This window comes from Mastacembelus armatus, chromosome 23 (assembly GCF_900324485.2).
Source record: "Mastacembelus armatus chromosome 23, fMasArm1.2, whole genome shotgun sequence".
NCBI classification, from domain to species: domain Eukaryota; kingdom Metazoa; phylum Chordata; class Actinopteri; order Synbranchiformes; family Mastacembelidae; genus Mastacembelus; species Mastacembelus armatus.
In genome coordinates this window covers 15281926-15426104 of record NC_046655.1, presented here as the reverse complement: position 1 = coordinate 15426104, position 144179 = coordinate 15281926, and the positions used below count along the sequence as shown (strand labels likewise).

Sequence of the window (144179 nt, the reverse complement as noted above, 5' to 3'; positions counted from 1 at the left end):
CACTGCTGTAAATATGACAGAAGAAGAAACTCAAAAACATCCAACTAAAGCTTCTAAAAACAGAGAAACGATGACAAGTTAATAATTATCAAAAGAAGCAGACAAAGACTTTTAAAAAGAGAGGAGCTCAGTCTCATCAAAATGCTGGACACGACGAAGAAACGAGCGCAGAGTTCAAAAAGCCTCCTGTTCCTGCGTCTAATGAGTGGGTTCAGTCTCCTAATAAAAGGCTTGAGACAGAAAACGAAACCTTATCCTTATTATTCTATTCTGCTGCTGTCACACTGCAGAAGGCCTCAGTGTGACAGATATTACCATATCAATGGCTTCCTCCTGATGGCCTCCACCCACTTCTTCTCTGCCTTTCTGCTGGGACGTAATTGAGGCTGATTATCAGAGAAGAACGGTTATCACACACAGGGGGATGTGAATCAGAGCAGGTAAACGTCAAGGCAGCAGAGACACTCGCCTGTCGAGGAGAGAACAAAATAAACCGGCTCAGTGAACAGCGAGATCGGAAAAACAGAAGGTACAAAGCAGTGGGACAGCCCGCAGTGACGGATTTTTTATTCTCTGGGGGGGAAATGAAAACACGTTGTAAACACAACACGAACATCCCCATCGCCTTTGAGTTTATTATATGTTTCTGTGGAGCGAGGAGAACCACAAACACCACGTCTCCTTCAGGTTTGACTGCTGCTGTGATCACGTCTTCTTCTTCTGCAGCACTTTGATGGCACCAACAAACAACAGCAGCAGCTGGTGGTGGGAATTTTCTCACCTTCAGTTAAAACCTGGGCTAAATATTGATACTGGTTGAAAATATTAAGGCCTGATGGGATTGAAGAGTTTATTTCCAGCAGCTCCAGATCCACGTGTGTCACTCATGAGTCCGCCTGATGAAGCTAAAGTCTCTAAACCTGAGGTGTCCTTCAACAGTTGTGAGATCCTGCCTTGTCCGACAGAGACACTAAAACCACATCAGGTTGCAGATGTAGAAAAGCTGATTCCTGCTCTTGTCTCCTCCAGACCGGACCGTTGCAACAATCTGTATTTACCTGTGACTTCCTGCTTGTTTTTGAGGCTTTGACTGATCCGGCTCCTGTTGTTGTCGGTGCTGATTCCAAGAGTGATTCCCTTGGTGCAGACGACGAGCTGAGGTTCAGCTGAGCGTCCTCTGGAGCTTCATCACCTTTCACCTTGTTTTTCTTTCTTGCACTCGGTTTAAACATGAATTTACACCTGGAAGCTGCCACTGAGCAGGTGGGCGGGACCAGATTTACTCCTGTTCTGTAAAGTTTGGCTCAGGCACAAAACGTACTGAGTCAGATTTAGGGGAAGATCGTGGTTTGGGTTAAAATAATTCTGCGGTTAAAATTCCTGATCCAAGTCTTTGAATCGTGAGTTGAAAACTAAAATATTCTTCACAGTAAAACTACTTTCAGGTTAAATATCCATCATATCCCATATACGACTATAAATAACCTCTACTGGATAAAAATCACATTATTGGTGTGTTCTGATTTGGGTGTTTTTGTGATGGTACATGCCAGAAAACTGAGGTTACTACGTTCAAATGTTTCCCATCCAACCCCTCAGGCTTTAGAAGACAGTAGATTTCTGCATTTATTCTGTATTTCATGGGGATTTTGTTCATCTATTTATAAGTGAAAGCCTCTAAATATCTTTAAGTTTATTAGCTTAGCTTAGCACCTGCTAATAACTTTGAAATGTGGCTTTGGTTTTTGTTTTGTGTATATATACAAACAGTAGATGCTGGTGGTCAAACACCAGGGGGCGCTGCAGAGAGAGCTTTAACCAGCAGCAGCAGCAGCAGCAGAAAAGCCTTTTCACAATAATCCATATTCCACTAATCATTTCTCTTTAGTTTCATTAATAACCGTCTGCTGCTGTTTGTCCACTGAAGGCTGAAACAGGAACATGGTGGATGTGATTCTCATCCTGTCACGCTGAGACTGTTCTCCAGTTCATAACAAGTCATGAATATTCATGTTGCTGGTGTGTAAACAAAAACAGCCTTCACACTTCTGCTGGATCCTTCCATCTGACAAACAAACACAGAAATTAACGAAGCTAATTGGTTTGTTTGTGTCGCTGTCACTTTATCTGTTCATTACTGTAACCTGGAAGTACGTGTTTATGTAGAGTGTGTGGATGAGGGAGATCCTGTGGTTATGAATTATTATTATGATGATGATGTTCATTTGTGAGATTAATCCTTAATGGTGCTAATAAACATTCAGCTGATTCATGTAGAGGAAGAAATGAAAAAAGACAAAACTGATTGAATAATTCAAAGTGAAAAATAATAACTGAGCATCTTCAAAACCAACATCACATTAAAACCTAAATATGGACTAAAACCAACAGGATGAATGAATCTAAAGTTAGATAGTGAGCAGATGTTTGTTGTGTTAAACTACTACCGAGAGCCACCTCCATAATCCTATTATCACCCCCCGGTGACACGGAGTGCACGTGAACACGTCCGACCCAGAAGAAAACCCTCAAACTGGCTCCAACAGCAGATGTTATTCTAATATCGACACAAAACCAGCCAACTATGGTGGACAAACCTAAACCCAGACTGCCTGTGCACGGCACTGAAGGCCTGCTGAATAGTCACTTCACAGTAAAACCAGTTCACATCGACGTTAAGCATGAAGAAAACCCTCCTGTGAACCATGTTTGAAGCTCTTCACCTTTGAAGACACAAACTTTTCTTTGTGCATCAAATCTGAGCAGAAAAATCTTTAGGATGTCACTCACTCACTTTCTGATCAGGAGTCGTCTGCAGTCACATGTGACACGTGTCTGTTCTCTGCTGTGACAGGATGAGGATGAGGATGATGAGGATGAGGAGGATGATGATGATGATGATGATGATGATGGCTGCCTGATTGATGCATTACTGCCACCTCCTGGCCTGGAGTCACTGCAAAAACCCAATGTGGTGAAAACCAAAGCTTTTCAGTGCAATGCAGACGTTTGGCCAGTAAAGAGCTAAATGAATATTACTGTCATTAAACTGACCACAGACACATTTAAACATTTAACATGAGCATATATGTTAATGCAGACGAGTAAAACATTTTTATAAGTGTGGGTGTTGTGCTTGTTTTGTGCATATTCATGGTAAAAATGACAAATGTTCTTTTCCAGAGATCCCATACTGCACACACACACACACACACACACGCACACACACACACACACACACACACACACACACAGAGCTGTATTTAAGATTTAACTCTTTCATATCTAAGGGCTTATTGAGTGAAATCTGTTTTCCTGCTCCCTTCACCTTTATTTTTAAGTACAAATGTGATCCATTAACTCTAATCTCTTTGTTTTTAATGAGATGAAAATGAATTAATTCTTCATGGTGCTATTTCAGAGAGGTGATGTCTGAATACTATTTTAAAAACATCAGTGTGTGTTAAGTCTCCCACATGGCAGCATATAGTCATTACATTCAGCAACAAGGCTGTTAATGTAAATTCGCTCTCGCTGTCTTTCCTGTAAATACGTATATAGTGTGAATGTGTCTGCAAAGCACGTGCAAGTAAATATAATTGGGTCCTATAGGAATTCATCACTTTCTTGTCTCTGCAAAATCCACAACTTTGCAAAAAATCCCTGAGCATGAACTGCCACCAACCAATCACACGACACTGGAGGTTTCCACCAATCAGCACGTTCTGTTTTCACTAATGAGGCTTGTTATAAAACAGACGCTCCTCCTGATAAAAATGAGTGAGGATGAAGTGCTCTGCCTCATTAGCAGCTTGTACCCTAATTAAATACCAATTAGCTCCACCCACCTTGTTATCTGAGTCACGTGATTGGTGCATCATGTTGACATCAGTCTAATTAGGGAGCTCTTCTTCTCCATTGGTTCTCAAAATAAAGTCTGACCCACTTTGTCTATAGTCCCTTCCTGTATTTCATACAAAGCTGCACAGTCAAAGACCTTTACTGTTGTCGGAGACAGCAGATTGTCAATACTGAATGTTACATGAGATTCATTTGAAATGTAAATTCAGCCTCACAAATATTCATTACACACAAAGCAAATCAGTTTCTTCAGTTAAAGACATGTATCGGTTGTCTCAACAAAAGAGTCCAAAGAAGAAGAAGAATGAAAGAAACTCTGAAAGTGTGGATGAATCTATTAAAGTTTAAACAGGCTCAGGTTAGAGGCTGAGGCCGTGCACAGGAGAAATCATTAATTCGATATTCCATTACCTCCTCATTTGGAGCGAGAGACTCATTTATTCTCATCAGGAAAGTGACAGAGAAACAGGATATTGTGTATTAACTCCATCAGTGTAATGATGTGGAGCTTTTAGATAAAGTTTATAATGAAATGCTGTGTGTGTGCGTGTGTGTGTGTGCGTGTGCGTATGTGTGTGTGTGTGTGTGTCGGGTGGTGGGAGGGTGGGGGGGCTTTTTGATAAATCTCCCAGCAGCCACTGGGGGGTGCTGTACATCTGTCCATCAACACAAAGAGCTTCCTGTACCCTACCTCCTTGTCTCCTTTCCTCTCTTTCATATTTCCACAATTGTTTCTTCCCTTCCTTCCCCACTTCCTTGTTTCCTTTTGTTCTTATCCTTCCTTCTCTCTGCATATTCTCCCTCATATCTTTTTACCTTCCTACCTCCTTATTTCCTTCTCTATTTCCTCCTTTCCTTCACTATCTCTGTGCACTAGTTTTCTTCCTTTCCTCTTTACTTTGCTGTTTCATTTTATGTACCCTTGTTCTGTTTCTGTGCCTCCTACAGTCCCATTGCTCCCTAACTACCCTAAGCCTCCTCCTTTCCTCTCTTGCCTCCTCTTCTCCTTTATGGCCTCTTATTACTCCCCTTCCTTTATAACTATCTTTTGTCTCCTTCTCCACCTCCTCTTGCTCCTTTCTTTCTCTCCAGGTTATAAATCCAACTTCCAGCAGGTAAATGGATCAGTCTGAACAGATGGGTGGCCTAATTTCAGCCTCTCTCCTCCTTCTATCGACCCCTCCGTCCCTCTATCAATAACCCATCATCCATCCATCAGTCTCTATAAAACAGAATGAGGAGTAGGAGGAGAAAGACTCAAAGAGACTCAGTAAAACACCCTGAACCTTTGCTCGAGGCTTTTTGATTGGGGCAAACAAATTAATGCAAAAGTGCTGCAGAGTTACTGACTTTCAGAGTAAAAGCTCTTAGTAAACAGACTGACTCTAATGGTGACGGCTGCATTAAAGTAAATAATGAAAATGTGATTTTATATGAACAGAACATGAGTTTATCAAACACTTTGTCATAAACATGAAGAACTAATGTTGGTTATGACATAAAAAATAGAAAATGGCCTTTTATGTGAAACAAAATCAGTATTTAGATTTTCTCATGATCTGTATCATAATTTCAGCCTTAACTGATCAGAAACTCGTGTTAGATTCTAACAAACAAACCATTTTTATTCCTCCCTCTTCTTTTGTTAGGAGTGTGTGTGTGTGTGTGTGTGTCTGTGTGTGTGTGTGTGTTTCAACAACAGGTAATCGGCTCTGCACAGAGCTCAGAGACCTGTCCTGGGGGATTGTGGGTATTTTCATGAGTCAGTTCACATCAGGTTCAACATGAGAGAGTTCAGCAGAACCACACACACACACACACACACACACACACACACACACACACACACACACACACACACACACACACACACACACACACACACACACACACACACACACACACACACACATTTTCTATTCACTCAACACATGACACACATGCCTGTTTCTTTGTGTGTGTTTGAGTCTCCAGGTGTGGACGTGTCTTTGTACAGCTGTGGTTCTAACCTGAGGCCCAGGAGGTGAGGACGTGTGGTCCATCTTTCTCCACAGTCTGTGTCTTCGATGGGGGAAAACTCCACTAGCTTACAGACGGACAGTCGGGCAGCTTCGTTTACATTCAATGCCTAGAAATTCCTGCAAACACTGGACTTCCCCTTCATGGTCCGTAAGGATTCCCCTAAGGCAGGAGGAGGCTTTGCTGTACTTCTTGAGGTGTCATGCAGACGCTATAGCAACTGTGTTTTAGGGCTGAAATAACGCGGCTGCAGTCCAGACTGCCTGCTCTCTGACCTGTCGACTGCATCCGTACTTATGTACGACAGCTGCACCTGGAGACATTTCCATCTGCAGGTTCAAATGAATGAATTAATAAGTCCTGCGTTTCACTGTGGAAGTTTTTCATTGATAAGAAACATGGAATCTTCAGTTGGCCTCAAACTTGAAAATGTGATGCAGAGTTAAACATTAGGGTCTAATTCTCAGACTGATCACAGCTTTGACCATCAGTGGATTATGTTAAAGGCATTGTAGTATTTTTCTTTAAGAAATAAAGCTCTGAGTTCTGCTTCCCCGGCTGCATACCAAACATGTAATTTAGATCCCCTCTGAGGGAAACTTATAAAACATGCAGCCTTGATTTACTCTCACAGGGAAACCAGCTTGATGCTGTCTCTGATGCTCGTGTATTGATCCAAGCGATTGATTTGTTTGGATGATTAATAACTGTCTGTCTGTCGATGCCGATTTAAACAAAACCGCGTAAATTCTCTGCAGGGCTGCTAAAGTAGCATCAGTTAAACTTCCTGACTGAGCCTGTTCCCTGACAGAGAAAAATAAACCCAATAATGCATTAATAAATTTCAATATCACAGGACCCCACAGCTACACTGAGCCCACAGGCCCGAAAACACATTAAACGAGTGAATCCCACAGCAACATTACAACCACGAGAGTCTACAACACATGAAAGTAAATAGAAAATGCTCCACAGTGCAACAGATCCAGAGTCAGCCCCTAGAGGATCATAAGAGAGATTCATTCGTATCTGATGGTTCATGCAGTGTGTTCAAATACAACAGTGCGAAAGTACAACTCAATATGTGAAAGTGGTTTTTGAGCTCCCAAACATATTCCATCAATCCATCCATCCATCATCTAGACCCCCTTAGTCCTAACCAGGGTCCCAGGGACCTGCTGGAGCCTATCCCAGCTCTCTCTGGGTGAAAGGCAGGGGTCCACCCTGGACAGGTCCCCAGTCCATCACAGGGCCACATAGAGACAAACAACCTCACACACTCACACTCACTCCTATGGGCAATTTAGAGTCACCAATCAACCTGACATACATGTTTTTGGACTGTGGGAGGAAACCAGAGTACCTGGAGAAAACCCACACACATTTACAAGATTAAAAATAAATAAGTAACAACCAAAGTTAAAACATCCTCACTTAGAAATGAAAAGTTAAACCAGGTGATGGACTTCAACAGTGGCCTGGATCCAGATTCTGAATCTCTCTATTTTCCTCCTCAAACTCTTCCTTTCTCCTTCCTCAACCACAGACCAAGTCCTGCCAACAGCAGCTTCTTCTGTTCTGGATCAGAAGCAGCTATAAACCATCTGTGGTGTGAATATGGTCAGGTTGTATATCTGCACTATAGGTCTTCCTCTGTCCCTTTTTGACTGACCAATACAGACTACTGCCCCCTGCTGGTCTGGAGAGGTACTTCCTGTGAGCAGGTGCTGGATGGAAGCTGACTAAATGTCATCTTTGTCTAGACCAAAAAGTGGTACTTGAACACACCACCGATTCCAGCTGACTAGTTGTTTACTGGTTGGTATCAATGCCCTTAGTTTTGTATTTCAGCTTGATATTATTTATTATAATATTGATTTAATACAATCCTGAGAGAACTCAGCAGTATTTAGTTTAAATTACTATATATATATATATATATATATATATATTTGGGAATATACTGTAGGATATCATGTATATCTTTTCTAACAATTATATTTTGTAATGTGCAAATGGCTGAATTGCTGAGCATCAATACATTTATGGACATGGCTCCAGTACAGTAAAAGTAAATACATGAAGAGTTTATTTTAATATGAATATTTGAAAATACACCAAGAGGCTGCTGATAAAGTTTGGTGGTTTACAACATAAACTAATGTTTATACATCAGTGGTCCGAGCGCTTGTTCTGACTGATGATGGTCAGTCTGTTTCACCTTGCTGCAAGGTTTTAGAGAGGTTTAGTATAAATAACAGTGTCCTGGTGTTCAGACAGCTCTTTCCCTCTGTGCAGCACTATAATAGATCCTCTGTCACGACTGCCTGCAGGTCAGCTCCCTCCAAACTCCCATTTTTCTTCTCTTCCTGCCTGCAGGAGGTGTATTGTTGCGTTCAGTCGGTGGAAACCACAGCAGCAGTTTCCCCGTGATCCCCCTGACTCAGCCGGATTGGACGACTCTGTGTGCCACCACATCACCCACTGAGCAGCTGTGATTCATGGCATGAAAAGTCAAGATGCCAAATAATGGGGAAAGTCCTCAGGGATTAGGTCCAGGATGTGAAACCAAACTCAGTGACCTACAATCACTAGCAAACTAGCTGAACTGAAGAACCAAACTCGAGATCTGGACACTGGAACTAAACTGAGGAGTTAACCGAACTGATCTGTGGAGCCAAATTTAGCGCCGAGACTCAAAGCTGCAACCTCAGGAGTTTAACTAAATTCATCACTAATTCTATCGTCATTCTCTCCATATGCAGCGCTCAGTATCTGTGGGATATAAGACAAAGTGCTGAGTCTTAAGTGAAAAGTGTGAAGATGTTTGTTTAATTAAAAGAGTAAAAGGACATTAAATGAAGTACAATTATATTTGTCTTCGGCCCCGTCTCAAAAACAAATTAAGCCAAGAGCAGATGAAACGATAGAGCTCCATCTGAGACTGAAATGTTGAAGGCAGAATTTAATTTTCAAGTTAATCATGCAAGTATAGATACAGAGCCATAATTACATCCAATAATCCCCCCACCCCTGAGAAAACCAAAGTTTTAAGTTTCCATGGGTGATTTTTTTCATTTTGACCTTGGCCTTCCTTCTTCTTCTCTGTTTCCTCCTGCGATTATCTCACTATCAGTGTAATTACAGCTCATTTATCTTTTCTGATTCTCACACACACACACACACACACACACACACACACACTGACCATTTCTCCTTGTTAAAGAGAAAAAATTTAGAAAAGAAGAAGAAAGAAGTATATAAGGTAGTTAAAATCAGCTACCCAGCGGTATATAAAGTACTTCAAATTAGAAGTATATAAGGTAGTTAAAATCAGCTACCCAGCGGTATATAAAGTACTTCAAATTAGAAGTATATAAGGTAGTTAAAATCAGCTACCCAGCGGTATATAAAGTACTTCAAATTAGAAGTATATAAGGTAGTCAACGTCAGCTACCCGGCGGTATATAAAGTACTTCAAATTAGAAGTATATAAGGTAGTCAACGTCAGCTACCCAGCAGTATATAAAGTACTTCAAATTAGAAGTATATAAGGTAGTTAAAATCAGCTACCCAGCGGTATATAAAGTACTTCAAATTAGAAGTATATAAGGTAGTCAACGTCAGCTACCCGGCGGTATATAAAGTACTTCAAATTAGAAGTATATAAGGTAGTCAACGTCAGCTACCCAGCAGTATATAAAGTACTTCAAATTAGAAGTATATAAGGTAGTTAACGTCAGCTACCCGGCGGTATATAAAGTACTTCAAATTAGAAGTATATAAGGTAGTTAACGTCAGCTACCCAGCGGTATATAAAGTACTTCAAATTAGAAGTATATAAGGTAGTTAACGTCAGCTACCCAGCGGTATATAAAGTACTTCAAATTAGAAGTATATAAGGTAGTCAACGTCAGCTACCCGGCGGTATATAAAGTACTTCAAATTAGAAGTATATAAGGTAGTCAACGTCAGCTACCCGGCGGTATATAAAGTACTTCAAATTAGAAGTATATAAGGTAGTCAACGTCAGCTACCCAGCAGTATATAAAGTACTTAAAATTAGAAGTATATAAGGTAGTTAACGTCAGCTACCCGGCGGTATATAAAGTACTTCAAATTAGAAGTATATAAGGTAGTTAACGTCAGCTACCCAGCGGTATATAAAGTACTTCAAATTAGAAGTATATAAGGTAGTTAACGTCAGCTACCCAGCGGTATATAAAGTACTTCAAATTAGAAGTATATAAGGTAGTTAACGTCAGCTACCCAGCGGTATATAAAGTACTTCAAATTAGAAGTATATAAGGTAGTTAATGTCAGCTACCCGGCGGTATATAAAGTACTTCAAATTAGAAGTATATAAGGTAGTTAACGTCAGCTACCCGGCGGTATATAAAGTACTTCAAATTAGAAGTATATAAGGTAGTTAACGTCAGCTACCCGGCGGTATATAAAGTACTTCAAATTAGAAGTATATAAGGTAGTTAACGTCAGCTACCCGGCGGTATATAAAGTGCTTCAAATTAGAAGTATATAAGGTAGTCAACGTCAGCTACCCGGCGGTATATAAAGTACTTCAAATTAGAAGTATATAAGGTAGTCAGCGTCAGCTACCCGGCGGTATATACAGTACTTCAAATTAGAAGTATATAAGGTAGTCAACGTCAGCTACCCGGCGGTATGTAAAGTACTTCAAATTAGAAGTATATAAGGTAGTCAACGTCAGCTACCCGGCGGTATATAAAGTACTTCAAATTAGAAGTATATAAGGTAGTCAACGTCAGCTACCCGGCGGTATATAAAGTACTTCAAATTAGAAGTATATAAGGTAGTCAACGTCAGCTACCCGGCGGTATATAAAGTACTTCAAATTAGAAGTATATAAGGTAGTCAATGTCAGCTACCCAGCATTATATAAAGTACTTCAAATTAGAAGTATATAAGGTAGTTAACGTCAGCTACCCGGCGATATATAAAGTACTTCAAATTAGAAGTATATAAGGTAGTTAACGTCAGCTACCCGGCGATATATAAAGTACTTCAAATTAGAAGTATATAAGGTAGTTAATGTCAGCTACCCAGCGGTATATAAAGTACTTCAAATTAGAAGTATATAAGGTAGTTAACGTCAGCTACCCGGCGATATATAAAGTACTTCAAATTAGAAGTATATAAGGTAGTTAATGTCAGCTACCCAGCGGTATATAAAGTACTTCAAAGTAGAAGTATATAAGGTAGTTAACGTCAGCTACCCGGCGATATATAAAGTACTTCAAATTAGAAGTATATAAGGTAGTTAACGTCAGCTACCCGGCGGTACATAAAGTACTTCAAATTAGAAGTATATAAGGTAGTTAACGTCAGCTACCCGGCAGTATGTAAAGTACTTCAAATTATTGGGCCTTTCTGCACAATAACTACTTTTATTTTGGATACTTCAAGTACATTTGGATGATGATACTTTTACTGCAGTAACATTTTCAATGCAGTACTTTCACTGCATTTTACTTTGTGGTATTTCTACTGTTACTGCAGTAAAGACCATAGTTATGGCTCAGGCAGTCCCCAGTCCACCTACCAGAAGGTTCAGTAGGTTGTTATTGTGCCATATACCTTCATTGTTGTGGTTACAGAGTAAATGTGTATATTTTACTTCTGTCATTACATTGAGGCATAAAAACTACGTGTCCTCCTGGGAGGCTCAGGAGGCCCCTCCTGAACCATATTAATGGTTTATGGCTTGCGATAACGAGTGATAATGGCTGTTAATGGTGTGACAACACTCGAATCGGCTGTAAAAGTCCAGGGATTTGAGCCCGGACTCTGCAGCCAAATGGACAAATACAAGCTGCTCGGCTCTGAGCAGCAAAGTGATTTCCAGACCAACAGAGTGTTTCTGAAATCGAGTTGTAGATGTGTGTCGGCGTGCTCTGTCGCCCCTCGTATCGCTCGCTAAACCATCCATCAAATTACCGTGGCAACGCAGCATCCATCAGACCATCCATTATGGGAAGGAGAAATACAAGAGAGACTGGACAGAGAGAGAGAGATCTGACAGGAGAGAGGTGGTAACGAGAGAGGGAAGGAAAGGTAAAGAGGCAAAGAAGAAGAGAAAATGGAAACAAGGGGAGAAGAGACTTGGAAAGAAGAAGGAGAAAAATAAGAAGAGGGAGGTGAAAAACACTGGAAGCAGTCAAGTGTAAAATGTAGGGAGAACGGACACAGGAAAAATGATGAGATGAGGAGGAGAAGAGGAAAGAAGTGGAAAAGATGAAGACGGCAGGAAAGAGGTGAGAAGAGAAAGCAAAAGGAAGGAGGAGAGGAGGGAGGAGAAGAGTGCAAATCAGCAGAAAGCAGAATAATTCAGTCTTGCTGAAGTCAAGGTGAACTTGTAAACTGTGTCGTAATTCCCAAAACTAATACACACACACTCAGAAGCTGACGGAGGGGATGAAGGCAAATCCTCGGAGAGGAGAAAAATGACAAGAAAAAAGGGAGGAAGGTGGAGAGGGAGCAGATAAAACAGCTGTGTGTCGGACTGAGTGTGTGGGTTTGTCCGTTTGTGTATTTCTGAACATAAAAACTCTGATTTCATTCGCTTCCCTCTGAGGCTTTAAAACGTAAACTCAGCTCTGCCTGTAGAAAGTGACGTCCGGTCCGGCAGAACAAAGAACGGAGGAACGATGGAGGTTGGGAACAAAACACGAATCTATTAGCTGGGTAGCAGGTTCCAACGGGGCCCTGTTAATTCCTCTGCAAGCTGCCCAGTGGAGAACAATAATAATAGGAAACGCTTGTTTGACAGCTGCTCCTTCGCCTTTTTGGGGCCAGTGTGCGTCACATGATGAACGTGGAAGTTGTATGAACAGGATGTGGCCACTTTGCCTCAGGGCCCAGAGCTGCTCCTGGGGGCCCGGAGGAACTGGTGAGGGACAGGAATAGGAAACAAAGAGCTGGGAAGCCAAAGCAAGATGGTATGAAAGGTGGATGCGTGAGTGTATAAACCACATGACTCTGTCTGTGACCCATCGGACCCATCCAGTCTTTGTCACAGGTTCACTGGGTTTTTCACATCTGACTTGATTATTCTGGTTAAATCAAACTTTGAGTTTTCCCCTCGGTGCAGTTTGTTTGGGCAGGTCTGAACACAGCAATCGCACTCAGGTTTGGACCAAAACAATTGGACCGAGACCCTTTACTGGACGGGGTCTTGGCTCTACCCTTTGTTGTTGGCCTTTATAAATAAAGTTTATAATTATTAGTTTATAAACAGACTCCGATATCTTCATGGATTCAGACTGTTGCAAACAAACTACAGGTCTGAAAAACATCATCATCGTCGACAAAGAAGAACCAATCATCGTCATCCCTCATGTTGTTCTTCTCATACAAAACATCAGACTCTCCCTGTATCGTCAGCTAACGTCAGCCAATGAGCCGCTCTGCTTTCATCTCCCTGTGCTCCTCATTGTTCCTCTTCTTCTTCTCTCTTACATAATTATTTGTTTTACACCTGCCAGAGTCAATTAGTCACAACAAAGCAGTGCAATTTTTCCTCCTCGTGTCCAAACAAACTGTTCTGTCAAAAAGAGAAAGCGCCTTTGTTTCTCCAACTCATTTGTCATTTTTAAAGCGTTCTAGTTTCTTCTGCTTTTATAAGCTGCTCAGGACTGGCATTAAAAGCCTGAAGAGACCGTTATTGATTGGACTATCATGTGAGTTTCATAAACAAGATTGTAAACGTGTGAATATGAAGATACTCGATATGTTTAGAGGCGAGGAGTTAGTATCATCTGCGGGGGAACAGAGCTCCGACAACGTTTTATTGACTTTTCATTTCAACCATGAGGCTGATGGACTGTTTTCAGTCAGGCTTTAATTTAGCTGCACCAGTGAGTGAATTTCTAAGCAGGATGAGGATAGAGAAAGTATCAGCTCATCTCTGTCCTCACAGGACTGAGGATTTCTGCAACTACACTACAGGCTGGTGCATCTTTACTACTTCATTTACAGGGACACCAGATCCATTTATTTAAGATGTGTGGTGTTTGTCTCAGCGACAGTAATTTTCCTCTGAGCTTTTCCTGTGAGCTGAGCTCTTTGGAAACTCAATGCAAAAAAGCAGGAATCCCAGTGGAACTCCAAGCTGGACACCATGAGGACTAAAACCTTCCTCGCTCAGCAGAAAATCCACTGCTCGTCCATTACAGCTCGTCTCTCGTCAAGAGGACGTTGGCGTTAAATGGAACTACGACAGACGGGACACTGGGATGCACCGGTCGCAATGCATCCTGGGTGTTGTAGGATTTCTGGGAATAACACGTTTTCACTGTTTTCTCCAGTCACTCAGCATTAAAAACATTTTTTGCTGTTTGACACATAAAGGGCTGAGTTGGATTAAACGCGGAGGTTGTTCCTTTAAAGCTGAATTTAATAAAAAAAAATGCTGACGAGGGGCCAGAAGAAGCCCGGAAAAACACATCATGCCCTGACATGAGCTCCAACCCAGCTCGGACATATTTTTCACCTGAAAGCAGAATCATGCTGAGTGGTGGTTTGTCCGACTGATGGATGGTCGTGCACGTATGCAGGTGCACTGTGGGTTTACGAGCTGCTGCTGAAAACAGATACTGAACCACAAAGTAAGGCTGGTGATAATTCTCAGCCTCATTCACTTTAAGCACAGCCATTTGATAAATTATTAATGTGAAGTATTGATTAACTGGAGCTCAAGATCAAATAAAAGCATTAGATTTAAAGTTATTATGCAGGAAATAGTGACATTTCCTGCTAAATGTGAAGCCTGTTGTTACAGATGGTGGACCCACCAAACCCTCGGGTTCATTTAAAGTAACTAATTATTTTTCAGCAGGATTTTATACGTCCTTTACACATTTGGCTGCTGGACCGTATGTTTACTGATAGAACTGAAACCAGGAATGTGTGTGGAGTCCCATGGAGCTCCTGCTGCTCTCAGAGGGGAAAAAGATATCATTTAAAGGGGAAAACATATGTCCTCACCCATGGGTGGGGTGCTGCATAAAAAATCCAATTCCAGGCAAACAGTGAATTTGTGTGTAATAAATTGGTTTCTGCTTGAACATCTCTCCTTAGCTCTTTTTTTATTTTTTATTTTTTGTTTTTTTTTGCACAAATTAGGATTTTCAGGCTGTGTTAACAGACAAAGATGCTGCTGAGGGGCAAAGCCAAACCCCAGGGTGATAAACAAACCTCACGGGGGGCACAGACACTGCAGACCTGCAGGGCTGTTCAAGTGAAGCCTGGGGATGGAACCAAATATCACTTTGGTCCAGCTTTTCCACAGTTTTCCAACTCTAATGTGCAATAACACTCCCAGCCTCTTGGGGGTGTTAGTGGGGCGTTTCTATTCATTATGTAAAGCACATCCATCTCACTCCTATTATTCCTATAACATTTGGTTTGTCTACTGGAGGAATAAGAGCAACTGGTCCTAGCAGGTTAGTTACTGGTCTGAAAACATGAACAGGTAGGCAGGTAGGAAGTGTGCAGATAAATAAAACAGCAGGGGGCCTGAGAGCTGAAATCAGAAGTGACAGCTGAACATCTTCAGCTTGTCGGTGTGTGTTTGTCAGGATGAACACACTGATCAGATCTGTCAGAGTGAGACTTCCCTGCTGTCACCCCCCCCCCCCAAACCTTCTGGTGTTATTTTCCTCTTTAAGTCTGTGTTTTCTGCAGTTTGATTGACTTATTGTTTTCCTGCTTCTGTCTGTGGCTCATTCTCACTGATCACGATGCTCTTTCATTCTTAGTGAGAAAACAGTAAAGCTGCATTTTATGTTGATCGACTGAATTAATGGACCTTCCTGCAAAGCACAGCCCCCTGTTGGCTGTAAGGCGCATGAAACACAGCTTACCATGTAACATGTAGGACAAACACGGCACCAGCCCTGATCCCTTACCCTAATCAGAACCGTCTACCATAGTAGCATTAAGGTATTTCTACTGCACGTGAAGTACATTTGCTACATAGCGTGTTGTTTCTCTGTGTTGGGGTGAACTGGGTCGATCTTGGACTCGTACAGACGATTGAAGTGATTTGTAAATGAGGCAGAGACACTGTCCTCATGCAGACTTTAGAAGGGAAGACACACACAGTGTCCAAACACACAAAGTCAAACCTCTCTCAACAGTGCACAGTACACAGTACACAGTACACAGTACAGAGTACACAGTACACAGTGCACAGTACACAGTACAAAGTACACAGTACACAGTACAAGTACAGGCCTGTTAAAGCGACTGATGGGCTCTGTCTTCGTGGTGTTCAGACATATTGTTAATGACCCACTGATTGATTTCCAGAGGGTGGGAGGCAGGAGGAGTGTGTCATTATTGTCCAACAGTATGTTATTGGTTTGTATTGCAGCGTAAACAGATGCTGACAGCCTGATTATTAGACGGTGCAGGTTTCCTCTGCAGGTCATCCTGCGACTATCGCATCATTTTAACATTCAGAGTGTATCTCCTTCTCCTCCTCTGTCCTTTACGTCTTCTGGAGAATGTGGAGCAGCTGTTATCAGGGCGAGCTGCAGATAATTGGTGGACAAGTGGAGTTTGAATGGAGAGAGAAGCAGCATTTCAATGTGAGACAGTCTCATATGAATTCTGGTCTGTTGCTGCGAGTGTGTGCCTGTTAGCATGCTAATAATACAAGCTCTAATTTTGGTTGTGAGTCTTCAGCCTGTGTGTTGTGTTATTATCCCATCAGGATGAAACAACCTCCACAGCGACGGACGTGGGGGGTAATATCAATACTGTGCAGCAACATGGGAGAGTTTTTGTCTTTAACACTAACTACACTGTGAGAGCACAGAGCTGACCCACTGCAGCTGCAGCTTCTCTCTGTGTCAGTGTAACAGCAGGGAGGACATGGAAAGATGAGGTTTGTGTCCGTCTGATCCACGGGCAGGAAAACCCCAGAGATTTCACTGCATGGACAACACAACTAAAGTCAATTAGCATATTGCGCCTAAAACCAAACAGCCTCATTTGTATTTCTCCCCTAACTCCAACCAATCACATTTCCATTTCCCTTCAGCAAACCAATCAGTTCCGCAGTCCGAGCCTCAGTCATGTGTTTAATGAGCTGTCAGCCAATCACATTCAGCCCGGGGGCATACGCTGGCACGTGATTGGACGCTGGCTGTGGATGTTGCCTCGCCCTGTGTTTAACATTTCAATCGACACAGTAGCTGATTTGCAGTTTGTCAGGCTCCGGCTCTTCGGAGCTGCACCTGTTCAGCGCCTGCTCATGCACGGCACATGGTGGTGCATTTCCACAGGTGTGCAGTGTGCACTCACCTGTGGGCAGGGGCGGTTACCTGCTTAAAAACATCCACACATACGAACCAGGTGAACATCTGTCAAACAGCCAAGAACCACACTAATGTTTACAGGTTATGTCATGTGATCATGCCATACGAAGGAGGAAGTTCAGGTGAACTCCCCCTGAAGTGAAGATTTCCATCTTCAACCACCCCTGGTCCAAGATGGCTGCCGTCCACGCTCTGGGGACATGATGCTCCAATGTTTCATGTTCATGTTAAAAAAAAAAAAAGAACAGTGGAACGTGTTGTTACGAACTGATCTTGCTAACGACAGCTAACCAGGCCAGATTCTGGTTTTCTGACTCATTTAGACCTGGAACTTTCTAACGAGGACAGACATCATGGGTCCTGCAAGGCAAAACCCAGGGCAAAGACAGTGGCAGACACTTGCTGGTCAGGCTGCTGCTTAGAAGTTTTCAGTTTTCAGTGTGAAACAAAACTAAAGTGCAAACATGAGGATTCTGAAGTCAGTGAAAGGGGACACTTCAGGTCAGGTCCAGACTGAAACTAATAACTTCAACTAGTGAAGCCCAATGAACAGACCGAAGAAATGATAATTAGAACAAATCAGGAACATCTGTGCTCAGATAAACGTGTGTGTGTGTGTGTGTGTGTTTTACATCTGCAGCAGCTGTTTTTTTGTCTTCAGGCCTCTAAAGTCTCTCTCTCTTCCTCTGTGTCTTATTTCCACCCTTCCATCTTTCTTTTCTTCTGTCACACTCATTCTCTTCCTTTCTAGTTCAAGTTTACTTCCTCAGGATTTTTCCTCCTTGCTTCATGCTTCCACACACACACACACACACACACACACACACACACACACACACACACACACACACACACACACACACACACCCTGAGCAGGCTGCCAGGCTGTGATTAGAGAGGCAGGATTGAAGGGATAGAAAGTCAACACAGAGCAGAGACTGCTCTGGATCTATGTGCAGTTATTCAAGCTGCTTCTCAGCAACAATCACATTTTAATAATTGAGTTGAGCTGTTTTCCTTTTGTCTTTACTTCAGACGGACAGAGACAGGTTGATTGATTTCCTTTGGCTGGAGGGTGAACTCTCCTCTTTCCCTTTTCTCTGCTCTTTCAGTTCATTTCTGGAGGGGAAAACACATTTTCTTCTTTCCTCCTCTTCTCTGTTTTCTGCCTTTCAACAGCAAAAATTTATAGATGGATGGAGTCAAAACATGAATCAAACCGAGCCAATGAAAGAGACGCCATTCTAGCCGACCTGCCTTATTTAACAGCGACCAGACACCTGACAGGGGAGCCATTTTAGATCCTTTACACTGCCGCTATGTGTTTGTGTGGCGTCACAAAAATCAAACTAATGGTGCGTTCAGGCGCTCCTCATCATGTTCCCTGGCAAACTGCAGCAGAAAATATCAATGTCTTTGAGTTAATGTGTGGAAATGACTGTACCTGCTGCAGGAACATGATAAACAACATGTTCTACTAACAAGAACAGTTCTGTGCCTGTGCATGAAACAAGCAAACAGCACAGTCGCTTCCACAACAAAGACACAAGCACGTGTAGAGGGAAGTGAACTACGACTCCCAAGGTGCAATTCAGTGCAAAACAAAGAGTCACAGAGTTTGTTTTGCTGCCAGTGGTGAATATTCAGCAGGTTCAATCCAAGTCAGCCGCCACATTCACCCAGAACATCAACCCCAGCCTCATTTCTGATCTGACGCCAGATCAGCAGCAGCACGCCATCGTCTGTCTGTGCTTTTTAAAACGTTTCATCACGTTCACACCTGAACTGCAGCCCAGTGGCAGAGCTTTAATTTAGCTGTTTGTTTTTAGAAATGTACTGTACTGAAATGTACTTAAGCTCATATATAAACCACCTGACATCAGATCAAATATGCAGCACAGTCATTTTATTTCAAGTATCTTTTTTTTCCTTCACAGCAAACTGAAAATTTGGATCAATTCTGCTTTTGTCCCAGCGACGCAGACACACACGCTGAGCTGTGTCATTGTGTTGTGGTAAATCACGGCTGTGACACCTCAGGAAAATCTAACAATTTAAACATCACATTCTCACACGGTGATTAATGGGAACGCAGGACGACTGACAGCGAAACTAGGATGGAGAGAGAAAAGTGAGAAACAATCAGAGCTGAACTCAGCACCTGACAGTCTGTCTCTGTCTGTACTTATTTATTTATCTGTGGATATTTGTCAGGCTGTGCCTCCTTTTGTGGTGGAGTCTAGGAAGATCAATCATAGATCTTAAACCATGACGTCTGTGTGTGTTATGTCACGTAGTAAACTCTGAAACACCAAGTTTGACAGTCAGACTGATGCTCGTCAGGTTAGCGTTAGCAAAAACATGGATTAACAGGAAATACAAGTCAAGGCTGAATGCAAATAAGATTCATTCCTGAGCAGTGAACACAACACACACACTGTAATGAAAGCCTAACAACATGACCATTAACATTAACAGTGCTAAACCTCCAGTTCCCATCATGCACCTGGCCCCTTCACCTCTGCCTCTGAAACCTAACGTGGATGAAATCGGAGGAAAAAAGCAGCTGGATGCAAACAGCAGTGACATCACTCAGAAAGACAGATGTTCCAACAGCTGCAGCCTCACATAGAAGCAGAAAGCATAAATGAAGCTGTTTGGTCCCACACGCTGCCGAGGAATCTGACTAACAAACTGTCATCTGTAAAAAGACATCAGGATATGTAGGAACTTTTACAAATACCAATCAAATCTTTATTTTGTCGTTATAGTTCCTGTTTTGTGTAAATCATCATCATCACCGTCTGTGAGCTGTGTTTTAAATTCCTCTGCGAGCACTGTGACATTTTTAAAATCCCTGGTTCGGTGGTTCTGCTCGGCTGGACGCTCTAATAGAAACACTCACTTCCTATTGTCTAATAACAAGCACAACAAAGATGAAGCAGTTTCTGGTGAGTACAGGTCTTTGTTGTGGCTGCAGTGAGTCACAGCGCTGCAGGAGGAGAACACCTGAAGCCACCAGACAAAGGCTGGATGAGGGAGAAATAAGGAGCCGACTGATTCAGGCTCAGCCTCTTTTAGTTCTTCTATAACAACAGCGTCTGCATCAAATGCAGCAGGAGCACGGAGCTCTCAGAGAAACCTACAGAGAAACCGCATTAACATTTTGCCTCACACTGTTCTGCCCACAGGATGCTAAACAACACAGCCACTATAGGCTGCTAGCACTCTCACAGTTAGCATTATTTTCAGCTTTTTGTGGTTCCAATGAACATTTTCTTCTGCAGGCTTGATAAGAATTTGGTTGAATTTCTGCTAAACTTGGATGAAACCCAGCAGCTGAGATCCAAACAGGCACCACACGACAGAAACTTCCCACCTTGTTCTGTCTACTAACCACAGGAAGTCTAGTTAGGACCTGACTCCTGCCAGATAAACAGTTCCTGTCCTAACTTAGGACACAAAGAGCGTCCTAACTTCACAAAATCCTAAACAGACTCTCCTAAAATGTCCCAACTGTCAGAAACTTCTGTTCAGACGTGGTTTGTCTTGATGTCATGTTCCCATGTGAAGGTTTCAGGGTTGATTCCGTCGTTACATTTTTTATTTCCTGTCTGTCTGACTCAGTGTCTCTCAGCCTTTATCTTCCCTCTCTGACTGTACAGTTTCATCTTCTCTCTCCTGCTGCATGCATAACGTCTGCTGTCTGTAAAACTGTGTAAGCCCCAAACCGCCACAGGAGGAGCAGGAGGCTGGTTTGACGAAGAGGAGGTAAATAACGAATAAGGAAGATGAAGGGTAGACGAGTGAGAGGAGGAAGAAGCTGGAGAAATAAAAATCATTCGGTACAAAACGCACAGACAGAAAATAAGAGAGAAAAATGAAACAGGAGGGGAAAGAAGCAGCAGGTAGAAGGGTAGCGGTGAAAAGGTGACTCACTTACTGCTCAGGTCTCCGTTGCCCTCCCTCCTCTGTGTGTCTGATGGATGGAGCGAGCGTAGGAGGTGCAAAGCGTTACTTATAGAAACTATAGAGGTCTCCATTAAACCTGCTTTCAGACTGAAATGACAAATGAAAATGTCAATGACGTGAAGAAAAAGGCAGAAGACATTTAACGTAAAATGTCACCAACAAATAAAGGGTTAAAAACCTCAGGCAGCGCCCACAGACAGCCTTTATATAAAACATGTGAACTGACCTGGGCCCACACAGACCTTCATCAAACACTCCCAGACACTCAGGAACAGCGCCACACTGTGGAGCAGTGGCCAAACCGTGGTACTACAACTTCATGTCACGGACAGGTCCCGGACCCTCTAAAGACATTTAGACTAGACTTTAGCTTAAGGGGGGTGTGTGTGCACCTGGTGTGACTCGCATTGTGGGGCCTCGACCTTCGACTGAATTTTACTGTGATGACTGGGTGTAAGGTTAGTGGGAGGTTAGCGAGTTGTTAGTGAACGGTTAGTGAGAGGTTAGTGAATGAGAGGTTAGTGAATGGTTAGTAAATGGTTAGTGAGAGGTTAGTGAATGAGAGGTTAGTGAATGGTTAGTAAACGGTTAGTGAGAGGTTAGTGAATGGTTAGTAAATGGTTAGTGAGAGGTTAGTGAATGAGAGGTTAGTGAATGGTTAGTAAACAGTTAGTGAGAGGTTAGTGAATGAGAGGTTAGTGAACGGTTAGTGAACGGTTAGTGAGAGGTTAGTGAACGGTTAGTGAGAGGTTAGTGAGAGGTTAGTGAATGAGAGGTTAGTGAACGGTTAGTAAACGGTTAGTGAGAGGTTAGTGAATGAGAGGTTAGTGAACGGTTAGTGAGAGGTTAGTGAGAGGTTAGTGAATGAGAGGTTAGTGAATGGTTAGTGAGAGGTTAGTGAGAGGTTAGTGAACGGTTAGTGAGAGGTTAGTGAATGGTTAGTGAGAGGTTAGTGAGAGGTTAGTGAATGGTTAGTGAACGGTTAGTAAACGGTTAGTGAATGAGAGGTTAGTGAATGAGAGGTTAGTGAGAGGTTAGTGAACGGTTAGTGAACGGTTAGTGAGAGGTTAGTGAGAGGTTAGTGAATGAGAGGTTAGTGAGAGGTTAGTGAATGGTTAGTGAATGAGAGGTTAGTGAATGAGAGGTTAGTGAGAGGTTAGTGAACGGTTAGTGAACGGTTAGTGAGAGGTTAGTGAGAGGTTAGTGAATGAGAGGTTAGTGAGAGGTTAGTGAATGGTTAGTGAATGAGAGGTTAGTGAATGAGAGGTTAGTGAGAGGTTAGTGAACGGTTAGTGAACGGTTAGTGAGAGGTTAGTGAGAGGTTAGTGAATGAGAGGTTAGTGAGAGGTTAGTGAATGGTTAGTGAATGAGAGGTTAGTGAACGGTTAGTAAACAGTTAGTAAGAGGTTAGTGAATGGTTAGTGAGAGGTTAGTGAATGGTTAGTGAGAGGTTAGTGAACAGTTAGTGAGAGGTTAGTGAGAGGTTAGTGAATGAGAGGTTAGTGAGAGGTTAGTGATGGTTGTGACTGCGCGTTAGTGAACGGTTAGTCAGTTAGAGAGGTTCGTGCCTGGTTAGTGAGGCGGTTTGCATGGTTTCGTGAGAGGTTAGTGCGTTAGTGAACGGTTCGTGAGGGTTAGTGGAGGTTAGTGCCTGCGCGGTTCGTGCGCGTTTCGTGCCTGGTTCGTGCATGAGCGGTTTCGTGCCCGGTTCGTCCGTTCGTCGCGGTTTCCTGCCAGGTTAGTGAACGGTTAGTAAACAGTTAGTAAGAGGTTAGTGAATGGTTAGTGAGAGGTTAGTGAATGGTTAGTGAGAGGTTAGTGAACGGTTAGTGAGAGGTTAGTGAGAGGTTACCATTTGGTTAGGGTTAGATTAAATGTTAAATGAGGGCAGGTCTCCAGGGAATGTCAAAGTAAAGTCTCTGCGATGAATGAAGACAAAGCTGTGTGAGTGTGTGTGTGTGTGTGTGTGAGTGTGTGTGTGAGTGTGTGTGTGAGATCACCTTCACTCTGTCACTCCAGCTGATGTAAAAAAAAAGTAACAGACCACACACTCGGCTGTTATCATGTCTGTCATCTTGCTCCATTAAAGAGCTTCTTCTCTCCTTATCAGCTCCACACACACACACACACACACACACACACAGCAGTATAAAACAGATTAGAGCTCCTCCACTCTTTCAGCTCAGTCTAATGTAAAAACCTGGTTAGTGAGAGCGACATCGATCTGTCTCCAAGCACAGTCAGATGGATTCTGATGTGTTTGCTGTGATGGACGCTGCTCCACAATCATCGCTGGGGTTTTTCATCACTGCTTGTGCTTTTGGTGGCGTCAGTGCAGGAGAAGATGTGTTGGCTTGGAGAAGAAGAGGTTGGCGGCTTTTCCTGCCTCAGGTTTGTTTGGATTTATATTTATTTCTTTGGAAGAAAAATAGTGTTTGATTCATGTTGAAGCCTTTTTCTTCCACAGTGATCGAGCAGAGACTGGTTTAATTCCAGTCGAGTGCCATTTAATCCTGTTACTGCTTGTGTTTCTAACAAGTTTATTTATATGCAAATGTAAAGTTCAAAGACGTAAGACAACACTGAGCTTTATAGTTATCACAAATACCACTGTTCTTTACAACTGATTCAGTTCAGCTTGTTTGGGATTTTATTTGTGTTCTCAACTAAATTCCTGTACTTCAAATTAGAAGTATATGAGGTAGTTAACGTCAGCTACCCAGCGGTATATAAAGTACTTCAAATTAGAAGTATATAAGGTAGTTAACGTCAGCTACCCGGCGGTATATAAAGTACTTCAAATTAGAAGTATATAAGGTAGTTAACGTCAGCTACCCGGCGGTATATAAAGTACTTCAAATTAGAAGTATATAAGGTAGTTAACGTCAGCTACCCAGCGGTATATAAAGTACTTCAAATTAGAAGTATATGAGGTAGTTAACGTCAGCTACCCAGCGGTATATAAAGTACTTCAAATTAGAAGTATATAAGGTAGTTAACGTCAGCTACCCAGCGGTATATAAAGTACTTCAAATTAGAAGTATATAAGGTAGTTAACGTCAGCTACCCAGCGGTATATAAAGTACTTCAAATTAGAAGTATATAAGGTAGTTAACGTCAGCTACCCAGCGGTATATAAAGTACTTCAAATTAGAAGTATGTAAGGTAGTTAACGTCAGCTACCCGGCGGTATATAAAGTACTTCAAATTAGAAGTATATAAGGTAGTTAACGTCAGCTACCCGGCGGTATATAAAGTACTTCAAATTAGAAGTATATAAGGTAGTTAACGTCAGCTACCCGGCGGTATATAAAGTACTTCAAATTAGAAGTATATAAGGTAGTTAACGTCAGCTACCCGGCGGTATATAAAGTACTTCAAATTAGAAGTATATAAGGTAGTTAACGTCAGCTACCCGGCGGTATATAAAGTACTTCAAATTAGAAGTATATAAGGTAGTTAACGTCAGCTACCCGGCGGTATATAAAGTACTTCAAATTAGAAGTATATAAGGTAGTTAACGTCAGCTACCCGGCGGTATATAAAGTACTTCAAATTAGAAGTATATAAGGTAGTTAACGTCAGCTACCCGGCGGTATATAAAGTACTTCAAATTAGAAGTATATAAGGTAGTTAACGTCAGCTACCCGGCGGTATATAAAGTACTTCAAATTAGAAGTATATAAGGTAGTTAACGTCAGCTACCCGGCGGTATATAAAGTACTTCAAATTAGAAGTATATAAGGTAGTTAACGTCAGCTACCCAGCGGTATATAAAGTACTCCAAATTAGAAGTATATAAGGTAGTTAACGTCAGCTACCCAGCGGTATATAAAGTACTTCAAATTAGAAGTATATAAGGTAGTTAACGTCAGCTACCCGGCGGTATATAAAGTACTCCAAATTAGAAGTATATAAGGTAGTTAACATCAGCTCCAACATTAAAGTGATCAACACAATAATCATCAATAATTACAATCCAATAATATCAGATCCGTTCATGTGGAATGGGCCCTTCTGCACAATGAGTACTTTTACTTTGGATACATGAAGTACTTTTGGATGCTGGTGCAGTTCCATGGAACTGGATGTGACAGCGTTTAGAAGAAACCTTGCACCTTATTAGCAGATAATGAGACGTGGAATTGAATCTGATTGGTCAGAAACATTTCTGGGAAAGTTGTGAACTTTATGACAAAGTGGTAAATTCCTGCAGGAGCCAATTACGTTTCCTCGCCACAGTCACACCACATGTGTTTTTACAGGAAGGAGGTGACATAAAATAGACTGAAGCTGTTTTAACAGCATGAACATTCAGATCCTTCCTTTGGTTCTTTACAACTCAAACCATTTAACTTCTTATTAACGCTCGTCAACAAAACAAGACTCTTAACTATCAGCGTGAGAGCAAATCTCTACAAATGAAGTTTAATCCACAACACAACTGATCGATATTTGACTTTGACTATAAATTTCATGTTGTTCACTTTTACAGGTCACTTGAACAAAACGATCCACCTGTTTTCATCAAAAGAACTGGTCTAGTTATTTATTTACAGGTCAATATGTGGTTAAATATCACACTAAACAAGTCTCTGATTATTTCTTATTTTTATTTATTGATTATTTTTCAGAGAGCTCTTTTAAATGGCGTGTTAGTCAGTAAACGACAGCTGCCTCTAAGGGCCATAATTGAAAACCTTATGGGTATTGATTTACTCCCGTGTGGAGGATAATCTTTATAACAGGCACTAGTTTGATTATGAAATCCCCACACGCTGCTGTTCACTGCTCGCCGACAAAATCAGCAGAACTACCTGAGCCGAGCTGCAGGTGACAGCTTCAGCTTCAGCTTCAGCTTCTGACATTCGTCTCCCAGTGTGTTTGTCATTCTCAGGCCTTTCTTCGGTCTGATCTCTCCTTCCAACCGACTGGATTTGTTTTGTTCCCAGTCTGTGTGTGTGTGTGTGTGTGTGTGTGTGTTGATAACAGTGCTCGTCTGATAATCAGCCACAATTACATCCCAGCAGAAAGTGACAGCGAAGAAGTGGGTGGAAGGAGGAGAGGACTATTGATATGGTAATATCAGCCACATACAAACATGCAGTCGTGCTTCAGTCACTTCAGGGGACTTTACGTTCATTTCCTGGCAACTTATCCCGACCTCAACCATAACCAGGACTTGCCTTAGTCCAACCTAAACCTAAACCTGACTCTGACCTAAAACACATCTTCATGCCAAAATGTGATGGTTTATAAAGTCGAGTCCCCACAGTGAGAGTGTACAAACAGGTCTACGTCCCCACAACATGAGTAATCCAGCTGCAGCCCGACAGCTGGAGAATAGAGGGTTTCATTTTCTGTCTCACAAACCTTTTATTACAACAAGAGACTGAAACCACCCATTAGAGTCTTCAAGAGGAGAGGGGTGTCGCATTCAAGTGAATTCACGCAATTAAAAAATAAAATGCAGAGCAGGTGACGAAGCCTGACTGGTTATAATTAGTATTATTATCTGACACATTTAAAGCCTCTTCACAGAGAATCAGACTTGCAAAAGAAGCACTTAGACTGATTTCATGTCTGTGTAATGAGTCCGTTCTCACAGGAACAAGACATGTGAAACATATGGTTCCATATTCACACAGCTCAACCTGGAAGGCCAGCAGCATGAGGTCTGGGAGAGCTGGGACCTGTTTGGGCTCATACCAGACATGGAACTGATTCTATTTATACCCTAATGGGTTGCTGCGATGTTCATGTGTTCAGGTGTGTGTTCATGTGTGTGTGTGCCCCTATGGTCGAGGCTGCGCTATAAATTGTGTTAGATAGAAAACAGCCCTGTGTTAAAAAAAACAAAAAAGGCTCGGTGCCGCTTTGACGGGGCTGTGATATCTCAGGTTCCAGTGAGACATGAAATCCAGTCCAGGAAGCCCAGTTTAATAAGAGATTTAAAAGATTAACAGACGCCAACGCGCTGCACAGTCAGAGACGAGAGGGAAGTCATTACACAACCAGTTGTTTTATCTTTTGTTGGGAGAACAATGAGATAAACAGGAAAAACACTGCACCCTCCTTCCAAACGTCTGGCAACAGCTGAGCCTGGTTCAACGTGAAGTTGGTCAGTGAAGCCATGAGGCCATTTCTAAATGAATCTGTAATGATCCGACTAGGTCCATCCAGACTTTTACAGGAATAATCCACTGATTCTCAGATGATTTAATCTTAATAATTCGTTTAATTTAATCCAACTCAGCCCTTCTGTGATTGGACAAAACTGTGAAAAAGCTCTGAAGGTGAAAAATCCTACAATACCCAGGATGCAGCAGCCTCCCAACACTAATGGTGGCAGCACTCTCACACTGAAGTTAGTCTGATATTAAAAACTAAGTCAACAGTCTCCAAACACGCACTTCCAACATAAACTGCTGTGTATGGGCTCACACTCTCGCACAAACACACTGCAGTGATATCAGATTAATAGTGCCGTGGTGCATTCAGGGCCTTGGGCTGCAGATACAACCCAAAATCATCCATCAACCCTGACTGCTGATATAATTACTACACACACGCACACACAGAATCCGTCATTTTCCTGTGTTTCCTCCACTTGTCTTGAGAAAACAACCAATTTCCTCACAACATTTCAATTTAGCTCAAAGTCCCCACCCCCCTAAACCCCCCACCATACTGTACCTTTGAACGGGACCCACAGGACCCACCTACCAGACCAAACACATCCCGGGACCCCCCCCCACAGGACTATTTGCTATATTCTCTAACACTGTTGTTCACATGTGTCAGACAGTTTGAGGCAGTAGCTCCACTTGTCTGTTACCCCGACACAAGACCTTCATCATCATGTCAACATGTCAACAAGTTTGAGGTTCGGTTTAGTATTAAACTGCTTTTGTCTTCAAACCTAACCAAGGTTTTAGTCTCATTTACAGCTAATTAGTCTTTTTCCTGTTTATTTTTGGAGATAGAAAGTTCCAACAAAGTCCCTGTTCATGATGGTGATGATGATAAAGTGATGACGACATAGAGGTGAATAAACTTTCCTACTCGAACACATTTAAGGATCCTCACACACAGAGCTGCACCTGTTAAGTAGCATCCATGTCATGGATCAGTTACAGGACCAAGTACAGAGGAACCAGAGCTGATCTGCAGCAGATGTAGATCATTACAGCAGCAGAGTGAATCATCTTCCTACACAAACACTCTCTGAGACCAAACCAGCTCATCTGCAGGCTGTGTGTGTGTGTGTGTGTGTGTGTGTGTATGCTCTACACACTGAATGTGCCTGAAGACATTTTATGTAAAAGACATTTTTTACAAAACAAGAACAAATCTGCAAAACCGTGAACAACTGGGTTTTAAGTGTGTGTTTCAGTGTGTGTGTGCTTGTGTGTGTGTGTGTGTTGTTGTTGTTTTTGTGGTTAAGTGTGTGTTTTGTGGTATGTGTGTATGTTGGTGCTGTCAACTGGTTTAGAAAGCTCCTCATGTTTCATCTGTTTTCTCCAAAGAAGGAGCTAAAGTGAAGTGTTTGCCCTTGTTTCTCAGTGTGTGTGTGTGTGTGTGTGTGTGTGTTCAGACTAACCACATTAACATGCAGATCTTCCTCTCTGTCTCATGCTGTTCTTGATTTCCGTGGATGGATCTTCACCAAAGTGTCACCATGATGTAGAAAACTGAAACAGTTCCTGGCTTTAGTGTCACCACATCACACAGGACACCTGGACTGTCTCCGTCAGTCTGTCAAAGCTCTTTATGGTCCTTATGCTTCATCTATCACCAACATCAAAATGTAATCACCTGACATGTCTGACATGTTGAAGAGCTGCTACAACTGGTACTATTATTATTTTTAGTCTGTTCAGTCCTGACAGCACCAGTGAATGTGTGTGAATCCAGAACCTGGTTCAGCTTATGGGTCTGAGCCGTTTCCATGGTTCTTCCTCACCAACAATGGGAGGCCCGTCTGTTTCCACAAACCAACAGGTACAAGTTCAGCTACAGGTGGTTCCTGTAGGTCCTGTTTAGTCTCTACACAGGTCATCTATTAGCAGGCTCACATTAGCTTTGTCAGTTATACAGTTACAGTTACTGTAAGTATTCAGTAACAATAATTTCTATTAAAATATAAATACAGATCAATCAGAGACCAGGACTCCCTGTTGCCCTGATAAAACGGTCTAACTGGACCAAAAGCAGAGGAAAGTGTTTATGAGAATCTCACATACAAACTCTCCATCACTGTGAGGTCATTATATAAAAATCTGTTTAACCGAACCCTGAACTTCATTCAACCAGCAACCCAGTCCAGCTGTGGAGTCTCAGAACAGAAATTAAATTAATTCAGTTTGCAGAGACGGAAAAATGCAAATGAATATTTATTGTGTGTTTCGCTTCGAGCAAAATCAGCTCAACTTTCATTCATATTGAAATGAAGCAGCGAGAGAAAAGAAAGGGGGATTAGGAAGTGAAAAGATAAAAGGAGGGGAGGAATTAAGGATGGAAAACAGGAAGGAGGGAGGAAGGATTGAAGGGGAGAAGAAGGGGGAGAAAGTGAAAAGGAAAGGAGACAAGGAGACAGGAGGAGGCAGTGTGACGTTATCTTTGTTTCCTTGTTTCCTTGTTTCGCTGTCAGAGAGAAAACTAATCTGTCAACACACGGCGTCACAGCCGGTTTTCCTCTGAGGTCACAGCAGATATTTAACAGCGAACACAGCGTTCACATTCATGTCGCACTGGAGGTTCTGAGTCCTGTCGATGCTTCTTCCATTCAGATTTAAAAGCAGGAGCAGTGACGGCAACTGTTCAGGGTGAGACCTGGCTTTGCTGCTCTGTGGCCCCGCTGAGATCGGCTCATTCAAAAAGCTCCCAGCTCTACTACGGCGGAAAGCTGAGAAATCCTCAGCTTTACACAAAGATCCTCTGGCGCAGTGCGAGAGACAGCCAGGTGGGAACCAATCAGATCATCCTGAGTTGTTTACTGCTCCTCTGCAGGACCTGAAGGACTTTCAGACCAGAGCTGAACATCATTGCTGTGAGCAGAGAGAAGCTGCAGTGGAACCAGAGCCTGTAAACAGTGACAGCCGGTCTCAGAGTCTGGAGCTGGTTTTTGGAAACAGACGGGCCTCCCATTGTTGGTGAGGAAGAACCATGTGAGCCAGGTCAGCAGTGTGGCTCCCTGCTGGGTTTTTAATAGTTTTTGGACAACAATGGAGGTCTACGGCTCAGACCCATAAGCTGAACCAGGTTCTGGATTCACACACATTCATTGGTGCTGTCGGTCTCTGGATGGGATCTGGACTCAGTAGCACAAACATAAAAAAAACACTTGACTTATCCTTTAATCCCTTAGCACCCATTCCCTTAATTTGTGCACAAGCCCAAAAATGGCAGAGCCAAAGTAAAAGGTTACTAATGTGGACTGGACTGAAACATCCCAGCCACCGTCCTGTCGTCTTGTCTCTGACCTGTCAGCTCGGTTCACTGTTTTAATTCCAACATGAAGACACCTGCTTAAACTTGTCCCTCAAACCTGGTTCTGTGCTTCATGAATATCAGGCCTTTTCTCAGAAAAGTAATAAACTGGGGGAGATCAACATTATCTCACTGCTCATGTTTTAAATATGATCTGGGATGTTACTCAACTGCTGAGATACTCACACGTTTTGGTGTCCCAGACTGGATTCCCGTGGCTGTGGGGGGGGGTTATGGAGCTGTGACTCTTTGGACTCAGTGCTGACTGGAGGCTGCAGGTCCAGTTTCACTCCACAGACGAGAGCACAGACGAGAAAGGACCATTTTGTTCTCCATGCTCCTTTATTCACTTCTGGATTGAAAAGAAAACTTTAAAGAGCATTTTACCAGAAGTGAAGATACAAATCCCACACAAAGATCCGGTCCTTGTGGTGAAGCAGTTACCATGGTAACCAGGGCTTATACTTGTTATCAGAAGACGAATTATTATGAATTATTGTTTCTCTGTCCCAAACTGTTTATCTAAAAAGCTGCTGCTGTTGTGGCTCTTCACTCCTTCACTCCTCCTCATGTTACCTCCTCCCTCCTTTTCTTCCAGTTTTCATTTTCATCCTTTCTTTTTTCTCACTTTCTTCATCTCTTCTTTTGTTCTTCTTTCCCACCTTCCTTTTCATGTTTGTCTTTCCTGTTTTTTTTGCCTTTCACTTCTTTACCTCCCTCTTCTTCTTATCTTAAAACTTCCTCACTGACTTTTCTCTTCCATTTCTTATTTTCCTGTTCCTCCTGCTCTTTTTTTCATTCTACACACAGCTCTTCTTCTGCTGCTGCTCTTACTTTGTGTGAGAAAGTGACTGATTCAGTTTGCTGTTGGAGTATTCCTCCTCCTCCTCCTCCTCCTCTTCCTCCTCCCTCTCTTCGCTCTATCGTCTGTTCAGCTCATTTCTGTCTCTGTCACATCTTTTCTCAGCTCCATTCATCTCAGCACACACACGCACACACACTCCACAAACTCTCAGTGTGTCACACTGTGATTTCCCATGATGCCGTGGGAAAAGCAGTGGAGTCATTCATCAGCGAGGATGGAGTTTAGAGAGATGTCACACCGACAGATCGGGCGGTTGCTGGTTTGAATCCCGTTCCTGACTCTGTCACCATCTTCATCCCTGGAGTTAAATTCTAAAAACTCTGCCAGCTGCAACTGTCCTGCACATTTTGGAAAAATGGGATGTCTGACTGGTTGCTGTGTTTCCATGGTGACCAGTGCTGGTCACTTAAACATGACCGGTGCCAACTTCAGCTTTAAAGAGTCTTTATGGGAGAAATGCTTCAGTGCACTAAAAATAACATCAATATCTGTTGTCAGCACTTTCTTATTATTAAACAGAAAACAGGTTTGTGGTGAATCATCAGGGCATGGACAGGATTACCAAAAGGGCCTACCAGGCACAGGCCCTGGGCCCTGGGCCCCAGAGATCAGGGGTCCCTGTATGAAGTGATACAGTCATAGAGCTCAGTTTAAGGACACAAAATGACCACAAAGAAAAGAAGTGCAAAATTAACACAAGTAGAGACAAGATAACAACCACAGAGACACATGATAATGGTAAAGAGTCACAAAATGACCATTAAAAACATCATTTGATGTTTGATGTGCTCAGGGGCCCATTTTTTTTATAATCCATCCATTAGGATCAGGATGCTCCTTTTCCTTCCAGCTGTTGCAGGGTCGCATAGTTTTCTACAGCCGTTTGCAGCAGCTGGCAGGCTGACACCTGGCACAGGGGAGAGTAAACAAACTGCAGCTTACAAGCAAAGATCAGACAGCGATGCTGTGAAGAGTGACGAGCACGGAGGCATCTACACCGCTCAAACTGACATGTGCATGTTTCATTATTGTAGGTCTGATACAAAGGAGCAGGAAAGTTAATGTGGGTTGTTGTTGCGTCTGTGTCACATATGATACAGTGATACAGGAAAGAGCTGACAGTTCATTTCCTACTTCTAAAGACAAAAGTGTTGGATAGAAACAGACTGAATCACACGTGATTTATCATTTTAATATCACCCAATCAGAAAACACAGGAAACCACAGCAGTGCAAACAGGAAGTAGGATTAAACTCTTTTCTGCGACTTCCTGTTTCTTTCACAACATTGTCATCATCATTATGATCAAAATCATGACGAACGCCATCAACCTCAACATTTTCAAATTTTCATTTTAAATATTTTTGTATCATTTACAGTGTTTTACTGTACATGTGGCTGATTCATTGTGTTTGTAAACCAAATCTCCTTCACAGCACAATAAAGGTTTAAAGGTCACTCAATAATTAGCATAATACTAATTAGCCTTTACACATCATCATCAATTACCACTGACGCCACCGTCGTCATTACAGCTACCAGCATCCTCAGTTTAATCATTTTAATCATCATCACCATCAGTGCTGCTGTTATCGTCATCGTCGTCATCACACACACACACAAACCACTGGACACACAGTGTATAGAAGCAGGCAGGCCCATTAATTCACATATGGCTCAGTTATTAACATCAAAGCCAGATCTGACAGAAGAGGAAGGATAACTTCAAGAAGTCTGTTTGACAGGACAGAGTTTCAACACAGCTGAGTTTTCATTAGTTAATTATTATTCAAGTCAAGTCTCCAAAGATTTATTTGGTCCATGGAGCTGACCCCCCAACCCCCCACCCCCCTCCCCAGAAAAAGTCACACACATATATTCCTCTGATGCTTTTTGTGTCCAGCTTTGTGTCTTGAAGACTTGCGATCCCACAGTACAGTCTAACATCAAAACATTTAAACCTCTGTGTACAGGAGACATCCACACCCTGGAAAATCCATCCCGGTGTCAAATCCATAGCACTGTACAATCCATGCTGCTAGGAAATCTGCTGATCCATAGACTCAGTCAAATTTTCACTTTTAGAATCAATGGTAATGCAGAAATTTCCATCTTGTCATGAAATCCATCACAATGTCCTGCAGTATTCATCTGCAGGACATTGAAAAAAAAAATTCAACCCTTTTCTAAGGTTTGTCAGGTTGTGAATTTCATCCTTTCTGTCACCGTGTCATAGAATTTACAGCCTTCCTCAATTGTAAGATTTTCTGTCATGGCACAGAATCCACTGTGCTGCAGAGTTCGTTGTGCTATTATGGCCATCACATTGTCCAATCTTTTAAACAAGCTGTAAAAAGCAACTGATAAGTTTAAATCTGTCACATGAACAGGCTCATTAGAAAGCCACATCGTCTGCGTATATAGACACTCACATAAGCCAGATGCTCTCACCAGTTGTTTTGTTGGACATTTCTTTGCCCCAGTTTTCCTATATTCATCCAAATGAAGACAGAAAAATGGGGTGATTGAAAGATAATCATTGACTAGCTAAAATCTTGATATCTATTGTTGTGATGTTTTTTTTTAATTTGGTCAAGGTTTTGATGTCAAAGGTTGCAGTCAGTCAAACGGTGTCATTTACATGTCATTTACAGCCCCTTGACTCCTCTCAGTTTTCCAGAAAGAAAAGATTTTCTGCACATTCTCAAATTAGTCTCTCTTAGAAGGTACTTCCAGGTCTTATAAGGTCAAACCATAAGAAGAAACTTCAGTTTGTCACAGATTTTATGTAGGTGGACTTTGGGCAAAATATTTTACCATGAGATGTGTCCAAAAATCTGTGCCTATTTGTGTTTAATACTGTTTACTTTTTTTTAAACTGTTAGTCTCCTTTTTCTGACAAGAATTAAAAAAATAAATAACAGTAAGAAAAGACAAAGTTAAGAGTCATGTCTAGTACTGAATCCACTTAAAGCCATTATCCATTACCCATAAAATCGTGTCAGCCTTGATGCAAGGGGCCGGAAACACATGTGGCTCATTAAATTAAATATATTATTGTTCTACTTGCGTTTTTAGTGTTGTAAGAGTAACAACATCTCTATTCTACGTGTTTTATTTGCTTTGGCTGATCGTTGTGGCTGGAATCATTTAGTTTCACAAAATGTCCTTGTTTTTAGTTTTTATTTTCTTTTTCACTGTTTGTTCTGACTGCAATGACCATTGGCTTTCAAAAGCGAATTAGCATTTTGTACTAATCATTTCAACATAATGTCAGCTAAGAAGATTTAAATGTATATCTCATATTTCTGAAGCAGGGCTCCAACAAGGCCTCCCAAACCTGCTGATTTTTCCAAACTACTAGAGTTTCTGATCATGAAACAGCACAAAGCTGCTCTTTAAATTCAAGCTGTTTGAATGTTGTTGAGAGTTAATGAGTCTGAATGAGTCCTCAGAGGGCTGTGATCAGAGGACATCAAGTCCATGTAGTGTTAATTAGAGCTCTGTTCAATGATCGACATGCAGCGGCCTGCTGGGAAATCTGCCTTTTACTGTCAGCAAACACAGAAAGGTCCGACATAAACAGTTCTGGTCTCAGGAAGGGAGGAATTTGGACCAGAGTCGAAAGGGGCTAAAAACCACAAGTTTCATGTTTAGTCACATTAGCAAACAGTAGAAAATCACATGAATATGTCTTGATCGTGTTGGAGACTGTGCTTGGTCTGGATGGTTTGGCAGCTTTCAGGTCGGTCTCAAGTTGAGGTTGACAGGTGATATGATTTTCAGAGCTGTGGGGACCTTTAGCTGCACAGCTTGCTGCCTTGCTCAAGGGCAGTCCAGCCTGTAATAACAGCAGGACTGAGAACTGGAAAATTTTAAACAGCAGAAGTGAGGATTAGAAAAAAATAGTTATAGTGTTATTTTGAATTTTGTTGAAATCATAAAGTTGTAAATTTCCTGTAGCAGCTGCTGCAGTGGAGACGGATTGGCTTTTAGAAAATCAACTAAAAAATGTTAATGAGTGAGCGAAGGCTAGTAGACCTGTAGCTGGCCGGACAGAAAAACATATCAGCTCTTTAGACTTTGTTGTACAAATAGAAAAGCTTTATGTTAAAAGTTTGTTATGTTGCTGGTAAAATTACATTGTTTAATCATAATTAAGCTTTTTTTCTGACTGTTCATTGATTGACAGCAGGTTCTTCTCTCGGTCTGGCTTGAGGGTGATTTGGTTGTTGAGCCAATGACAGAACCTGCTCACTAGCTAGCATCTAAATGTGTCTTTACGCTTTCACAGCACAGAAACCAGTTTAACCACATCAGCCACACATGGAAGAAATAACAAATAATCCATCTCAAATAAAAGCTGGAAAAACAAAACCAACAGAGAAAACAACTGAACGATTCATGTCAGTCTTTCTCTTCAATGTCAGTTTTTATTCTGACTGCGTCCTTATGCTAGCAGGTTGTTAGCATTAGCAGTCAGGTTGCAGTCGTTTCACTCTAGGTATATCTGGTGTAGCATTATCCGAGGGCGGAGCTTGGAGGTTTGCGCAGCCACTGGTAGAACTGCCGCCGGTGGAGGCGGTGCCAGCGCACGTTCCCCTCAACAATCTCCAGTGCCCGAGGCAACGCTGGCCCCGCCCCCACGCCACTGGATTGGATGAACTCTTTTAACTGAGGAAAGAAAGGACAGGGAACAAACAGGAGGACAGGGCCATAACAGGGAGGGAAGGAAGGAGGTGACAGGAAAGTAATTAGAATACAGAACTCTGAAACCCCCCAGGTGGGAAGAAAAGAAAGGCTGAGAGGGTTTGACAGAACCCACAAAATGCTAATGATTTAAAGCAACACTGTGTAGCTTTTGCTCACGGTTTCCTCCATCTGTTTGAGAAGCTTTGATTGTCTGTGTCGTAAATATTGTCGCAGTATAATCTTCCCCATGGGCAGAGCAATACACGTGAATTTGTTGAATAAGCTGATGGATCCAAAGTATAAGCCCATCCGATATCTATTTGTGTTCGTGTCCAATCACTCTCTTTCTTTTCTTTGCTTCCTCTGACAAGGTTGAAAAACTACTGTGTTGCTTTAAGTATTTGTACAGCAGATACTGCAGCTTTTTGTTCCGAAGGGACATACAATACTACACGGCTAAAACAGTGGCATTAAACCTCTGCTGTAACAGCCTGCCCTCTCCTCTGGTGCCAGACTCTGGTGCTCCAATCAGACACAAGAGCCTTAATGAGTCCAAGACTTGGTGCAGAGCAGTCAGCCTCTTCCACATCCAACTGAGACAACAACTGGACCTTGAGTTGCAACAGCAAATATTCTTCCCAACCGAAGTGAGAGACACGTATTTGTGTAAAAACAGTCTCGCTGGTGTCTCTGAATAAACCCACACATTCCCACGTCACAGCTGGTGAAAGAAGAGCACAGCAATCTGAAAAACTGACCTACTGGAAAGACGCCTGTCCTGCAAATGTCTGTCAGTGGACTGTACTGTATGCACCCATTAGCAATCAGTCTGGCAGCTGAAGCCACTGATTAGTGTCCACATATTTTGGCATTTTATTCTACCCCAGTGCTGGAAAGAGCAGCTGTTCAAAAACAGGAGGCTTCTTGATGTTTTAGTAAGACAGACTTTTCCTTTTTTAACGCCTGTCAAACAGAAACGTTCTCACAAGAAAATGTGAGTTATTAAAGTGAAACCGTTAAAGGTTGATAACAAAAGCTTCAGTGTCTTAAATGTTCATAATTAGAGGTAAAGTTTTCAGCCTTAAAGTCGAGGTATCAAAGTGAAACTTTGTTTTAAAGCAGGGTAATTAAACGGGAGCAAGAGAGGTGAGGCATTAAGGGGAATTCTTTTTGTGGAAAGAGAAACTTTGGAAATTCACTGGATTCTTTTCTTTCAAAGTTAAGGACTGAAGGGGGAACTCAGAGTCGCTCAGTTTGACAGATTCACTGGAGCGCAGGAGAAAATCCATCCCTTCAACTCCCTTTAATACAGATCATGTTATTAAGTCCTGTCCTTGTCTCCTCTCCAGGTTTTCTTTTCTTTACACTTTCCCTTCCCCTCTGTGACTCAGCCCGAGATGCTTTTTCAGATTTTGCTTTGTGGGTGGAAGCAGACTTTACTTTTCTCTGAAAACATTTTCAGAGAAGTAAAAAAAAAAATAAAAATGCAGCTGTAGTACTCAGGGGTCTGGTGTTAATTGCCCGTGATTTTGCTCAGAGATCAGTGACAGTGACGCCCACGCCAGGGCTGAGTTTTGTTACCCCACCAACACAGGTAGTGCAGATTTCAAAGGAACTGGCTTTCACAGAACATATTCATTACAGGAAAAAGATTTGTATTCTGAAACGCCCACAGCTCTTGAAGCTGGTACAAAATGTGATGTGAACATTAGAAAGTTGGATCCAAAACAAGTATTTTTCTGTCACTTCTTTTTAGTGTTTAACCTGCTACTTTCATTTTATTTCAACTTTCTGTTTTGGGAAACATCAGCACAGAATGTTCTCACACAGGAATCACTTAAACACACAGTTTTGATTGTTGGTATTATTGGATTATTGATTTATGGATAAACTGAGGCTTCTTGTTTGTTTTTGCTGAAACTAGCGAGATGTAGATAAAGGATAAAGTAGAAGAGGGACTGTTCATCAGGTCACAATATTCAGCTCAGATGAGGCTGCACATGAACCCACTTCTATTGTTGGTGTTTGAAAGAGGCAATTCTTTCATTCAACTTCTAAAAGCTGCACAGGAGTCTGGAGTTCTCTACAGTCCGGAGGGACTAGACCCCTGATGCGACACGGCTGCAGGTGAGACGCCCAGATCTACATGTGTGTTTGTGTATTTACCTCATTGAGTTCGCGCTCAGTGTTCAGGAACTCTGTGACTCCACTGACGAGTTTTGAATTCATGAACAACGCCTCCCCATACCTGAGGAGAGACAGTGAGAGAAGACAGTGAGTGTTGGAGCCACAGTTTTTCCTTTCTGCAGTTCAGGAAGTACAATCCTCCACGCGGACTGACTGGTTCACTCTCACCGTGCATTCAGAACATCCCATTTCTCTCTGAAGTATTTCCAGGCCAAGTTTCGACCCTGAGGGTTCCTGCCAACATGGATTATGACGTCAATCACATCCTGCTCTGGGACCAGGTCTGAGGTCAGAGACAGGTTCAGTAACCTGGGGACACAGAGACACAGCTGTTGTTTTTTAAAGTGGTCTATATGAAGTACTGCTCAACATGTTAACACGTCAATATATCAGGATTCTTGTTTTTCAGATTTCATTCCTTTATAGATCCATGTTGAGTCTTTTCTAACAAGTTGATCACAGCAGGATCAGCATGCTAACATTTGCTGCAGCTTATATTATTAAAATGTTATGACTGCAGATGTTCAGACCTTGTAGCTTACTAACACCATAAAATATTCAATGTTGATAAAAACACTATCAAATAAAATATTGGCACCGACATCATCACATGTCCACTGACATGTGACCCTCTGACAAGAAAAGTGCTCATCCATTTCCCTCTCGTGTGTGTGTGTTTGTGTGTTTGTGTGTTAGCTGGTTGTTTGGTGCATCCGTCTTTTCATTAAACCCCAAAATCAATTTTCTCTCTCTTTTCCCACAATCCCTCTGTGCTGAAACTATTTCCTGTGCGCCCAATCAGTGTGTTTCTGCGCTGTGGTTTGGATTTCTTTGTGTGAGTGTGTGTAATTGTGGGTGTGTGTGATAGCTGCTATCTGAACATGCAGTACTAGCTCTCTGATTGCAGAACAGTTTACTGTGCTGGAAAATCAATACGTGACACACACACACACACACACACACACACACACTGTACAGTTTGATGTGAGAATGAGCTCCATCCCTGTTCATTTCTGCTAAAATACACACACTTAGACACAAAGGGATGGCAAATTGTCAGTGCACCTTTCATTCAGTCTGTTGTGTCTTTCAGGGCAACACAAGACTCAGCTTGCAGACTGGAAACTTACTGCAGTTCCCAAAAAAAAATCCATTTAGTGACCTTCAGGTTTTGGTGATGTGTTATTTTCATACGGTGATGCACCTGAGACCAGAGACTGTTAGGAAAACTACTTGTGCTGCATTTGAAAAAAAGTTTTTAAGTGAGCTGCCACAGTCTTCAGTGTTTGGAGGTTGCAAAAAACATTTAAACACATTAACAACCTTAAATCCTTGTTTTATTTCCTGTAGCCAATAAACTCCACCAATTATGTTCAGCTTCACCTTCACTTACACAGTAAATACAGCAATAAACTCCACGTTTACACATTTTCTGGGCAATAAAATACAACTAAAACCTACATATACTGTTCACCTTAAAGATTCCTCTGTCACACCAGACGTGCTGCTCAGTAGATGACACCAAAGTAAAAATACGCTTGAAATCAACATTTCTATATTAACAGTAACAATATAAGGCTGTGCAGAGGTGGATCTAAAGAGTGTTTTTCATGTCAGCTCACTGTTTTGGTTTTATACTTCACAACTTCACTGTTTGGGTTCAGTCTCAGAGCTCTCATTAATCCTGGTTCCAGCAGCAGCAGGAAGCAGATGTTTTCAGAGTAAAAGCTAAAACCCCCAGTGTTCGCCACCAAACAGCAGACAGAGACAAGCTGGGTCACCGCTCAGCGTTAAAGAGCCAGAGGTTTCCCTCAGGAAGTGGTGGAGACCAAACTCGGAGCCAAATCAGACCAGACACAAACTCCGCCCCACATGACCCGTCATGTCATCATCCTAGGGAGGGATGTGGAAGTGTTGGAGGAGTACAGATACCTGGGAGTGACCATCGACAGCAGTCTGAACTGGAAGGCCAACTGTACAGTTGTGTACAAGAAGGGCTGCAGCAGACTCTACTTCCTGAGGAAGCTGAGGTCCTTCAACGTGTGTATCCGTCTATCTATCTATCTATCTATCTATCTATCCGTCTATCTATCTATCTATCCATCCATCCATCCATCCAGCTGTCTATGTTGCTCTGTAGCTGCTGGATGTCTGAACAGTTTGCAGACATGTTTGTTCTCCTCCTGCTTACTTTGTGTAATATCATCTTTTTAGTGAAAGTTTTCCACTGTTGTCCAGGGACGACTGTGCACTCACACTTTTTAATTTTAATCTTCCAGCTACACAAAAGTACAGAGGCACTTGTCTACACCTACACATTTGTAAAAGAGTAGATGGGAAACCCTAGAAGATTTGGAAATTGAGAAAATATTCCGTTTTTTCTTGCAGTTGCAGAACATCCTTAGCCGAACCACAGACAGTCTGGGGAGGGCAAACAGAAGCTGCGTGATTAGACTCGAATTAGACCAAATGTTCAGACCATTAACAGATCAAATGATAAATGAAGCAAAGTTTCTATCCTGTAAGGTTAAACAATCCAGAATCCTGACACAAAGACAGGACAGGCAGCGACGTGTACCTGTTGAGGAGGAAGGTGTTGTCGGAGCAGGTCAGCGCCTCCAGCAGGATCTTCTTCTCTGAAACAGCGTTGGACGAGTGAAACTTCATCCAGATGAACTCCCACACGTCCTCGTCCATCAGACTGACCCCGGTGCAGTAAACTATGTCTCTGATGTTGGGAGGAATTCTGGGAAAACACCACATCAGACCCTGAGACTGAGCCCAGTCACTCTGCCACCAGGACATTTCCAACCCGGCAGAAGTAAAAGTGTGTGTCACATTTTAAGAAGCTTCTGATTTGAGTTTTACTGTGCAGTAAGAGCAGCAGACACAGGATGGGAGTGTGAGAGTGGACCTGGAAAGGTAATAAAACTAAAACCCTGATTAGACACGGCCGCAGGATTAACGAGGACTCTCCCTGGAAGCTGAGTGAGAAATTCTGATTCCATTAGAGAGCTCCATTAAAATCATGCCTCCACTTCCACTGTGGGCTCCGAGACAAAAACACACTTAAAGACAAAGGAGACTCCAGGACGTCTACGAAACTCACCCACTGGATTCAAACAACAATAAATAAAAGACAATAACAGCAGCAGGGTGACAACCAGGCCTGAAGAAGATGAAGTTCATAAACCAGATCTATAAATTAAATAGGAACATTGTTTATTTTCACAGACGGATTATTGATCTCACAAATGTTTCCTCGTGTCCATATGGGCTCACAATACTAATGTTTGCCTCGAGCTTTATTTTCAGATTTTGCTAAACTGTGTTAAATTCCAAAGGTTGAGATTATTTTCATTAAAGAAATATCTGAACTAACGTCATTTGTGACTGCACCATGTTTTATGTCTCTGTTCAAGGTGCGTCAGAGTAACGTCATGGTCAGGACAGAGCCTCAGTAGAGATCATCATTCAGTGTGGGAAACATCAACATGGAGCAGGGGGGCAGTGGAGAGACCAGGACGCTTGTCCCTGACAGACATGGATGTGAAGGAACAAACACACAAACAGCAGGACAGTAAGTTCTGGGATGTGGACGAAACCTACAGTTGCACAAACTCACAGAGCTGGAGTTACTACAGGTAACTACTGTACCTGTGTTGGTGTGTTTTAGCCACAGACAGTCTGGTACTGACACACACACACACACACTCTACGGCCCAGCTGATCACTGGACCGAATCCACAATAAAGGTGAACATTTCTTTCCATTATAAAGGGCATGAGTGTGTGGACTTGACCTACATCGTCACAAAACTAAAAACTTTCACCACAATACACGCAAGTCAACTGGCAGCAAAATTGTGTGTGTGTGTGTGTGTGTGTGTGTGTGTGCATGCAGAATGAGTGATGCAGGGACAATTACATCATTCACCGACCTGGGAAATCATTTTAGAGATGCTCCACTTAAAAAGCAAGCTTCAACACACACACACACACACACACACACACACAGGCCAACTTCCACATCAGTGCTGACTGTGGCATTAAAGTCTTTCTCTGACAAACCCTGAGAACTTGAGTGAATGTGAGTGTGTTTAACCAGATAACATGATCCACCACATTATTTATTACATCAAACATAAAATGCTACTATTTTTTTATGTCCTGTACTTTAGTCAGTTTAGTTATTTCTAATAAAATAACAGTAATGATACAGACTTTATGATTTAAAGTTCTCTGCAGAATATAAAACAGAGGTAGAGAGTCCCTGGAAACCTCCAGATGGCTGTGATCCCATTAACAAACGCACTCACCGTGTGTGTGTGTGTGTGTGTGTGTGTGTGTTTTAACAGCCTGTAGAGGATGTTTAATGTCCTAAAGCTTTATCTTTCTCCTGAAATATCTTTCCTTCCCACTCATTCTTCCTCTGCATCAGGCTCCCACTCTGACGTGGAGCATGTCCCTCCACCATCTGCTCTGTCTGTCTGCTCCACAGCCTAAATGTCAGTCTGAACGTTGCTCAGATGAAACGTTGCTCCGATGAAAGCTTCAAACAGCCGACAGAGCAACCACAGCTCGGTCAGGTGGTTCAAACCCCACTAAGGCTGACTGCTGTGTGGTTACTGTGACATCTGCACAAACACACGGCAAACACACGGCAAACACACGGCAAACACACGGCAAACACACGGCAAACACACGGCAAACACACGGCAAACACACGGCAAACACACGGCAAACACACGACAAACACGACAAACACACGCCAAACACACGCCAAACACACGCCAAACACACGCCAAACACACGGCAAACACACGACAAACACGACAAACACACGCCAAACACACGCCAAACACACGCCAAACACACGACAAACACACGGCAAACACACGGCAAACACACGGCAAACACACGGCAAACACACGGCAAACACACGACAAACACGACAAACACACGGCAAACACACGACAAACACGACAAACACACGGCAAACACACGGCAAACACACGGCAAACACGACAAACACACGGCAAACACACGGCAAACACACGGCAAACACACGGCAAACACACGGCAAACACACGACAAACACGAAAAACACGGCAAACACACGGCAAACACACGGCAAACACGACAAACACACGGCAAACACACGGCAAACACACGGCAAACACACGGCAAACACGACAAACACACGGCAAACACACGGCAAACACACGGCAAACACACGGCAAACACACGGCAAACACACGACAAACACGACAAACACACGGCAAACACGACAAACACACGGCAAACACACGGCAAACACACGACAAACACGACAAACACACGGCAAACACACGGCAAACACACGGCAAACACACGGCAAACACACGGCAAACACACGGCAAACACACGACAAACACGACAAACACACGGCAAACACACGGCAAACACACGGCAAACAAACACACGACAAACACACGGCAAACACACGATGTAATGTAGAAACAGGAAACGAACACGGACCCTGTACTTCCACTGTCTGAGGCTTGATGAGTGTTGGCAGAGTGGGGGCCACTCAGCACTGACTAATTTCTCCTTCTGTCTCCTACATCGGGGCTTCATGCCGTAATGAACGTATAGGAGGAGATTTGAGTGAGCTGACTGTCTGCTGGTGGAGATTAAGACTCACTATGGAGCATAAAGACATGAATGACCTGCTGCTTTGAAACAGGAACCTCCAGACCAGCAGGTTTTACTGTCTGCTGGTTTGAGGTTTCACAGGTCTGTTTGGCTCCTAGTAAGAGTCGACCTGGGACCTCAGTTGGGCTGGCTCCAGATTCAATTTAATCTAATTGGGTCTTAAGTCTGTTTTCTGCGATTTCTAATGCTCAAGTGGATCTCAGGCTCAGACCAGATGGTGTGTCATCGGCATCAAAGGAGAAAACGTGTTCTCTGAGGTGTGGAGAGCACGAAGCTCCAGGGATTCGATTTTAATTTAGGACCAGACAAAAAACCAAGCTAAGACAGAGAGACGGTGAGCAAACTCCGTGGACACGATGGTGCCACTAGAGGAACCAAACATCGGGGCCACATATCCAGTAGGTGTTGAGATATTTCAGCCTGTAGATCAATAACAATCAGCTGTAAGACCATCATCACTTCAGCTCTGTGTTTATATGTGACATATTCCTGATTGCACAGCAAACCTGATATTCCAGCACAGAAACCCTGGACTGAATGCACACAGCACCGGGGGGCTAATGGAGGCCCAGCAGCTCATTGTTGCCCTGTGACCCCCCCGCTGGGTTAATCCAGCCCTGGCTGCAGCTGCACTAAGATGAATTTGAAAACTGATCTTTTTTGAGCCATTGAGACTGTTCATTTACAATAAGAGCCCAGTGGGACGTGATTAATATTCCACGGGGACGTAGGCGCTAAGATATTAGCTGTTCTCTGCAGTAATTACACTCATTGTTCTGGAAGGGATCTCAGCCAGAGTCACATTACCACAGGGCGTCTCTAACAGCGACTCCTTCTGTCAAAGGCTTATCTCCTTGTTGTCATAGTTCACAGGGGCCGTAAGAGACGTCTCACACAAACCACACAATCAATGTTCAATAATTCCATGAATTCAGAGTAAAGTCTTTCTGTCTTTTCCAGAGAATGAGTGGAGCCAGGTCAGGAGATACCATACATGTGACCCCCAGATGGGATTAAATTCACTGAATAGATCATGAAATATTTAAAAAAATCCCCCCTGGAGAAATGAATCCTGCATGAATGTAGATTTATCCAGAAAATGGAGCGTTTCCAAATTGCTTCCTAAAGTTAAAAACTTCAGACTTGTGGTGTTGTGAGAGTGGAAAAGTGGAGCTTTTCCAAAAGCCTGCTCCCCTGCCAGACTCTCTGTAAACAACTAAAGTCTGAAAGCAGAGAGAGAAAACTAGGTCTCTGTCCACGTCCCTGAGTGTCCTGCTGTTTCCATCAGATCTGCTGTGTGTGCGTTTGTTCCTTCCCATCCACCCCATGATCTGATCTGAGAACATCTGGACTGTTCTGTCCACATCAGGCTGAGGAAAAGGCATAGATGGTGGCGCCTGGGGAAGTGTTTTGTTGTTGGTGGTAAACTTTTATGAAACTACATGTCAACACGTGTTTGATGTGAGCGAGGACACGCTCCGCCTCAGAGCTCCTTCTCTGACAAACCATTCATAAAATCTGCCGGTTGCAGTCGGAAGCACTGTTTAATTTAGTGTTTTTTTAATTTAAGCTCGCCTCTTATCACCAGCTCCCTGCTGTCCTGTACAGAACACCAGCATCTGTTTCTATTTAATTTGCTGTTTGAAATCTAATTTTGCAGATCTCGTTAAGGACCCAGAGGGAGCGAACGAGCCAGCAGCACATGAAAGAGAGAAACTTCCAGGCAGATAGGAAGAGAGGGAGAGGAGACGGACGGACATTTGGAGGAGACAAATTGATGGATGTGAAATGATGCTGGGTCTGGATGTCAGACATGATTTACTCCACTTAAAAATCAGAATCATGTGTTTGGCAGATGATTTTGTGACTCGCGTGTGTGTGTGTCACGTTTTTGCTTTGAGTTGTTTTTGATGGAACTGTGTTCACATCAACTGTACAGTCTGCAGCGTTTAAACTGTGTGTGTGTGTGTGTGTTGTTGTACCTGTTCTTGTTGCTGGAGATCCAGTCTGAGATGTAGGCGACAGCCTGACGATGGCACTGTTTGTTTCCGAAGCTACACGCTAACATGATGAGCTCCCTCTGCAGCTCCCTGCACACACACACACACACACACACACAGACTGGACTTGACACACCTGAAGAAATGTTTCCCGTTAGCACCTCATCCAGGCTCAGGTGAGAAGACCGAAATCAGGTTTTGTGACTGTTTGTGTGACTGTTTGTGTAACCTGAGGTGCGTACTCAGTCTGGTAGGACGCCTGCAGGACGTTGCCCTCAGTGCCAGGGCCATTTGTTGGCCAACCCATCTGATGGTACCGCGATGCAACCTGCTTCAGCACATAGTCCTGATAACACACACACACACACACACACACACACACAGGGTTAAGTGTGGATTAACAGACACCCAGCTGTCAGGGCTGCGCAGGCAGTTTATCCTGATAACACAGAGCTGTTACTGACTGACTGATTGATTATGTGAAGGACTGATTCAGAGAATAACTGATGGATTGGCTATTTACACTGAACAGGCTGTATTCGTCCGTGCGGTCCAGCAGCTTGTCCAGCTGGTACAGCGCTCGGCTGGCGGCGTGCCACGGCAGGAAAGACGTCTCCTCTGGCAGGTAGCCAATCAGCTGCAAGGGAATGCCTTGGGGGAGGTACCCCGCCCTGGGGGAGGGGGAGGGGGGAGACAGACACAAACATCTGACTCAGTTTCGCACCATCACTCTTGAGTTTTAAACACAGCTGCAAACAGTCTGAGCCACTTTATTTACACAGCTCAATATCCCAAATTAGCTTCAAGAGCTTTACACTGTACAGCACATGACCCCCCCGTCCTTAAAACCTTCAAGTGAGACGAAGAAACACTTTAAGCTCATCGATCACTCCCATAGTAGTTTACTTCTTTGTTTCCAGTGAAAAGCTCCGGACAGTGAAAGAACAGCCTGTAGCAGCACAGCCACAGCTTTTCCCTTGGATCTGTTCTAGTTTGAACATTTTCTTTGTGCTGTTCTTTATGTAGGGCAGCATGGTGGCTGAGTGGTTAGCACTGTTGCCTCACAGCAAGAAGGTCGTGGGTTCGCATCCCGGCCTTTCTGTGTGGAGTTTGCATGTTCTCCCTGTGCTTGCGTGGGTTTACTCCGGGTACTCCGGTTTCCTCCCACAGTCCAAAAAACATGCATGTTAGGTTGATTGGTGACTCTAAAATTGCCCGTAGGAGTGAGTGTGAGTGTGTGAGGTTGTCTGTCTTTGTGTGTCTATATGTGGCCCTGCGACAGACTGGTGACCTGTCCAGGGTGTACCCCTGCCTTCCACCCGAGAGAGAGCTGGGATAGGCTCCAGCAGATCCCCGTGACCCTGAACCAGGAAAAAGCGGGTATAGAAGATGGATGGATGGATGTTCTTTATGTAATATTTAACTTCATCTACACAGTTTCCCCTTTTTTAATCAAAACATCTTGCCCTTAAACCACAAGTCAATTAAAATAATGTAAGAAAGGGTATTTGAGCCCTTGTGCATGCCATCCTGTCATCTTTCATTACCTTTTCATTTTCAGGCAGAGCCAACAAGACACAGAGGTGCATTCTGGGACGTGAATTCAATTTAGGGCCAGGTCCTGGTGCAGATTTGATCTTTAAGCCAGATGTAAGCCTGTCTCTGTGCTGTGTGTACGAAAATGTGGGCCTCTAAATGCCACCAGAGATATTTAGCAGCACAGTTACATCTACTGCCTCATGAATATTAATGAGCTCCATTTGAAACATTCATTAACATTCATTATGCTTTTGGCGTGTGTGTGTGTGTGTGTGTATGCGCATCCTGCATCAACCTTCAGCCCCGCCCACCACTCATGCATATTAATGAGGCGTGGCAGAGGAGGACGGACAGTGAACTCAGGGAGGTGATGTTAGTTTTATCGATGTTCAGCAGACAGACTTCGGGGAGAAGTGAGTGCTGAAGTGTAATTTATGACTTCACACCACTGAGGCCGAGCAGTGACCTTTACTGAGGAGCTGTCAGTCAAAGGGACTGACACACAGAGCAGGGGAAGGGGTTTGTTGGCCTTTTATTTGAAAGGGCTTTTTGGGCTGTTTTTTTTTATTTACAGACAACAACAGACGACAGCTGACTGCTGACAGACAGAAAGTTAAAGATCAATAACATGTTATCTAATCTGTCTGAGATAAGACTCTAAATTCCAGACCATCGTATTTCTATAATCTGCCTGATATCCCATCAGCCCCACCTCCTCACATTCACCTCCATTCCCATCATCCACCTGGCCTCTGTGACATAACCGCAATCCATCCAGCCTGCAGAGACTTGGTGGGACTCAACACAAACGGCGAAGGAAAGATGCTGGTCTCCATGGCAACAGCATCCATCCGCTGATCTGTTTGCCTGTTTTTGTGTTTGTCAGTGTTTTCCATTTTTCCAAACATTATCCGTCTTCTGATTATCCATAGCAGGTGAGCAGTCTGAGTGTACGGTGGCCCACCCCCCCTGTCCTGGTTCTTTCTCTGGGGCTGGGCTAACTGGTCGGGCTACACGGGTCTTCAAACAGAGGCAGACTTAGAACAGGTATGGGGTTACCTACAACTAAAGGTATTTACAGTCAAAAATAGAAACCTCACACAAATCCACCAACATGATGTCTGAGCCTCACAGTCCTCTCATTTGAGAAAAGGATGCCTGTAGCCCACGCAACAGATATTACCATAGCTGGAGACGACAGGGTGATGACGCACATATTTCAGCCTATATCTCTGTCTACCTGTTCTGAGAGGGCAGCGGGGTGTAGGGGTGAGTTTTTCTTTCCATCGCTGTTATTTTCAAAAACATCAAGGCCCAAAAACATCCAGGGATCTATGATGCACGCTGTGAAATTACAGTGTTCCTCTTACTTTCTATCTCCTGAAATTGTCTAAAAATAGTAGAAAGCGTTTCTATCTACTCTACAAAGTCCATCAGCCTCAGTTTACAAGTATAAATGCTTTACATTTACAGCTATCGCTACAAAATCACAAAGCTCCTGACAACACTGGAACGTTAGAGAAATCAAACTAGGAAAATACAGGAAATCCAACACCTGAAATGAGTTCCACTCTGACGACCCCTAAAGTTTGACATTTTGGGAAATTGGTTTAAGGGGTTGGGGTTAAACTGTTAGTCTGCTTCATAGAGAAGCAGGAAAGTGAAGAGACTATAGAGTTTCCTTTCAGTTTCAGTCTGTGTGTGTGTGTGTGTGTGTCTGTGTGTGTGTGTGTGTGTGTCTCCCACCATTGTCTTAACGAGCTCATTAACTCGTTAACATCGTTAAGGGCTCGTTAATTGTTTGTCCATTAGCCATTAGCGATGCTCACTGGAGAGCTAACGAGAGTCTGCTGTGGTCTCTCTCACACACACATGCACACACACGCACACACACATACATACATGAACACAGAAAAAGAGAGGTGACATCCATCACTGTTTAAGTGCACACTCATTTATTACTGCTTAAGTAGCTTCACATACACATACACGCACACACACACACACACACACACACACACACACACACACACGCACACAGTCCTGTCATCAGTCAGCATTTAGCGCCTCGTGGACTGATCAGGGTTCGGCCAATCGAACTGTGAACAGCAGAAGAATCAGCGCTGGTGAAATTAATTCTGAGATTAAAGATCTATCAAACTGTGATGAATTCAATGAGCAGTATTCAGAAAAACATGCTGAAGTTCCATCTCTGCTGCATTTTCTTACTTAGATGAGCTTAGCCAGCAGCTTTTTCCCTGCGTCCATGCTAAGCTTGGCTACACACACCCAGGATCCAAAGCTTTTCAACCTTTAGATGACATGGCAGCTGACTCCTCTGAGTTTAGCACAACCTTTGTCTTAGTTTTGGCCATCATGTCTGCCAGTAATAAGAACAACACTGGACCTGCCAAAACAGACTTGAGATGGGAGCAGTTTAGTTGGAACAATAGTTTTTAGTCCTAACAAATAAAATAAAAATGTGTTTGTCTTATACAAACCCAAAAACAATAAACATACTCTCCTTATGTACTAGAAGTTTAAAGGCTGACCGTAAGTACTGGAGTTGTGCTCACTCAGTTTTCCTGTGCACTGTGGTGTCCATTGACATGTTAGACACAGTTCTTTAGTTTGACCTCCTCAGTCACTGATCATCAGTCTGTGTCTTCTATCTTCAGAACCAACATGACTGTGATCATAGTTGACATTCCCAGTGTCCCTATTGCAATATTTGTCATATTCATGTGTAAATATTGTAAATAATTAACCACATGTGTGACAGAAGTTGTCCTGACTCTTCTGTGTCAAAATCTTTTAATGTCAGTCTCTGAAGTTAAACCACTTTGCATCTGGGAACATATGAACATACAGTATCTCCAACCCAAGTCCCGAGTGCCCACTACACACCCTCCAACATGGTGTTGCGTCTTTACCCACTGATGCTATGAACCACCGTTGGTAGACGGCTTCAGCCTGCATCTGTTGCTATAGCGACAGATGCAGGCTAACGCAGTAGGAGTGTCTTCTGCTGTCTGTGTGAATATTAATGGATGCATAGTTCTGTTTCTTTTCCTGTACAGATGGAAACCTGCTGCTGAGCCCCTAACTCATCAACACACACACACACACACACACTGGGACGGCACAGTAGTTGTTGCTCATTTAACATGACAGAGGACAGATGGCTGAGAAAGAGGGATAGAGCAAAAAGGAAGAGCGAGGGGGCAGATTGAGTTATAGGGTTGGTGTCAGGGCAGATTTGGGTTAGAGACCTCGGAAACCTTCAGGCTAAAAAACATCACTCTGAGAAACGACTCGCTCCCTCATTCATCACTGAGTTTCGCCTGGTTCGGGTTGGAATTTCTTTTCACAGTGTTCTTATGTACTGTAGGCAGCCTACTCTGAATGCAGAAACATGGGCGGTCATCTCACAGAGCCAGATGGGATTCTGTCACTTTGGGGTAACAAAACAAACTGCAGCAACGGGGTAATTCCAGGCGACCAACTACAGCTCTGAGATCAATGCACTGCTTACAGGGGAATTCTGGTATTTGTCTGCTTGGGTTTAGTCACAGATTTATTTCCAGTGGTTTGATTTTTACTCGTGTGCATGTTTCCAAAGTACCACAGGGGTGAATGCAACATGATTTGTGTCTGCAGGTGAACTCTGCAAAAACAAAATGACAGACAAACAAATGAGGGTTTTAACCAAAGCCTTCCAGGAATTATGGAATCAGAGGAGCTGCACTCAGGCACCAAACTAGTGACTAAATGTCCCGTTTAAAATGTATGTGCCGCTTCATTAACAAAATAAGTAAGAACTGTGAAAACCAGGCAAATTAGATCACAGTATTTACTGTTTGACTCTGCCAGAGGAGATTTAATGAAAGAATAAAAAGCAGACTGAAAAACCCTCAGCAGAGGATCAGATGGTTGTTTACATTCCGACAGTATTTACACTGATTATGTGAATATTAGGAATATATTAGATGGTAAGTGAACAGTTTTTTAGCCCTGTGAAGTCCACCCTGAAGCAGCAACAGGAGCTTGAACCTTGAGCTCTCACACACAAACTAAGCTGGTTCCTCCCAAAGAAACGCAGGTAAAGTTTGGAATTCCTTAAAAGTTTCTTGATCCTGACACCACAGGAGACAAATTCCAGGAAAATACCCTGTGGCTTAATTTTTTTGTCCGCTGTTTCTAAACAACAAATAAGGTTTGTCAGCTGTGGGGGTCTCACACCAAACATGCACGTCTCTTTGTAGGAAGTGAGGAAAATACTGTAAAAGAAAACATGCAAACCTCGCACAAAGAGAACCCCGACTCAGGAAAACCTCCTGCTGTAAGGTGACAGTGCTAATCCTTGAGCCGCCAGGCTGCACTGATCAACATCCACTACAGCGCCAACACCTTATATGGATGGAAATTTGTGTATGAAAATCCATAGGTCTTAACTGAACTCACATCCAGTATATAAACCTCAGTACATACAGCTGACTCTGAAACAGCAGCACGAAAGAACCTCTGCCACACCAAGGACAACAACTCTGCCATGACCTGCCCACTCAGAGAGTTCAAGCCATCACCACACTCTCCCCCTGCGTGGCCACATGTCTTACAGACCAGTGACAGACAAACCAGTCCGACCAGAACCAGGCCTCAGCTGGTCAAGAGAAGACTCACCTGGCCAGGTTAAAGGCATCGTCGATAAGTCCTGCCCTGTTTCCAACAGAGATTATCTAAGAGAAAGAGCGAGGGAGGAAGAGAATTGGTCAAACATGAAACCAGAAACACTTAAACAGAGACAGACTGGTAAGCAGGTTTACCTGAGGGTTGGTGTGGAGTTGTTGAATCAGCAGTTTCCAGTTCTGGAGGTCATAGTTCACACGGAAGTAGCCCGTCTGGTTGATGTTGCCTAACAACCAGGTGTTTTCATCCATCTGACCAACCCTGTGGGTCTCTGAGTTAATAAAACATTAATGTTCAGTTCCAACCAAAACAAGTGATGGTCATCAGATATGCAGACGACGCCGCGCTGGTCTGCTGGGTTCCTCTCAGTACTTTGGCTGCCCTGAACTGTCATCACTGTCTTAAATATGATCTGTAGTCTCTTAAAAGTGGATCCAGTTCGGTACTGAACCTTATTCATGTTTCAGGGTAACACACCTCTACCTGTTGCTGTTTTTGGAAAATCAAGTTTGTTCTGATAAACATGCTGGTGGGTAATAATAAGTGCCCTCAAACCTCTATCAGTTTTTGGAGAACACAGCTCATACTGGGTCTATTTTTGTCTTTCTGGTCATGAACAGTAAAACTCTGCTGGGTATTTTTATTGACAGCTGATGACAGTTCTGCTACGGGAAGGAGGGCAGGCTCCAAGTTCAGGACTTAATTTTCATTTCAACCGGAGGGAAGGAAGGTGTGGGCAAGACTGTCTCAGCAGCTATTTTCTTTGCTTTTTTTAGCTGTTACAAAGTCTGAAAGCTGTTCTACTAAAGCTTACAGCCCATTTTTATAACCTCTGAGCGAGCTCTGAGGCTGTAATGCCACTATAATCACCCCATCCTTTCAGTGCAGGGGGTGGAAAAGTGGTGAGGATTTTGCTGCTTAGATTTAGAAGCTGAACAAGCTCTATTCCTCAAAACGCGTCAGAAATAAAACTTTTTAAATCTGAAAAACTGACCGAGTTCTATTCTCTGTAAACACAAGTAGAAGCAGTTTTGTTCTGCAAAAGTTTTATTTAACAGAAAATAGAAGCTCAAGACCCCTGCAAATCACCTCTGTGGCAGGTTGTTACAACCCAGAGTTATCTTTCACTGTTAGGCGACAAATTACTGATTCACAAGATGAGTATCACAGGGCAGGAACAAGGTTGGAGGAATTTTCCAAAAACTCAAACATCCAAAGCAGAATAAGCTTCATTTTCCACAAACAACAGCAGAAATGAGGTTTATTATTATTATTATTCCCAGGGCTCCCAGAAATGAGCTTTTCTTCAAAGGAACATACCTGTGAGCTTATTCTGCTCAGACCATTAACTACCAGTTACAACTCAAGATAATGAGGCAATTAATTAGTGATCAGGAGATAGTTCCCTGTATTAACATAACATATTATTAACATAACATAAAATAATCCCTAGATAACGGCTGCTCTCTCGAGGTAACGGGATCATTCCAGACATTCATCAGAGCAGCAGCATTTATGGTACTGTACCTGTCCTGTTGCTGATCCAGATGAGGCTCTCAGAACAAACTGTGGATGTGTTTCCCACTGCGACCGTCAATGGGACCTGCCACTGTAAACTACACAGAGAGAGTGATGTCAGTAATGGTCAGTAGAATTGGATTGGGTTTTATTGCCTCGGTTATCAGATAGAGACACATTAGAGAGTGAGAGTGATGGTCAGCGATGATCACTCAGCATCAGTCAGCTGGAAATGGAGCGGGAGACGGAGGCTGAGGTGCAAAGCGAGAGTGTAATAGCTGCAGCAGCCAGCGGCCATCAGTCAAGTGAGGCGGCCGAGGGTTACTATGCTCTTCACGGAGCCAGAGGTTAACCACACTGCCCAGTCACAACTGTGCACGGCTGATTTTTGATATTTAGAGATCAGCTGAAAGATACATAAATTGCTCTTTACTGCATGAGTGAGTAACCTGACCCAGCAGGCTCATAAATCCAATTCACTTATCTCAGAATGGCATCACTGCTGCGCTTAAACAAGGCTGTTTTTATTAGTTCTTGAGAAGCTGACATTTAGGAGTGAAATGGTTTTTGAAGAGCAGCAGACAGACAGAACAACTTAGGACAAACTTATCTCTGCAGAAATGACAGTCTTCAAAAAGTCTAACCAACAAATCAAAACGGCTGTGATTGTTTCACATTTGGCTCCCAGCACAACAACATCCTGTAAAAGCTGTTTAATATCAGCTACTATTTGCTATTTGAATATATTTTGTTGCCCTATTTTCCCTTTATTACGGTAACAGAGTTGAAACAGGGACACAGAGACCTGCAGCTGTCAGGATGCTGCTGCTTTTCTCCTGAGTCCTGTTCTTCATCCTACATCTGTTCACATTTTGACAAACTGTCTCCAGTAAAGGCAGAATTAGCAGCTCCTGTTTGCAGTGTCCCCGTGGATGCACATATCACTCTTTACTGGGACCCTGAAGAGAAACGTGTGTGGTTTATTAGTGATGGACGTCAGAGATAACGATTCACGAAGATGTTGGGTTTAAAGTGGACGCCATGGGCCAAAACGAGACAAACCCACAGTCAAACAAAACCCAAAACGCTCCATAAGTTTTAACACGTAAAGAAAAGTAAAAAGTCATTAGGAAAAACACACACTAATAAAAAAGCCTCTAAACTCAAACTCTCAGATCTGGTTTTTAATTGGACTCATTCTCATCAAATTGATTCATATTTTAATTAGAGTGTTTTTTAATTATGGACAGCAAACAATCAGTTGGACACACTGCAGCAATTTAGAGTGTGTGTGTGTGTGTGTGTGTGTGTGTGGTAGGGGTCATTGTAACACCATCAGCCACAGTAACCCTATTTACCAATCCCATAACCAGCATCTGTCGCCGCAGGCACCTGTGGATCGATACGGCTGCCTAGCAACCAAATATTTAATCTGATATTTATATTAACGTGACTGACAGGAGCTCAATTACACTCACACACACTAAATCACAGTCAGCAGCATGAACAGCAGAACGTGTTTATTAATATTTGATTGAGATGAAGACAGTTTATTTAGACAACAGTGTGTGTGTGTGTGTGCTGCTTTGTGCCCACACACACACACACACACTGCGGGTAGAGTAAGGCAGCGTGAAAACTTTAAAGGCTCCTGCGACGGCCCTTCACCTCTCCGTCCGTCTTCCTCCATTAAAGTTCGCTCCGACCTCATTTACACTTTTCATCTCTCAATCCTGATCAAATCTAAACTTCAAGTTCAGAAATGCACATATCAGCACGTGACAAACCACCATCAGAATACAGATATCAGGCTGACAATGACCCGACCCAACAGTCAGGGAGTGTCAGGAATATAAAACCTGAAGCTGTCAGACCAGCAGTGTCTTCAGCCCCTTGGGATTTAACTCTGCAGGAGCTGTGCTGATTATAATATCACCTGCCCCGGTCACTGATTTAAATCCTGTCCACAGCTCGTATGTGGCTAATTTTTAACACCCCCCCCAGTAATAATTACACCTGCCATCGCCTCGTGTCTTTCTGTGAGCTGACTGATTTAAATCCTGTTCAGATACACGTCTTTGTGCTTTGCTGCTGTGTGAAATTTAACATTTGTGCGAAAACAGGATAACGTCAAAACGTTAATCTGAGAAACAGCGACATGCAGGTCAAACGTGGCTCCATCAGTTACAGGCAGGTGCTGCTGTTCTCTGCCAAACCCTGTGTTTTAAACCTGCTCACATTTAAAGCCTGCAGAATGAAGTGTGAGCAGCTCCTGTGTGCGTCGCACAGACACGTGTCAGCGGATTATTTGGAGACAGGAGAAAACTTAAAAATGTGAATATTCTCAGGCAGGTCTTGTTTCTGATTTATTCATAGATTTATGGAGGTTTATTCTGAAAGGACATCAGAGATAACGAGATCATCAGAAGCATCAATGACATGAACCACAACATGTTTGTTTTTTTGTCTGTTTTCATTAATTATTGTGATTTTCTTTATATTTTGTCCTGCTGTAGTTTTTACACTGTTCTAATCTCTGCGTCACTCTGGTCTCTTCCTATGTGGGACAGACAGGTTTCCAACATAAGGAAACTTTACTTTCTTATCACTGTGGATTAAAATGATCCATCACCGTCCTGTTCAGCATTAAGGTTTGTTAAATCAAACACTGATCTCCTCTCTGTTTACCTGGGAGCCGATGAGGCGTCTTTCCTTTTTTTTTCCTGTCGTCACTGAGACGAGCTCTGATGTGTTTAAATGCAGTTTTACTTCCTGTTTGATTTATTTTCAGTACCATCAGCCCGACCTTATCGTTAGCTCGCGCTGTCCTCTGGTTTCTCTTTCTCTTGCTTTCTGTCAGCTCAGTTTTTAAAAGGCATTTACCTCGTGGCTGTGGCAGCTGTTTGACGTTGGCAAAATAAAAGACACACATTTAAAACATCTCCGTCAAACAACCTGAGTACTGGAAGCCAAGAGGAATAGAAAGTGTTAGATAAAAATAAACCGAACTTTAAAATGTCCCATAAGTTAAAAAAAAGTTTGAAAAGAGTGATTTTTAAAATTACGGAAATTCGTTTGACATCTGTTGAAAACTAAAATAGAGACACAGGGAGATGTTTGCAGCCTTCTGATGGACAAATAGGTTTGGTTGGTGGATCACAAAGGACAGCTCAGTTATATCAGTAAGGAAGAATAAGAACATCTCAAATTCCCTTTTGCTTTCACGTCATTAAAGTAACAAAGTTCAAGTTACTGGAAACCAGTTAGTCCCAGTTCAGAATTTGCATGAGCAACATTTGAACCTCAGCTTCCCTATGAGCTCCCTGAAAACACAAGTACAAGTACTCACATCTGCACTAATGAATCGCAGAGATAAGACACTACACTGCTCAGCTGACTGCATCAAAAATTCACCATAAACTACAACGTCCCCACTTCAGGTTCCACATCAAGGCCCCTGGTTTCTCTCAGTCATCTGTCATGTCTCAACTGCTAATTTGACTGCTCTGCCTCCTAAAGAAATAACACAAATACCAAGGTCCATTTTGGACTCAACACATGACACATGACAGGACACTTCCACCCCTGCTGTTGCTAAAGGATCAGGGTAGTCGGGGATTTTAGATCTGGCCTCATTATTGTCACAAGGCATCAGCATCTACAGACGGTTGCTTGGCTGCTGTTTTATTTCAGTATATTTCTGAAGAGGAAGTTGTAAAAAACAATAATATAGAGAATAACAAAAATAAAACAGGACTTTAAATCAACAGAGTGTAACACTGTGGGACTCTGCTGAGCTTCTGAACACAGCTCCACTGATCAAACAGCAGCGTCAGCCTCTGATTCAATCCAGCGCCGCTGCCGCGTTCAGCCGTGACGACGCTTCAGCTAAAAGCACAACAACAGTTTCTTTTTACAAGTGCCGGTGAATGCCCGGGAGCACCGAGTGTGTCTGAACGCAGCCTCATGAGAATCAACAAGAGCAAAAGAAAGAGCTCAGCTCCACCTACAACAAACAGCTTCAGTACATCAGCTGACGAGACTCTGAGCAGAGGAGCTCAAGTGAAACACAAAAGGCCCCCGATGAAAGAAGGAAAGAATAGAGGAGGAGAAAACATGACACAAGAAAAGTAAAGAAACTTTTGGTGAGAAGCTGATTGTAAATGTCAGCTGCAGCAGAAAACATGACGGAACGAACCAGAAAGTCTTGAACAACAGGTAAAAAAGGGGAAAGGAGCTGATGAAGTATTGATGGAGGAGAAAGTGGGTCGATAAAACAGCAAAGGGAATAAACTCCAGAGGTTGTGAAGGACGTGAATAAAACATCATGTGAATCAAATATAAATGAAATATAAATGAAGTAAAGATGGTAAAGAATGTGAAGCAAAACTTAAAGTGCTTTTTCAGGAGAAACTGCAGCGTGATCACAGTTAGAGCCGCTCACGTCCAACAGGTGGACGGACGTGCACAGTCCAGAGGCCGTGAGTGTGACCGGGAGCAGAGCTAGAGGAAAGGCCATGGGGTCAAAACAGCTTCACCACATCTGCAAACAACTGGACCACTAGGCCTCACCTCTGCTGTGAAAACAGTTCTGACAGTTCTCCACTGGTAAACTTTACACCACCCACTGGTACAGTAACAGAGTTTGATCGATGCTGAATGACGGCAAATTAAAGACAGTGCTTAGTTTTACTTACTGTGAATTTATTTTGTAGTATCTATAGTATATCTACTGTGTATCTATAGTACATCTACAGCATATATATAGTACATCTACAGCGTATCTATAGTACATCTATAGTATATCTACTGTGTATCTATGGTACATCTACAGCGTATCTATAGTACATCTCCAGCATATCTATAGTACATCTACAGCGTATCTATAGTACATCTACAGCGTATCTATAGTACATCTACAGCGTATCTATAGTACATCTATAGTATATCTACAGCGTATCTATAGTACATCTATAGCGTATCTATAGTACATCTACAGCATATCTATAGTACATCTACAGCGTATCTATAGTACATCTACAGCGTATCTATAGTACATCTATAGTATATCTACTGTGTATCTATAGTATATCTATAGTATATCTATAGTACATCTACAGCATATCTATAGTTCATCTCCAGCATATCTATAGTACATCTACAGCGTATCTATAGTACATCTATAGCGTATCTATAGTACATCTACAGCGTATCTATAGTACATCTATAGTATATCTACTGTGTATCTATAGTACATCTACAGCGTATCTATAGTACATCTACAGCGTATCTATAGTACATCTATAGTATATCTACTGTGTATCTATAGTATATCTATAGTACATCTACTGTGTATCTATAGTACATCTACAGCGTATCTATAGTAAATCTACTGCGTATCTATAGTACATCTACAGCGTATCTATAGTACATCTACAGCGTATCTATAGTACATCTACAGCGTATCTATAGTACATCTATAGCGTATCTATAGTACATCTACAGCGTATCTATAGTACATCTACAGCATATCTATAGTACATCTACAGCGTATCTATAGTAAATCTACTGCGTATCTATAGTACATCTACAGCGTATCTATAGTACATCTACAGCATATCTATAGTACATCTACAGCGTATCTATAGTACATCTATAGCGTATCTATAGTACATCTACAGCGTATCTATAGTACATCTATAGTATATCTACTGTGTATCTATAGTACATCTACAGCGTATCTATAGTACATCTACAGCGTATCTATAGTACATCTATAGTATATCTACTGTGTATCTATAGTATATCTATAGTACATCTACTGTGTATCTATAGTACATCTACAGCGTATCTATAGTAAATCTACTGCGTATCTATAGTACATCTACAGCGTATCTATAGTACATCTACAGCGTATCTATAGTACATCTACTGTGTATCTATGTATATCTATAGTATATCTACTGTGTATCTATAGTACATCTACTGTGTATCTATAGTACATCTACAGCGTATCTATAGTACATCTACAGCGTATCTACTGTGTATCTATAGTATATCTATAGTATATCTACTGTGTATCTATAGTACATCTACAGCGTATCTATAGTACATCTATAGTATATCTACTGTGTATCTATAGTATATCTATAGTATATCTACAGTATATCTATAGTATATCTACTGTGTATCTATAGTATATCTATAGTACATCTACTGCGTATCAATAGTATATCTACTGTGTATCTATAGTACATCTACAGCGTATCTACTGTGTATCTATAGTATATCTATAGTATATCTACTGTGTATCTATAGTACATCTACAGCGTATCTATAGTACATCTATAGTATATCTACTGTGTATCTATAGTATATCTACAGTATATCTATAGTATATCTACTGTGTATCTATAGTATATCTATAGTACATCTACTGCGTATCTATAGTATATCTACTGTGTATCTATAGTACATCTACAGCGTATCTATAGTACATCTACTGCGTATCTGTAATATATCTATAGTATATCTACTGTGTATTTATAGTACATCTACAGCGTATCTATAGTACATCTATAGTTTATCTATAGTACATCTACAGCGTATCTATAGTACATCTATAGTGTATCTATAGTACATCTATAGTATATCTACTGTGTATCTATAGTATATCTACTGTGTATCTATAGTATATCTATAGTACATCTACTGCGTATCTATAGTATATCTACTGCGTATCTATAGTATATCTACTGTGTATCTATAGTATATCTATAGTACATCTACTGCGTATCTATAGTATATCTACTATGTATCTATAGTATATCTATAGTATATCTACTGTGTATCTATAGTATATCTATAGTACATCTACTGCGTATCTATAGTACATCTACTGCGTATCTATAGTATATCTACTGTGTATCTATAATATGTCTATAGTATATCTACTGTGTATCTATAGTATATCTATAGTACATCTACTGCGTATCTATAGTATATCTACTGCGTATCTATAGTATATCTATAGTATATCTAATATGTATCATTTGCAGGCAACAAGTTTTTGGCATTTTCTACTTAATTAAATAAATGACAAAAATCAACTGATTATCAAAGTGAAGTGAACTAATCACTTGAGGACGATCCACAACTCAACTCATGCTGTATCTACACTACTATGTTCAAAATGCCCAAACTACCATGTCTGACCACCTCTGACCACCTCTGACCACCTCTGACCAACTCTGACCAACTCTGACCACCTCTGACCACCTCTGACCACCTCTGACCACCTCTCACCACCTCTGACCACCTCTGGCCACCTCTGGCCACCTCTGACCACCTCTGACCACCTCTGACCACCTCTGACCACCTCTGACCACCTCTGGCCACCTCTGGCCACCTCTGACCACCTCTGACCACCTCTGACCACCTCTGGCCACCTCTGGCCACCTCTGGCCACCTCTGACCACCTCTGACCACCTCTGACCACCTCTGACCACCTCTGACCACCTCTGACCAACTCTGACCAACTCTGACCAACTGACCACCTCTGACCACCTCTGACCACCTCTGACCACCTCTGACCACCTCTGACCACCTCTGACCACCTCTGACCACCTCTGACCACCTCTGACCAACTCTGACCACCTCTGGCCACCTCTGACCACCTCTGACCACCTCTGGCCACCTCTGACCACCTCTGACCACCTCTGACCACCTCTGACCACCTCTGACCACCTCTGACCAACTCTGACCAACTCTGACCAACTCTGACCAACTCTGACCACCTCTGGCCACCTCTGACCAACTCTGACCACCTCTGGCCACCTCTGGCCACCTCTGACCACCTCTGACCACCTCTGACCACCTCTGACCACCTCTGACCACCTCTGACCACCTCTGACCACCTCTGACCACCTCTGACCACCTCTGACCACCTCTGACCACCTCTGACCACCTCTGACCAACTCTGACCAACTCTGACCACCTCTGACCAACTCTGACCAACTCTGACCAACTCTGACCAACTCTGACCAACTGACCACCTCTGACCATCTCTGACCAACTCTGACCAACTCTGACCACCTCTGACCAACTCTGACCACCTCTGACCACCTCTGACCACCTCTGACCACCTCTGACCATCTCATTTCATCTGCTAATGTTCAATTTCATTGTTTCTCTAAGTTTAAAGAGACTGACCTGTTGTTGATTTTGACTTCCTGTCCGTACAGGAAGTGCTCCTGGCTGACAGTGATGTAATGAGTAGGGAGCTGCTCTAATTGGTTCTTGCTGATGGTGACCACAGGGTAGCCCATTTGCAGAGTCCACCTGTCCATCATCTCTCCAATGTCGATGTCCCGCCCCTCTGAACGCATGGCCTGGAGAACACGACATATAAAAACAAAAAAATAAAAATCAATGATTAATAACCATTTATTTATACTAATCAATCAATGATTAGTTACAGTATTAATGAGTTAATCTTCCATCCTATCAACTCATCAATAACCTGGTAAGACATCCACCAATTTTAGTTCAGTTAATTGGACAAAGATGACTAATGGTGAGATCATTTAAATTCTGATTGGCTGGCAGCTAATTAAAGAGCAGACTCAGTATAACGAACAGCACTAACGAAGATGAATCTAATTAAAGTCACAATTTACCAGAAGCTTCTTATGTGGAGGACATAGAAGAAGAAAAAAAACATGCCTCTGCTTGTCAGCCTTGTTGCCATGGCAACAAAACTTTCACTATCTATGTCTCATCAAGTCGGTCCTAACGAGCGTCTCCCTGGCCTTCGTTAGTGATGCTTCGTTAAATAATGAACAGCTTCCATCAGTCTGAACGTGGAGCTGTTACAGGCACCAGGGTCCTGCTCTGCCCAGAAGCCTTTGGGCCAGGGGAGGATGGAGACAGACAGGGCAGTGTTACCTGAGACAGTTTACTCCACAGGTCGTCTCTGGCTGCATTGCTGTACATGTGACTCAGCAAATAATCCTGAAAACAACAACAACAACAACAACAGATCAGTCCACAGAGCTGAAACTGAAAACTGCACGAACTGGACAAAGCAGATTTCTCTGGATGTTTCCAGCACGACAACAAAATGTTCATGTTTAATATTCACCGTCACCTTCCTGACAATATCTGTACATTAGACATTCTGCAAATAGGCTTATATGCAAATGTGCTGTTTCCAAATGTTTCCAGTCTTTATTCTAAGCTAAGCCGCTATTTGCCCGCAGTATTGATGTTTGCTCCTAATTCTTAGGAATCAAATAAACATATTTTCCAAAGTGTGAAAGAAAAAGGATTGTGATGAATTAAACACTGACTTGAAGCAGTCACATACTTTGTGCATCCACCCAATCAGCCAACAAACCGCCGCTCTGAGCATTTTCACTCCAATATCAGACTAATCTGCTATTTTGTCCCATTTATTTCATTTGAACCAATTTCTGCAGGGTGGGATTGTTTTTTCTGTTTTGCATTGTTTTCATTAGCACAGAACTGTTGGTGCAGCAGCAGTAGTTAAATGAAACAGCATCACACACCTCGTCGCTGCTGGTTGCTTCAGTGTGTCCTACCAGCCCCAGGGCTGCGTGAGGCACTAAACACATCTGAGATCTGCCATTTACTCCTAAATACATTAACAAGTCTAAATTGATGATCCAGGATTTGTAAGAGACTGGGTCGTGCAGGCGAGTCTGCTTTTCCAGCTATGCCTGAGTTAAGTTGTTAAAGTTGATGGAGGTGACACAAATGTCTGCAGCTGAACAGACGTCTGGGTGTCTACCCTGATCGGAACGATTCAGTCAGGTCTCAGTGACAGAACCATCCAGTGGGTTTTGGTTCTGTGTCGTATCTCCAGGGGATCTGGGCTCCGTCCCCACTGACGCTTCAACAAGGTGAAGCTTGAAATGAGAGTGTGCCAGTTTGAATGGGACCTAACGGTGCAGGGACTTTGTTTTCAACCTGTAATTTGTCAGTGACAGTCGTGTCACTTTGATCGCCAGCACCGTCACTGTTAGAAACCTTTCCCACTGCAGTGGGCAGTGGGTTGGGGTGATAAGGGTCCTGGGAGGCTGCTGGATGTTTCCACAATGTAAAACAAGTAAAACAAGCAAAAGGCAGGAAAGAGAAGATCTTGATCCTGAAAGATCTCTGGGAGTGTGTGTTGGGATTCCTCACACACAGTCAGATGCTTCATGGTGAGTATGGACGTTAGCAAGAAGACGCTCTGTGCACAGCACACGCTGAGACCGGTCCTGACTCCAATACAAGCCGGTGTAACAGCATCAAACCGCTCTCAGTGAGAGAGATGTGTGCGAGCGATAATCATTTCATTAAAAGAAATCTCTTATCAGCTGTGAGGGATGTGCTGATGAGAGAGGGCTGTTTTCAGAGGATGATGTGAACCTTGACCTCCATCCTCCATCCACACAGAAAACACGTCCAGCTTCCTCAGCAGACCCCTCAGGCTTTTTAGTTCTGCTTTTTCTTACCTGAGTTTGAAATTTAACAAAAACATGTTGTCAGAAAAACCTCAAAGCCCCACTGTGAACACTATTTCTGTATTTGAACCTGATGGATGTGAAACTAGAAAGAGCACAGAATGATGAAACTGGTTGTTCTGCTTCAGACTAAAGAATTTTAAAGACTGACGTGATGCCACCTGATGCATGACGAAACTGTTTAAATGTTGAGGAATAAAGCACATATAAGAAGGATATGATGTGTGACCCTGAACAACGTCTTTGTGTTTGTGCCTGGCTACACACTAGACCATTTCATGCCTAATTTTGGGCTTTTCACAACCGATTATTTGCCCAAACAATCCTCAAGTGTGTGGCGTCAGTACGATTATTTTACTGCCCCGATCAAGTCGGAGCCTCTGACAGAATCCCCACAGACCGGGAAGCATCTTCATCTGCATGTTGTCGTGTAGTTTTAGAGCTCAAAAACATGGCGGCAAACCAAAAACACAACACAACCTGAGCCAAATGGAAGAAGACCAGCAACAAGATGCTTCTACAATGTCACAACAGGACCAAAGTCACGTTTGATCACGCGAGTCTCTATGAGATCCTGTGTCTGTGAAAGAGTCACTACAGGCAGCAGGAGTGTGGTGTCGCGGTCTGGCTGAAGAGTGTGTGTGTGTGTGTGTGTGTGTGTTGACAATCACCTGGTGTGTACCCAGTCTTAGCCAAGCTTCATGGAGCTGTGGCTCAATTATCTGGGCCGAGGCTCCTGTCACTCACGAAGTGCAGACACACACCGTCTGTTTGTTTTATATTCACTACACGTCAATAGAAGTGCACTGAGAACGAGGGAACATGTGAGGAGAAAAGAGTAACGTTCTGTTTAGGTGGTGCGGTGTGATGTTCACTACATTGTACATAGACCCACGGTGCTCGCTGCTGGATCAGCACAGGTTTTATATAGAATCTGGTTCTCAGGGCGATCCAGGTCACCGACAGTTTCTGCAGGAAAACCAGGACATTGTGTGTGTGTGTGTGTGTGTGTGTGTGTGTGTGTGTAGGTTTCATGCATATTTCCATGACTGCATTCAGAACCAAACTCATTTATCCCATGTTTACTTTGCATCACATGACATATTTGTTTAGCAGACACATGAAACTGACCAGTTTTCGGTTCCAGTCGTGACGTTTCTGAGACAATGAAGTAACAGCATGAACCCACAGAGGCAGCAGCCACACGCAGATCAATGATAAATGACAACACAGTCTGTCACTGATGTCCTTATCAAATGTGGGTTGCTGGGAAAACATTCTTGACTATTCTGTTTTAAAATCAATCCTTCAAAGTGAAAATCTAAGCACTTTCACTGTTCAGTTATTAAGGATCTGGTAATAGACAGTAGTGGGAGTTTTTGCTTTCTCTCTGATACATGTTTCAGCACTTTGTACCACAGCCAGCGCTGCCCGACGCCACCACCGATCCATTTATTGGATTTTACTTTGAACCGTCCCTAAGAGCACTGTAAGGGCACTAAAAATATCATTCCAGAAAGCTTGTGGTGCCTCATTAAACTGAAACTTTGCTTTTTCATCTTTGGCTGCTGTCACACTGCAAATAGACAAACATAACTTCAGCAGAAACTGGACTTAGGCCAACATTTAAACCTTTATTATATAGGTGAGACACACACACACACACACACACACACACACACCATCCCTCCATACTGTGTTGGTGACACTTCACTTTAAAGCCAAACCTCAGCTGTCTCTGATGTTTAAACCTCTGTCTTCACAGCCGGAGCTGCAGGACAACGTGAACTTACATTGAGTCCTTTCTGGAACAGCGGCTGTCCCATCACGTTAGCCAGCATCCGGATCAGCGCCGCCCCCTGCAGACAGCGCAGAGAAACAATGTCAAACACAGCAGCAGGTGAACGTGGGAGATCTGCGTTTGGTCACAATCTGATCTGATGATCTGAAAACAGGATCTGGTCTCATCTACCTGTGTTCACATGGTAAGCACTAATAACGGGATTAAACCTTTAATAATCCGATCAATAGGAAAATATTGGCCATGGAAACACTTGATCCCATCGTTTCTCTCATGTCCGCCCCACGTGGGGGGAACATTAGGGGACGGGACCAGTTTCCGGGAGGGACAGAAAGATGGCGGCACCAAAACCACACAAACATCAGACCTGCTGAAAAACATCAGGATATTCAGACCTGGGATGAAATTTAATGGGAATGAATTCAGTTTCCTGCGTTTCTTGCAGGTGTGAACTGGCGCTCGCCTTTTTGTAAGCGATCCAGTCGAAGACTCTGTCGATGTCTGTCGCTTGTTCCACTTCCTGGGAGATCGGGTGGGAGGAACTGAGGCCGTCCAATAGCATCACCTCATGGAGGACGTCAGTCAGAAAGCGTTGCTTCTCCTAAAAACACAAACATCGGTATTTAGAGAGGATCCTGAACCTAATCCGAACCAGATGGGACCAGGTGTGTGATCAGGTAACTGTTCCCACAGTGTGACTAATATTCACCCCAGTGGATTCAGGAATCTGTTTCTTACAACAGACTCAGTTCAATAATTACTTTTGGAAAACGTCGGACAACACGCTCTCATTAACTTCAGCAGCTGCATCAGTAAACAAAGGTTTTACATGTGTAATTTGTTCTTCTTGTTTATTTCCTCCTCTTACAACTTCTCCCATTGTTTTCTCTTCCTTCTGCTCCTCATCCATCCAATCATCTCATCCCAGTTTCACCCTGATTTCCCCAATTCCTTCCTAATTTACCTCCTCGTTCTGGTTTCCTTTCCTCCCCTCACCTCCTCTGCAGACATGTTGCACTTAACAAGCTCCATCTAAAAAGCTCCAGGGATCAGGCTAAATCCAGGAAACTGCGGCTCTGTCTAATTCATGGATTATGGTGTTTACTATAGAGATTTGGCTTTAATGAACTTCCATGCTGTTAAGCAGTTGAATTGTTGGCTCATGAGGTTTCAGCTGGTCAGGAACAGGATGAAGAGGAAGCCTTGTTTAAATTAACAGCATCTGCTGGGATCTGATTAATTCTTGGCCCCAGTGTGGCTCTGTGTAATACATGGATCAAAGTTGATTATTAAGTAGATACTGTTTTATGAATCTACGTCTAGGCAAACACAGAAGGTTTTAATACAAACACCAAAACCAACAGATTTTTAAGTTCCCACAGGGATCAGACTATTTCCTGTCAGGTGTTGAGCTTGTTCAACAGTATAATTTTAAGAGCAGGACAAACGCTATCTCTCGGTTATTCCAACAAAATGCCCCGACTCTGGATCTGTGTTCATATCAGATTTTATTTGATGTAACTGGTTGTGTTTGCAACCGTTTTAGAAAAACATCATTAGTCAGAGAAATTTCCCAAATCCCAAAATTAGAAGTTTGAAGCTGATGTGAAGAGTTTTTCTTCTCAATTATGGTTTAAACACAGCAGAATCTCCACGGGTACAAATGAACTGTGCATCTGCTGGTTTTGGAATAAATCCTGTTTGGGTCGACAGAACAGGAGTGAATCTGACTAATTCCTGAAAGGTTTGTTTGTTTATACGGGAGCTGGACGGGGCTAACTCCTGGGTAAAGACAAGTTCCACACACGTAAACAGGCAGAATCATGGGGCTCCATCGCCACTTACACAATTAGTTAATTAGTTAAATTGCACATTTTGATGAAACCAATATTTCACAGTAAGAACGAAAAAACACATCAGACTAAATGAGACATCAGCTCCAATTAACAGAGACTTTAAATCACCTGCAGAGAGACAGAGAGAGAGAGTGGGTCCATCTGGTCCATCTGGTCATTATGAACCAGATGGACCCACATGTGGAGGGGGCGGCCGCCGGGCCAAGACTCAGTGTAAACACAAACACGCACACAGATGGAGGGACTGGAGCTGCTGAACATTTCCACTCGTCTCCGTCCTCCTTCACTTCCACCGTCGCCGACACCATTTAAAGACAGAACTGAGTGATATGAGACACACACTTTGTGTTTGCCTCTGTGCATGTATAGACGCACTACACACTGATCAGCCATAACATTGGGACCTAACACTGTGTCCACAGGGGTCCGCAGGTTGGCCCTCACGTGGCTCTGCAGCTCACTGAGCATCTCTGATATCAGCACTACAGTTGCTGACTGCTTCTCTTCATTCTCATTTTACACCAGATTAACAAAGATTCAAGCTACAATCGGATCCTGACGCTGCCTGTTTTTCCTGCTTCCAACACGTCAGTGTTCACCTGCTGCGTTTTCTGCTAATGTTTTCAAGTATTTATTATTTTAGTGCCTCGTGCTGTTCCAATAAAACACTCTGTAACTGTGAATTTCAACAGGCACATTTAAAAAAAACATTATTATTATTATTACAGTATCTGGTCCTTTAATATATTTGGTTAGAGGACATTTGAGTCTTGGTCCTGCAGGATAGACTCTTTCAGTATCTGAATGGTTCTGCAGACCTGCACTGATTTCTGCAGGAAGCTGATTATAGAAAAACTGTATTGGTATTGACTTATTACATTAAAGCTAATTAAAGATTATTTCTGTAGAAAAAAGTCCAATCTTCATAAATTGTCCTTTTATCCTGTAAACAGGGGAAAAGAACCCAACAGAACATTTAGCCTGAAAATACAAAGAGAGCCAAACCAAGTTCTGTAATCCTGCTGAAGACAGAAATGAGCTGGGTGGACCACAGAGAGCCCACATTACCTTTCATACATGTCTGATTCAGGGAGGACTCTGATCGTGCTGGACCACAACCAGAGACGACTGAAGATTACAAGCGAACTGCTGGTTCTGCTAAATGTTCTTCAGATTTATTTATGGCACCTGTGTTCTTGCTGTAACTCTGCTGCTGTGTCTGTTTCTAATTCTCTGGTTTAAATGTTTTCTGCTCTGGACGACATTCACTCTAAAACACCCAAATCCCATTTGTGGCCATTTAAAGAATAATATGCGGTGACTGGCTGAAGAGTCTGCCTCACGTTTCTTCATCATATTCTGATTTGTTTCATGTCTCCTGCAGCTCTGAGACTCACAGCTGATGGAAGCTGCTTTTTAAATAAAAACCTGCATCACAAATAAATTGCTTTATCAGAAACAGACCACTTTATCATCATTGTGCGTGTTATTGGAGAAACACTTTGTTTCTATTAAAGCGTCCAGCCGTGCAGAACCACAGTAACAGGGATTTAAAAATGCCATGTCGCTCAGAAACAGCTGTGTGTGCGTGCAGAAGATAAGGTGTGGAAGTGAATCACCACACACTTCTGCAGAAACAAAAGAAGGAGTGTTTGAGTGTGTGTGTGTGTGTGTGTGTGTGTGCTGTAATTTAAAGTTCTGCAGCACTCACTATTTCTCAAACAATGTTTTCAGGGGGAGTCAGCTGCGGGAGTTTTCAGCAAATTTGAGGAAGAATTCATTTCTAATTTCTTTGTGTTTTGAGCTGACTCACTCGCTGCATCAATTTGTTTGCCAACATGAGAAGAAGGAAGTAAAATAGACTGAATATTATCTGCTGAGCTGCAGAAAAACACTTGGAAACAGGGGGACTGGATATTGATCTGTGTGAGTGGAGGAAGGTGGAAGAGTCAGTCACAGTCAGGACTTCCTCCTCCTCAAAAGCCACTTTTAACTTTCTTCCTCTGCATGCACTCAACACCCAAATGTTCTGTACGTTATGTAAAGTTTTACACAACAGAAACAGCAGCAGACACACAAGTGCAGCTTTGACTATCTGTTTGTGCTCTGGGTCACATTAGGAGGCTGCAAATCGCAGGCTGGAGGTTTGTCTTCCTGTCACAGTGACAATAATGTTAATTCAGTTTTAAAAACCATAAACTTTTATGATTAATACCCCAATAGGGGCCCAAAGGAGAAAAAGCTTTGGACACACAAAGTTGGAAACATTAAAGATTTGAAACAGACCTAAGACTGGAGACTCTAATGTAAGGACTCGAGACCGGACTGGAGTTGCTCTGGATTATCCTCAGACCTCACTGTCACCAGTTTCTTTTTGCTTTCTGCTAAACAACAACTATAAAGAATGTCCCCACAAACGTCCTGGACCCCAGAGCGCAGACAAAAAAAGAAACTGGGTGTAAGTCGTTTTTATCTCTCATCTTTTTGCTTCCTAAATCAGGTTTCCTGCTTTCTCCCTGTGTTGTAATTTATATCGGACTGACTGCAGCCTTGAGCTGAAATTCTGACTCACCTGAAACCACAGAGCAGAAAATTTAAATTTCATGAGTGAACAGACGCTGCTTCAGGATATGTGAACGCACTTCAACAGGCAGAGCTGAACTTCATTACCTGTTTGTCTTGACTTAAAGATCAGACTCTTATTAAATAATCAGAGAGCAAATCTGCAGATTCTATTTGTGCATGAGTGTCATTTTATTTTGTTTAATGTACTGCTACCAGCGCTTAATTGTGTGCTTGGTTCCTTTCCCCTGTTTTCTCCAAAAAAGATTGAATATTCTATCGAGCAGAACACTAATAAAAATCATCTCCTGAAGAAGCTAGAAATGAACAGTTTGAAGTCTCTACCTTCAAATATTGGTGCATACTCAAAGATGAAGGAGTGAACCAAACATACGAACATTAGCTGAGTCAACTCACCATGTTCCACTTTGGGAAGAGGAAGTCGGTGCCAACGTACTCAAAGAAATGAGCGAATCCTTCCTTTAACCAGACGTCCTCCCACCAGACCGGCGTCACCAGGTCGCCAAACCACTGCAAGACACATGGTTTTCGGTCAGACGCAGTTATTTCATGTGATTTATAGAAAAACTCTCCAAACCAGCACTGAAGCAAACGAGACTGAAACCATTTCCTGTTTAACATTTAGTGACTTCTGAGAACGTTTTTCTGTAAGGTGCCACCCAAAGGTTCCCAAACACAATGAGACTGTTCAGGTGCATGACTTTATAATTACAATCCCATGATGCAATGTGTCATAAATTAATAATATATATAAAAAACATATCTAGACCTGATGCAAAACACTATTTACATACAGCATAATTGTAATTTGTGTTCATTTTGCAGAACGTGTTTGATACAGTATTCGCTCAGAGTGACCACAGTGTTGTGGTAAAGTGTTTTCATAGTTGGTTACGCTGAGGGAAAGATAGTGGTCTGGATTTAAAGTGAACTGTCTCCTAAAAAACAAACTTTCCAAGCAGCAGCCAGCTCCAACAGACCAACAGAGCCGTCCTGAGAGCCAAGCTGCCGACATGGCTAAAATTCAATTTGCCACAACAAGACACAATGTGACTGCGACGAAAATGAAATTCAGTGCAGTCCAACTTTAAGTAGGAAGCATTCTGCCGACGAGCTCCTTCAGGACGGACTTGGCTTCCTCATGACGCCAAACTAACAGAAGCCGACATGGCGAAGGACGTGGTTTTCATCAGCAGCACTGGTACCGACCACGTCGTGAAGTCACTGTGGGCGTGGTGCTCCTTCATATGGGACATGCTGCCACCTGATTGGACAGTGAGTCTTTTCTCAAGGTGTCTCATCAGGTAAACCGACGGCCACATTAATAAGTGGAGCAGAAAAAACTGCACTGAACTGAAACGTATGTGAAGGAACAACCTGCTTGGATCCAGACAGTTTCCTGGCAACGCACTTTGAATGGAAATGTTTGGGAACAAACGTGTGTCCCTGCCAGCTTTGTTCCACAGTCTGAATGTTCCCTTTAAACCTTCGGCTGCACAGCGGATGGTGGAAGATCTTTAAAAAAAAGAAAGTTTAAATTCACTTTAAAGCTTCATGAAAGGCACAAGCTGCAGTTTTCACAATGTGTATGTGTGTGTGTGTGTGAATTTTTGGCAGTGAGCAGTGTTTCTGCAGTAAACTGTCCTTCAGCTGATGAAAGTCTGTATGATCCTGAGACTGCAGTCCAGACTCACATGTTTCTGCTCAGATAAAGTTTCACATTCACCACAGCAAAAACCAGGAGTTTTATAGTGAAGGAGAAACAAGAAGCACCCGAATTTACAAGCTGCCCCACATTCCCATCATGCATCACCCCATACATCATACGTTAATGGTGACCCTCCAAAATGCTGGAAAGAGACTTGGTTGTTTTTAAAGCCAAGTTCCTCTATAGGTGGAACAAGGTGAAACGGGGGGTCGGGGGCGGAGGGCTGTAACGTTTGGTGCACCCCAGCGTGACATCGTGATCCCTGTGTGCAGCGGCGGGGGGGCGGGTGGCGAGGAAACGTGCTTCAGGGAGCACAGGCAGCGTATGATCAAACACTCGTAGGTGGTGGTGCTGCTTCTTTGAAGATTGTCAAAGTAAAAACGGGTTAATTGAAAAGAGAAGAATCATTACGAGCCTTTTGCACAACTTTCTTCAAGCAGCCACCGTTTCCTACGGCTCCTTTCAGATCCAGCCATGACAAAGCTTTTTTAAAAAAGGACAAAACACGTTCATCAATAGTTCAGTGAAGAGGTCGGGGTTCAGGCTTTTGGCAAAGATATTCTGATAAGTCATCCATGAAACAATCTGTCAAAAAATAAAACATCCCCACAATAAGACGAACAACAAACTATCAGCAGTCAGTCACAGATACAACCCAATAATCACAATGTTGATGATGCTCATAGCAGCCAGAGCAGGGTGCATTGTTTGGATTGTGCATGAAACCTCATCAGGTCCCAGCCTGGACTCAGACTCTGTTTTCCAGTGCAGGTTTTCATACTGTTTTTTTTTTCCTCTCCTTCTTTTGCTGCTCTTATTACAACGTTTTCAATAAATCTCCTCACAACATCACCAGGTCAAACAATCCAGGCATTACTATGAGCTGATTTTAGCGAAGGTTAAAGTCAATATGTACAAAAAAAGGAAATATTTCACACTGAAAATAACTCGGTGTGTTTCAGAGCAAACCTTTCTGTTCACCGCTGCCTTTTACTGAAGTCGAGAAGGGTTCATATCGCTCACCACACTTCTTCTAAATGAATCTGTTCATTCACTTTCTTATTGATGAGATCTGTGAAATAACACGATGACCCTGTCCCTTAGACTCGACTATAGACCTGCTCAGTCTGGGAAGATGCTTCTTCACAGTAAGGATCCACAGCTCGGCTCATGAAGCCTGCAGCCATGGGGAAGCAGAAAGCACGTCCAGACATGGATACTAACTTCCCCCACTTTGTCTCTGGCAGGGCTGAGCCTGTCTGGGCAGGGATTCAAACCGACCACCCTGTGGGAGCAGGGAACCGTTCAGCTGCTACCGCTGCCTGGCTCAGCAGGCACCGGTTCAAGACCCTGAAGCGGGACTGCAGTCACAGTGGAGACTGGTATTTTATGGAAAACAAAATGTCACCAGCGTCATAAGGGGAAAACTACGCAGCTACAACCGAGCTTCCTTCTTACCTCAACACATTAAACACAAACTAATACAAAGTCCTAAAGGCCTGAACTGATCCACCAATGCTCAGCACTGTGCAGACGTTAGAAGCTCTTTAGAGGTTTTAGATTCTCATCACACACCATCAGGTGACTGACTGATCCCAGGATCACTGGGTCACACAACACTCTGCAGGTGGAGTTTTTATTTTATACTAAAGACTAAAATGCCCGTTTGGAAAAGGCTGAAATCAGCATCAGAAAACTTTTGAATTTCAGTAGTAATTCACTCCATGTCAGCTGGAGGATGCAGCAGACGAGTGGGGATCATGTGACATTCAGTGGGTGGAGGTGACCTCCATCTAACATTACAGCTAAATGTTAAAAGCAAACCACAGTCGTGACTTCTCATCCAGTGCACAGAGTAATAGCCTCAGGTCACACACTCCTCTATAACCACTGTTGGTTTTAACTGTGTCTGGTTGGCGTCCTGGGCCCAGCGTGAGGAAACACATGAAAATGAATAAATGGACACAAAAGTGCAGATGTTCAGTGGGACTGGTCCTTTAAAGGCTTCTGGTCATTTATTAAGCTTAGCGTCTACTCTGCAGCAAAATCACTTCCAGCTCTTTGATTTTTCCCTCAGACAAATTGCTTCGGGCTGCTACTTCATTAAACATGACAGTTGACACTTGATTTTTGTTCTTTTGAAAAGATTTCACCCTTTTCAACCTGGTGTTAGACAGGGTCAGCAGGTTTACAGTTTCCATCAAACTCTCCATTTCATTCTGCTGAAGTTTGTCCTGACAAAGAGAAAATATAATTAATTTCACACTGGAGAGATTTCAAGTTTCACAGTGATGGACTCTGGGCTAAGCTGCTCTAGTTGTTATTACTTCTGTAATAATTAAAGATGACGACTTCTGGAGTTTGTACAACGCACTTGTCCTCGCTTGTCTTCATTAGCTCCTATGTCATTTCTCATCCTGTTCCAGCCTCATTAAGACATAAAACAGCCTCCAGTGGGTCGGACGTTCCTGCCCCGGGTGTATATGGTGCTGCCGTTGCCATGGTTACGCAATGCGTCATGGGTGATGTTGGCAAACTGCAGGGGGGGTGGGTCAGAGAGGAAGTGATGCAGAGCTGAGAGAGTCTGACGTGAGGAAGAGTGATGAGGGAGGTCTCTAACATTTAGTAAAGACAAATGGACGGACGCTGAGCAGAAACACCACCAACACACATAGTCCCTGTATATATGCACATGCTGGGCCCCGAGCACATTCAGAGGTGCTGCTGCCTCCACAGGGAACATAAACTATGGGAACTACACACCCAGGAACATTCAATTCTGTGAGGACTGATCTGAGACATTGTGTTTAGACATGAAGCATAGTTAGATTTTAGATTACTCTAAATCATAGATGGATTACAGCTCTGTGGCTGTTTGAAACGACTATAATGATGACACAAAATGAAACCAAAGAAACACCCACAGACAGACACAAACAACTACAAAGACCTAACATGACCATAAAGAGAAGCTAAACAACCACAAACACACTGGAAGTACACAACAGAGTCACAAAATGACCCCAAACTATCCCAAATAGGCAGAAATTACCCCAAACACACCAAAACAATCCTAAAGAAGCACAAAATGACACCAAAGACACACAGCGTGACTCCAGAAAGACCAGAACAATCCCAAAGAGGCAGAAAATGACCACAGACACACAAACTGACCACAGAAATACACAGAACAAGATACACAAAATGACAACAAAGACCTAAAGCGACAACAAAGACCTATGTTTTGTATCATTACCAATACATTTTGCAAATATAATATTTATTTGTTGGAGCGTGAACATGTATGGATTGCAGTTTATTTCCATCCGGCACCAATCACATGGTGTAGCAGTCAGGAAGCTCTGGAGGCGTCATGGATGTAACAAAGTGGGAATATCAGACGGTGTTTTCTGCCTATTATTTATTGCAGCTAAAGTGGGAGCCTGTTAAGTGAAGCTCAGGATGTGCAGCAGCAGCAGCAGCAGCAGCAGCAGCAGCAGCACCGCTGACAGTGCTGCGGGAAACGTGCTACAGTGACACAGCAGTACAATCGACTCCATTTCTTATTAGAAATGACATTAGATTTTTATGGCACGCTTAAAATAACATTACCCATGTCACACAAAACTAATTATGCAGTGATGCCCTGAATTAAAGGGAGAGAACGAGACGGGCGAACCACCGTCACTCTCTCCTTCCTTCACTTCTAGCCTTCCTTCTTCTGCCTCTCTCTCAGAACAAAGCAGATCTGTGCCTTTGATCATCCTCCTCTTCCTCACCTCCCTCTGTCTGACCCTCACTGATAAATATTCATTCCTCTCCTCAGCAGAGGGACTGAATCTGATTTTCCTTTTCTGTTTGGATGGAGTTCTTCACAGCTCTACAGCAGCACAAAATGAGTCTCGCTTGTCGTTTGGCACAAATACCGTTTGCATCTACACGTCTGTGAGACTATCAAGACTGTCGCAGAATCGTTGAGCCCGACTGGCTGAATTTAAAATGAATGCCATTAACAACAGGCCCAACAAACCTCAACCCTCCTGCTTAATTAATCTCTCTGAGACTGCTGTCGGGTTGGGGATTCAACAATGGCCACCAGCCAAAAACTGCTACGTTTCGCACTTGAATCTGGATAATAGCCTGTGCTGCAGAATGAGAGACCGACAGGACAAGGATAAAGAACTGGTCCAACTGCATTGGGACCTTGAGTTGTAGGAACCTGCCTGAAGTGTTCTGGACCAGGTGGGTTCAGACTAAGAGCCTTTCTACTCAGCCATTCTGACCTGGAACAGGAAACTCACTGTGTATGAACCAGATGGATGTTAAGGTTCATGACTTAAAGCTTGAATTCTGTTTACTGAGCCAAGTACCTTTCTGATTCTGGACCAGTTGGACCTGAAATAGCTTTGCTGCAGAGTTCTGTGCCAGCTGGATTAGGGATAACAGCATGCCTGCGGGTTTCCTGAGCAGTTGAACTATTTGGACCTGGACCAGGATCCTGTCTGCAATGTTGGACCAATGCTTATTACAGAGGAGTGGCATCAGTAGTAGTTCTGGTCCAGCTAAACCTCCACTAACAGCCTGGTTATGGAGCATTACCTAAGAAATTCAGAGCATATGCAACTTTTGACTTGTTGGACCGAGGCTAGAATGTTCATTGCAGAGTTCTGGATGATCCGGCTCAAGGCACAGCTCAGTACAGAATTCTGCACCAACAGAGCCCTGATTGAAGGTCTGACTGGACATCTGGACATTTGGACATGGGCTAAAAACCCTGCTGCATCAGGACCAGGAGTAAAAGTCTTGGTGCAGGGTTTTGTAGCAGTTAGATCATGACATTAAATATCTGTGCAGAGTTCTAGCCTAGCTGGACCTGGGTCAAGTGCCTCACTACATCTGAACCAGTCTAATCTGAGCTAAGAGCCTGGCTGTGAAGTTCTGGGAAACACACTGGGCAGGAAGTAAAAGCCTCGCGGTGCTTAGATGGAGAAGCAGATGACTTTTCCAGAGCCTTTGGTTTTTTGAATGGCTTGTTTTACTGTTTTATGCACAAATTAAATAGTAGATTAAAATATCAATGACTAATGTTAAATTGTGGATTAGTCCTGCCCCTGTGGTGCATTCATGTGCAAACTAGAAACTGAGATCTGAGAGCCAGCCTCAGCTGCAGACTTGTTGACAGGAACTTAAGAGGACAATAAGCAAACACTATGAAACTTCAAAGGTTTCACAGCTTTGCAGTTTGTAAAATGAATAAATTAAATCCTATTTCCTGCAACTGATTTTCATTTTAATGTTTAGTTAATTTCCCGCTCTGACAGTTATGGGACAAAACAAAATATTTCAGTAACCAGGTTTGTCTGGTCTCGAAGCTGCTCGATAACGGTAGAGAGAGGGGGGGGGGGGGGGGAGTGAGACATGAGACAGAAAGACAGATCTGTGCAGAGACAGTCCAGCACCGATGGTTTCGCTCTGTTCTGCCACAGCGTTATTCTGTGTGCATGTGTCTATGGATATATAAAGCTGGCTGGCACAACCAAAGTGTCACATCCATGAAACCTTTGATTTCAACAACAAAACTGCACAGCTCAGTGTGTGTGTGTGTGTGTGTGTGTGTGTGTGTGTGTGTGTGTGTGTCGACGTGGTCTGTCAATTAAAGAGAAACAAAGCGAAATGAATGTGAGCAGAAAGCTTCAGCCTGAGGAGAGACAGGGAGTCTGATGATTAAAGCTTCGGTGGAAGGAGCACTGAATGATGAACACTGTACTTAACAACATATAACAACCAATTCCACCCTTCAACAAGTCTACGCTACACAAACAGAAATAAAGAACTCTGTCTAAAATATCAGAAAAGTGTATTAGGTTGGACGGTTAGATGTTGGTTTTTTTTTCTAAGAAAGAAACAGGAGGAAATGGTGTTAGGGACTATTTTCAGCAGCGGATTAATCCACACTTGGTGTCATAATTAGTATTCGTAGCAGCAGGACGGTGCCCAAATAAATCCAGTTAGTTTTAAATTACAGCTTCCTTGAAATCAAAACAGCTGGGGGCTGTTGTTGTTGCTGGGGACTATTTTTTGTAGTGGATGAATCTAAACTGCAGTCCCCGGGTCTGACCGTTAACACCTTCACGGAGGATTTACAGCAGGGCATCTGTTTTAAATAGGTGTCCCTAATAAACTGACCACCAGAGGACGAGGCTGGAAAAGATGAGGCTCTAAACAGAAACGTGACACTTTGTTTTTTTATTTAACAAATATTTTTATTGTAGGTGATGCCTGTTGTGTAGTGGCTGCAGGAGTGTGTTCAGCCTCACACACACACACACACACACACACACACACACACACACACACTTTGGGCGTTAGAGGTTTGTTTATGGTTTGTTAATCCGACTCAGACATGACCAGACTGGTCTGTGGCTGCTACGACGTCATTCTATCACTACAACCCTCTGACAGACTACACTCAGCAGGTTTCCATCCTGTCAGGAACCTTCTGTCACTTAAACCAAACATTAACCGCAGAGATGAAAGATCCCAAAGGACTAATGAGCGTTCTTCTTGTGTACAGCCTGTTTTGTAAGGCACTGACGGCCTAATTCATCCTTCAGTTCTGAGGACTTAATGACATGTTCACCACAATGACTACATGCTCACTAAACACTGAGTTAGACCACGATTTGAATTCACAGTGCAGCTGGAGTTTTCTTTCTGTTCCTCTGCAGAGACTGGACTTGTTTTCAGCAGACATAAAAACCCTTCTCACGTTTATGGATTTTCAATATTTCATCGAACTTGTCCAGACTGGCTGATCCTCAGCTGCTCTTGTTGACAAAGAAGCAGGTGGACAAAACCAAAAACTTTTACATACTTTAAAACTTTTCAGACCTCCCACATCAACAACATCACAAGCGACGGTCAGAAGGTCGAGGATGTAAAAGGTCAAAAGCCAGAGCTGCCTGGAAACAGCTGCGATGGAAGAAGTCACGGTGACTCCAGACTGAACTGATGGAGGAAAGACAAGCACCGACGTGAGTCTCATATTAAACAAAAACACAGCAAACGAGACAGAGAGAAGAAGGCGAAGCCAAAACCCCAAAAAATAGAGAGAAACAGTGAGACAGGTAGAGAGGGGGAACAATACAATGATTTATGGCCCCTTGTATTCTAATGAACTCTTTGCAAACACGGTCTGCAGTAATAAATTACCCACTTTGAACCAAAACAGTGCAGAGGAAAATATACACCCTGACAGCTCCAGCACACACATACAGCAGGGTGTGTGTGTGTGTGTGTGTGTGCACTGACCTGTATTTAGCATTTTTAGCACTGTTGTTGCACCATATCTCCTGCTGCACACTGCCCATAGGCAGGTGTGTCACAGTGGGAACCAAAGTCAGGGTCCTGTGTGTTTTAACAACCCAACCTCTTCCTGTTATTTTCATAATAAAGTCTTTTATGTCCCTGACACACGAGGCATTGAGAACAAGGCAGACCTGTTTGTGATCAGGCTGTGGGAGAAACAGTAAAGTTTATTAAGACGAGCTTGGACAGAAAGCAGCTCCCACAGACAACGACCAGGTAAGGAGGCACGGACAAACAGAATAAAAGGGAACTCCTGTTTCAAACCAACCAAGCTCCACTTTTCTCTTTACTTCAGTTTGTGAACGTCCTCAATCAAACTGGTGATGTGGCAGAAAAACCTCAAACGAGGGTCTTAATCCACTTTTAATCCACCTCTTTATGGATTGCAGGGAGCCAGGAAGCAAATCAGGGCCCAAATGACTGATTACCAAGCAGCTGCGGTCAAATAGAGCAGTTATGTGTTAATACTCCCTGCAGTTTACAGCAGTGCCACATCAATCTGATAAGGGCCCGCTTCTATTTATTTGATTTATTTGCGTGGTCACATATAAGCTGTGTTTTGACAGCAGCTAGGGGGATAAGATTAGGTAATAATCCTGGACAGGTCTTAGTTGACATCGGTATTGAGTGGTGTAAATTTGCAATTAACCAAATTATAGAAACAAATTGATTTGCAGAGAATCTGGGGCTTTTGGGGCCTTCAACACTGTAATCCTTCCACAGCTCCAGACCTCCACCTCACCTCAGGAACCACATTTTCCTGCCTGTGCTGATGATGATAAGACTCCTCAGGAAATGTGCAAACTGCCACAGATGAGACCCATGACAACAACATTAAACTGAATGCTGAGTGTAACAGGGACCAGGCCTGATACAGGTCTGGGTTACTTGTAATTGAGCAGAGTAATGGAGACCTCTACAAGTTGTGAGTCACAACATCATCTAATCTAAATTCACTGGTAATTGCCCAGCTGGGCTCAGTCGGGTCAGCTGATGTTTTCCACACCAAACCCTCTGCAGAGTTTCGGGGGGCTGGAATGAGGTTTTGGTGCAGCTCTGATGCGCAGCTGCTGTCTCAGCCTGCTCGGGTTAAGATTTAAAGGGGAAGGAGCACGCCTACTGGGAATCCTCACAAGTGCAGCAGTCCAAATATACGTGTGTGCTGAACGCTCCTGACTCTGCTGTCATCCTGCCAGAATACACACTGTGCTGCTTCCTCCTGCATATGGTTGAATTAATGTGAGCGAGAGCGAGATCAAGAGATGAAGAGAGTAAATCTGTTTTCCTGAATCTCGTCCCAGTGTTTGTCTTTGTCTGTTTTAATTAACAGACAGCTGATAGGAATAAACCGAGAGTGATTCCTGGCAAACACAGCCCTCTGTGTGTGTGTGTGTGTGTGTGTGTGTGTGTGTGTGTGTGTGTGTGTGTGAGAAAATCACTTTAACCATTTGGTGGTTCCAGTGCAACAAAATGGTCACAAATTACAGACTCTCAGGCATCCTCCAAAAACCAGCTCCAGACGTTGCTGTGAGCAGAGAGAAGCTGCAGTGGAACCAGAGACTGTAAACAGTGACGGCCGTTCTCAGGTTCTGGAGCTGGTTTCTGGAAACAGACAGGCCTCCCATTGCTGGTGAGGAAGAACCATGTGAGCCAGGTCAGCGGTGTGGCTCCCTGACTGTGGTTTTAATAGTTTTTGGACAACAATGGAGGTCTACGGCTCAGACCCATAAGCTGAACCAGGTTCTGGATTTACACACATTCATTGGTGCTGCCAGTCTCTGGATGGGATCTGGACTCAGGGACACACAACAGACAAACAAATACTGTGCATGTAACAGCAGCAAATCTCTCTGAACATATGATCTGTATTTAACCTGATCTGTGCACACAAACTATATGTGACCTGTGCATCAGCTGTGTGGTTTTAATAACTACACTGTTAATCCCATCATGGCCACAATAAAAACCACCTGAACTGGTCTCCTGTATGTGGCTGACGGAGAGAAACAGCCTGTCTGTTCACATTTCACTCCACATGTTCCCCATCTGTTCACAACAGCAGTGTAGACTGGAAACACTGAACCAACACTGACACCACTTCACATTGATCAGCAGGTCAACAACACATCTTGTGTCTGATGAGTTGGTGCTAAAGACCAGCACAGGATCATCGGACAGGTGGCCGTAACACACGAATTCACACACAAACCTGTATTTCTATGCATGTGAGGACAGTAACTTAATATCCCTGCAGGATTCATGTAAACACAACGAGCTGTGCAAACCCTCCTTCACCTCCAACACCAGAAACAGTCTAAATACCATGAGTCTCACACTGAGGAGGACCGGTCCAGTCCGAGGCCTGACGGAAATCTGTTCAGGATTCATCAACATTTATATTTTCAACCCGCAACATGTGAACAAGCTGGAAGACGCCAAACTGAAATTGTGTTTTGCAGTTAAACTCTGTGCTCCTGAACGAGCTGATCACTGAAAGCTTCAAACAACTTGTGTGTGTGTGTGTGTGTGTGAGTGAGAGTGTGTGTGTGTGTGTGTATGTGAGTGAGAGTGTGTGTGTGTGTGTGTGTGTGAGATAAATGGCTTCAGGATGAAATGAAGTGCAAAGCTGCAGACCAAACATAACTTTATTATTTCCCTTTCTTCGTCTCCCCTCTAACTAATAAAGCAGATGAAGAAAGATACACGAAAGGATAAAAGAGGAAGGAAGACAAAACCAGACAAAAACACCATTACTACATTTTTATGACATGTCCAATAATATTTATGACTTAATATAGTGTAGAGCATCACACTCTAAAGCTTAACATTGTTATTCAGTCTGGTTTTACTTTGCAGCACAGCAGCAGTAGCCTGGAGGAAACATTCATCCAGACTCAGCAGAGAGAAATGTGGCTCAGAGGCCACGTCCTGAAGGAAATGAAATGGAAACGACACATTCTTCAGGCAGCAGAGGCACCGCCATATTTACACTGCACCTTTTCATTTTCATCATCAGAATGAGCTCATGCGGCAGCGTGATCACTATGCCACTTTGTCATCTTTGACTGTTAAAGGAACAGTTCACCTAAATTACAACAAACTGTTTTCAGCCATGCAGACAGATCTGCTTTTATTTACCCAGACCAGAAGATATTCAGTATTTTTTGCTGCCACTCCAATACAGCAGAGGTAGACTGAAATTTGTTTGAGGTGTGTTCGTCATATTGGGTTATTTTAATTGTAAAGACCTCACACTGTGGGCACAGAAGAACAAAAATACACTCCTATGTGGCCAAACTCGTGTGTGTTCTTAGTCTGGGACCGTTTTTCTTGACTTCAATCAGAAGCCAAAGTGTCCAATAATATTTTACGGACAACTTTGAGGCAGTTAGGGGAAGGGTCATTTCTCTTCTAAAATAAATAACACAGAGGAAAGCCAAATAAAACTTTTCAAAGGTGTCCAAGGTGAGAGAGTTTAGAAGTTTAGGAGCCATAAATTTAAAGGTCAGTCTGCTTTAATGTTAAGCCTGGAGGGAGGAACAGCCAACAAGAAGTGATCAGGGGCTATCAGACCCGCCTGCAGAGCAGAGCTGCAGCAGGTCTCCGATGTAGGCAGGTATCTGCTACAGCTTTAAAATGATCACAAGCGTTTTGAACAGGATCCTGAATTTAATGGGAAGACATCAGAATGAGAGTACCTGGGTAATACCACTGTGAACACCTTTATACAATCCAGGGTTGTCTTTGCAGTGATAGAAGAGAATAAAAATCTCCACCTCTGTTTAAGGCACAAAAAGCTAAAGTGTAGAAATATTTCTCATTTGAAAAAAACAATATGAAAGCATTAAATCTCCTTATTACTTGCCCAAGAGGAAGCAGGACCAAACCAAAGAATACAGGACCCAGAACAGATCCTTGGGGTACACCACAAACAGAATTACAGATCAGGACATATAAGGTAAGGGGAGTATTCACTAAGGACTTGCAGACTTTTTTAGGCACTAAATTGCTTATGTCCTTCTTGGCTGAAAGATTGCAGTGAGTTTCTGCACAGGTGAAAAGAAAAATGGTGGTGCTGAGGTACAAAATATGGGAGGAGGTAATGGAAATCAGCACGACTGCTTCTTCCATATAGTACAGTTGACTTATTAAGTAGACTTTCATATTCCAAGTCCCGCAGCAGAAAAGACTGTTTCTCTAATATCCATGACTTTGGAGACGTGCACCACACAGCACAACAACCCAGCAGCAGATCAGATTTTTTGGGACATTATGAAATACACTGTTGTTGGGTTGTTCTGTGACTGAACTTATAAAACAGCCCTTGACAGACGTGTTGTGAATGATCTGAATGCGACATTGACGACACAGCGATTTGGGTTCTGTGAGTCTGAGCTCAACACAAACAGAAATGTTGTTGTCAAAGAGTCAGGTTTGTATGAATCAAACTGTGGTTTCTGTGCTCTGTTCTCCTTAGCATGTCGTCTCCATTCTGTCTCTCCTTCACTTTGTTCTCTCGCCTTTGTCTTTCCGTCTCCTACGATCTTCCATCTCTTTCTTTCACTCTCTCTCTCTCCTTCACATCTGTCTTTATTGTTTAAGCTCGCTCGCCCGCTCGCTGACTCTCTCGGTCTGCACCAACTGCAACCTTTAGGTTTCTTCTGCTTCACTGCGTTAGTCTGCTCATCACGTATCTGATGTTATACTGTAAGAACAGGACGATCTTCTCTGCTGTTGTTGTTGCCTCGGGAGCTTCTTAACACACACACACACACACACACACACACACACACTCATGTTTGTCCTTCTATAGCTGTGAGGAGGCTCTGACATAACCCATCCCTAAGCTCCTAACCCTAAACTAAACCTGGTTCTGACGTTGTAAACCCCAAACCCAGGTCCTCATGAAGCTCCCTGAAGGTTAGAGGGTCGGAGAAAATATCTTCTCAGTGATGGTATTAAAGTAAAATCTGTCCTCAGGACCACAGACACATGCTGAGAGCTGCTTAGTGCTGCAGCTGAAGCTGTTTTGACTTCTGTCACATTCAGTCTTTTTACAGCCGGATCATTTCCATCTGCTAAAGGGAAACTTGTTTTATTATTCCCCACCCTCTGTCTCATGTTAGGGTTTATTGGCCACTGTTTTTTAAGTCGAAGTGACAAGCAGCCGGACGTGAAAGATTGCCAGTCATTTCGCAGCAGCAGGTTGGGGCTCAGGAACAGAGGTGTGCTCTGATCCCCGGCAGATAATGTATTGTCAACACATTTGGCTGCTGCAGGTGTATCATTTTCTCTAAAGGAACATTTTCTCCTTATAAACATTATTTAGAGCTCCAAGCTTTGTCGTGCCCACACATGACAGAGGAATGTGTGACAGCTGAATCCTGAACAGCTGCACAATCTCAGCAAATCAAACATAAATTACTACTACTGGACCAGTCCTTAGAATTTACAGCTCATTGTTTAAGAAATTATGGAGACACTTTTAGGTGGAAAATACAGGTGGAGCTGAGTTCATCATGGGAAGCCCAGCTGCTGTAATTGCTGACTCAGGTGGTTCAAGGTCCTTACCTGGTGGCAGATCTCGTGGACGACCACCATAGTGAGCTCCATCTGATAAGACGATGACGACACGTCCGCGTCCAGCAGGATCTTCTGCTCCACGAAGACGCTCAGGCCCCAGTTCTCCATGGCGGCGTAGGGATGTTTGGGCACCGCCAACAAATCTGAAAACCACACACAACAACACATGATGGCTTTTCAACACACACCAAATGTGCTGCTCTGTTAATAAACTCCCAATCAAATCATCCAATGAGCCCCCACCATTTAAATAAAATGTAGTGGTGGCTCTGACAGAATGACTGCTGGCATCAGAGGAGATCCCATTCTGTGTTAAAATTAAACTCATGAGTCATTTTAACAACCTGTCAACGCTTCCTTTTATCCCCACAACATGGATATATGGGGATTTTCAGCTATAACTCAAACATACATCTGAATGAGAGAAGCAGACAGACGATATGGAGAAGGAAGAATAAAGGAGGAAGGAGAAGATAACAGAGGATGATGATTCCTGAGAGTCAAGAGGGACAGAGGAGGTGAGGACGGCGTATTTATTAGAGGGGAGCAGCAAGAGTAGAGTTGCCTTGCTGGACAGTGGTCAAGAAGAAGTGGAAGTTAGCCAGAGTTAACTGATGAGTCCAGATGAGTCTGCTCAGGCTGACCTCTCTGTGTCCTACAGGCTCTTCTTTGAATTTGATGACGAACATGATGTTCAGCTGTGTTTTCTACTGATGTTAATAAGGACGATGACGTCCTGAGCCCTGTCACTGGACTGACCTTAACTTTGTGTGACAAAGAAATAAAATAAACACAGGTGCCTCACTCACTGTGTTGCAGCCCAAACTAAACAACCAAATCTTTGTTATGGCTTTTTCTCAACAGTTTGAGACATATGGAGTTTACACTGGTGGGTAGTGACTCCAGCAAACAGCCACATCCTGGACTCTAAACCCCAACATTGACCAGCAGCCAGAGAAGTGTTGGCCTGCTGCCTGCAGCCTCACTGCTACACTTTCAGTGGCTGTTTGTGTTATTGATTGTTATGCATTTTGATTTTTGTAACTGCTGCAAAGACTAAGTTCTCAGCTTTATGTGCCCCACAGCTTCCTACCCTGGGAAGATAAATGATGCATATTGTTTTACATCCACTCAATGCCGGCACATCATGTTAGTGTGCCCTCGCAGCTGCACCCAGAACTCTAAACCGTCGATACGTGCACAGATCCACACTGGTACAGAGGCTACTGACGAGATCGATGAGCTCAGACAGGAAAACGCAGGTTTGTCTGCAAATACGTTGAACTTGGCTCAGTTTCCACTAGAATTTACGTGTCTCACATGCTGCTTCTACATGATGTTCGACATCATGTAGACCAGAATCGTGACCAGAATCTTCCAGTTCACAGGGCCAGATGTATGATGTTGCTGACGGACTTTCTGGACTTATAAAACTTGTCCAACAGTTATATAAACTGCAGCTCAGTGTTGGACATCTAATAAACCCTCACATGTTTGGATCTCTTCCTCATCTCACCGCTGCCTGAAGCAACACTGCCACCAGTCTCTTTTATTGCAAGCTGTTTTTGTCAGACTGCCTGTGAAGATACACTGATTCCAGCAGTGTCTGTGTGCACCACATTAAGAGATCTGGGACTCGGAGAAGGAGCAGTGCAATCAGTGCTTGACAGAAAATACGTCTCAGTCATGTGTTGAGGTATAAACCACACTGATCGATGTTAATAATAATAACTGTGTGGAATGACGCTGGAGCTCTGTGGAGCCTCTTTCGGCTGCTGGTTCTGCCTCAGTGTTTCCTGCTGAAAACAGAAATGGAACAGTTGAGTTTGTTTGAGTTTTTTAAATGAAAAGTGAGAAAGAAAAGAGGAGGAGCAGGAAATGGCCTGATTAAAGAGGAGAAAAGGTGAAAATGAGCTTTCACACCACAACAAAAAGTGAGGAGGAAGAAGAGGTGTCTCTCCAGTAAATGAGTGAGCAGAGTCCAGGTCCTCATTTAAATTTAAAATCTTAATCTTTGGCTTTTCAGCAGCAGCGACCTCCGGCTGTGTGCCAGGATCGTCAGTATGTTCAGTGGCATTCAGCCGCCCAGGTGAGGCCTTCCTCTCCTCTGTCTCAGATTCATTCACTTCTTACCTTCGCTGACTTTCAGAGACACAAAGACGTGAAACTGAAAAGAAGAGATGGAAGCTCCATAACAGGCAACATGATGAATCTCAGAGTTGAGATTTCCTAAAAACACAGTCCTCAGGGGCCCAGCCTACTGCATGACCTGTTCTCCCTAAACTCAGTGCAAACACCAGCTTTTTGGTTCAATGTTGTTTTATCCATTAAACATTTGTGCTTAGAGCCAGAAAAAGGGCAAAAATGACACCTGCTGCTTTGTGTCAGAGAAACACTGATGTAAATTTGTTTTCCTGACACCTTCTCTCTGCAGAAAAAGCACTTCACAGCTCAGTTTGTTCAGGTTGTTTTAGTTTCTCCACATGGACCTGAGTCAGGCTGAACCTGTCAATCATCTGAGCAAACAATGATGTCACTGCAGTTTGATAGCTGCCATCACACGGTCTGTGGGTTAGTGCAGAGAACACACACACACACACACACACACACACACACACACACAAACAAACAAACACGTTTCCATTAACCCCTTGAACCGAAGGCAGTTTCTGATGAATCCCTGCATCAACCCCCCCACCCATGTAGACTCCATTACCCAGCATGCATCTCAGTGGCAGAGGCCATAGTGAAGCCCCACTGTGTTTAAAGGTATGGAGGACTGTGTCAGCCTGAAGGATCGAGACCCTGAACATGTCTCAGAGTAACATGGGAATAAATGTTAAAAGAACAGAGATTTACTGTCACTGCTCAGCTCCAGCCTCTAATTAATTTAAAACTAATTAAGTACATAATGCATCACAAATATATATGTTGCCATGGAAACCCAATCACGTGGCAGCCGCCGCTCTTCGGCTGACTGTGATTGGCTGGCAGCTTATTATTCACATGGCTGGGGCTCAGACAGCAGAACTGATTGGCTGGCTGAGGGGAAATGGGAGTGTGATTGGTTTAACTTAAGGGGAAAATGCAAATGAGGCTGTTTGGTTTAAGGCGGTATATGCAAATGAGACATTATACTCAATAGGCATTTAAATTAAAATGAAATGAATCGTTTCCTTTTACTGCAGAATGAGCCCTTCAGGACGTTTCAGTGACACACACACACAGACAGACACACAGACACACACACACACAGACACACAGACAGACACACAGACACACACACACACAGACACACAGACAGACACACAGACACACAGACACACACACACACACACACACAGAAACACACACACACACACACACACACAGAAACACACACACACAGTCAGGTGAAATATTACCTGAATTAGTTTCAGTTCACCCTCATGTGCTCACTCTGCTGTTTCACCTGGATTCTGTCTCTGCCTGAAGCTTCAGTTTTATTATTTATTTTTTCTTACTGTCAGAAATGGAGAACAGCTACATATATTTGCTCATTTGGACTTTGCAGCCAACGATGCATCCTGGGTCCAAAGATGCACTACAGAGTCCTTAGTCTAAGCCAAATGTTATTGGTGAACTTCCAGATATAAAGTCAGCCCAGTTTGTGCACAGTCATGTCTAAAGTCTAAAAGTCCGGTTAATGTGGCCTTTTAATTTGCCTCTTACAGGAAAGACAACAAATCACTGGAGTCCTGTTTTGGGGCACTTCCCTTTTTATATAGAAGTGAACAGAACATATTGTGCCCAACTAACAAAGAGGCAGCTCCTGTGTATTGTGGGTGAACCCTGATGAACTGCTGCTGGGTGGTGCTGTCTCTGCTTCAGGACAACAGATTCACAGGGTGTATGATTGGCTGCTGCACTGGCTGACTTTGTGTGTGTGTGTGTGTGTGTGTGTGTGCGTGCGTGTGTGTCTAGATACGTCAGCCGTTAGCAGGCGGGAAGATTAATTGATCTGATAATGATAATCTGTGTGGACGGATCATAGAATGGATCTGTGTTAACTCAGAGCCAAGACGCAGATCTAAAGTGCTTTTTGTCTTCACACCTGTGGTAAAAGCAACAAACAATGAAATTTAGCTGCATAAGAAAATAACTGACAGCCCTGTTCCCAACAAATATGACTCATTTGAATTTGGCACAGCCCAGTATCCCCAAAACAACAACGCTGCACAACACAATTAATGTCCAGTGCAGAAAAGAACATGTTTATGTGCTGAGGTGGAAGGTGAAGGCGCAGAGTCCAATTTTCCTGCAGGAAACAGAGGAATGTCATCTTTTCCAACACCCACACACAGTGTTTGGTTTACTGCCAACAGATGTGGTATTTTTCCCACCCAAATTGTACTGCAGTAACGCTGTGCAGGTACTGCAGATAACACTGCAGAGTACTTGTGGTTCCTGACCTGCTGCCTACGTGCTGCTAGCTTCTTCACCACATTGGTTCATTCACCCCCTAAATTTTAATGATGGACTCACACTCCTGATGTTCTTTATTTTCAGGGGCTTCAGGATTTTTGGACCTCAGCTCACTGTCAGGTTTTCGTGTCTCCCTTCGCTCAGTGTTTGCAGATTTTGGTGCAGGGCCCAGGGGTTGGTCGCCCACACCCACAGATGCTCCTGTTCTCAGTATCAGTCACACTCCAGTTTTTGTTTCCCTGCTTCCTCTCTCTCTTCCTCTCTGCGGTCCAACTCCACTTGTCCACCAATTATCTTTAGCTCGTTCAGATAAGAGCTGCTCCATATTCATCAGAAGAAGAGAGAAGAGCACAGACTGAATGTTAAAACGCCTTCACAGCCACCAGGCGACCTGCAGCCGCAGAGCGAGGCACCAACAACCAACAGCTACAGGCTGAAATCTTCATTACACCCCATAATAACAAAATGCTGTACAGAATAAATAACACGCTGATGATTTAGCTGTTCTTAGAGGTGCAGCTACAAAACATAAGAGCTTGTCTGAGGGTGGTGCTAAAGGAGCTATCATGAGCTCATCCAAAACTTAGAAGGTTCAAGGACGGAGGAATGTGCTCATGGAATTTTGTACATGGACAAAAGTATGTGGACATGTATAATCTAGTGGTGAGAAGTAACTCAGGATTTTTATTCAAGTACTTAAGTTCAACCCTGAGGTATTTGTACTTTACTGGAGTATTTCCATGTTCTGCTACTTGATCCTTGGACTTCACTACATGTCAGAGTCAAACCTTGGACTTTTTCCTGCTCTACATTTATCTGATAACTTTAGTTCCTTTTCAGAATCAGATGGATCCAACAAAATACAGACTGATCAACTTTATTGATCCCTGGTGGGAAACTCCCAAGATACCCAGCAGTATGGAAAGTACTTCAAATTAGAAGTATATAAGGTACACGCACGCGCGCGCACGCGCACACACACACACACACACACACACACACACACACACACAGTGAAGCAAACTGATCGTGAAGATGTTGAGCTGTCTGTCCTCATACAAACTCAAAATCTCTCTGTGCTGCTCTGCACAAGTGGAAAATCTATTTTTGAGTGAGTGTGTGTGTGTGTGTGTGTGTGTGTGTGTGTGTGTGTGTGTGTGCGCACAGAGGAGACTCAGAGGACAGTGACCATCAGATCGCCCAGGGACGGCTGATTGGCTTGGCTCATTTCCAGCCTGGCCAATCAGAGGCCCTGATTTCCCTGCAGCGATAAAAGCTGAGGAACATTTTACAGCCGAGCAGAGACGACCTTTAAACTAAAGTATCATAACACACCTGGAAACGTATCATTTCATCTTCTAAATGACCTGATTAGTCTCGTCAGCTGCCCCGGCTGCTGAAAATGTTATTTTTAGACGTTCTGTTGGAGGTCGAGTCGCTGCACTGACTTTCTGTTTTTTAATAACTTCTTTGTATTAATTAATTTTGTCGTCTCTTGTTGCCAGTTGTGCTCTGAATGAAATGAAACCAGCTCAGTGAAAATACAACCCTACGTCAACACAACTGAGGTGGGTAAGAGGTTTTATTGCTTCTTTATAAACTGTTTTACTTTTACATAGATTATCAAAGGATCATGGGAGTTAGCTCCATGAATTGAAAAGGATCTGATCCTGCAGAGCCTCCAAGATGAATTTGTGTTACTTTATTTCTGAACTCCCCTAAGATTAAAACGATACCGTTAGAACAGTTAGTTCTAGTGAGTTACTTAGAGTTAGTTAGTAGTCAACTCAATAAGACGATACCGTTAGAACAGTTAGTTCTAGTGAGTTACTTAGAGTTAGTTAGTAGTCAACTCAATAAGACGATACCGTTAGAACAGTTAGTTCTAGTGAGTTACTTAGAGTTAGTTAGTAGTCAACTCAATAAGACGATACCGTTAGAACAGTTAGTTCTAGTGAGTTACTTAGAGTTAGTTAGTAGTCAACTCAATAAGACGATACCGTTAGAACAGTTAGTTCTAGTGAGTTACTTAGAGTTAGTTAGTAGTCAACTCAATAAGACGATACCGTTAGAACAGTTAGTTCTAGTGAGTTACTTAGAGTTAGTTAGTAGTCAACTCAATAAGACGATACCGTTAGAACAGTTAGTTCTAGTGAGTTACTTAGAGTTAGTTAGTAGTCAACTCAATAAGACGATACCGTTAGAACAGTTAGTTCTAGTGAGTTACTTAGAGTTAGTTAGTAGTCAACTCAATAAGACGATACCGTTAGAACAGTTAGTTCTAGTTAGTTACTTAGAGTTAGTAGTCAACTCAATAAGACGATACCGTTAGAACAGTTAGTTACTTAGAGTTAGTTAGTACTTACCTCAATAAGACGATACCGTTAGAACAGTTAGTTCTAGTGACTTAGAGTTAGTTAGTACTTACCTCAATAAGACGATACCGTTAGAACAGTTAGTTCTAGTGAGTTACTTAGAGTTAGTTAGTAGTCAACTCAATAAGACGATACCGTTAGAACAGTTAGTTCTAGTTAGTTACTTAGAGTTAGTTAGTAGTCAACTCAATAAGACGATACCGTTAGAACAGTTAGTTCTAGTTAGTTACTTAGAGTTAGTTAGTAGTCAACTCAATAAGACTATACCGTTAGAACAGTTAGTTCTAGTGAGTTACTTAGAGTTAGTTAGTAGTCAACTCAATAAGACGATACCGTTAGAACAGTTAGTTCTAGTTAGTTACTTAGAGTTAGTTAGTAGTCAACTCAATAAGACGATACAGTTAGAACAGTTAGTTCTAGTGAGTTACTTAGAGTTAGTTAGTAGTCAACTCAATAAGACGATACCGTTAGAACAGTTAGTTCTAGTGAGTTACTTAGAGTTAGTTAGTAGTCAACTCAATAAGACGATACCGTTAGAACAGTTAGTTCTAGTTAGTTACTTAGAGTTAGTAGTCAACTCAATAAGACGATACCGTTAGAACAGTTAGTTACTTAGAGTTAGTTAGTACTTACCTCAATAAGACGATACCGTTAGAACAGTTAGTTCTAGTGACTTAGAGTTAGTTAGTACTTACCTCAATAAGATGATACCGTTAGAACAGTTAGTTCTACTGAGTTACTTAGAGTTAGTTAGTAGTCAACTCAATAAGACGATACCGTTAGAACAGTTAGTTCTAGTGAGTTACTTAGAGTTAGTTAGTACTTACCTCAATAAGACGATACCGTTAGAACAGTTAGTTCTAGTTAGTTACTTAAAGTTAGTTAGTAGTCAACTCAATAAGACAATACCGTTAAAACAGTTAGTTCTAGTTAGTTACTTAAAGTTAGTTAGTAGTCAACTCAATAAGACGATACCGTTAGAACAGTTAGTTCTAGTGACTTAGAGTTAGTTAGTACTTAACTCAATAAGACGATACCGTTAGAACAGTTAGTTCTAGTGACTTAAACTTAGTAGTCAACTCAATAAGACGATACCGTTAGAACAGTTAGTTCTAGTGAGTTACTTAGAGTTAGTTAGTAGTTACCTCAATGAGACGATACCGTTAGAACAGTTAGTTCTAGTGAGTTACTTAGAGTTAGTTAGTAGTTACCTCAATGAGACGATACCGTTAGAACAGTTAGTTCTAGTTAGTTCTAGTGAGTTACTTAGAGTTAGTTAGTTACCTCAATGAGACGATACCGTTAGAACAGTTAGTTCTAGTGACTTACTTAGAGTTAGTGAGTAGTCAACTCACTAAGACGATACCGTTAAAACAGTTAGTTCTAGTTAGTTACTTAATGTTAGTTAGTAGTCAACTCAATAAGACGATACCGTTAGAACAGTTAGTTCTAGTGACTTAGAGTTAGTTAGTACTTAACTCAATAAGACGATACCGTTAGAACAGTTAGTTCTAGTGACTTAAACTTAGTAGTCAACTCAATAAGACGATACCGTTAGAACAGTTAGTTCTAGTGAGTTACTTAGAGTTAGTTAGTAGTTACCTCAATGAGACGATACCGTTAGAACAGTTAGTTCTAGTGAGTTACTTAGAGTTAGTGAGTAGTCAACTCACTAAGACGATACCGTTAGAACAGTTAGTTCTAGTGACTTACTTAGAGTTAGTGAGTAGTCAACTCACTAAGACGATACCGTTAGAACAGTTAGTTCTAGTGACTTACTTAGAGTTAGTTAGTAGTTACCTTAATAAACCAGGAGAATCAGCATCAGTTTCAGCACAAAGGAAAAACTAACATGTTTCCATCTGGGACTGGTGCAGACAAGTGCTGCTACTGAAGAAGAAGAGAGTAAAGAGATGATGTGATCAAACGAGTGCCAGTCAGGCCTCAGGTGAAAAGGTGGAAAATGAAGAATAGAAATTTAATAGTTCCAGCTTCTCCGGTGAGAGGATTTTCCACTGTTCCCAGTTTGACGTCAGTGAAGATAATGAACAGAATCTTTAATTGCAAAAGTAAAGTCAGACGTGTGTGAATTGAAAAAGCAGACGAGTCAGGTGGAAGGAAATGTTGGACCTGTACGTGCACAGTGTCTGTGAACATGTTAACAGCTTAGACATTTCTTTTATTAAACGGCGGTTAAATAACAAAGTGTCAGTGCTGACTGCTGGGCTGAGGGAGGTGAGTCAGGGACCCCCCAGGGGTCGATTACCTAAACGTGGGCCTCCCACTAACACCAGTGGACAGCTGTCACACTTTCCTGCTGTCAGGTAACCGTGGTCACGCTGAGCGGTGGGAAGAAAAGTAGAAACATGGCAGCAGCTCATTGGCGGTCGTCATGTTTACATTAGAAACAGAAGAGGCGGCGCTCGCTCCACATCAGATCCACCTGGACGAGGAGGATGTTAGAGGCAGATGATGAGATCTCCATGTCTCTCAGCACAGTGAATCTCATTAACCAGCAGATGGGCTGTTTACATAACGTCTTTATTCGGCCTTTCTGTCTGTTTTCACTCTCATTTCTCCATCTGTTTTGTTTATCCGCTCGTTTTCTTCTTCACTCACTCTTCACCGCCTGCCATCTTCATCTCTGCCTTTCTTTCTCTCGTCTGTTCTCACCGTCTGCCTGTTTCTCTTCACATTTTGTCACACGAATCAGTCTTTCACTCAGCCATCTGTTTGCTTCTGTCTCCTCCGCCACGCTCTCGGCTGACCCAGCATCAGCTTTTGTTTTAGCATCGCGTTGACCTCATGTAAACTCTGGACTGAGCGCGCTCCACATCTGCAGTGTCTGTGACCCCGTCATGTGGGGAGTCTTTCAGGCTCCAGTGGTGATTAGACATCCACAGCTGTGAAACTGCAATGGTACATAATTTATAGTGAAGTTTACCCTTTGATTACCCATAATAGCAGCCACACAGTGCACATGAAGGGCAGAAACCTGTTACTGTGCAAAATGGCTTCATACTTTGATGAAGAGTCTCTGTGTTTGTCAGATGTTGTGATTTTAACCATCTTTCATCTAGCGTGTGTCTGTCCATGGTGAAGTATAAGCCCCAGTTTGGTTCTGATATTCTGGACAAACAGGTTCTGACTGAAAATATCTCCTGACAAAAACACAAAGCAGAGATGATACATGCTGCAGGGTGAGCTTTTATATTGTGGTTTACCTCCTAACTCAACATACTGCAACCTAAATAAGGCCAGATGTAAGCAGGTTATTGCAGTTGTTACTAGGAATTTATTACTCTGATGTAAAATGATGTAATACCTTGTTTCTGCAGTTTGGAGATATTTGTTGATTTTATTTTTATTTTTACTTGGTAACTTCTGTAACTTCAGATATAATCAAGAAATACATGATGAAGTATTACGAACCTGACCCCAGAACATATTAATACTGTGTAAAGCTCTTACATTTTATTGTGATTAGCTAGTTACCATATGAGAAGCAGGTGTGTTGTATTAAAATATCGATGTCTGTCAGAGCTGGGAGCTGTTGTCGCAGGTATAAAGAGGCTGAAAGGGGTAAAGATGCTTCTACAGATTCAAGACAAACTCTTATTGGGATTCCTGTGAGATAATCACGAAATGAGGCTGGAGCCGACAGTGTTCAGCATGACAATGATCAAATACAGCAAGAGACAGACAGGTAGACAGACAGGTAGACAGACAGGTAGACAGACAGGTAGACAGACAGGTAGATAGACAGACAGGTAGACAGACAGGTAGGCAGACAGGTAGGTAGATAGACAGACAGGTAGACAGACAGGTAGGTAGACAGACAGGTAGACAGACAGGTAGACAGGCAGACAGACAGGCAGACAGAGGTAGGTAGACAGACAGGTAGACAGACAGGTAGACAGACAGGTAGGTAGACAGACAGGTAGACAGACAGGTAGGTAGACAGACAGGTAGACAGACAGGTAGATAGACAGGTAGATAGACAGACAGGTAGGTAGACAGGTAGGTAGACAGACAGGTAGATAGACAGGTAGGTAGACAGACAGGTAGACAGGCAGACAGACAGGCAGACAGACAGGTAGACAGACAGGGGCAGGCGGAAAAAGAAAATGATTTATGGCTCCTTATACCCAAATGAAGTCTATGCTAACAGCCTCTGTAGTAATAAATTATCACTTCAAACAAAAATACTGCAAAGAGCCAGAATGAGCTAATACAGAAGATTAATTAGCCAGGTTAATGGGATTACACACACACACACACACACACACACACACACACACACACACACACACACACACACACACACACACACACACACACACACACACACACACACACACACACACACACACACACACACACACACCAAGAATATTTAATCCAGTAATTAAACTTTTTTGGTCAAAATGTAATTGGACTTTGTTGTTCTATTTAACACTGAGCTCTTCACCTACAGCCAGTGTGAGTATATGTTTAATATACTTCTAATGTAAAATAATGTGATACACTACATGACAATGAACATTTTGAACGGAGCTTGTGTCCAGATGAAGCTATAAAAACAAGTCATTGCTGCTGTTTGATTTAATCTGTTAGGACATTGTCTTGTTAAATTAAAGGTGTGGGAATATTAAGTCTTATTTTAGAAGTGCAGCTTCTACTATTAACACGTGATCACGGCTGTATAAATGTTTAGATAGACGTCGTATTTTCTAATGTGAAACATATCATCACTGTAGATTAATATTTAATACACAGATTTAGTAGAGGCCCGTACTGTGAAGTTAATGTGCAGATATGATTAATCTCATTTTCTCATTAAAACAAATTCTAATTCAGATCTTCCATAGGAAAATCCCTCATTTTAACCCTTAGAGGATAAAAAAACATTTCATCGCTGCTGCACAATTATATACCACAGGCTGTGATTTACTACACCCTTAAAATTAAGAACAACTTTATCTTGTTAAATAAATGTGTAAGTACCTGTAAGTCAAAACTCAAATGCAAATCTGCCCTTTAAAACAGGTGGGCTGAGCTTCAGATGGACTATGAAATGTGTACAATTATAAGATTAACTGTTAATGAATCTGCTCCTAAAGTAGATTGTTATCATTTTAAATGAAATGTGTAACCACCATAAGTAATAGTTTCTAATCTAATCTACTTAAAGCGGAACATCCATTTAAAACCTGGCATTTAAAGCCTGGAGCTGAGCGGACTCAACATCCAGGTTTGACCATAAAAGGATGTCATCACTGCTGTACAATTATTAGATTAATTCTGATTTAATCCACTTATGAAGTTAATCCTCCTTTGTGGAAGCAGCCTTTGGGCTAATGATCGGGCTCATTATGAGGATGTCAGTGCTGCAGCTCTGTCCACTGGTGTCTGTGTAGCTTCAGGCTGAACCACTTCTGTCTGTAATAACAGAAATGTGAACCGCCTGGAGACACAGGACACACCACACACTGCTCATCAGTATCATTTGTCTTCGATTGAAAAAATTAAAATTAGCTCTTATTTTTAAAACCAAACGGTCCCGGACACCTCCATGTTGACTATGAAGCCACTGTTTATCTTCAGTCAACTATGGGAGGAGATAACCCTGTTTAGACTGAAGCTTTATCTGTAAACGCTGTCGATCACAGATAATACTGGACTGTACCATTTTCATTTTTGTAATCTGCAGGATCATAATGTGGTTTAACAGCAGGTCATACACCAAAAACATGAAGACATCAGGGACGTGTTGGTGTCAGAATGAATCCTGAACATGGATGTTACTAGAGCAGAGTAAAGGAGGAGACATAAAGAACAGGAGCCAATGGATCAACATCAGTTATTGATGGGAATTGGAACATTCAACAACAACTTCCTGCTCAAAAACCTCCAACCTGGAAACTACAGCCTCTGTCATCCTCCTCACATCGTGAAGGCTCAATATGCTGTTTAATTCTGTCCTGCCCTTTTCTACTTCCTAAACCAGAACACGTTTCCAGGACATGCTAAACCCACGCCGTCGCCACGGAAACTACAACGGCTCTGACACGTCCTAATTTGGTCGTTGACACGTGTCCTAATTTGTCCGTTTAGCCGTGGAGGAGGAAGTTAATGACCAACCAAGCAGCAACTGGGAACACAGGAGAGTGTGATGACTTTTATCAGTTTGTTGGGATGTTTCAGACACACACACTCTCTCTCACACACACACACACACACACACACGATTCTGCTCATCTCCAGACCAAATGAGGGTCATTGAGCCACTGTGTCAGTCCAGCCTGTTCAGAATCAAGAGGCTGTATCTGCAAACTGAGTGTTTAGAGATTAAAAGTGATGGTATCTCTTACGCTTCGTTTGATTAGCTAACACACAGTCCTGTGGAGCTTATTCAGGGCTTCACAGCAAAAAGGCAAAAGTTAGAGAGAAACCAGTGAGGACATGTTTTTGGGAGGGTCAGATCGTAGATGCAGTTTTATGTTTACCTGCAGCTTTTATTGTCTCTTCTTTTAGCAGGAACACTGATGTGACATTTTCAATAAAACTAGCCCTGTGAATGAATAATTAATGCTTTGATTGGCTGAAATGGTCAAGGTTGTTGGATATTGTGGGAAAGAATAAAATCTATTTTTTGGAACATTTATTTTTGCATCGTAAAAAAGCAGAAATAGTGTTTCTGCCTGTGTGTTACAGACTTTAGGAGCAGATGTCGGCAACAAAACAAAGTGAAGTGTTAAATTATTTCACTAAGTTGTACAACACAGATGAGTCCTAATTATGCAGGGTGAGGTTTTCTCTTCATGGCTCTTTCTTCAAGCACGATGAGGAGTCATTTCCATCGTCACCAGAGAAATGTTGAACCAAATTGTCTCAAGAAATAATTCTAAGCCCTAATCAGACGTCACTGTGAGCAGAGAGAAGCTGCAGTGGAAACAGAGACTAAACGGTGTCGGCCGTTCTCAGTGTCTGGAGCTGGTTTTTGGAAACAGACGGGCCTCCCATTGCTGGTGAGGAAGAACCATGTGAGCCAGGTCTGCGGTGTGGCTCCCTGCTGGGTTTTAATAGTTTTTGGACAACAATGGAGGTCTACGGCACAGACCCATAAGCTGAACCAGGTTCTGGATTCACACACATTCATTGGTGCTGTCAGTCTCTGGATGGGATCTGGACTCAATAGCAGAAAAAAGAAAAAGAATCACCAGCCAGTCCCAGGCCCACCACAGGCTGGAGAGCACATTTCCACATCTGCTGCTAAAACGTCTGAGCTCCTGTACCACAGCTCTTTAGACATTCAGCAATTAGCAGCATTGCAGAATACTTTAATTCACACACACACACACACACACACAGAGACGTGGATGTTTTGTGCACTAACTGTAACTGTACTGTTTCTCCTCCACCTGCCAATAAAAGAAATTTGAATTTCACAGCGAGGGAGAGCAGATGGATGCAGAGAGTGGGAGAGAAGTTACCATGGCAACGGATGCTGGGTCACTGAGTCGGTGAGAGGCCAGTGAACTCGACTCTGGTTTCAACGTGTGTGTGTGTGTAGCCCTGTTCTATATTCAGACAAAGAGGGGGTGTGTTTCAGAAAATGACAAAGGTGAAACACAGCAGAGAGAACGATGGAGGTGTGTTTGTGTTTGTGTTTGTGTGTGTGTGTGTGCACAGCTTTCCGTGGTTGTGTGGAAAAACCAGCGTTGTGTGGACATTTCACCTTCAAAGAGCTGTTAGGGTGGGATCAGGTGTAGGCTGGGGTCAGGTGAGGGACTGGGGGTTACGCTTTTATTCACTTTACTTAAAATAAGAGACAGAACACAAGTTAGTTCATCCTGAAGGAAACTGTGCCAAACACACCTGCAAATCACACTAAAGTACAGGTACAGATGTGCAGACTGATGTGTTTGTATATAAAACCAGCTAACCTCAACTATATCACAACTATATCACAGTTTGATATCAGTCATATCTCATCTCACACTGACCAAAACAAAACAGCTGCTGTTTGTTCACTAATCATCTTGAGCTCCAAGTAGCTGATACAAACCAAGCAACTTGATCTTTCTACATCATCCATAGCTACAAGATCAATATCCACCTTTAGCTTTTAGCCAGTTGGTTCTTTAGGAACAAACTGAGCTGGACTGACCAGCACAGTAACTGAGTCGGGACCTTCAGATGTTCATCTGGTCTCTGAGCAGCTACCGAGTCGCCCGATGGAAAAACACCAGGACACAGTTTTAACTGGAGCTGATGAAGCAACAGCAGCAAATTATAGACGGTTCTCTGTCAAATATGAGGATTGTGGATGAATACTCCTGCTGCATTAATGTGTATGTTGAACTTTACTGCAGTAGTTGTGTAGGATTGGACCAGTTTGAAGTACTTTATAAACTGTGGGTAACTTCATCTGCAGCAGAGCATCATATTCTACAAGCTCTCACATGTTTGAAGTCATTTAAAAAGAAGCTCCAGCTGTCAGATATATGCAGTGCAGTAAAAAGTACAATATCTTCCTCTGGAGTGTAGTGGAGTCGAAGTATAAAGTGTCATAAAATGCAAATACCCCAGTAAAGTACAAAGTACCTCAAACTGTATTTGAATGGAAATGTACTTAGTAATGATCCGTCACTGGTGTAAACATGTTTCAGTCGCTACGATGTGAGTAATACATGCACACAGGAAAACACAACTGACTGACAACACACACACACACACACACACCTCTGCCTACAGGTAGTACTGCTGTCGCCACGGTAACCGATCAGCAGCAGGCCTCCAGAGTTGTATTTCAGCTCCATATGTCACATAAGAGGAAAACAAGCCCCACACCTGTGGACAGGTGGTGCTTTCACAGAGGATTTACATTCATGGTACTACGATGACAACAAAAGGACACACAAACTGTTTTACCCAGTAATGACAAACAGACCAACACCTTCATCTTCTTCACAGTCATCCATATGTTTAACCTGATAAAAGCTGCACCAACCAGACTCCGCAGCGTGCACAGGTTTCCTGAGCAGACGTCCACTCTTCAAAAGTTTAGTTTTAAACCCCATGAAGCCCAATTACTGCAGAGACACAAGGATCCACTCACACCATCGATCAATACTGAGATCAATCAGCGTTTCCTCAGGTGACCTGGTGTCTGTGTGTGTCTTACTGTATGTTTTTTGGAAAATGATCTTTTCTGTCTTCGTCTCTGCTGGTTATTGTCGCCTGCGCTTTCATCTATTTTCTGCCATTTGTTCAGTTGCTTGTCTTTTATTCTGACAGCAGGAAGCACACACACATAATCACAATCTTTAGTGAACACTGCAGTGTGTGTGTGTGTGTGTGTGTGTGTGCACGTTATATAACAAGCTCTCTTCTCATGTTGAAGTGACATTAAAATAGCTGCCTCTGCTTCACACTCCGTCTTGTCTTTGTCTTTAAAAGCACCAATTAAAGACATTTAATCACTGCACTGTCTGGACGAGTTACATTCAGACACATAGAGAGAGAGAGACAGAGACAGAGATTCATTTGTCCTGTGTGTCTTTAGGTGAAACTCAGCCCGTGTTGCAGTGAACTGGAAAAGCCCCAAAAACTCTCTCAAGAAACATTTTTCCACTGCTTCTGTTTGTCAGTGTGATCAGTCACACAACAATAAGCAATAAGAAGAGAAGATGTGAAAACCAGCAGATTCTAAAGAGACTGGTCCGTGCATGAATCTCAGACTGGATTATTGTAATAATGACAAACAAACACAGAGACCAAACTCCCACTGAGGTAAAACCAACAGGGCTGAAAGCAGCAGGCTAAGACGAGAGGCAGCTCACTGCACCAGCAGCTGATCTAGGGTCGACTGAGAGCAGCTGATCAGCAGAACTGTAACAGGGCAGAGGGTCGGGCCCACTTAGAGCAGTCAGCACTGCAGCTTTCAGAACCAGCTGCAGGTGTGACGGGGAGGACTGACAACATGAAGGTGTTTGTCAGGCTGCTGCTCTCTCTGGTTTCAGTGCAATAACCACCAAAATCCCTCAGCCAATAAGAAGTTGAGGTGTTGGCCAATGAAACGGTCACATCCTCCTAGCTGCAAAATTTAAACATCAAATCAAGAACATACCGTCTCCAACTGTGTCAGTGCTCTTGAATGAAAGGTGGAAATCAACCTCCTAACGCCCTTTGCATTAGACTAGTCTAAGTACATTTTGGACTGGTCTAACCTTATAGACCAGTTTAGACCAGTTGTGAAACCAGCCTCAGCTGGTTCTATATTCATTCACCTCTAACTGCCCCCAAACTGAAAGATGCAGGACAAACTATTTTAGCTGGTTTTGAACCGACACTGCCGCCCTGCAGCTGTAGAGCCGGTCTAAAAACAGGCAATTTAAGCACATCCTCCAATCCAATACGATGCTTTGTTTTAGCTGAGGAGCAGCGATGAGCTTGTTAACCCTGAGCTTGATGTTTTCTCCTCAGCTGAAGAGGCTTTCTGCTCTCCTCCGTGAAATCAATTCCCCTCAGCATCTCCTCGGGATCTGAGACACTGACTCTCATCTGTGAGTGTCGTCCTCCAGCTCTTTGGAATTAATCCCTTTAAACTCCCTTCAGAGCTCCTGGATGGTCTGGGCTCTGCTGCGCTCACTGCTGGAAATAAATTCCTCACCTCTGGCTGTTTCCCAGACTGCTTTGAAACAGAAACTGTGTCCCAAAGAGACCCAGCGATCATCCATCCTGTCCTCTGAACCACAGACCAACCTCCAAATTACTTTTCAGCAGCGAGGTCACGGAAAGAAATTGTTGCTAAAAGACTCTGGAAGTAGATAACGGCGATAACATCTTCATTCATTTTTGGTCCGCTTTGTGCCGGCAGCACAGGAGCCACCATGAGAAGGGTTGTACTCGCAGCATGTTGAGAGTCGCACTGATCGGACTGGACGAAAGCAGCTGATGTGTTTTGCATCTGATATGAAGGCGTCATATTTCTGTTACTTTACATTTCATTGTCTTAAAACACAAAGTCTGCAAAACAAATTTCAACAATGGACACTGGTTACCAGACAGGTAAAAGTAATGGATTTTTATGTGTAAAGGAACAGTCCACTGCTCCATAGGTGATCATCTTATTCTCCACATTCCCAGGGTGAAAAAAATCCTACAATACCCAGGATGCATTGCGCCCAGTGCATCCCAATGTCCCGTCCATTGTAGTTCGTTGAACGCCAACTTCCTCTTGACAAGAGATGAGCTGCAATGGACGAGCATTGGATTTACAGCTGATCACTGAGGAAGGTTTTAGTCCTTGTGGTGTCCAGGTTGGAGTTCTACTGGGATTTCTGCTTTTTTCCCCCCATCGAGGTTCCTAAGAGCCCAGCTCACAGGTCACACAGGGAAAAGCTGACTGAACTAAAACTGCATGTCAGATTCATGCTGGTGCTCTAAAGATATCTGGGAGTCAGTTATTGCAGTTTGGCTGCTGGTTTGTTCTGTTTAATTACAGTCCATCATGACTGAAATGTGAACACCGACATGATGCACATATTTTTAGATGCAGAGTGACTTAGCACTGCCTGAGGACATCATTATCTCTGCTGGGGGTAGTGGGGGTTTGACAGCCTGTGGAAAATATGTGTAATACACAGAGATGATGTATGGAGAAACCAACTTTACACTATACTGAGGTGAGCAGCCACATTTATTTTTTATATATATGCTAATAGTAAAATGTTTTCTCCATTTGCACCAAAACTATTTATTCGTCTAGAAACACCTGAAATGTTATGCTAATGCACAATGAGTCACATTTCTGCCTAACCAGCCTAATGTTTTTAATGTTTGTTCTGTGGAAACTGAACTAGAACAGTAAAGTCACAGGTCCTAAAGCCAAAACAATTAGCTGGAAGAAGCTATGATGCTGCACAGAGCTGAGGGACGATGAGATCATTCTCACTATGAACAGCACTTTTCACATTACACGTCTGTCATTTAGTCCCTTGTTTCTTTAAAAACATTCAATAATGCAGCTTTAAACCAAGTGAAACAAGTATTTGTGCTGTAGGCCTGTGATTTCAGTTCATTATTTAATGAGCAACAATAACCATAAACTTGTTTTGAGTGTTCGGTTGGAAATAAACCGCAGGTTTAAAAACTGTCCGTTCATTTAGTGAGTGGTCTGGGCAACAAAAGGTCCCTTTATTTAGTTTTTTAACTTAAACGCACTGATGTTATTCCCCCAGGATATGCTTGGATTGTGTCTCAGCTTAATTTGAGTCTAACACTGAAATATTCAAACCATGAAAGAAGACGCCATCATGGCGGCACTATTCGAGACATCGACGACCTCAATTTTCCAGACTTCTCTAAAAATCAGCCTGATGTATTTGATAAGTCTGGACACTTCTGGCTCAGACTAGAATTCAAAATAAAGTTGCACGAGTTTGTAAAAGAAAAGTCACTGTCTTGCTCGTTTCATGGAAAATTAATGCTAAAGTCTTCTTAACCGCTCTGAATGATGGGGACGCACTGAGGCAGCAGCAGGCAGACAGCTGACTGGCCTGCAGCGCTGTGTGTGTGTGTGTGTGTGTGTGTGTGTGTGTGTGTGTGTGTGTGCAAATGTGTGTGTTTGAGTGCCGTCCATCTGTTGTTGTGTGTCACCCCGAGGCGCCGACATGAGAGAAAGAGCGAGAGACAAAGAGCAAAAAAAAAAAAAAAAATGGAAAGAAAATATGAAAAGATAGAAGTAGAGGAATGTGTGTGTGTGTGTGTGTGTGTGTGTGTGTGTGTGTGTGTTGGACCTCAGGCGGTGCTGTCTGTGTGTCTCTGTGGATCCCAGATGGAGCCAGAACTCCACAGAACACATTAGTCCACTTGGCGTGTTCACACACACGTTCAGACACACTCAGATATTCAGCGTAATTCTCCTGACAGTCGGATCACCTGAGCCTCTGCAAGATTTCCTCTCCACTGCAACAGTCAGACGAATTTCTACGGAAGCCCGGAGAGGCCCGTTATCCCTTTTTTACTTATCACCACTCTGAGATTGAAAGGAAAGAAAAACCAACTCCCAGGCTGGGGCTGAGTTTCTGCAGAATGTGAAGGAGCTCAAGTGGCTCTGGGTTTTGTTTGGAAGTTAGAGGAAAGAGGGGAAAAAATAAAGAAGGAAGTGAAGAAGGAGGGAACAGAGGAATGAATCTGCCAGATCGATCACTTCCTGAACCCCTGATCTTAGATTCTGACTCGTTTGCTTTGAGACTTAACCAGCTGAACGTCCTCAAACATACAGACAGTATTGAGCCTGCTTTATTTATTTATATATTTACTCTTTATTTTGGATGATAATGTCGGCCATCGGTCTACACTCACTAACCCACAACCACAGAGTGAAAACGGGTCTTTAGCTGAAATCTGTGGCCACACACTGTGTTTAAGGCCCCACAGTCTCTGCCCAGTGCCCCAATCATCTCTGGTGATCCGACGGAGTTTGAGATAAGAAGTTCTGAAACAACAGTAAACATTAGCAATCTGTTCCTGCAGCTGATCGAGTCCAAAAGTGGCTCAGTCTGAGCAAAGAGCAAGGACCTGAATGCTGCATACGAGCCGCAGCCCAGAGTGAAGATGCAGCGTCCCCAAGCAGATAGAAGTCCGTGCTAATTAACTACTGTCATGGCAGCTTGAGAGGTGGAAGGCTAATGACAGAACGGGAGGAAAAGCTTCTTTCATTTAGATTTTTCGGCTTCACCGGGAGCAGACAGTCAGCGCCACAGAGGGGGCGGTTCACTTAATGGCTTGTTTCATTATCACTGCATTAATAAATGAGGTGACATCAGACTGACAAGAACATGTTGCATTAAACTTTGGCTGCTTTGCTCTGTCTCTTTAAGAAAACAGTCTGGGTCTGTTAATTGCCATCTGCAGTCAGTTCTGTCTTCTGTACTTTCTATGAAAAGGTTCTGATCCTCACGCTGTGCTGGATGTTCCCTAAGTCCTGGCTCAACATGGTGGCTTTTGCACTCTGGGTCCCTCGGCTCTAAAACTCCCCGCTTGAGGACCCGAGGCTTGCAGAATCAGTGACACCTTTTAAAACCAAATCCCTGTTTGGGCGTTTAAACTGGACTTTCTTCCTAAACAAAGAAACAAGCTGCTGAGCGTGAAGTTAAGACAACCTCTAACAAACACACAACAGAGCCGCTGTCATTCATGCGGACTCATGCTGGCTTTGTCCTACGACGTGACAAAGTAAGTTTTTATCAGAGCGGCACAGCAGGCCGGGAATGACAGAGGATTAAACATGTAGCGTTTATGAGTCCTGATTAAATCACCGTGTGACAACAGGAAGAGAAACATACGTAAACCAGAACAACTAATTTTAATCAGCCGGATGTCTGTCTCACTTTACCAGAAAGGTTTTAGCTGCAGGACCAAAAAGAGATTTAACTGTTTTCATTGTTGAGCTGTGGAAGTGTGAACAGAGCTGTCCAGGAAAAGCCCCTGGAAACACTAAACACGGACACACATTGTTTTCAGATGGGAAAAGTCTTTAAAATGCACAGGTTTGATTTATAGACAGTTAAAACTGTTTAGAGGATTAAAAACATCGTTTCACTCTGCAAAGAAAAAGTTTTGTTTTTGGCCCATTGGTTGATGTGGATGTTCAGGGATATTCTCAGACGTGTAAGCTGAAGGTCACATGAGGTCCAGGGGCTGGTGTTCAGCAGCTTTGCTAAGTGCTGTTACCACTGTCCACTGTAAGAAAACAATCAGAGCCTGGACAAACCTGTTAGGCACCTGGACTTTATCTGGGCTTTAGCCGTCCCTCAGGAGTCCTGAAGCGATCCTGTGTATGGGTTTCCCTTTTTAACAGGCAGCATGAGTCTGACCTGCATTGTGGTCTGACTGAACGCCTCGAGTTTTAAAGGTAATTCACACCGAGTTGATAGAGACGGATCCCAGACACCGGCCACGTCAACAGTAACTGGGGTTAAAGTGGATTTTGCCTGATGGGGCCAGTCCAGGAAAAGTCCTCTGAAGTATCTAAAGGAAATTTAACGGCTCTCTGGTCGGGAGATGTTGAGACGTGGACCGAGGACTTGGACAGACAGATGGACGACCTTCGGTTTTTCTCTAAAACTAAATATTATTCTTCAATGTTGTGATCTGTATCTTCATCCGTCTGCAGTGCAGCTTTCCCTCTGTCCCTTTAAATTTATATCTCAGCTCATCATTCCTCTCTGGCGCTCTCAGGGGAGCTCGATGCCCTGCATGATAACAGATGGAGCCCTGAGGCTCTGGGACCACACACACACGCACAAACACACACACACGCGCAAACACACACACACGCGCAAACACACACACACACAGAGCTGGCAGCAGGACGGGCTAAGAGACAAACTGTGATAAAAACTGATGTCAACATCAGTGTGAATGTGAGCGGGCACACACACAGACAATCCATGGTTATGTGGATGTATGCAGATGAACAGGGTGGACACGCACCAAAGGCAGATTTATAACGGGACAACACACACACGCACGCACACACTCATGCACGCACAGAGTTGGAAGAAAAATGGGAAATATCTGACTGGATTTAAAAGAGAAAATTAAATCAAAGAAGAAGAATCCACACGGAGGCCGTTAGCTCTCGTTGCATTTATGTGTCTGCCACAGTTCACACGTGAGATTTGAGCTGATTTGAGTGAAGATGTGGAAACACCGAGCTGGGGGACGTTCGGGATTTTGGGATGTTGGGCACAATAACAGTAACTTCTGAGGACTCCAGTTCAGGACCATAGCAGCAGCACGCTAAGCAGCCCAAACATCCTTCTCCATCAACTTTCTTCATTAACTCCTGGTAAAATAACCGATGCATGATGGGAGTTGCAGTCCTTCACACCATCCATGACACCTTCAGGAACGTCCAGGATTTCCTGGCCCCTCTACTTTCTCTGGCGAGGTTTAATTCAGTGGTAATTTCTATTTTCAGCAGTTCGCTGACTCATTTCTTTAATTACCTTAGAAATATTCAACAGAAGAAGAACAGAAATAATCCAGTCAAGCCACAGAGATATTTCCTAATCGTTTTACTGTAGCTCTTCACACCTTCATCATTGCTGCTTTAACCGAGAATCTATCGACTGACGACAGAGCTAATAAATCTAAGCTTCTAGTCTTTAGAACCAGGAGGCATGACTGCGTCATACCTGTTTTAGCCACCCTACACTATGTTTTAGAAATCATTTCAAGGTCTTATTCACTTGATATTATTGATTAGAGTCTCCACAGTCAGGGCTGCCTGAGGGAACGTGGCTGGCCAAGTCAGAACACCTTAGAAAACTCTCCTTAAAAATATTTTTCTGGCAGAGCTTATGTGGATTTAACTGGAGTCTTTGTTTGTCTTACTTAGTCTGGGTCATTGTAAAAGTCATTTTTTTATCTCCAGCCTCTGTAACCCAGAACTGGAAACATGGCTGATAAATTAACAGTATTGTTACAGTTACATTACAGCAGCACCAAGGGGACTCTCTGGACCATATGTGTCCCAGTCCAGCTGAAATGCAAAGCTGGGACCCTAGAGATGCTACGGGGGATGAAAGAGCTGTATTGTGGAGTATCGACAACAAAAGCAGAGTGCTGGCCTTCACTCTCAGTGAGAATCAGCTCGAGTTAGCAGCACAGTGCTCTAGGCAAACGCTGGCATCTGGAATCAGACCAGCATACCTGGGCAGATTCTGGGGCTTCATCCATTTTGAGTCTGGCATGAGACCAGCAGCCAGGTGTGCCAGGTGTGCCAGGTGTGCCAGGTGTGCCAGGTGTGCCGAGGACACGGCTGAGCAAAGTTTTGCTCCGTGGATCTGAAACATCCTGACAGCAGTAGTGCCAGGTTCTGTAATGGTTTTCAGACCATTTCTGTCACTGGGCCATTCAGCTCCTTAACACTCTGCTCCACCAGCACCACTTACACATCCCCTGTGGAGTTCTGCAGCACTTAGGACCAATGTTTTTACGTACCGATTTCCATTTGGTTCCTCCTCGTGCACACACGTGCACATATATCACTGATGTACAGGCGGCAGTGACGTCCAAACAGAGGCAGCAATGCACCAACAAAGACAAGGAAGAATAAAGCTGACGTGCACATGTCCCCAAAATAAAAACCCATGTACATAAGTAACACGTAGGATGGTTTTCCATCATGAATCACAGTTTCCTGCTCTAATACCCTCAGTTCTTCCATATCTCTCCCTTTATCTGCCTGAATAATAAAATATTTCTAATAAATAAAGGTGTGAAATAACCAAAACCCAACACCTGCCAGTCCACATCACACGTCCGGTTTATCTTCTATACCTGCTGCATTTTCCACCTGTATATTCTGCCTCGTTCATCATTTTCTCCGGCTGCCCAGTGTCAACTCTTTCTCCAGCAGGCTCCTGAAACCATTTCAAAGCTCTGAGGAGGAGGACAACACTCCACTGACGTCCAATTACAAACAGATTTAGGTTCCTGGCGAGCTGAGACCTGGTCTGTGACCTCACCTTTAACTCAGCATGGGACGGGCTGTTAATGCAGCTAATGCCAGCGTAAAGGTCAGGAAGGGGAAGTAAATGTCAAAGCTGAACTGAGCAGATGGAAACAAACAGGAAGCTTTGACTGAGGCTGAACTGCTGATGTGATGAATGGATGTGGACAGGTAGGAAGTGTCTGACATGTACAATATGGAGCCACGGTGATCACATTAGCCTGTTTGGGCACGGGGAGGAACGAGCAAATGCGGCACGGTGACACGGCTAATTGAGTCTGTCAGGACAGAAGTGTAAAACACAAACACTTATGAAGATGGAGGAAGAAAGAAGGACAGGCAGATGAAATTCAAAGGCTCGGACACGATTCATTGCCTTGGACAGGACAGGAGGGAGGGTAAACACCAAACGTGGTCATGCTGAGCTGTACGTTCATTTTTTAGAAAGTGCTGCAGAGAGGCTGAGGGTTTTACAGCGTGAAGGAAAACCTATGGCCCAAAAAGAAAAATGATAATATCTCTAAAAACATTCACTGTGTCCCTTTTTTCTACTATATAGCGATACAATAAAGTCTAATGGGAACCAGGATGGAGGAATCTACCAACCATCCCAAAGTGAGGCTGCTGCCAGGCAGCAATTGATGGCTGTTTCTGCCCAAAGGAACTTTTCCACAAATGTTTTCAGGAGCTGAAGTGAGACTAACCACTGTTTTCACTGCAGGGACTTGGCTTCAGCTCTAAGTTCTCTCCCGGACTTTAAGGGTAAGTGCTCCGTCAAATTATGCGACAAACCTCTTTCCCAGCATATTTAAAAGTGTAACGGCAGAGCGGGGGTCAAGGATAGAAGAAGTGGCCTCGTGGTTACGTGTGTGTGACGCACAGGGTCTGGTAGTCGCGGCCGAGCAGCCGTGAAGCTGCTGTCAGACTCTGCAGCACAGGCAGCAGCTGTGGGACAGCTCTGACAGTCATTAAATCCCACAGAGAAAATCAGTGAGGGTAAGCGTTCTGTAGGTTGGTGCTATGTTCACCACATAGCAAGGTTAATTATCTCAGGCCGCTTCCTGCAGGTTCTCCTGGATCTGGAGGCTCGACTATGAGAAGCTTCGGTGTGTAGTCGCTTCCACGTTGTTTATCGTCATTTACACCACAGTGGGTCATCTAAATATAGCACAGTTATCAGGGCTGCACCGGGCACAATGCATCCTGGGTGTTGAAGGATCTTTCATCGTAAAAGCTTTTGGGAGTAAATGGGACTAATGTCTCCAGGGCTTTAATAATAGAATTGGATTATTGCTGAAACAATCATGCAGCTACTGTCTGAAGAGTCTAAAAACAAACAGGGCGGACACTTCAGCCGAAACGTCGACTCTTCTGGTCGTGTCCAACATGTTGGTCTATGCCTTTTGTTTCCTTTGAGGTTACCAATGAAGAAAGTCATTGCCTCTTTTTATGCAGTGCACCAAAGCAGCTTCATTTATTTATATTCATTTAACTAATTACAATCAGCTAAAACTCTCAGACGGGTCAATATCAAATGTAAGAACTGACTGAGGTTCAGCTTCCAGACGTGATCACACAGTACAGTCCCTGACACACAGGACACAGAGGGGGCTGACTTTCCTAATTCAGATCAGCACAGGGATAGAAAGTGTATTGTGTGTTTGTCTGAACACGACCACGTAACGCCAGAGGAGAGCAGACGTCGACAGCCTTACCTAGTTTGGGCAGTGAGTACTGGACTTTAAAGTAGTCCTGGTAAAATCCCAGAAGCCTCTTGGTGATGTGAAGCGCGTAGTCCCCTGCGCCGCTAGAAATAGCATCCGGCCGGGCGTAGAGTCGGATCTAAAGAGATGCAGAGAGGAAAATGTGATCAGGTTGGTTTTTAATAGAAACGGAATTAAGTTTTAAATCTATACAAAGAAGGAAATTCAGTTTGGCAGAGTTTACATTAAAGTCCACACAGAGAGAAAAAGAGCAGGACCTGGAGTGTAATAAACTCTACAGAGGGAATAACACAATCACAATTGGAGCTTTGAGAGAGAGAAATCAAATCTGAGAGGGTTTGTGGATCAAAATAAACACAGAGACAAAGAGAATCAGGCCAGTGTCAAGTCTGCAGAGAGTGAATCAGGTCGAGATCATGTTCAGGCTCCGTGGTTCAAAGCCACAGTCAGAAAAATGGATTTACAGCTGCAAACAGAACTGACTTTTACACACAGAGACAAAAAAACGTTTAAATTTAGGTTCTAATATTTCTCACACAGTGAAATATTCACAGGGCTGATGCTGAGTATGTTCTCATCTTTGTACAGGACCAAGACTTGAGCTGCATCTGCAGCTTCGTTCATGCAAAGTAGAACTTGTGCCTGTTAAGTGAAGAACAGCTGTGAGTAGATCATGTCATGCATTTTATTCCTGCAGATTTCACAGTGCGGCACATACGAGAGCTGATCAGCCTTCGCTCTGATCAATAATCAGCATCACCGCGTCACATGACCGCTCCTCACCTATCAGCATCGCCCAGTGGTGCATTGACCTCGACATGTTTATGGTGTGAGTCAGCTGAGAGCAGAATTTAAAATCATTACCTGTAGTTTCCAAAAACCGAAACACCAACTTTTCCCTTGTTATTCAAACAACCTCCCTCTTATTACCGACTGGCAAACGTGGGTTAGAGCCGCCAGGATAAGTGTTGACCATCTACCATTAAAACACAAAGTTAGAAATGACCACACCTGTGCAGCTGTGCTCAGGAACAGCTGTTTCACCCTAAATGCTAATGTCAGCAGGCTAACACACCTGAATGTTTCCATCATCACACTGATGAGTGAAGTTTCTGACCTGCTGGTGGCGCTAGACGAACCGAGGAGCCCATGAGATTCATCTTTAATGTCCATCTATAATTCCTGTCATTTATATATTTAATAGAAGTTTTGTTTTCCACAGAGCTGACTGAAACCTGCAGCTCTGGGATTCTCACCACTCACCTGCACAAAACACACAACTGCAACCACGTAGACTAACAAAACCTTTCTAATCAATATTTTTAACCATCTTTTGATAAAGAATAAAACATGGTATTTATTGCTGTGGTGTCAATATGCCCGTCTCTTGTGATTCTGCAGCTCTGGTGAAAACGTTTCACTCCAGTGACTCCCAGCTGATTCTTTAAACCAAAGCGATTCTTTCAGACTCACTGACTGACTGACTGACTGACAGACAGACGGCTGCTCCACCTGAGTCAATTTTCTTAAAAAACTGTTTCTTAACAAAAAGCAATTTGGCAAGTTTGAGAGAGAAAATGAGCCACAGCTGCTGCCTCATCCAACAGACACCCAGTGTTTGCTGCCAGCTGAGCGAATCTCACTGTACAGCGCGCACACACACGCACACACACGCACACACACTATTCTGTCAGTGTAAAGCATTAACGGATAAACCGACATGAGGATGACTCTTCGTGAGTTAGTCCCTGAGGGTGACCCTTAGTGCTGTTATGCAAAGGGAGGGTCATAGGTCTCCATTAAAGGCAAAGTATGAGATTTCTGAAAAGAACATTGATACCATTCTCAGATCGCTATGAAATGTGTGACAGTTACTTTAGAAATGGAAACACAGTCCCTGCTGAATAGACTCCAACTTGTCCAAAACGCCGCTGTTCCTTTTTTGTACCTGTAAAAGAGGACACACTGTGCCCTCCATTGGCCCCCGGTTCACCTCAGAATACAGGTCAACATCTTCCTGTTGGCCTTTAAGGTAATAAACAGGTCAGCTCTCTGACCTTTTAAACCCCTACTGTCCCCTGAGATCAACAGACTCCTCACTTCCTAAAGGTCGTGGTGACCGCGCTTTTGCAACCATAGCTCTGCAACTCTGGATGAAGCTGTTCTCACATGTTGGAGTCACCACATTCAAATCTCCTCTTACTTATGATGAAGCATTTGGCTCAGTTTAAATACGATATTTGATTTGTTGTCATGTAAAACGCAAACACAAGAACACAGCAAACATACAAATGTCCAAATTCCCCCTACACTAGGAAACTAAACGGCCAACTCCTTTAGTTTGAGTTAGTCAAACAAAACCTGATGGACACAAAGTGTTTCAGTCACTGCTCCCTCTAAGTTTGTCTGATTCTGGTCAGGATGTGTTTCTCACCTGTCTGTGTTGCTGTGATAGACAATCAGCTAATCAGACGGATCAAACAAACATCAGCCCCAATGAATGAAAACCAACAATCTGCCTGGAAACAACAGAGGGAGAGAAACCACGTCACTGTCAGCTGAAGGACACACACGCACACGCACACGCACACGCACACGCACGCACACACACGCGCGCGCACACACACACACACACACACACACACACACACACAGAGGAATCATATCATTTTTCACATCCAGCGCGGACACACACCATCACATCGTGATGCAACACTGCTGCCACATCACACACACACACACAGATAAACATTACTGCCCTGTAGTGTCACGCCGCTATCGCTCCCAGTTTCACTTCCACTCTCATAAATCGCTTCCAGCTGTAAAAACACATCAGGTTGCATTCAGACAAAATTTACTGTAAATCTGGTTCTACAGTTTATCAGTTAGTGTCATAAAAGCTCAGCTACTAAAGCGCATGAGCAGAAAACTAAGTTAACTGTGTGTGTTCAGACTGGACATAAAGCAGATTTTACAGCTGATACTGCTGCATTCAAAGTCAACACAAAGTCACCAGTAAAACTTAAAGGACTCATTAAGCTCCGACTACTGGCTTTCATGGTCCCCCATGATGAGGTCCTTCCAGTTTGGCTCCATCAGAAGCTTCTCCATAAATGTCCAACCAACGTGAGGCATCCTGGTCTCTCCGCTGAGGAGGGAGACGTTAAAACGACCACATGGATTCTGATCTGACCGTTCTGAGGGTGCTCGGATAGGAATCGGATCTAGGACCAGATATGCAGGTGGCCCAGATCTGATCTGATCTGAGCTGGTTTGGTCTGTTCACACTGTGGGAACATCAATATTATCGCTAATGAATAAACGTTCATTACAATCCTGCTCCTCCTCCTCCGCACCCACCTCTCCTGCTCAGCTCCACCACCAGGACTGATTTTTCAATAAAAACTAACTCTTTTTAAGGCTCTCCTCTTATTCCCCACATTCTCCTCCCTCCACCAGAACTCATCTCAGAGCGCAGCAGCCAGCTGGGTGAGTATCTGCTCAGAAAGTGGAGGCTTTATTAAAAATCGTAGCTTTTTTTCGGGAGACTGGCAGCGAGCTGCTGAACTGAGTATCATCTCCTGAGGATTTCTGAAACGCCCTCCGGTCATGTTCTCCCAGGTGAGCACAAACCAGGACGGGGTGTGTGTGTGTGTCGGGGGGGGGGGGGCGTTTTCGCTTCAAAGAATTTGCATATACACATTCATCGTGTCTCTGAGCACTGAAATATGCTTTCAACCAAACTAAAGCCACTGCACGGTGGCTCAGCGGTTGGCGCTGACGCTTCACACAGAGAACGTCCTGGGTTTAAACCCGACCCACAGAGTTTGTACTTTCCGTCCATGTCTGCGTGGATTTCCTCCCACAGTCCAGATACAGGGTCAGCTGAAATGGAAACTTAACTGGGCCTGGGTGTGAATGTGAAAAGCTGCCGGTCATGTTTCTTTGCTCTGTGACAAACCGGCCGTCTGCTCAGGGTGACCCTGCCAGGCTGTTTACGCTGCCGCTTTCTGAACCTAAATAAGCTGCTCATCAAACCAACCCATGAGGAATACCGCACTGTCAGCCACACTTCTCACTGTCTTCAGGAAATGACAATCACAAGAAATAAAACCAGGATATTACAGAGCTGCAGCTTTGTCCAATCCCCTTAATATTTCCAAAAATCAGAAGGACAAACTACTTAAACTATAATTTGACCTGGTGAGGAAAAGTCTAGGAGTTCATCCTTTGGGACCAGACAAAGCTCCACTGGTTAGAAACGTAATTATCTGCACGGCTCATGTGTTAAAGCTGACAGTAGTGCAGTGTGTGATACTCACCACTTTCTCTTTTCTAACAATTTCTCTTCATCATTTACTGTAAACCCACCAGACCCTGCTATTCCACCATGAATTCAACTGCTGTTCATAAAAACCAGACTTTCTCCTCGTATTTCCCGGTAAAACCTGTTGGAGGAGGCGAAGGGATGATTCCCCCTGAGCTGCTGAGTAGTTTTGGAAGTGAAACACACGAGTAACAGACAGTAGATCAAAAGACAAGGAGGCCTCTTACCAAATCTGCTCAAGCACACAGTACTTTCCAAACAAAAGGCAAATACAAAGGAAGGACTGTCTCTTAATAACAGCCTGTCAAGTGCAGGCCCGGGTCTTTGCAATCAGGGGAAATGAACGCCTCGGCCACAGTGAGACTATACCGACTACGCAAGGACCACAATTACCAGGCCTATCTCTCAGAAATGTAATTCTAGGTACTGCCATACATCCCTGCAATTGTGGAGACACAAAGCCTTCAAAGACGCTCTCGCATACAATAAGTGACTTGTTAATACTGTGAAAGCTCCAAAATAGCAAAGGCCGTCTCAGCAAACAAACTTCTCTCCTAACTTACAGACTTATGCATCAAAACACGTGAACCTCTGGCAACAAAATGCAAAACATGAACTCAGATTAGCATAAAGACCCGAGAGGGAGGTAGACCTGGGTTAGTTCAGTCTGAGGGTGATAAATCTGTATGAGGCACAGAGGAGTCCACTGAAACCAGACACACAATAAACATGAAATACTCACGAGATGCAGCACCAGGTAAACACACAACAAAATCCAAAAACAGGGCGAGATCAGGCAGCAGGGCACCAAAATCCAGAATAGTGAACCAGGCAAGGCCTAATGGCAAAGAGACAAACCAGCAACTGAACACAGGGACAAGGGTTTAAATCCAAAGACAGAACAGGTTAACAAGACACAGCTGGAAACAATCAAACAAAAATTAAAATAACAAAGAGACACCCCGGGAACAGGAAATGCTTCAAAATAAAAGACACAAAACAGGAAACAGGTGTGACAAAATCAATCTTCTTTTACAGAAAACTAATTGTTGCACATAAACCTCCGTAAAACCAAACAAGATCATTTGTGTTGGTAAGTTTTAGCCCCAGCTAGACCAGCAGTTTTTACGTTTCTGTCTTTCTGTCTGAATCAGTGCAAATGTGTTGTTTCCCAGAACGCCACAAACAATAGAGTAAAGCTCATGAAAATGCAAAACCTGCATGTGACTAATTCTACATTAGTTAAAGATCAAATAAATTCCCTTTAAAAGGAAAGTGTCAGGGCACTAAAACACATGTTCCTACTTTGAGTGTAGAAAATGTAAGTAATAAGTTGTAACTCTTCAAAATAAAAGTCTCAGCTACATCAAAATAAGATTTACAGGATTGTATAGCACACGCACATTACTGCATGTAGACGAACGGATGAGCTCTCATTCCAGGTTTGGTTTTAAGCTGCAGCCAGGTCTGAATTTTATTCTGCTCAGGAACCAGACCATTAGCTCCGCAGTGAGTCCATCAACACGAGAAAGACGAAAGCAAAAGTCACTGTGACATTTTCTACCCAAAGTTGAATATTATTGAAAATGCAGCCAGGACATGAACACTAAAGGGCAGATAAATGCAGAAACTCAAAATATTCCCTGCTTTTTATCCCTTTCTCTTCTTTCCTTTTCCTCTTCCTTGCGTCCTCCCCCTCCTGTCCTCCCTCCTCGTTATCTCTCCACTCGTCCGTGACATCTCTCACTGCGTTGTGTCGCTCTGTCCGTCGCCCTTGGATGATGGATGGGGTGATGGGCGCTCGGTTGCTACGTTAATTTGATGGATGGTTTAGCAACCGATACGAGCGCCGAGAGAACACGCAACACACACACACACACACAGCCAGTAACACACTCTCCTTCCAGCGTATGTGGGTCCCCGACTTTGAGATCAACAGGCCTCAGACAGTCTCTACTCCCTCCATAACAAACACCGCTGACCCATGACAGCGGCGCCACACGTCTGTCCAATCATATCATCCCTTTCACTGACGACGCCGCTGTGATGAAGTGAGACAGCTCAAGAGCCGCGGCAAGGATAATAGTCTCTCTGTCAAAGTCAACAAGACAATAGAGATGATGGTTGACCAGAAAACACCAATAGAAAACAGTTTCCAGTGAATAAAACCAGCTCCTCTACAAAGAGACAGAGGCCTGTATAGGGTACACATGCAGACCACGATCCTGGCTCTGAGCCTTCACCTGATTTTGATATCTGCTTTTTCTTTGACCCTGTTTTTGTTTCTGGCCTCAGTGGTTTAAAGCCTCATTTATCAAACAGTGTAGGGGTTTGTGTTAAAACTGCCAGTGTGCACAGGGAAACAGGTATTTAATCTACAAGGCGCCTGATATTTTCTCTGTTTAGCTCGTATCATGTTCCCGATTGATTTCATTTCGATTGTACTGCCTTGGTGCTGGTTTTTAGCCATGCTAGCTGTGTGACTGAAGTGAACAACACAGTCCCACTCCCCACAGGACAAACTGTAATCACTGCAATCTTCTCCAGGACAAATTCACTAATGCAAGAATACAAACACTAAACTAGCATGCCAGCCTTAGCATTTAGCTGCTAGCATCCCAACCACCCTCCATATAAATGTGTTTAATGATGAACACAACCTGGATCATTAGTGTGGCTTCTCACTACTTCCTGCATCTTAAAACAAACAAAAATCGTTCCAGGCTTCAAGTGTCTAAGGAGCTGTGGGAGTCGACCCAAAGAGGAGTATTTATGTGTTCATGCCTCATGAAAACACAAGATGATAAAGTGGCTTCTTTTCTGCAGTGTGGACTCTGAGCGGTAGGTGTGGGCGACGGACGTCTCACCACTGTTTACTGTGTTTACAGTAATTAGAGTGAGCAATATTCGGAGACCTGATGTAAAACTATGCAGCGTTTTCAGCAAAGCTCAGTGTTTTTATTCCCTTCTGCTCGATTCATCAGCTTCACGCTTCACATTCCCACTGTGAGCAGGATGAATCAATCAAACCTGTTGGCTTATGATTCCCAGGTTACAGACAGTCACCACGAGGCAGCCTGAAATAAACGTTTGAAAACCCCTGAATACGAACCACAGACGAACTCGCCCTTGAAGCTCGGCTGTATTTTTATCCTCTACAGTATATTTAAAGATATGCATACGCCCCTCAACTACCAGATGCCCCCATTAAATCAGGCAAGTCCCAAGTTTCCAAGGATTTGTCCCAGAATCTAAACAGATTTTTAATAGATAAATATTATAATAAGGGTGAAATTAATAAAGCGAGGACACGTGCAGCTGCAGCTTCTTAAAGCTCAAAGAAAATGTAAGACAAACACGTGAGAAAAGAGCTCCTCTACTTTAACTGAAATCATTTCTAATATAATAACATTTAACTAAGCACCTTTATCATTAAAGTCTGATAAAACCACAGTTATTTTTATTTGCATTACACTACAGCTCCCATGAGACTTTGCAACATATCCCATTTTTGTTAAAATAATGAGCATCACATAAAAATCTAATGTTAAAGTGACCTTTACCATTTCAAGAATCTAATCTGACCTACAGTATATTATCACTATAGGACATTAATGTGACCTTTATGATCATTACGGGATGTTAATGTGACATTTAATAACTTTAGAGAAATTAAAAACTCACCTGGTTTTTTTATATTAGCACCAGAAGAAAAAAATCTCCATTTTCTGCCGAGCGTTAGAGAAATGTGCCCTTATTATCATTAGATATCCTGAATCTGATATTTGTTAAAGTGCAGGACTGTGTCGTTTGTTATGACGTGGTGAATATTAATGACAGCAAAAATGAATGTGCTGTTGTTTTATTCTGAAATGCAGACGTGATATTTTTGTTGTAGAATATAAACGTTACTTTTAGTAGTCAGTCAGTATTTTAACGATGACATCGTTAAAGTACAGTAATACTTTTAGTATCATTATATAAGTACCCTATAAGTATACTGTTTATTGATACTATAGAACATATATTTTTTATTATCACATTGAACATTAAAAAACATAACGTAACTATAATGTGACATTTTTATTGTGGAACATTAACATGACTTTTATCTTAGAACAGGATTTTCATTATTGTTGGCCAATAACCAGCTTTTTAAACCTGCTCATATTCAGATCAGCTGGCACATAAACATCGACACCTTCGTTTTACGACACTAGATGAAGGAATAACGAGCTAAATGGCTGAAAGATGGAGGTTGCAGTGAAGCAGGGACGGCTCAGTGGGTCATCACACACGCTTTGTTTCTTTGTTTGTCTGTTTGTTTGTTTGTTTTCTGTCAGACTTTAAGCCTCCCTGAAGGGAGAGCGTCTCATTACAGAGACACATTATGAAGACAATACACCACACAAACAGCTGTTGCTGCAGAAAAGAGAAAGGACACTTTGAAAAGAAGGAGCAGGAGGAGGAATGAGAGATGACAATGAAGCTGGAAGTGGCTCAGGAGTCTGTTTGTGCAGCTCAGATCATCAGAAGGATGGAAATGATTGTTGTAGCCAGAAACCTCGTGATGTGTTTGCACTGTTTTTTGTTCCTTGCTGAATTTGCCGTCTGAAGCTGTTTAAGTGCAGTCGACGAGGAACTGAGTGAACTCTTCACTACTTTCTGTGCAGCTGAGTAGCTTTTAATCTAAAGTCATACGCCGTCGTTTATTAACTGACATGCATATGAGTGACGCCCCCTTTTTTCTGGGGCCTACGTCGCATTAGCAGCAGAATATTTAACTTTTGTTGAGGCAGCAAGACGATGTGTCCTCTAATTGTGATCAGTGATTTGTGCAGGAAGGACTTGCACTAAACTGCTGCTCTGGCTCTACGCTTTGCTTTTCTTTGTGCTGCTCTGAGGAGGATGGAAGGATGAATGTTTCTGTCAGATGAAGCAGCTTGTGAGGTTATGAAGAGGATGGAGGGATGATTTTTTTCTCCTCGTGTCATATAAAGCTGTTTCTTTCAGAGGTCTGAGGAGGAGGATGGAGCAATGGGAGGATTAATGTTTCTGTCAGAGGAAGCTGCTCTGCAAACAGACAGCAGCGTCTGCGCTGCCTTCAGGCTGAAACACGGATTTTAATATGAGAGCGATGCTGTAACGCAGACACACACAGTGTGTTTGGAAATATGAGACTATGCATGTGCTGCTTCCTGGTTCTCTTTCATGCCCTGCACGCTTTGAGTCTGCAAACAGCATCACATCACATCTTTAGAAAACTGTTCATCTGTCACTCCACGGCTCTGGCTGACGGACTCTCCAACAGCGTCGACAGTATCTCATGCGTGTGTTAATGGAGGAAAAAGCCAGTCGCTCAACATTCATAAAAACTGAGGTGTTTCATCATCATGAGTCTTCTCACGCTTTTAATCATTTAAACATCCTGAAGTTAATTTTGCATCACAACCAAACTGTTGTTTGTCCTCTCTTTCACACGGATGTGTAATCGTTCTTTAGTGACAGTCTTTCTGTTTGCCTGCTTGTCTCTGATTGTCTTTTTGCTATTTGGTTAAATCTCATTGATCTGCAGATTTATTTTGCAGTGCATGAGTCTTTTTCTCGGATCCCTGTGCGGCGCAGTGATATTTCTATTGTACGGTTTATATAAATGTTTAGTGCTCAGACTGAATTACCCATGATCTGTTTCCTATCCAGGCTGATCACATGCGGGATGGCAGTGGGCTGTTTATTAGGTACACCTGTACAATCTAATGCAGTTCAATACTACAGCTCTGACATATAGGAAACATGTAAACTCAATTATATGTTTATTGCTGAGCTCCAGAAAAGATGAAAGGAAGCGTCTCTGCAGCAGCTGCAGCAGAACAGGGGTCACAGGGTTTGACCTTTGTTTTCTTTTATTTCTCCTGAAACAAAGGAGGTGGTAGCTTTGGTTTCTGACAAGTGGAAACGAGAAGGGTGAAAATAAAGATTCATTTATTTAGTTCAAAGACTAAAACTCACAAGCCTGACTGATTCCACCCTAATATTCCTCTACACACACTAGAGGCTGGTGATGGTTATAAATGACCCAGTTATGATTTGTCATTAAAACAGCATTTCACCAAAATTATCTTTTAGTAACAAGGAGACCCGGTCGGAGTCTGTGTGTGTGTGTGTGTGTGTGTGTGTGTGTGTGTGTGTGTGTGTGTGTGTGTGTGTGTTGGAGTGCTGTCCTTGAGTTCCTGCCAGACGAGATGGATGAGCTGTAATTACACTGATAGAGAGATGATCGGAGGAGGGGAAGAAGAAGAAGACGAGGAGGAGGAGAAACAAGGACGTGCATGCATTTGTCCTTGCATTAGAACATGGACGCGTGCATGTGCATATTTTATTTTTTATGTTTTAAATGTTATGGTTGTTAAAGGATGATGGGATATCACGGGATATCAGCCGATTCCTGCAGCAAACGGGTTTGACTTTTAAATCAGCATCACAACAGAACGTGACGGTCGAGATAAACCCTGAAGAGAACGGGTCAGAACCGGCTCTCTTCATTATTCTGCTGCTGGGTGCTGACACAGGCCCAAACCTGGACCCAAGTGTTTATAACTGGGGCTCCTTCTTGGCTTAAACTGCTAAAACCAACAACTGGAAGTTAATTACTGGAGTCCGGCTGCTGATTTGGCCTGTTTAGTAACACGGTCAGCAGTCACAGCAGCACTGGTGTGACACAGTTCATAAAAACAATAAAAATACTTCGGTCCCCTCAGCAGCCGTTTGCTGCAATCAGCCAAAACTCCCAGTTCTCCTTTAGAGTCAGATCCTAACAGCCAGAGCTGACACACAGACTCCGAGTGATTTACTTGGAAACCAAAGAATGAATGATGCTCCTTATACCTGCAGAAGTCTTCGGTATCACAGTAAATTCACCGATACTTGTCTGAACAGGCTGCCAACAGAAGCTGCTAATAAGGTCGCGCACACGTCTGATGGTGTCAAAATGCAAACAAATATATAACAAGTGTTTCTAGCACAGCACGTAATGGGAGCTCGAGGTCCAAAAGTGTGATTTCTCCCTCAGGCAAAGAATAACAGGAGCGACGACAACAGAAATATGAACTTGGTGTCCAAACGACACAATGCAGTACATCACAGAACCCTGACTGGCTCCTGCACGGTTCTATACAGATCCTGCCTTGTGTTGATGCCCCGGCTTCTGCAGCCGTGCACGGCCCACATCCAAGGAGCCTGGAGGAAAGGGAGCACTGAGACAACGTCGACCTCTGTAGGGACGCGAGTTAATTATCTCTCATCTCAGGACACCAAACGAGTATCCTGAGTTCACATCTTAATTACTGTTCTCCTCAAATAACAAATGCTACTATCCAGCTTAATTATATCACCGGCAGACATTTATCTCCAGATTCCGACTATGGAGATTTTAATTTAACCATTTTCTAGAGATTTCTCATGTTTTGTCCTGAAAGAACAATGAAGCTTGGCTCTGTCTGGAGATAAAGTGTAGTTTTCCTGGGATAACAACAGGAGTGTGTGGTTTTATCACGATGATAAACTGTGTTCTCAGAACCTCCGCGACCTTATCGCCTCATTAGCTCGTGGTACCAGATGGAGCTCTTATTAAGCTCTTTACAGAGCTACGCCAGGGATTTAGTGCCATACTAGTAAAGACCGTCACATCGTCATACCTCATGTGGTGCCTGTGGTCGACTGTTCAAAACAACCAACTCCCAATCGAATCAGGACCAACCTAATTCTGGGTTTCAGCACAAAAACATGATGGCAGTATTGTCATTTTTGGATCTTCTGGCTCCTACTGAACACGAGTGTGGGCGAGGCTGTGGACTCTGAGGTCTGAGGTCTGTCTCACCTGGTGCGTCGGTGTCGTTACTAATGGGGAGCTTTAAGAACATCCCCCTGCTGCACCACAATGCAAATGATTTCAAACTGTCTGCTGCTCTGTCACATTTTTGTACATTTCTGGATCCAAACGGTTCAGATTTTTATTTTTTACCACATAAAAGTGAATGTTCTACGTTCAAAGAAAAGGTGACAGCTCTAAAGCAAATACTACTAAAAATATCTGACGACAGGCATAAGTTAATGAAGTTATTACTGGAACTTAACGATAAGAGAAGTAAATGAGACCAGGAAAAGAAGGAGAACCAATAATAAATCATCCCCTGAGATGACGGGACTGCAGGTAGTTTCTAAATAGATCCATTCCTGGCTACACTCCTGCTGCCACCAGCCAGTTACAAATCAAAAGCAGGGAAAATATTCAGCATAAAATCCAGTGAGCAACTTTCACCAAGTGTTTTATAATATTCACACAGTCATACACTGACGCTGGAGCTGCATCAGCTGCAGCCATTGATCGCATTAACGTGAAATAGGTTTCCCCAGTTTAATTTCAGGTCATGTATTATTATAACAGTAAATAACATAACCAGCCTCTTTAATTATAATGTAAATATAAAATATCTGTGACATGGGAGGTGGGTCGTCCTGACTTCTTCTGTATTAAGCTGATTTTCCTTAATCAAAGCTTCATTATGTCAATTATGGCCTGAAGATAATGACTGCTGCTCGTATTTAGTGTTTCAGGCCCCGAGACAAAGACTAAATGATGTGAAACACAGTTTAGAGGTGATCAGGGCTCGAACACGTTGTTATGGCGACGTTAGACACTCGAGGCTGTTTTTCACTATCTGTCCACACAGGTTTCATCGTGGAGTCTCCAGACAAACAGCTCTCCCTGAAGCCATGAGCACAGAAACCAAAGTGAAGAAAATAGGAGGCTGAAACAGAATCAACAGCGTTTGGTGTTTGGTACATTACGAGATCACTAAGTTAAGATGACGAGAGACATGTTTGGACTAATAAACAGGGCACCTCGTATGAAGATGATTAAGTCAGGATCATAGTACTTATAACTGATGGAGATGAAATGAGACTAAGACAAATCGCTTCATCAGTTTACAGATGATATTAGATGTGAATCAGATGTTAAATTCATTACACTGAAGCCTCCTCGTGCTGTTTGAACTGTTTCTGCAGCAAACTTAAGACTAAAGTAATGAAGCTGAAAGTTTGCACACGTGTGACCCGTGTTGGAAACGTCCAGATGCCCTTAAACACAACGTCTGAAGCACGCCCACGTTATTTGGTGTGTGGTGTGTTTGGAACTGACCGTCACGCCGCTGTCCGTCTGTGTTTCCCTGTAGGTGAAGTTGCAGACGGCCCAGGCCAGGTAGTACGTGGACATGCGGGGGGTGCGGGCGAAGTGATTGGTCACCCAGCCGTCCTCGTCTGACAGCGAGCCGCTCTCCACGGGCATGTTGGACAGCGAGGTGTACTGGGGGTCGTGGCGGAGCGTGAGGGAGAACGTGGCCTTGTAGACGGGCTCGTCGAAGCAGGGGAAGGCCTTCCGGGCGTGGATTGGACTGAACTGCGTCACCGCCAGGTAACTGGGAAAGAGACACAGGTGAACAATATCACTACCAGACAAAAGAGAGAATAATCTGACGCTGACTTTATTTACAGTCACTGGATTAAAGAAAAAATAAGTGATTAATCCTTAATGTTGGAGTCATCCAGCAGACTAACACACTGTGGCCTTGTTCTCCAGCTGAAATCACATATTGTTCCCACAAATGTGTTGTTGCACCACTGGAAACAGCCAGACCCAGTCCTACTTCCTGCTGGGCTGGATGGTCCAAATAATGGATCCCAGTCTTTAAACAAACTGGGACACCTGGAGGAAACTTTACTTCAATTTCCTTCCCGTGCTGCATCTGTGACATTTCCATTCGCTTTCTGACACTTTGCTTTGGACCAGTTCACATGTTCAAGTCATTGAAAACTGCCTTCATGTACCTGTTGTTTCACCATAACATCACTGAATAAACCTGAGGGATTCTGGTCTGTATCTCTGGTTCCTTGATAAATGTGTTGTTCTCACTCAGTCGACAACTTTTTTTGAAAAATGTTTTACTTCTGACAAACACAGAGTCTGACGTCGACATGAAACAGCTGAAAAACAAAGGTCGTTCTCATATTGCAGTAAATCAGGCCTGTGCACTGATGTGTGACACTGGGCACAAGGGTCTAATACAAGCAGAGATGTAAAAGGGCCAAAACTATTAAAGGTACCACTTTGACACATCCTTATCGTTCTGCATCATATATCATATTATCATCTAACCTCAGTTTGCTCCACATTGGCCCAGAGTCCAAACGAGGACGTTAGCGGAGGTTAGTTAAGCAGAACTGCTGTTGCATTAAATTATCCATGAAGTGACCCATAATTCACTTCATCATATTCTTATTCACATCTGGGCTGAAGTCGTCTGCTCTCACAGATTTAAAAACAAAGCCATGCAGGGCGTGTGATGCTGTCATATAAAGCTGGATTTTGTTTTAGTCTTTGAACCTTGCACACCTATCAAAGGAGAAATTTAAGGTGGAATCAAAGTTCAGCGGGTTAAGGAATAATCCTCTGAAGCGTGAGCCGACAGGTCGGCTGTGTGCAGGCCCGGGTTCTTAGAGGAGGATGTTTTTACTTCTTCAAGTGTTCGCGGTGGAAACGACTTCAGCAGAGAAGAGATAATCCACAATAAACAGCAGGAAACTTTATGGTTCCTCCTGATTTCTTTAAGCTGAGTTCAACATTCTCACATCACGGCTTTGTTGTGTTCGTCTATCAGTCACCTGACAGACACAGGAAGCAGTTCAAACTCCAGCAAATAAATCCCTCTGAAAACGCTGCTATCACACTGGAGCATTAGACTGTTCGTGGAGGGAGAGATGAAAAGAAAGAGGAGGAGGAGGTACAGGTGGAGTAAGAGGAGGAGGAGAAAAAGACAGAATAAAAGAAGAAAGTCAAGAAGAATAAAGTGAGAGAGAAGGGTAAAGAGAAGGAGTGAGGAGGAAGAGGTGGATGATAGAAGCCATGAGATGAAGAAAGAAAGTGAAGGGAGGATTGGAGGGCTGACAGAGGAGGAGGAACAGAAGAAAAGCGGGAGGAGAGGATGGATGGAGTACAGGTGGAGTAGTAGGAAGAGGAGAAAATTAAAAACGTTAAAAAGGGATGATTAAAACAGATGAAAGAAAAAACAAGGAATGAGGAAGGAGACGAGAAGGATGGAGAGAAAAGAGGAATAAAGAAAAAGAACGATGAGCAAAATGAGAGAGTGATGATGAACAGATACAGGAGGAGGAGAGAAAAGTAAAATGAACAGAAAGGGAGTAAAAATGAAGGACTGAAGAAGGAGGATTGAAAAACGATGAAAAGGTGGAACAGAAAGAAGAGAAAGAAATAAAAGAAGAAGAGGAAATGTAGATGAGAAGACAAAAAGGCAGGAGAGAAAAAAACAAGAGGCAAATGAGAAGAAAGAGGAAGAAGAGTCGGAGGTGAAGAATAATAAACAGAGGGCGAGCGAGGCAAACAGAGACACAGAGAGAGAGAGAATAATGAAGAAAGCCTGAGAGGGATGAGATAAAGTGGGATTCTATTAGAGTCCATAACACACACACACACACACACACACACACCTGTGTAAAAGCCCAGCGTGAACACACACACATACCCATGCAGCATGACATCCTGCAGGTTGCCAACAGTCGCCGCTGCCAAGGTAACGCTTGTTGTCATTGTAATCCTGACTGACAACCAAGTTGACAGCGTTGCCCCAGACAACCACGACACACACACACACACACACACACACACACACACACTTATACATATAATCGCACACACAACACAAACATGTAAACAAACTCCTGCATGAATTCACTTCATCTGCTCAACATCAGCAGAGAAATGGAAATGACATCATTTCCTGCCCTGCTGTAATGTTTGCCATTATCTTGGCTGGAGACACCACAGAAGAAGAGTAGAGCAGTGTGGGTGACACGCTGGAGACACACACACACACACACACACGCACACATTCAGAGCAGTGTTTCCAATGTGAAAGTGGGGAATTGCAATTTGAAATGTTGCTTAAAGAGATCAGTGAGTCCGTGAGTGTGTGTGTGTGTGTGTGTGTGTGTGTGTGTGTGTGTCAAACACACACAGAAAGGTTTGTTTTATCTGTAGCTGTGAGAACAAATGCAGCTTTAACCATTATAACCAAAGCTCTAACCTGCACCTCGTCCTGGTTCTAACCCGAACCCTCAGCCCATCAAAGCTGTGAAGACCAGACATGCAGAAATGTCCTCACAAGGATAGTACCAAACTAACATTTGTCCACACAATCCCAGAAACACACACACACAGAGAAAAAAACCTGACTCAACAGTTTCCTCTTCACTCACATCTCTGTATTTGTGTGTGTGTGTGTGTTTTCCTGTAGTTACGTGGACAAATGTTAGTTCCATACCATCTCTGTGAGGACATTTTCGGTCAGTCGTCACACCCTAAAAGGTTCAGACCTGGTTTCATGCTTCAGTTTCCACCTACACAGCAGCAGCAGACTCCTGCCTCTTTGAGTCTGACTGGACATTTGTTCTCAGACTGTTGCTAAAAACAGTGTCAACCATTTGTCATTCTTCTCCTTTATGTCCCAGTTAAAGAGTCGGTGGTGCAGTGGTTTAGTAAACACTCTCTCCTGGCTGTCGCTCGCACTGCAGCACAGCATATTTGCATCAACCTGAGGTTTACTCAACCTCAAGCTGGGTCTGAATCTTCGACTATGACGTCAAACCCAGGCATCGTTCATAATGAACGTCAGCCGTTGCTGCTCCAGATGTTTGATGCTGTGTGCATAAACAGTTCGTGTTCTCCATGCTGTTTTTCAGACGAGGGTCTTTGGGAGTTCAAATGTTTTTTAAAGAGATGGAGCTGATGTGCGTTTGGTGTGTTTTTTCTAGAAGAAAGTTTTCTGCTGCTGAACTTTAATGTTGTTTGAAGAATCCAACAGACACATCTGTGAACTGCAGCCAAATCATCTTTCATTTGGTTCAGTAGGTGAAGGAGCTGAAAAAGCCTCTTATTCTCGTCTGGTATCTCAAACACAGAGCTGTGATGTAGGACCAGCGCCTCCTTCCTCACGTGTACGTAACACTGACCACGGCTCAGATCAAACACAGCGGCCCGACCAGGAACACCTTATTACACATAACACATTAGACCATTCGAAACAACCACTGAGATTCCTGAGTAAACAACAACACACGCAATTTCAACAAATGAGGTGCAAAAACCTTCGTAAAGTGAGGGCTGAGGTTAGTGTGAGGTGCTGAGGGAAGCATTATGTCAGTGAGTGTCCTCACAATGATAGAAGTACAAACGTGTGCATGTGTGCTAAGTAGAAGTGTGTTTTATTTCCATCTCATATACACACACTCATCATTCTGGACACACTGATCTCTTTAAGCGATGTCTCAAATTGCAGTTCCAAGCTTTCACATTGAAAAGACTGCAGTGTGTGTGTGTGTGTGTGTGTGTGTGTGTGTGTGTGTGCTGCTATAGTGTTACACAGGAAGCCAGTGAACAGGCTGATTCATCATCTTCACAGTAAAATATGGAACTGATGGAGGAGACGGCAGGAGGGGGGTCAAGGTTTCGTTTAATAACATTTCATTTCTGCTCGTTTATTTAGGGAGCGAGGAAAGAGGAGGTAAGGACGCAGGAGATGTGACGGAGGAGGAGAGGAGGTTTCCTATTGTTTACGTCTAAATTTTTATTTTAAATGTTGGAAACTAGTAGTGAACTAGTCTATGAATACGTAGAATTATTTTAATTAGCTGAGTGTTTTGGCTAAAGGCTAACAGGTCCAAACCACCAGCTCTAACTTGTGCTGACCTCTGTCACAGCTACAGCTCCTCCTCCTGCTGAGGCTGTTTGTGTGTGAACCACATACGTCTTCAGTGTCTGACGACAGGAGAGTCTCGGACACGTATTGACCTGAAACATCTCGACACTGGAACTAGAGACAGGAGTCAGAGAGAAGCTGGTGGTGAAGAGGAGAGGGTGGAGGAGGAAGACTCTCACCTAGCCTTCGTTAACCATCTGTCTCATTAACACTCCAGCTTCTCTCTTCTTCATCAGACCCTGCTCTCCTTGTTAACTATGATCCCTGTCCTCGTTAAAGAACGGCAGCTCTGCAAAAATAGCTTCAGTCTAATGAAAAAGTTCCTCACAGGATCTGAGGAGGAAAGAAAACAGCTCCACTCCAGAGTTTGGGATTTCTTTTAGAAGCCCACACACTTTCTAAAGCTCACAGCCAACACAACCAGGACCCATGATGTGAGTACGGGGTCAGCAGTGGGAATATCACGAATTAAACTGGTCTAATTATTATTGACAACCTGTAAAATGTTCATCACTGATTGACATTGATTGATGTGACAGAGAAATAACATACTGACCTCTACACCTGATGTTTACTTCTTTTAAATAATGGAGATCCTGATTCCCAATGTAACGAGGTCAAAGTATTGATCTGATGCATGAAGTTGCTGTATTTAACAATCGGCTGATCATTTCTACAGAAACTATTCCCCGCTGCTCGTAGACATGTCACACGTTAGATGAGATGTGTCCTGTCTGTGACAGCAGCTTTCAAAATCCAACCTCACTGCTAATTAAACTCCCCAGACCACACATAAAACAATTTTACTGTGAAGTTAATGAAAAGTAAATCCTGTGAATAAAATGTCAAACGGAACAAAACTGTTCTGTCAGAATTAATTTTCCATGAGATTTCAATTTCCACAATTTAACATATTCAGATCTTGTTTCTGAAAAACCATCACAAACCCACATATCTTTAGAAAATCCATCAAATCCTCATGTTTGAGAAGCTGGAGCCTCCATTTCATTTGAAATAATTCAATTAACAAAAGATCTGCAGTTCAGCAGCAGGTACGGTGACAAAGCGGCTCATACTTCAAAATTAACTAGATATTTAAGTTATGGATGTTTCAATACTTGACGTTTTTATGTTTAAATTTAGAAAATGATTAATTAAATGAATCGTTGGCAACAACAAGTAAAATTATAGACCTCAAACACAGAAGCATGGACTTTTAATCTAAATATATAATAAAGTCTAAATGTTCTCCTCTTTCTTCTGTTTTTAGGTCCTAAGTGTATTTGACGTATGTCGTACGATCTGAAAAACCTAAGAATTTAAAAGAATGAGTAAATAACATAAACCGAAGCTGATCACAGGCGGTTTTCTCCATAATGGATCAAATAAGAAGTTTTCAGAGTTGCTTCCTAAACGGTGTCAGTGTCTCGATGCCATCATGAATCTATTTTATCGTTAGAATTATGCAAAACATTCCCCAGGAACCATAACTCAGTGTGGAGACTGTCAACCTGAGAATGCTAGCTCAGAAAATCACAATAACAATAATACGACGCTGTGGTTTTATGCATCATGTGAGCGGGTCAGTGGAGTCCGGACCACCAACACTACAGCTGAACTGGTTTTAATGGGAGACGACAGCAGATCGACATCAAACTCGGCTTTCCCTCATTTACACAAAGATCAATACTGAGCTTGAACAGCGATACGGTGTGTGAGTGTGTATTTGTGTGTTTGTGTGAGGGCTAATTAATTCTCCCCCTCCCAACATTTAAGTGTTTAAGTCCAACCTGGGGTTTATAGTCACGCTGGACATTACTAACTCTCACAGTGGAGCATGTGTGTGTGTGTGTGTGTGTGTGTGTGTGTGAATCTGACATTTGAAGCTTTTTCTCTAAAAATCTTTACTATATTTAAAAATAATCCTCTGTGTCTTTCTGGTTAGTCATCAGATTAGTTTATTTACGGCCCCTCATCAAGTCACTTATTGTTATTCAGCTGAGGAAACTGATTTATTAAATGTCCATTTATTTCAGCTCACATGTAAAAATCTTTAAATATGTTTAACTCACTTACAAACCAGTGTCTCTCCTTTAGCTGCCATTTAGCAAATCAGGTTAGTGCACGAGTCGACAGTAACCAGGTTTCACTGTGCTGGAGCATTAAACTTTAACTAACAGGTTGTTGTGCGGCGATCGAGCACTGTGGGTCCATCAGATGCTGTATTGATCCGGTATTGATCCAAAACAGTAGCTAGCAGTGAACATGGAACCACTGGTGGTGAAAACATACAGAGGCCAGACCTGATGGTGCAGATCAAGTGTTTGTGGTAAGTCAGATAGACAGTGACGAACAGCTTTCATTTACAAAACGTGCTGCTGTTAAATACAAGTGTGTGCTCGTTATCAGCACTTAATTAGAACTGTATTACACAAACGAATGGATGACACTGCTACTGTATCAAGAAGGAAACCAAAGTAAAATGACTATAAGACTTAAACAGGCTCTCATTTGATATCACATATGTCTGGATATATAATCTTTGTATCTCTGAGGCCGAGCAGCACTAGAATCAGTCTTAGATGATGAGTCAGTGTGATCACAGCTCTGCCATTACTCTCACAGAACCAGGGTCACAAATAAAATGTTATTTCTTTAAAACTGAGCTCTGTCCATCTCACGTGATCACGATCTAGCCGGTCTACATGTCTTGTCGTGTTGTTTGTCATCGGTCACCTCTCTGGCTCCTGTGTTTGCAGCTGACACTGTGAACTGCAGACGAAGCAGAGAGCGTCCTGCTGCTCATCGATCCGTCAGAGGCATCTGTCTCTGCCTCTCCACAGTTTGACGACGAGAGTTTGCTCTGAAAACAGGACGACGTCACTGCTGCCAGGGTGGACGCAATAACGAGGGTTTTTGTTTTATTCTGATTAAAAATAAACATAATTGAATTTAAAATTTATTCAAATCTGGACATTTTTTATCTAGTATTCATCAGGTAATACTGCTAATAATAATGCATAATAACAATAGTTTCAATATTTTTAAAAATCCTTCGACTGATCATTGTTCATCGTGATTCTGATTTTACTCCAACTAATGACGCCACAGTTGGATCATTTTCATTATGTTGCCTATTATTTTGTATATTCCTGGTTTACATCAGATGAAGAACAGATCTAGTTCAATAAATATTGCATAGTACTGAAAAAATATCATTTTAGATTCATTATTTCATCTTTAGCATTTGGTTAAAAGAGAAAAAGTACAAAAAGCCAAATGTAAGCACTTTTGCAGATGATACTTTTGTCTATTAATCAGTAAAAATCACAAAACTTACATCTTGTTGATTTGAAATACATGACAATAATAAATTTAATAACTTGCACTTTAGTTTGAGAGAATTCTTATATGGTCATAACTTCCTGCCTTATCCAATCACAGGTGAGCACCTCTAATTTCATTGATTAACTACGGCTTTGTGTTTTAACAGTAAGTGAAACAGACACTATCAGTGTAGTAACACACACACACTCATGCATGAAATACTAAATGTATCAGCGCAGACTGTTTCCCATCAGCACCGTGGGGAGGGAATTTGATGTGGAAACAACTCTGCTGCAGAGGCTTATGGGAAATTCATAAGAAGGAAGTGACTGGTGTGTGTGTGTGTGGTTTGATAAGTGGAACACACATATATGCACACACACACTGTGAGCAGTGTGTGTGAGTTAATCAATGTCGTGGCTGTGAAGTTCTGACCTTTTCAAGTCAAGCCACCTGCTGCTGCAGGAAAAACGAGTGTGTCTCAGTGTGTGTGTGTGTGTGTGTGTGTGTGTGTTCCGGTGCTTGTACCGTCTCTCTCTCTGTAGGGTGTAAGAGCTCCTGAAAAACCCCAGCAGCTCGTCCTCGATGGCGGCATCAAAGCTCACGTTCAGTCGGTAAAGTCTCATCGGCTTCAGCTCGCGGTGCAGCACCACCACGTACATCTGATTGGCTGGGAACGGGAAGTGGCGGTGAATACGCATGACTCCACCCCCAGGCCTGTTGGCGGGACGGCCACCCGGGCCGCCCTCAGCTGTAACAGACACCCGGTCTACCTGTGGGGGGGGGGGGGGGGGGGGGGGGGGGGGGGGGGGACACAGTTACTGATGAATGCAGCATTAGAAAATTTGGAAAGTAACACTGACGAAAAACAGAAGCTCTGTTTGTTTACAGACTTTCCACCTGTGTTGAGATGCATGAATCCATTAATGCTTAAGCAGACATATCCATATCTTTAGTTTTTCTGCCCTGCAAACTATTTTCCAGTAGCTGCTGCGAGCACTTGTTGCTGCTGCTGTTTCAGGGGCCTCGTCTCCACCACAGCATCCAAATGAATCACTGCCAAATCTCTGCTGTGCTGAGCTTAACCTGTTCCCCTGCAGAGCAGCGAGGTCAACAACTTGCTGTCAGTATCAACATCGTGTTCACATTAAAGCTGTTTCTATGTGAAACTTTATTTACCGACTCCCAACAGATACATGTTGTGGTCAAACTGCAGCAGCATCAATAAAAAAAACCCTGCAAACTTCACTAAAAAAAGGACCCGACTGGCACAGAAATGTTGTCTCTTTGAAAACGCTTTGTGTTTTCACGCCTGGAAGTGACCTGCTTATAATTACACCTCTTTAAATTGTTGCAACAAACTGCAATTAAGCTGGTTTTATACGTCCATTTTACAACTGCACCTTGATTGTTTGGTTAGGGTCGAATCAACAATGCAGGGGCCTGTGTTGTTGGGGGGGGCGGACGTGTTGTTTCATGTACCGATGACAAAATAAAACAATCCAGGAAGACCAGTTTGAGGATCAGATTTATGTGTTTTTGGACTCCACAGCACAGGACTGTGGTTTGTATTCCTCACACAGAACCCATGACAGGTTAGTGCACAAAGTTCTCATGGCAGCTGTTTTATCTTCTCAAGCTGACCAGCAGAAACACAGCATTAGAGGCTAATCCACCAGGAGTCCATGTTTGAATGCGTTAACCTGACTAATGCAACACCTTTCCCGGTGACGTCACACTGCAGAAACAGCTGAATCTGCACGAATATGTGTCAAACGCTTCATTCGTTTCTGTGGCTCAGCCCCACTGCGAACAGCGCCCTCTGCTGTCCAGGACATCCAGCACAGTCACGTGACAAGCCCGGGGACATGCTTCTCTTAAAAGGTACAGATTTGCAACAGTTTCACAGCCTTTACAGTTTGCCAGATGGAAGCTGTTGCTAAGTAACACCCGACTCACTGCCAGCTGTCCGAAATGCTGGACCAGTCGCCATGGAGACGTGACCTGACGTGACCATGTACAACAAACGGTGTATGTGAGGTCGTAGGTATCTCCATAAAGTATATCTGACAGCGTAAAAGAAGAGATCAGACCGATGGCTCATCGTTACCCACGTTCATCCATCCAGAGAGAGTCTGGACTGACATGAACTGGCACCAATGAAGACGAGCGCTTCCCTTATTAAAGGCACCCCGGACCCTCACAGGTGTTTCCGCTCTTCCTTGCTGATTAGACCTGAGCTCAGCTTCATGATGGGTGCAGATCTGCTGGTAATTCAATTAAATGTCACGAGTGAGTTCAACAAAGAGAATCATCAAGCGAAAAGCAAACTCATCTGATCGAGTGCATCATAAGTGAAAGACGTGTCAGTCAAGTAATATCTGTGCAGGCCTGAGAAGAGGTCAAATCAGCCTCAATGCCAATATATCTGCACTGATGATCAACTTTAGGCAGTTCTTTCAGTTCTTCAGTCAGTATCCTGAGGGAAATGTGAAAGTGCCTGGGGAAAAGCTGCACCTCGTTGACTCTAGTTCGTCACTGTGGTTCCAACAACACCAGTGTTTATACAGTGAGTGTATAAAAAGTCTGGCTGCTCCTCTCATTGTACCAACGTAAAACCACTTTGGTGCAGAGTTCAGACTTTTGAGGGATCAGAAAGTCCGGAGTCAAAACAAGAACGGTGTCAGGGTAGTTACTTTCAGCACTGAGTAGAAGCTGCTCCGTCATGTGGAGTGTATTTCAGTTGGACAGGAGGGGATGGTATAAATCCATTTCCTTAAGTTAAAATTAAATTAGGACCCAGTTGGAGACCTGCACACAGTCCCTGCAGGACTTCTAGCACAACCTGTTTTACAAGGAGATTCAAATTAATTTCAGGTACCTCCAAGTGTCTAAGGTGCTAGTTCTGCTCTTCTTCTTCCAATGGCCACTGTCATTTTCCCATTACTGGTGTTTCTAACGTAACTTTCACCCCCAGAGATAATAATACAGAACTCCACTGCAAGAACTCAAATGATCCACTTTAGGTGCAGAGAAACAGGAGTGATCAGGCTCAGGCGGAACAAAATCATTTTTAATATGTTCTGAGATGAACAGCGGTGCATGATGGGAACACACCCAGGAGCAGCAGGAACCGTGAGAAACCTTTGGGTCTCTGCGTTATCACACATCAGCAATCCTCAACCAATCAAACAGCATGTGTGTGTGTGTGTGTGTGTGTGTGTGTGATTAATGAAATGATCAATACGAGCAGAGCGCCTGCTGACACAGGGAGGAAACACTGGGGATTAAAAGGATGTTTGCAGGGTTTTCTCATGAGTCAGCGAATGCAGCGCCATGCTTCGTGATGCCTTCAAATGTCCCGCTCAGACTAAATCATTTTTAATTTTGCAGCCTGTTTGCTGGTTGGTTTGATCAGTGTCGGCTGAACTGATCACTGTCTGGTGCCATTTGGACACCAGAACCTGTTCGATACAAACACACCTCAATATCTTAGAATCAGGGCTCTGTGCTCAGCTGGAGAACCTCTGAGGTGTCTACAAGTTCATCTTCAGTCCATGAAGAAAATCTGATGGTATGTTCAGCGTGTGTTGGAAAATGTTAAGGATTTGTAGTTCATTTAATAAAATATGCACATGTTAAACCACCGCAGTGATGCCTTCAGCAAGTGCTGAATGCATTTTGCTCTCATTGCTTTGACTCGGAGAATAAAGCAAACCATGCAGTATTTCCCTCCTATTTCTATTGGCTGCTTCTATTTTTACTCACTTGTTTTTTTTTTTTTTTTTGCCCTTTTCACGTTTTGACAAATTTTCTTTCATAACGCATTAACTCTGAGGATACCTTAGGAGACCTGTCTGGCACCCAACAACACCTTTTAATTCACTCTGCACTCACACACAAACACGAAAAGGCTGCAGGGTTTTTAATTGGATTGGGCCCAAATTAGACAGATTCATCCCTCTCTCACATTAGCTCACATTAGTTGACCAGCCTGAAAAAATCCCGTTGCTCAGGCGTTTCTCTGAGGCTTTCTTCTACCAAGAGCTCATCTCAGAAATTGGGCTGAAACAGCAACTTTGACTGTTAATTAGGCTCGTTAAGGAAACCTCTGAGGCCAAATCTGGAAATAAACATTCTTTGTTAGAGAGCGGCTTGTTTTCCAGCACAGAGAAGACCTTTGGATGCAAACAACCAGGTTTGTTTGGAAAGAATCATCAGCAAAGTTAACTCAACATCCACAGGCAGTGCTGACGCTTTGTTCTCCACTGCACTGGGATTAGGACCCACTGAAGACAGAAAAACAGCATATTTAGCATCTATATCTTTGTATATTCTAACACCTGCCAAATAACTTACTGTCAGTGTGGCTTTAACAGTGAAAATTAACTATTTAGTGCACAATTAATATCTCAATACATGATGATTTGCATTATATTTACTGGATTTTCATGGTTCCAGGGGCCTGGCTCAGACTGGCATTTATTTCAGTGGAGATTTGCTCACGAAGTAAATTATTTGTTTATGTGTAAATTATTATGTAAAGCTGAACTTTGTGATCTTTGAGACAACGATTTACACCAATTGATCCTGTTCAGAGATTTCTAATGTTCTGATGTTTTACCTTGAAATAACTAGAAGCCTTTAACCAGTTTTTCTTTAACCAAACTCCGAGTATTGAATATTCTGCACTTTCTGTTAGGTCACGAAACAATGTGCATGTTTCTGGCTAACATGAGGGTCACAGGTCTCAGTTGGAGAGTACACATCCTTATAAATAATTCATGTTCACCAAACTCAGCACAGATTTCTCTCACAGGCCACCGTACCTCCAGGCGGTCAGCGTGCAGCACGATGAATCGGGTGGCGTTGATGCACTCCAGCTCGATGCTGACCTCTCCAGAGAAGGTGAAGTTGTCCATGTACACGGCAAGACGCAGGTCATAGTGCCGTGGCCTCACTGAACCCGGAAGCCGCGAGTTTCTCCACGGCTGGACCGTCTCCTCGTCCGCCTTGTCCCCGTTCCTCTCTCCTCTGCTCCCATTCAGCCTCGCTGACCCCCCGGCACCACGGGAACCCGACTCCCCCGCTCCTCCGTCACGATCTCTCCCTCCACACTCCTCGAAGCGAATGCTGAGCACCACAGCCACCGCCGTGACGATGATGAGGGTGAGGATGGACAGGGCGAACCCCAACACCAGCCGTTTGTGCACCGTGATGTGGCGCTCAGTGGTTCGAGGCCGGACCACCACTGAGTCAGCCCACTGGTCTGAGAGGCCACGGCCATTCCGCATGGCGCCAGGACTGCTGTCGTTTAGTCCCATTAAGCTGAGAGAGTCACTGTAACAGCAAAGAAACGTCCTTAAGGTTCAGAAAAATATTCATTTATGCTCAGACTCGTTTGACAAAGATTTGTTTGATGGTCCCAAAGGTTCTAGTGTGTGGTGCTGAAACTCCAGCAGTTATATTTCTGAAAACCTCAGCTCTGACCTTGCTGCTGCCGGACTGTTACGAACGTCCTCCAGCTCTGAGGCCAAGTGGAAAATCAACACCGTGGCACGTCTTACATTTCAGGCAACAAAACTGACAACTAAGAAAGGATGAGATGGTTGTGTGCGTTTGGGTTTTGCGGCGAGGAGAAAAAAATCAATGCAGCATGGCTGGATTTCAAGTGTAGAGGAGGCTGAGGAAGAGGAGGAGGAGGAGGGATGCTGTTGAGGATGTGGCTATAAAGTGAGCGTACCATCCATAGACCTTCACAGGAAATCAGCAGGGCGAACCAAAGTCTAAACCACCACTGATGGGTGTTACACTGGGAATAAGATTCTCTATGAGTCCGGATTTATCCGGATATTCTCACGGACCAGGCCTCCTCAGTTTAATCTGCAGAATCACTGGATCTACATCCAAGACAGATCCTAAACCAAAGCTTGAACCAACACGGGAGATTTAAAGCTGCAGGTTGGCATCTCCAGGCAGATATAAAGCTAATGTCTTCCAGCTCCGCAATAATGCATAAATAAACCCCTATCGGACTATTATGGGATTATTATTATTATGATGCAGTGGGAGATAAAAATACTTTGCAGAACATTAAGGTCAGTATTTGGAGCCACAGACTGTTTGCAAGAATCTGAGTTTTCAGCCTGTCTGAGTTTGGTGGAGCTGCTCTGGACTTTTATTATCAAATTAACTGCATGTTAATATTTGGATAGAACAGATTCAGATTTCAGTGACGTTACCTGTGATTTTTCTGGTTAAACTACTAAACATGAAACAGGTGAAGAGTTTAAACTTGTTGCAAAAGCGTCTCAGCCTGACACGTTTCAAATGAAATGAGCTTTTACTGCTGTTTTTAATTAACATGCAGTTTAATAAAGGCGATAACTGTCTCTCTCCAGTCTGTGTCTATGTCTCTCTCCCTCTTTCTCTGTCTCAGGGGGTGAAGTGGATCATTTAGCGGCAGCATGTGGGCTCGTTTCACCGTGGAGCGGATCATTCAGACGGGACTAAACGATCCCTGCTCCACAGCTCAGGAGGCTGATGGATGACAACCGGATTTAAAATGATCGGTAACCCGGAATATTATTGATTCTGATTCCAATAGGGGGAGGAGGGGGGGCACACAATCCTAAAGAGCCTCCAGATCAATCCATCCCCTTTAATGGGATCAGTCCTTTATTAATGATGGAGGTTTTCCGGTCATCACTGGTCCGTGGGAAAGTCTCATTCAGCCGCTTAAAATCCACATCAACTTCTTTTCTGTGGCCCCTGTAGGGGAACCGTGAGCCCCGGATCCGTTTTTATGAGCGCTGGGTCTCCTGGGAATAAGGAAACGTCCCCGTTAGCGATCCGGTATTAGTAAGACTCACTTCAGTCCCGAGAAGAACCGCTGGCCCCGCTAAACCCGCAGTTTTCCGCGGCGGTGAACACCTGCCTTGTACCTGCGGGCTTTCTTCTTCTGTAGTACCGGAAAAGGAGCTGAGGCGCATCAGTCCGCCCGGGACTGTCCAGGGATCCGGTTTAGCCAAAATCCGTTATGGAAATCAGCGGAGTTGAGTGTTAAACGTCACAAATCCGTTATCGATCCATTGAATCGGTGAACAAACATCAGGGGGTCAACACAAAGTCTCTGCGTTAAAAAACAAAGTGAACACACCGGAGACCAGTTTCAGCCCCGGGACCGGTTAGAAAACGGTCTTTGAAAGCGCCGTTAGAGATCCGTTAAATACACAACAAATGCCCTTAAAACCACCGGATCCGTTTTCATGGGGTCCAGGACCGTGTCAGGCGGATTATCCCGGGCTGACTCCAGGCGGGATCTCCCCGGTGCTCCGTTATTAAACCGGATCCTCCTCAACTTTTCAGCCGACGCAGAGCTGCTGCCGCCGCTGCTGCTGCTGCTCTCTGGCTCCGCTCCCGGTGATGATGAAGATGATGATGATGACGGAGCGGTGCACGGTGATGAAGATGACGGTGGAGCTCTCCTGTCAGCATCCCTCCATCCACCGGGGAGGAGGAGGAGGAGGATCACGGTGATGAAGGTGGTGGTGAGGAAGAGTCTCGTGCCGCCCGTTCAGCAGTCCGTGCGCTCCCGGTGCGTTCGAGCACGAGCTGCTGCTGCCTCAACCGACGCACGAGCTGACCGGGAGAGAGAGAGGGAGGAAGGAAGGAAGGATCGGTCTCACTGAGTGAAAACTACACCCACCCAACTCCACTGATATCTCTTCTATTCTGTTCTATTCTGTTCTATTTTACTCTATTTTACTCTATTTTCTATTCTACTCTGCTCTATTCTACCTTATTCTATTCTATTTTACTCTGCTCTATTCTACTCTACTCTACTTTACTCTGTTCCACTCTATTCTATTCTATTCTACTCTGCTCTATTCTACTTTATTCTATTCCATTCTATTCTATTCTATTTCATTCTACTCTATTCTATCCCATTCTATTCAACTCTATTCTATTATATTCTATTCTACTCTACTTTACTCTGTTCCACTCTATTCTATTCTACTCTACTCTACTCTAATCCATCCTACTTTATTCTATTCCATTCTATTCTATTCTATTCTACTCTACTCTACTTTACTCTGTTCTATTCCATTCTACTCTACTCTATTCTATCCCATTCTATTCTACTCTACTCTACTCTACTCTACTCTACCCTGTTCTATTCTATTCTATTCTATTCAACTCTATTCTATTCTGCTCTACTCTAATCTAGTCTATTCTATTTTGCTCTACTTTATTCTATTCTACTCTGCTCTACTCTATTTTATTCTATTCTACGGCCCAGACAACAACATGAAGGATGGAGGTGAAGGAAAATGTTTGGTGCTTTTCTTTTGCACGACTCCACTTTGCAGTTAATCGCAGTAGTTTTCAGTCGTGTCTTTAAACTTCATCATCCTCAGAGCTTGAATGGATTTTAATCAATAATCACGAACAGCTGATTTATGGATGAACTATGGCCCAATATCACAAATCACAAACAGTCTGTCCAGCTGGGCTGTGTTCAAACTGCAGCAGAGCCTGGGGGGCTCCTTTAGCAGCCCAGCAGCAGTGAGGGTCTCAACGATAAAAGAGGTGTCTGAAGTACAGTTCTCAGTATTTCCACGTTGTACTGCTTCATCCTTGGACTTCACTACATGTCAGAGCCAAACCTTGGACTTTTATTTTACCCAGTTCTGGATCTGGTGGTTAACAAACCAATGAAACTGCTGTGCCTGATATCAAATCGTGTCCGGTGACGTGCTGAAGGTCATGTGTTCCCCTGACGTTACCGAGGTGACAATAAGCCATGTCCGGCTCATCAACATTCACACCAGCAGCTGTTTGACTGGACACTGACACAGACTGCCAAGCATTTGATTGGCTATCACATGAGCCGTTAATTTTACGACTGGTGCGTTCCCGCCCATCTGGATCACTGTGTGTCGGAGTGTGTGCTTTTAACGGCAAGTGCCCCCTTTTAAACTATCACTTACCAGAAATCCACGTGGCTGGTAAAAGCATAGATACGTGTCAGGTTTGTGCCATGTTCAGTGAAGCTGCTGGTTTTTCCCTCTCCTGGTGTCAGACGCTTCACTGGTCAATGCTTTTGTCCTTCCGCCCAACACTATATGGCCAGAAGTTTACAGACACGTAAACACACCAATGTGATGGTGAACTTGTTTTTCCTAACTGCAGGTTCTTATTTCAACCACAGTGACTTGAGTCAGGACTGACCAGCAGCATCACGACAGAACAGATGGTTTGGAAGTTAGAAATGATAAAACTTTATGCAAATGAGAGTGAAACTGACCTGGGAGCTCTGCAGGTAGAAGTTAAATCAAACAATGGAGTAGAAAAACATGTAGAAGTTGTAAATGTAAAAGTAGCAACAAAAAAAAAGGCTTTAAGTCCCAAATGTAAAAGTAGTCAGTGAGCAGGATGACTGATCTGTGACTGGATTATTGGTGCATTAATGTGCTAATGTGTTCATCACGTTCATGTTAGAGCTGGTAAATGTGGAGCTTATTAAATCGTTTCATATACGGCTGGGTGGATTACGAACCCAGGAATTAATAACATGAGCTCGGCCGATAGCGACACTTCATAACACCTTTATTTTTATCCGCATAATGAAGTTAGCAGACAAATGAACTCAGTTAGCTTTGGCTAGGTCATTTGTTCTCCAGCAGGTGAGAACACAGTAAATATCTGTGTAGTTTCTGGGATCTGCCCTTTGCCTCGAGCTGCTGGAGCTGTTGGATTCCCATGAAACCGGATGAAGACATTTGTCCAAATGCACATTAAAACATCCCAAAGTGCTGTGTGTACTGTTTCATGCAGCAGTGAGGCGATGAAAAACGATGCGGGAAGTGGAACAGATTTATCTGTTTAAGTCTTATTAGACTCCTAACCAACACAGTGGTTTGTCAGGACTGTACAGTTCTGGAAAGTTCTCTTCTTTGGGCTTGACAACAACAGAAATGTGTTCCTTTCACCTCATGTTGCAGACGTGATTTTTTTTCTCCTTCCACTGAAATGAGTGTGAAGGGCTGCATTTCTTCACACAGAGGAACAATCACAGACTCATCAGTCCGTTCATCACTTTCATGATCCGCTGTTTAAAAATATCGCAGCTTACAAGAGGAAGTAGCAGGACTTTGGAATGTTAGGCTGCCTTATTGGCCAGTGTCAATGTTCACACACGGTCTCTCTGACATTGCTCAGCCAATTAGAGGCCTATTGCAGCCAAATGGATCAAGGTGGAAGACAGCAGGAGAGAGGAAGAGTGAGCAAGAGGCAGAGAGAGCTAAGTGGGCGGCACACTCTTCTGCCTCAGGGTAGATTGGTGTCAAGTGCAGAGAACACACATAGTGGGCAGAAAATGTAATGAATGCGTATCACTTGTTAGGAAGAAAGACCACGTCTGTGTGAGCATGAGCATGTGTGGGATCCCTGCACTTGACACCAATCTAGCAACAGCAGTGAAATAAAAAGAGAAGTGAGTAGATCTAAAGATGAACACACAGACAGACAAATATCAATATTTCAAATTCCTTGAAAGCACTAACCCATCTATGATTCATAGACAGAGTCCTCCAAAGAGACAGACATGCAGATACTGACTGACAGAGCATCCTGTGGTCAGTAGTCCAAAGTAGAGACTCTGATTCTTTACTGAGCTGAATCACTGACTGTGTGAGGCTGGGATGCACAGCAGCTTGGTGCAGTGTGGTCTTTCATAGCCAGACTGTTCAGACTATAGCAACCGTCTTCATCAAGCTCAGGCTCCATCACAGCTGACGTGTGTCTTTTTCAGCTCCTCACTACCTTCACACCCTGGATCTATTTCTGCCAAACCGACTCACGTCTGTGAAGCATGAAATTCACTTGGGAATGTTTATAAATGCCTGCGTTTAGTAACAGCAGACTTAAAATGAATTTTTGATGCTGGAAGTGATCATTGGCTTTGTCTTAATAAAGCAAAACTAGTCTGAAACGAGAGAGAAATCGTGAGACAATAACAAACCGAGAGGACGGATGGATGTTGTTCTGGCACGTTCCTGCTCTCTCTGTCACCTGCAATGTGTTTTAATGCTTAGTGTTAGATCCCAAGTCTCGGAAGTAGATTCTGGAGGAAGTGAAATCTGCTCCCCATAGATGTGACTCCTCTTACCTTTACTCGAACTGAACTTCACTATAACCCTAACTAATTACACTTTCCTCCTCCCTTGTCTTGGGATCTAACATTTACCATTTCTACATGGAGCTGAATTCCTAAT

The 144179-nt window shown here is 43.1% G+C and overlaps 1 protein-coding gene across 1 annotated transcript; it reads right to left on the bottom strand.

The window, feature by feature from the left end:
- Positions 1–33437: 33437 nt before the first annotated feature.
- On the bottom strand, positions 33438–138717 carry LOC113142078 (thyrotropin-releasing hormone-degrading ectoenzyme). Its single transcript, XM_026326847.1, has 20 exons — positions 137730–138717; positions 133429–133673; positions 124944–125220; positions 111409–111535; positions 85310–85464; positions 71059–71172; positions 66687–66824; positions 66216–66281; positions 62840–62905; positions 62105–62283; positions 53903–53991; positions 52513–52646; positions 52370–52425; positions 46671–46818; positions 46390–46493; positions 46130–46237; positions 41030–41197; positions 38620–38760; positions 38431–38512; positions 33438–36246 (listed from the first exon to the last, which is right to left on the bottom strand). The coding sequence occupies exons 1-20, from the start codon at positions 138222–138224 to the stop codon at positions 36094–36096; spliced, it is 3045 nt and encodes a 1014-aa protein (XP_026182632.1). The 5' UTR covers positions 138225–138717; the 3' UTR covers positions 33438–36093.
- Between the last annotated feature and the right edge of the window lie 5462 nt (positions 138718–144179).

What these genes read in the sequence shown, in the direction of transcription:
- LOC113142078 (XM_026326847.1), bottom strand. Translation starts at nt 138,224, where the DNA reads ATGGGACTAAACGACAGCAGTCCTGGCGCCATGCGGAATGGCCGTGGC. An exon ending in ACTGGATCGCTTACAAAAAG is followed by an intron (nt 66,282 to 66,686) that starts GCGAGCGCCAGT and finishes CGCTGTCTGCAG; the next exon opens with GGGGCGGCGCTGATCCGGAT. An exon ending in GATGCCTTTAACCTGGCCAG is followed by an intron (nt 46,819 to 52,369) that starts GTGAGTCTTCTC and finishes CCCCTCCCCCAG; the next exon opens with GGCGGGGTACCTCCCCCAAG.